General features: G+C 36.6%; 4 protein-coding genes and 1 long non-coding RNA gene across 8 annotated transcripts; 4 read left to right on the top strand and 1 right to left on the bottom strand.

Annotated features, from left to right (window-relative positions):
- The first annotated feature begins 6,929 nt into the window (after window positions 1-6,929).
- On the top strand, window positions 6,930-49,662 carry LOC128222072 (dipeptidyl peptidase 9-like). The gene is made up of 23 exons (XM_052930859.1): window positions 6,930-7,026; window positions 15,973-16,231; window positions 17,731-17,910; window positions 19,073-19,172; window positions 19,947-20,118; window positions 21,716-21,788; window positions 22,564-22,675; window positions 25,179-25,295; window positions 25,619-25,710; window positions 26,723-26,903; window positions 27,720-27,858; window positions 29,511-29,575; window positions 30,477-30,547; window positions 31,516-31,597; window positions 35,074-35,200; window positions 36,038-36,154; window positions 37,171-37,231; window positions 39,093-39,204; window positions 41,416-41,518; window positions 44,420-44,469; window positions 45,545-45,687; window positions 47,678-47,789; window positions 48,264-49,662. Exons 2-23 carry the CDS (start codon window positions 16,032-16,034, stop codon window positions 48,354-48,356), a joined length of 2,502 nt encoding a protein of 833 aa, XP_052786819.1. The 5' UTR covers window positions 6,930-7,026; window positions 15,973-16,031; the 3' UTR covers window positions 48,357-49,662.
- A 7,278-nt stretch (window positions 49,663-56,940) lies between these two features.
- LOC128222534 (uncharacterized) lies at window positions 56,941-63,058 on the top strand. The gene is made up of 2 exons (XR_008259165.1): window positions 56,941-57,341; window positions 60,529-63,058. It is a non-coding gene; the product is annotated as an uncharacterized LOC128222534 (long non-coding RNA).
- Window positions 63,059-63,311: 253 nt separating this feature from the next.
- Window positions 63,312-67,653, top strand: LOC128222315 (extracellular matrix-binding protein EbhA-like). The gene is made up of 6 exons (XM_052931296.1): window positions 63,312-63,380; window positions 63,818-64,153; window positions 64,235-64,833; window positions 64,869-65,450; window positions 65,591-67,025; window positions 67,204-67,653. The coding sequence occupies exons 1-6, from the start codon at window positions 63,312-63,314 to the stop codon at window positions 67,651-67,653; spliced, it is 3,471 nt and encodes a 1,156-aa protein (XP_052787256.1).
- Window positions 67,654-71,821: 4,168 nt separating this feature from the next.
- On the top strand, window positions 71,822-84,213 carry LOC128222071 (acidic leucine-rich nuclear phosphoprotein 32 family member B-like). 4 transcript variants are annotated; one of them, XM_052930858.1, is made up of 8 exons: window positions 71,822-71,990; window positions 73,824-73,967; window positions 74,406-74,525; window positions 75,241-75,397; window positions 76,876-76,923; window positions 77,923-78,107; window positions 80,346-80,430; window positions 80,641-84,213. In XM_052930858.1, exons 1-8 carry the CDS (start codon window positions 71,937-71,939, stop codon window positions 80,694-80,696), a joined length of 849 nt encoding a protein of 282 aa, XP_052786818.1. In that variant the 5' UTR covers window positions 71,822-71,936; the 3' UTR covers window positions 80,697-84,213. The 4 variants fall into 4 exon arrangements, with proteins under 4 accessions (XP_052786818.1, XP_052786816.1, XP_052786815.1 ...); XM_052930856.1 differs by having other exon boundaries at window positions 77,923-78,113; XM_052930855.1 differs by having other exon boundaries at window positions 77,914-78,107.
- Window positions 84,214-87,746: 3,533 nt separating this feature from the next.
- Window positions 87,747-101,932, bottom strand: LOC128221878 (ras-related protein Rab-11B). Its single transcript, XM_052930506.1, has 6 exons — window positions 101,658-101,932; window positions 97,708-97,819; window positions 96,692-96,775; window positions 95,675-95,868; window positions 95,000-95,080; window positions 87,747-91,633 (listed from the first exon to the last, which is right to left on the bottom strand). The coding sequence occupies exons 1-6, from the start codon at window positions 101,695-101,697 to the stop codon at window positions 91,494-91,496; spliced, it is 651 nt and encodes a 216-aa protein (XP_052786466.1). The 5' UTR covers window positions 101,698-101,932; the 3' UTR covers window positions 87,747-91,493.
- Window positions 101,933-113,826: the final 11,894 nt, after the last annotated feature.

Here is a 113,826-nt window from a genome sequence, read left to right as displayed (position 1 = left end):
AAATTAAGTCGTATTTGGTTTACTACCAGGGTATGACCGCTAAACCAAATGCATCCAACAAAATGAGTCGTATTTATTTTACTACCAGGGTGTGACCGCTAAACCAAATGCATCCAACAAAATGAGACGTATTTAGTTTACTACCAGGGTGTGACCGCTAAACCAAATGCATCCAACAAAATGAGACGTATTTAGTTTACTACCAGGGAGTGACCGCTAAACCAAATGCATCCAACAAAATGAGTCGTATTTAGTTTACTACCGAGGTGTGACCGCTAAACCAAATGCATCCAACAAAATGAGTCGTATTTAGTTTACTACCAGGGTGTGACCGTTAAACCAAATGCATCCAACAAAATGAGTCGTATTTAGTTTACTACCAGGGTATGACCGTTAAACCAAATGCATCCAACAAAATGAGTCGTATTTAGTTTACTGCCAGGGTATGACCGTTAAACCAAATGCATCCAACAAAATGAGACGTATTTAGTTTACTGCCAGGGTGTGACCGTTAAACCAAATGCATCCAACAAAATGAGACGTATTTAGTTTACTGCCAGGGTATGACCGCTAAACCAAATGCATCCAACAAAATATGTCGTATTTAGTTTACTGCCAGGGTATGACCCTTAAACCAAATGCATCCAACAAAATGAGACGTATTTAGTTTACTGCCAGGGTATGATCGCTAAACCAAATGCATCCAACAAAATGAGACGTATTTAGTTTACTGCCAGGGTGTGACCGTTAAACCAAATGCATCCAACAAAATGAGTCGTATTTAGTTTACTGCCAGGGTGTGACCGCTAAACCAAATGCATCCAACAAAATGAGACATATTTAGTTTACTGCCAGGGTATGACCGTTAAACCAAATGCATCCAACAAAATGAGTCGTATTTAGTTTACTACCAGGGTGTGACCGTTAAACCAAATGCATCCAACAAAATGAGACGTATTTAGTTTACTACCAGGGAGTGACCGTTAAACCAAATGCATCCAACAAAATGAGACGTATTTAGTTTACTGCCAGGGTATGACCGTTAAACCAAATGCATCCAACAAAATGAGTCGTATTTAGTTTACTACCAGGGAGTGACCGTTAAACCAAATGCATCCAACAAAATGAGTCGTATTTAGTTTACTACCAGGGAGTGACCGTTAAACCAAATGCATCCAACAAAATGAGTCGTATTTATTTTACTACCAGGGTATGACCGTTGAACCAAATGCATCCAACAAAATGAGTCGTATTTAGTTTACTGCCAGGGTATGACCGCTAAACCAAATGCATCCAACAAAATGAGTCGTATTTGGTTTACTGCCAGGGTATGACCGTTAAACCAAATGCATCCAACAAAATGAGACGTATTTAGTTTACTACCAGGGTATGACCGTTAAACCAAATGCATCCAACAAAATGAGTCGTATTTATTTTACTACCAGGGTGTGACCGCTAAACCAAATGCATCCAACAAAATGAGTCGTATTTGGTTTACTACCAGGGTGTTACCGATAAACCAAATGCATCCAACAAAATGAGTCGTATTTGGTTTACTACCAGGGTGTTACCGATAAACCAAATGCATCCAACAAAATGAGTCGTATTTGGTTTACTACCAGGGTGTTACCGCTAAACCAAATGCATCCAACAAAATGAGTCGTATTTATTTTACTACCAGGGTGTGACCGCTAAACCAAATGCATCCAACAAAATGAGTCGTATTTAGTTTACTGCCAGCGTGTGACCGATAAACCAAATGCATCCAACAAAATCAGTCGTATTTGGTTTACTACCAGGGTGTTACCGCTAAACCAAATGCATCCAACAAAATGAGTCGTATTTATTTTACTACCAGGGTGTGACCGCTAAACCAAATGCATCCAACAAAATGAGTCGTATTTACTTAACTACCAGGGTGTGACCGCTAAACCAAATGCATCCAACAAAATGAGACGTATTTAGTTTACTGCCAGGGTATGATCGCTAAACCAAATGCATCCAACAAAATGAGACGTATTTAGTTTACTGCCAGGGTATGACCGTTAAACCAAATGCATCCAACAAAATGAGTCGTATTTAGTTTACTGCCAGGGTGTGACGGCTAAACCAAATGCATCCAACAAAATGAGACGTATTTAGTTTACTACCAGGGTGTGACCGCTAAACCAAATGCATCCAACAAAATGAGACGTATTTAGTTTACTACCAGGGAGTGACCGCTAAACCAAATGCATCCAACAAAATATGTCGTATTTAGTTTACTGCCAGGGTATGACCGTTAAACCAAATGCATCCAACAAAATATGTCGTATTTTTTTACTACCAGGGTGTGACCGCTAAACCAAATGCATCCAACAAAATTAAGTCGTATTTGGTTTACTACCAGGGTATGACCGTTAAACCAAATGCATCCAACAAAATGAGTCGTATTTATTTTACTACCAGGGTGTGACCGCTAAACCAAATGCATCCAACAAAATGAGACGTATTTAGTTTACTACCAGGGTGTGACCGCTAAACCAAATGCATCCAACAAAATGAGACGTATTTAGTTTACTACCAGGGAGTGACCGCTAAACCAAATGCATCCAACAAAATGAGTCGTATTTAGTTTACTACCGAGGTGTGACCGCTAAACCAAATGCATCCAACAAAATGAGTCGTATTTAGTTTACTACCAGGGTGTGACCGTTAAACCAAATGCATCCAACAAAATGAGTCGTATTTAGTTTACTACCAGGGTATGACCGTTAAACCAAATGCATCCAACAAAATGAGTCGTATTTAGTTTACTGCCAGGGTATGACCGCTAAACCAAATGCATCCAACAAAATGAGTCGTATTTAGTTTACTACCAGGGTGTGACCGTTAAACCAAATGCATCCAACAAAATGAGTCGTATTTAGTTTACTACCAGGGTATGACCGTTAAACCAAATGCATCCAACAAAATGAGTCGTATTTAGTTTACTGCCAGGGTATGACCGTTAAACCAAATGCATCCAACAAAATGAGACGTATTTAGTTTACTGCCAGGGTATGACCGCTAAACCAAATGCATCCAACAAAATATGTCGTATTTAGTTTACTACCAGGGTATGACCCTTAAACCAAATGCATCCAACAAAATGAGACGTATTTAGTTTACTGCCAGGGTATGATCGCTAAACCAAATGCATCCAACAAAATGAGACGTATTTAGTTTACTGCCAGGGTATGACCGTTAAACCAAATGCATCCAACAAAATGAGTCGTATTTAGTTTACTGCCAGGGTGTGACGGCTAAACCAAATGCATCCAACAAAATGAGACGTATTTAGTTTACTGCCAGGGTATGACCGTTAAACCAAATGCATCCAACAAAATGAGTCGTATTTAGTTTACTACGAGGGTGTGACCGTTAAACCAAATGCATCCAACAAAATGAGTCGTATTTAGTTTACTACCAGGGAGTGACCGTTAAACCAAATGCATCCAACAAAATGAGACGTATTTAGTTTACTGCCAGGGTATGACCGTTAAACCAAATGCATCCAACAAAATGAGTCGTATTTAGTTTACTACCAGGGAGTGACCGCTAAACCAAATGCATCCAACAAAATGAGTCGTATTTAGTTTACTACCAGGGAGTGACCGTTAAACCAAATGCATCCAACAAAATGAGTCGTATTTAGTTTACTACCAGGGAGTGACCGCTAAACCAAATGCATCCAACAAAATGAGTCGTATTTATTTTACTACCAGGGTATGACCGTTGAACCAAATGCATCCAACAAAATGAGTCGTATTTAGTTTACTGCCAGGGTATGACCGCTAAACCAAATGCATCCAACAAAATGAGTCGTATTTGGTTTACTGCCAGGGTATGACCGTTAAACCAAATGCATCCAACAAAATGAGACGTATTTAGTTTACTACCAGGGTATGACCGTTAAACCAAATGCATCCAACAAAATGAGTCGTATTTATTTTACTACCAGGGTGTGACCGTTAAACCAAATGCATCCAACAAAATGAGTCGTATTTAGTTTACTGCCAGGGTATGACCGCTAAACCAAATGCATCCAACAAAATGAGACGTATTTGGTTTACTGCCAGGGTATGACCGTTAAACCAAATGCATCCAACAAAATGAGACGTATTTGGTTTACTACCAGGGTGTGACCGCTAAACCAAATGCATCCAACAAAATGAGTCGTATTTAGTTTACTACCAGGGTGTGACCGCTAAACCAAATGCATCCAACAAAATGAGACGTATTTAGTTTACTGCCAGGGTATGACCGCTTAACCAAATGCATCCAAAAAAATGAGACGTATTTAGTTTACTGCCAGGGTATGACCGTTAAACCAAATGCATCCAACAAAATGAGTCGTATTTAGTTTACTACCAGGGTGTGACGGCTAAACCAAATGCATCCAACAAAATAAGACGTATTTAGTTTACTACCAGGGTATGACCGCTTAACTAAATGCATACAACAACATACATTAGACATGTTGATTGAGTTTATGTTTAAGGTTTCTTACTACATGTACAATGACAGAATCCTGGCGCTAAATTCCTCTGGATCGAATCACCCACGAACTATTTATTCCCTGTATGTATTGATGTATCTTAATATTGCCCTCAACCAATGTCACTCGTGGACAAAATAAACAGATTTATGTCAGCGGTTTATAATTAAATATTCGTATGCAACATGCTCAGGACTCTGGGCTGAAAATACGGAGACAAACTGAGAAATATTCACATACTTTCCATTCATAACATAACTATACTCAACGCTTTACGCATTTTAATTAAACTTGTAAAAATGTGTCGTCACTGTGTGGATGGTATGGTGTGTATGGAATATTTCAAATATGTAATATGTAAAAGTTGTACGATCAATGGTGGATTGTTTGTTTATTTTGTGCATTTTTACACGGACTCATTTTTTTATATAGTTTTCATATCAGACCGAATCTCTCGAATCGGAAAGTTTGAGCAGCTCGACTTGTCAAAACTTCAAATACCAGGTAACTGCGATAGTACGCCATTCAGAAAATCAACACCCGTATCTTTTGAGTGAGCCATTGACATGTGAAGGTCTTTTATTAGTAATCATGTCAAGCCTGAACCAATATATGGGAAAAGGGACTAGCGCGCCCTCCCGCAGAAACATTATGCGGAAAATACAGGGAAGAATTTATTTTTTTCAAGTATTATGAACGCCAACATTCAGTATAAATAACAATTTAAAATAAACATTACTAGTAAAGCGAATTTTGAATGTATGTCTAGTTTATTAGACTTAGCTGGGAGTAGGATTGGGTTCTTGGGACCAGGACTTAGACATGCAGATGACATGGTTTAAAAGTGCCATTCGGAACACCTAGGCCATTGTTTTCGCTAAATATGGCCGTGGAGCTCCGAATGTAAAAGTGCATCGCTACTTGAACAAAAGTTGAATAAAAAGGGCTGTAAAAAGTGATTTCGGCAACCTGGGAGTAGGATTAAATGTTTTAAGATCAAGCTGCAACTACCTACATGTTCATCGCTCCTTCTTCATGTCATATGTCTATGGAAACAGCGACACCTTAAGCCACGACCACCTTGGACGTCCAGGGACGTGCTGTATAACTTGGCTTTTTGTACGGATTTTTAATCTGCTATTGTTCCAAAGAATATAATTAGTCCCTTGTACTATACTTAGACAGTCATTTATTGGTTTATACAGCCATCAGCAGCCAAAATATATATCATATACAATGATGGTTTTTCATAATCCTGATCTGAATATAGAATGCCAGTCTTTTAATAGATTCAAAGTGTTTTATTCCGGTTAGGCTCCTTTTATGGATACATGTAATGATAAAAGATTATTCATGAAGCCAGTAAACAGAATGATAAACCTTAAGCTTAAAGATGCACTCTTATTCCCACGTAAGATTTACCACAATTAAAACTTTTGTTTTAAAATTCCAAAATTGATGAATAAATGTCGAAAACAATGATTCTCATGAAGGATACTGAGTTGAATTTGAAAGAAATGAGCATAAAACACGGCATTTCTACCATATAAAACTATAGAAGACCACAGTAAATCTTTTAGCATTCACCAATCATTTAATATTTTAGCGCTTTCTGCTATTAAGTACACAGTTACAATCTTGTTATCAGTAATTAATATTTTTCCATAAATGCATTATTTAGTAAGTAGTTTAAGGTGTATCAGTCAAAATTGATGTTTGTTATACATGTGTATGCATTGATTTTGAATAAGAGTGTCACTTTAAGGCATCGCGCCTCAATCAATGTGAATTTCTGCCATTGAATATCGAATAATATTAAATGGCTCACTAGTATGCATTTTGTTCATTTCGATTTCTACACCCGTGTTACGAAAAGTACTATATTATTTTAGGTTTTGTGAATTTTGACTTGAAACTTTGGATTTTTGTTCTAGAAATACTTGTCATCATAAAGATTACAATATCTCAAAATGTCACTTTTGGGCCAGAATGATCATATTCCCATTCCCATCCACATATTATGATATACATGGACCGTAAAATAACTTGAAAGTCCAGCGATGAACTTCAAGTCCTCACAAATATCCTGCGCAATGTGATTTATTATGTTAAACTGTATTTGGTAAAACTTTATTTGGTAATAAATTAGATAGCTTTATAATTAACACCAGAAGTAATACTTGTTTTAGTAGATCTAGTATTATGTATTTCATGTTAAACTTATTAGGACTCTAAATATCATGCAAATAAAAAAATATGTGATAGATCTTATATTGATGTAAAATGTACTGTTATTGACATAATGCACGAATAAAACTACTACTACTACTATAAATAGAATATCACTTTCTATCACGTTCGTCAACGGTTTCCCGATTGTAAATTTGCCGTTTTAACAAATACGAAGGGAGGCTACTCTAAACTGTAGATTTCCAAATTTCTAACTGTCAAAAATTGCTCAACTCTTCTGCTTGAAATTGACGCCTTATCCACAAACATATCATCAGGTTTGTTATGACAACAGTTCAGTCTTTAACTTACGTTATCTAAACCTGTACGATGTATTGGTGATCCATTGTTAATTCTCACCAATTAGGCAAATATCATTTTTGCTTCCATTACTGTACTGTATATAGTGTACCCTTATTCCGCAAGTGCTATGCTGCTGTAACTTCTAAGGCAACAAAGGTGATTTAAAAAAGAATAATTAGAACTATAAAAATAATTCAGGTCGAATTCTGAAAAAAAGTCCTTAAATTGAGATGGCCTTGTTGATCACAACTGAGGAAGCTGAGCCAGATGTATTAAAAAAATTATTATCCAGATATTGCAAGTTATGTACCAGTCAATTATAACCACACACCCCTCCCCCCCCCCCAGTTCTGGGGAATAGCGGGGACTTTGATTTTTGGTCCAGCCAAGCCCAAGTAAAGTTACCGCCCTGTTGGGACGGACTGCTAATGAAATCCCTGCCAAATGCCCCCGCACCCCAGGGACCCTAGATAAAGCCCATTCCCCGCTATTTTCGATGCAAAGACAAAACTCACGCATGCACCCTACACTGCAGGGCCTCCTGGAAGGTAAAAACAAGGCTCATTTCCCCAGTCATCGAAATTAGACTTTTGGATGAACAAGCCCGAATTCTTATACTATTGCATACAAGCCATATTTCTGAGAGGCTTCACAGGGGATTTTGGTCTGAATTCCAGGGGATTTTGATATTACACCAGGGGATTTTTACGCGGCGAAAATTTGCACAATATCTGCATTTATAATATGAGAATAAATACAGAAATACACTCAAATTACAATAATTTTAAGGCTGTAGGCCGCTAGGCCTGCAGACTTTTATAACCGTATCTCGGAAATCGCATCGGCAGATCGACATAACATTTTTAACTTTTAAGACAACTTTTCTAACAACCTTTTAACCATTTACTAAATGAATATTATACACTTTTACAATTCAAATCAAACCGCGTAAAGCGTTGACAGGCTACATTTTTGTCAAAGTCATGTAATTCCGAATGGAACGGAAAGTGTGTGAATATTTCTAAGTTTGTCTCAGTAATTTCAGTCCAATATCTTGAGCATGTAGCAGAATGCATATGCATATGCATTTTTAAAAAAAACTGATATAAATCTGTTCATTTTGTCCACGAGTGACATATGTTTAGGGCATTATTAAGATACATGTACATCAAACATACAGGGAATAAATAGTATGTGGGTGATCGATCCAGAGGTATTAGGCGTTGTAGAAGAAGCCTTAAACATACACCTAATTAATATGTCCAATGCATTTTGTTGGGATGCATTTGGTAAGCCTGCATACCCTGTTAGTAAATTAAAAACGCCTCAAGTCAAGTTTGAAGTGTAGAGTAGATTTGACTAAAAATTCCTTAATGCTTTATCCGTGGCAGTGCATTGTTTATGAAACCAAAGCTCCAGATAAGGTTTTATATGATTTTGAGTATAACTCCATATCTTATTAGGCCAAATAAAAAAAATGTCTTGTTTCTGGTCACCCGACCGACCCTACTTTTTACCCCCCGAACGTTTTTTTTTTATAGCGTAAAGACCGTTTTTTATAATTAGCGTAAAGTGAGCCGGGATTCCCGGTCCCGGCGCCGAAGAGTAAACCGCGCTATCCGACAGTAATATTATATTCGTGACGTGTTTTTTATACGGTCGTGTCGAAGATGGCTGGCCCTGCGCAGACGACCTCTGTTACGCATTTGATAGCCATAAAAATAGACAAATGTTCGCATTTCAACGGTTGTAGTGTCATTAAAGTTGCCCATTCGCAAACAACAATAAAAAGTCTTTTCATCGATTCACATGGCGAGCGAGAAAATGTCCGACTTGAAGCTAAATGTTCGGTAAGTTGTATGGTTGTTTAGTTATCGTAAAAGGGCCATCGTAAAACAAATAATGCCTCGACCGAGAATGACAGTTTTGACATTTTCGTAATTCAAAAGACTATCTATACACATATACAAGGTTTATTTGAATCGGACAAATTAAGGCAAAATAATGCCGACGAAGCGTGAATCATTATGCTGAGTGAATGGATTTAAATACTTCGTCTCTCTGGCGCAGTATGGAATGCATACAACAAAGAAATAGAGTAATGCATACAACATAGGCAAAGAAGGATTTTCACATTTGCATACAACATACACAAAGAAGGGTGTTGAGAAACGCATACAATACAGAACAAGAACAAAAATATTGACATTGAAATAGTTTATTCACTTTATTTTTGAATTTTGCTTTTAAAACTAAAACATAATTGATTTGTTTTTCTAAATTTTTGTTTTGTTTGAATAGGGAAAAGAACCTTATATGAAATCATTAAAATTAGTTTAATAGCTTGAAGGAAACAAAAAGTTTATGAAAACTTTGCAATTGGATGAAATAAAGATTGTATTCATTGTGTATACTATATGAAACAGAAACATATCATGTCACACTGATTAAAATACATCAAAAACTTTTTGTTAAGTTTTTGTCATTAACAGTCAAATTAAGGTTGACCAGTAAGAAACATTTCTGAAACTGGTTCATTATATTTCTTATATTTTCAAGATATACATATTAAGCTGTCACATTTTTATTTTTCTGGTAATGGTTCTATTTTAGGGATTTTATGAATTCAATTTGCCTCAAACTTTAATTAAAAATAACCTTTTTTTCCTGCTTTGGAGTCCTTGATGTTTAATTAGTAATTTTGGCGTTAATGCAGAGTAAAAAAAGGTGCTTTTTGTGTTTTCATTTGCGTTAAACTTAATGAGTTGTCTAGATTTACAAAATCTTCAAATTCAATAAAGATTAAGATCAATACACAGAAGCTGTGTACTATATACAGATTGGATGGGGTCACTTATCCAATAAAATTAAGGATCACTTGTCCAGTAAAATACCAGTTATTGGAGATTACTTATGTGTATTGTCTGCCATAAGGTGTCCAAATGACATAATCATGATTCATTATATATTTTTCATTTGTCACCTAACACCTATCTTTATGGCATCCCTTAAATTAATAATGTGTGAATAAAGAACCAAAAAAACGATTCCATAGCACCTGCTCTCATGGATAATAGGAGTATTGTCTCAGAATTTTGGGGAGTTTATAATAAGGAAGTCAATAAATGAAATCAAAGGATTGTCACAAGACAGCATATAGGTCAATAAAGATTAAGAGCAATACACAGAAGCTGAGTAAGATACACAGATCAGAAGAAGATAAAGTCAATAAACGAAATAAAAGTTTCTACAGATTCAACACATATGGGAAACACACAACTTAACGATTTTGAATCATTTTATATATTTGGGATTGTTTGTACTGATGAATGTATTGGATACGGAAAGATCAAATGTTGTTTTTTTGCATTAAAAGTTAAACTATTACACAAATTTAACATCTGAGGTTGATCCCTTTACAAAATATATTAATAATTATCTATATTTCTCTTTTTGCAATAATGGTAAGAACTTATAAATCCTATTTTCACCTATTACAATACAAATCATTAATTCAGACATTTTTACAACTACCAAAGAATGGTTTAATTTTTCATCTTATGATGAAATGAAAGTTATTAAAAGTAATTCTGTGTTTGGTTTTATAATCCTCATGCTTCTTCTGGTAATCTTAAAATTTCTATTTTGTTATTGTTGTTCTGTGTCTTTACTTTCCCCGATTGCAAAGTTTTCTTAAAAGAAATAATAAATTGTTTCTTTATAAATCTAGATATTAAACCATTAAACCACTTTTAATGATTTGAAATAAGGTTCTTTTCCCTATTCAAACAAAACAAAAAGTTAAGAAAAACAATAAATTTTTAATTCTAAAAGCAAAATTCAAAAATAAAGTGAATTAACTATTTTTCACTTGACTAAACTCATAAACATAATAATTTATTGATTTAAACAATAAATTTTCACTGTCAATATTTTTGTTCTTATTCTATGTTGTATGCGTTTCTCAACATCCTTCTTTGTGTATGTTGTATGCAAATGTGAAAACCCTTCTTTGCCTATGTTGTATGCGTTAGACTATTTCTTTGCTGTATGCATTTCATACCGACCCCGTCTCTCTCAAATACCGAACGTCATATTAAAACGTTTCATTTTTGGACCTTCGTTTTTAATGTTTTAAAGGATTAAAATTAATTTTCTGTATGAAGAACCATTGACATTACACTTAGTTAGGTGCCCGATACTATAATTAAAGCAGATAGAAGAATGAAGGGGCGATCTCTTATCTGGGTTATTTGATCAGTTTGCTTTTAATAAATAAAGTAGGAACTGTGGTCATTTGCTTAACATAGTATGTTACAGATTTAAGTTTTCACTGTTTTGGCTATGAATGCATATATATATACCTTGATAAATTGGTCTATGGGGTTGGGACATGGGGAAATCACTGAATCTAATAAAATGATATTTTGTCTCTGTGATGTTTAAATACCCAGTATTACGGTTTCTTCCATCCATGTTTATATTTGTTTTCTGACAAAGAATGACAATTGTTTCTTGAGATTATTTCAAATTCTAGTCTTGGACTTGTTGCTTCTTGTCATGTAATAGTGCTGTTGTTGTTCTGTTAAACTAATAAATACATAAATATGGTTATAAACTTGTGTCCAGTTTCCTTTAAGCCATATTTGATGATGTTGTATTGGCAGACAATATTTCATCATTTTTCAAACGCTATACTATTTCATTCCAAAGGTTTGAATAAAAAAAAGAAAAAAAAAAAAAAAAAAAAAAAAAACCTACCTACCGACCCTGTTTTTTTTTGAGGCATGTGACCAGAAACAAGACATTTTTTTTTTTTGGCCTTAGTAACTATTTGGCGTATTCCACATTTCAAGTTACTTATACTTGATCTTATTGAAAATCCACATTAAACATAAAAGTTTTTGCGAAGAAAATTATAAGGGATCATATACTATCTTTAGATGTTTATGTTGATACACATGTTTTACAATTACATGACTTTACGCACAAAATGTTGCAGGCCGAAAGCCATTCAATGCTTTAAGCGCTTTGATTGGACTTAGTCATCATGGTCCTTCATGGAATTTCACGCTCATAATATTGTTGATGCTATCCACTGTCAGCAAGCTTTGAAAAAAAAAAAAAATTTTTTTTTTTTTTAAATTCCAGGGGATATGGATCCCCGGCGTGGGAGCAGGGGATGGGTTGAAATTTGGGGGATTTTTCCCCCCGCCGGGAGATATGGCATGTATGATATCTACATACATGTTTACATTGTATATAATTATAATCTATCATTGCCTTTAAGTAACTCATATAAGTTCTTAGAACTGGTTAGTCTTAGTAGTTCTAAGAAGCTCTGAGTAGTTTTTATTAGCTCTAAGCGGCTTTTAGCAGGACCCTTGCAGTGTTCTCAATAAGAACCGGCTGCCGGCCAAAATGGACGGTTCAAATGGCAATAGGGCCGGTTCAAATTTGGAAAACTAAATGAATTTTCAGTAGAATAAGTAGAAGCTGGTCGGTTACTTTACTATTTGTGACGGTTCAACCGAAACTTATTGAGAACCCTGCCCTTGACAGGCAATGATATGTCCACCCCTGAAACCAATCTACAGTCAAACCCCCTTGGCTTGAACTTGCTTGGCTTGAACTTGCTTGGCTTGAACTTGCTTGGCTTGAACTTGCTTGGCTTGAACTTGCTTGGCTTGAACTTGCTTGGCTTGAACTTGCTTGGCTTGAACTTGCTTGGCTTGAACTTGCTTGGCTTGAACTTGCTTGGCTTGAACTTGCTTGGCTTGAACTTGCTTGGCTTGAAATTCTCGTTGGGTCAAACTGGATGTAAAGGACCGATTTCTTGATCCTGAACGTATAATAAAGCATTCCCGCTTGGCTTCAAATTTTTTGAGGCTCGAGGTGTTTTCGGCAGTCCCTGGGTGTTTGAGCAAACAAGATTGGACTGTAATTCGAACTGAAATGTAAGTTACGCACATGCATTACAAACAGCAGCCTAAACTTTGACTCCTTCCTTATTTAAAGATGCACTCTTACTCCCAAATAAGATTTATCACAATTAATACAATTATTTTAATTTACCAAAAAGGATGGTTAAATCTCGAAAACAATGTTTCTTCAATTGATACCGAGTTTTAAAGATGCAGAAAACAAGGTATTTCTATCTTATGAGACGATGGTAGATCACACTAAAACTTTAAGCACTCACCAATCATTTAATATTTTTGTGTTTTCAGTTTTTAAATACACCATTACAGTCTTGCTATCAGTAATTGATATTTTACATAAATGCATTATTTAGTAAGTAGTTTAAGGTTTATCGCTTAAAATTTATGTTTGTTACCGTAAATGACTGGTTATAAGACGATAGGGGGTATTAGACGCAGGGAAAAAAATATGTGCTAAATCGGGGAAAAAAACTTTTAATTTATGTTTTGGGTTAAAAGACGCATAGAAAAAATGTCAAATTGTCTGGCATTTTCGGCCACCATGTTTGTTGACAGTGACAAAAAATTTTACATGTATACATGTGTAGGTATTGATTTTGAATGAGAGTGTCACTTTAACTTATTAATCCAAACATACCTATTTATTTTCCTGTCAATTAGACATCCAACTCCCAGCCATTTTGATTTTGTCATAACGATTAAAATGTTCTGCAGGATGGCTGACAAAAGTGGAGATTCTTGATGAGAATATAATGAAATTGCAATAGTGGTGAGCACTTGAATAAGTTTGAGGAAGATCGCTTTAGATTGGTTAGTTCAAGAAGCTTTGTTTTTCGGAAAGTTTTATATATTTTGCCATATGGCAGATTTCACGTTTTGGTGACCAAAAAGTTTTCGGCGAATATTGATTTTTAAAATTTATTGCAGATTTGTGATTTCAACATAATCTTTTACAGTAATTTCTTATCTATCATATTTTAGAACATTTGCAATGATTTATTCATGCATTTTTATAAAAAAAATAATTTTGTATCACCATACCATTTGTGCTAGTGTTACAATATTGCCGGTAAAAACTTGTTGTTTTTTTAATATTTTGATCCAAAGAAGTATTTTGTCTTGCACTAAATGGTTCATTTATCTATAAAACAGATTGTACAGACAAAAAATAAAGATTGTTTCGTTTTTCTCAAATAAATTTATTGAAACAAACCCTAATTGGACAACAAGACAGAAAATGCTTTCTGCAAACATAGGTTTTCTTTTTATATCAGATCAGATAAGCTATAAACATAAATGTTTTGTTGTGGTAATATAAATGTCTCTAGTATGGTGCAATTATCATTACCTTTGATATTAAACATATATATTATAAATTGCTAATTGCAGTATGTGCTAGTGTTACCACAAAACAGAATGAGTAACATTAGCAGTATGTCACATTAGCAGTTGGACAGAATGTTTCACAACAAATTAAAATACAGACCTACCACAGACTGTTTGAGCTTGATACAGTATAAAACAAACTATATAAATGATTGATAAACACGGTCAATTGATAATCACAAAAATTCTTAATTCTGTCCAATAAATAACGATATCAAACACAAAAGCGGTATGAATTCAATATAAACTACGTACCTAATGAATGAATACTTACAAACGATAGTTTACAGACGACATTGTTATGTTCGAATAATTGACTCTGGGAAAGTCATCAAATTTCAACGATTTTCTTGCTTTATTAAGCGCTTGTCTTAATGCTAGCGTGACATAATGTTAACGTTACATCGAAGGACAGAATGAGCCAAACTTGGATTAAGTTTTTATCAACGGTATTCACCACTATTTTTATCATTTCAATGTCAACTGTGAACCAGTCCAATATAAAAGTAATCGCTACCCGGATGTTAACCCTCAGTCGGTGTAAATTATTCACGAATAGAAAAGGTGCTATCGTCATGCTAAAATGGGACAGAATCGATTTTGAGTAACATTAACACATTTTTAGACCTAAAAAACTTTATGATCGGGAATGACCAATTTCTTGTTACATGCAATACTGTTTTTATGGGACACGTAGTCTTTGTTTTCAGTGATTTAATAAAGGTGTGTTTAGGCTTAAAACAGTTAGCAGTGGATCATGTCTGCTAATGTTACACAACAATTCGAGGACAGATTACCGTAACGTTATCACCATGCGCAATTACCGAAAATTTAAGTATATTACGAACGAAATGCAATCATTTTAGATATATTATTGTTTTAATTAACATTTCTTGCAAACATTATTCAACAGACAAGAATAAAATACTTACCAGATGTTACTGAAAAGCATCCTCAAAAAAGTGGTATATTGGTACCGGGAAGATTTTCTGTCTTTTTTGTCCTAAATATCGGCATATTTTTACATTTTTTTACCTTATTTAACACAATATTTTCATTATTTTAATACAAATCACTTCTATTAGGTGTTCTTATTGGGTTGGGAAAGGCAATTGCTGTATATATGACGTTGACATGCAATAACAATAAATGAAAGCAAATGGGCCAAATAATTGCCTTTTTTGTGAAATCTGCCATATATATATTAATATTAAAGTATTACTGTCTTTTGATTAGGGAAACCTGATTAATTTGACTGCAATGGACAGAAATTACCACAATCCCACAAGCCCTGCACTGGTAAAATGTCTTCGGGGCTTGCTCTTATTCTGAATTTTATATAGCAGAGCTTGTTAACCAATTCGATGCCAAGAAATAGTAAAAGAATTCGGGCTTGTTCACCAAGAGGTTTCGATGACTGTGACTGGAGGGGATTTTTTGTCATTCTGATTTCATGAGGCGCGCGCTCTGCCAATGCGAGTGATTAATATGTTGTTGTTGTTATAACTTGTTTCATAATTCTTGTAAAATGAATAAGTTTTAAAGTTTGAACTAATATAAACCTGTAATAACCCATTTTTTTAACTCTCTTAGCAAAACGACTCCGAACACAGCCTTGTGGCTCCAAGCAGGCAGAGGAAGAGCGCATAAAGATGGCTTCTGAAATGTCGGACAACCCTATGGACGTCTCAGAGACGATCTACCAGCCTCAGTCTAACGGGGATGGCAAATCGTGGGAGGAATTGCGAACAATTGTGAAGGGCACGCGGAAGACTGTGACTGCACTGGCGTGTCGTGTTCCTTCCTCATTCTGTTTCAGAAGTCAGATGAGCCAGTCTGGACCTACTACAAGGTTGCACTATTACTCCCTAATAAGATTTAACACAATTAATAATATTGTTTTAATATTCCAAATAGGATTAATAAATGTAAAAAACAATGGTTCTTATGAAGAATACCGAGTTCAATTTGAAAGAAATGAGCATAAAACACTATTTCTACCTTATGAGACTATAGTAGACCACAGTTAATCTTTTAGCATTCACCAACCATTTAATACACGGTTACAATCTTGTTATCAGTAATTAATATTTTCCATAAATGCATTATTTATTAAGTAGTTTAAAGGTTAATCACTCAAAATTGACCTATTACAAGGTTACCTTATTTAATATTGTTCTACTTGCAGTGTTATTTTAGCTTGATTATTCGAAGAATAAGGAGAGCTATACTACTCACCCTAGCGTCGGCTTCACACCTTTTTTTCCCAATTTGCAAGGCACAGGCGGTGAAAATAATTCCAAAAGAAAATCACCTTGTGCTCTAGCGGATTAAGAAGGGGGCATCCAGCATGCAAACCCTCTAATCTCTTTTTAGTTTAATTTTTAATGTCAATATCTGAGAAATAATATGAAAATAATGCACTTGATAGAACTATTTCAGATTGAAATGACAAATGTTTCATTTGGGACTTCCAATTAAGAATTTGAAACTTGAAGTATGAACTTCCTGTCCATCAATTTTGGAAATTTTCACTGAAGTTTGGAATTTTAAGTCACCCTAATACAATACTTGTTTCAACTATTATTCAACTAGTAAGTTAAATATCTAATAATTTCCAAATTTAATTTGCCAAATTCACAGTCTTATATATATTATAATAATTAATTCTACTTAAAGACTGATTGAAATTGTGACCATAACAAATAATATTGACACCAGGTTTTGATATTTCGAACTTCCAAACTTTCAACTAAAATGGAAGTTTTCTTCAAAATTATGGAAGTTTTTGTACTTCCAAGGAATCAATTTTGGAAGTTTTTACCCATTTCTAGGGAGTAATATATACTTCCAAACTTCCTTTAATGGAAACATCCTCCAGCCCTCATAAACCCATTACAACTACATGTATGTATCAGAAAACGCAATGCTTAAAAGCTGCACTCTCACAGATTGAACGTTTTGACAACTTTTTAAATTTTTTGTTCATGGAACGAGCCAATTTATGCAAAAATGCATGTAAACCAGTGATATAAGACTGCTGACAAAAAAACAGATCGCTGATTTTCATATTTAAGTTTAAAAGATGATGTTTTATGCATTTTTTTTAAACCATTAGTAATGCTTTTAGCCATAAAACATTAATTTTCGAACAGAAATATTAAAAAATCTGTGACCTAATCTTTTGTCAGCAGTCTTATATCACTGGTTTGCAGATATATTTGAAAAAATTGGTTCATTCTAAGACAAAAAAATACAAAAGTTGTCGAAACGGTAAATCTGTGAGGGTGTAGCTTTTGATGGTGTCCTGTATTTGTAGCTTAGAAGACAAAATCTTTCTGTCTTTTTCAGGCTGTATTTTCTCGGCATCCCGCCAAAGCAGCGAGAATCTACACTTATGTATGTCAACGTCCCAGAAACGCCCATGAACATCACACCAATGCTACAGTGGTGCCCGCTATTTGAGGGCCTAGAAAATGCGGGGTCTGCTCAGATGTCGAAAGAGGAGCAGTTATTGAGAGAAAGAAAAAGGTACTTTATATTAGTGATGTTCCGAAATCAGCGACAATCGATAGTATTTAGTTATAATCAATTATCGAAAAAAAATAAAAAATAAAAAAAATAAAAAAATATTAGTAAGTGTTTAGATGTTATCTTTAACAAAATGGCTGATGAAAGCCACAATGAGCAAGAAAATTAACTATTTTTTTATACAACAACACTTAATAACTTCAATCATAGACATAAGGTATAATTATGCATATAATGATTAAGAGTTTAATACTGTACATGAATAAAACTACAACTCAGGTACTATCTAGTATTTTAAAAACCGATTGTACTATCGATAATCGGTTCCTTGAGTGGAACCGATCATCGATAGTAAAATTGCAAGCGATTCCCAACACTAATTTATATACAGTCGAACTCTGTATGCTCGGACTCGATTGGCTTTAATTCATCGTTCGATGTAACGGACCTATTACTTTAAACTGTAGGTTAACAATCCCGCTTTGCTCGAATTTTCCGAGGCTTGAGGTATTTTCGCTGGTCCATGGGAGTACGACCCAACGTGGTTCGATTGTATATATATATTTTTATTTTTTATTATAATTACCGGTACTTTATTGTTTTACATTCATTGTAGATTACAACTTCAAACTTCGTGAACCTATTGATGTTAATAATGTGCTCTTTTGTGACACATTATTTTACTGCAACATAATAGTGTAAGAATTATGGCCCTTGGAAATATTCTAAACAAATACATATTCATCATGTTTTTAAAAGGCCATTAAAAAGGGGCATATTATAGTTCCACCTGTGGTTTACGGTCAAGAGGCATCCAGTATGTTGACCAATAAATAACTATAGAACCCTCTGTCAAATCAGGTGAGCCATATAGGGCCATCTTGGCCCACATGTTTCACCACAGACACACTTTCAAGGTTCACAATAATTTCATTTAAAACATTTAGTTGTAGGGTTTAGCCAAAGTTCAATGGAAGGGTGCTGCACCCTGTCCTGTTTTGGTAGCATCTGTCAGCCCTCAAGGAAACCAGCATGGGCACCCTTTTGCCTTCAGACTGGGCATGTTTTGAATCACCGCATACTCAAGCGAAATCTGTTCAATTCATAGGCTGGGTGTGTTTTGAATCACCTCATACTAAAACATTATCTGTTCAATTTACAGGCTTGGTGTGTTTGGAATCACGTCTTATGAGGTGACAGATGACAGAGGGATTCTCTTCCCGGCTTGTAACACCCTGTTTCAGTGCAAGGATGACCTGACAGTAAGTTACTGAACAGTGTATGCAAGATAAAAATAAAATAAAAGCTGCACTCTCACTGATCGAACATTTTAACATATTGTGGGTTTTTTGTCTTTGAACGAGCTATTTTTTCAAAAATGCATCGTCACCAGTGATATAAGACTGCTGACAAAAAAATCAGATCGAAGTTTTTCTTATTGATGTTCAAAAATTGATGTTTTAAAATGTGTTTTTCTTAAAGTGTTAGTAACGATTTTAGCCATTAGGCATTAGTTTTCGAACAGAAATATGAAAAACTGCAATCTGATCTTTTGTCATCAGTGTTATATGACTGGTTTTCAGATATTTACGCCAAAATTGGCTCATTCCAATATAAACAATTAATAAAAGTTGTCAAAACGGTCCATCTGTGAAAGTGCAGCTTTTAACATTGTTATTGCTTCTCTGTTTTTTAAAGAAAAAAGAAAGAGAAAATAAAGTTGCCTATACCTGAAAAATATATTCGCTTTTATAGATGGGGTTTTCAATTCATAGCTACATGGCCACAAATCCCCCAGTTAAAAACAGTGCCAAAATATGGCTTAATTTTTTTCATATGTTAACAAATCATATATGTTTGTTTTTGTATTGATCATTAAAGTCAAACGAGCTACCGTCGCCATAATAATGCATAAGATTTAAAAACAAAAAAAATTGCTAGAAACTATTTTGTGGCCTTGAAAGCTTAACCCCAAAAAGTTCAAGGAATATAATTGGTTCAATTTTTCTTAATTGTTTTATGTTGATTTATTTCAGAAAGACGAGCCCCTGGTTCCAGATAAGATTGACAGTGATATAGAGGGGTCTCGTATGGACCCGAAAATCTGTCCGACCAATTCAAACCTTGTGGCATTTGTGAGGAATAAAGATCTATGGGTGGTCAACACTGCTACACAACTGGAGACAAGGTTGACCACCTCAAATAAAGGTAAGGAAAGACGCCAGCCGGATTTTAGCCAGGGCTTTTTCTAAAGTACCCACGGGTCCGACTATCAGACCCATTCCCAAAGCAAAAATTAGGATATTTTTCCCATTTATCTTCAGAACAAAATCCCAATCAAAGCTAAAAAAAAAAAAATTATGAAAGTCTTTTTACCTGTACTGGTACATTCAACATCCTAATTAATTATGTGATGTAAAATTTTGGGAATAATTTAATTCAAAAATCATTTATTTTCATCACATTCAGAGATCAGTATGAAATATTATCTATCATGATTTATTGCAATAGATATTTACACCCCAAGGATTGATATTTCACCTGTTTTAGGTCTTTTGAAAGGGCAAAGAAACTAATATTTAATAATTTCCTCATTTGCAGGAGACTGAAAAACTTGTTCTTTTATGTAAAATTTCCCAATTTAGGCATATTTTGCGACACAAATTTTCCCGAATTGTTTAGGGTCTTTTTCCCAAAATGGGCAGAAAAAGCCCTGGAAAAGATGCCTAAAGGTTTTAGCTAAAATGTTATGAGAGGGTACTCCACCCTGTCCTTTTTTGGTAGCAACTTGCGTCCCTCATGGAGACCAGCATGGGAACACTTCTGCCTTCATAGAATTAAATGCTTAAGACCGCAGGGCATTTTCTGCCCAATTTTGGAAAAAGACCCTAGACATTTTTGGAAAATTTGCAAATGTACTGTGACAATGAGGTAGGAGGATAATTTAAGGAGTCAATTGGTGCACACAGTCTGGGCTTCCATTTTGAATTTGAAACTGGAAGAAATAACTTCCCCTTCATGAGTTTGGAAGATTTTTCTGAAATGTGAAATTTTGACAAATTTTACGCCTCTTCTAAAATACCCTGTCTCTTCTAAAATACCCTGTCTTATGCCTCATCTTAAATCCCCTGCCTTACCCCTCATCTAAAACACCGTCTTATGCCTCTTCTAAATTACCCTGTCTTATGCCTCATCTTAAATCCCCTGTCTTACCCCTCATCTAAAACACCCTGTCTTACGCCTCTTCTAAAATACTATGTCTTACCCCTCATCTTAAACACCCTGTATTATGCCTCATCCAAAGTACCCTGTCTTATGCCTCATCTTAAATCCCCTGTATTATGCCTCATCCAAAGTACCCTGTCTTATGCCTCATCTAAGATACCCTGTCTTATACTTAGGTTATCCTTAGTTACAAAGGTGATCTAAGCTTGGGGCTTTGCAGATGATTCATTGTATCATTTAGCTCCAAGCAAGGGGAGAAACTCCAATCCTTGTTTTTCCCCCATTTAACTGGAATGACCCCTCTTTCTTCTATCTGTTTGTGTAACATTAAGATGTCCTTTATCTTTGTTACACGACCACTTAATTGATGGTAAATTACTTTTTTTCAGTTTATCAGCTTGTCCAATTACGAGAAGAAAGTTCCACTCTTTGGGCTTTTTAATTCCATTATAACACTTCACAGTGAATGTGATTTCATCAAGCCAAAATGCATACAACCTGAAAACCTTTAAACACCATCAAACTGTGTTAGGCGATTTTTACTGTTATTTTTAAAATATATGTTCATTCACGTTTGTAGGGTCTGAACATTTGAAAGAGGATCCATACAGTTCTGGCGTGCCTTCATTTGTGGTGCAGGAAGAATTTGACAGGTATTCTATTTAAAGTACAAAATGATTAAACCAGTCTGTCTTGGTTACATTCAACTAAATTAATTTTCATTAAATTTTTTGAATAAATTTACAATAATTCAGCTACAGCAATGCTGTGATGTAAGGGAATTATTAGTTTACCCAAAAAAACACCCTATTTAGTACTCCGAAAAGCTTAACAAATAGATAGTCTTATAGCTTTATATAGCTTAATTAAATGCCATTAAAGTCTAAATACTCAGTATGTTTTTGTGTGTAAAAATAGTTCCCCAGCATTTGTTTAATATTTTCGAGCTTGGATGCTTTTTTGGAGGCGAGCTACTAGCACTAGCAAATGACATGATGTTTACATAGACACTGCGTAACGATTGTTATGTGTTAGTATATAGTATACTAACACCGTTTCCGCTGGCTAATATTAGGTCAGACATAATAAGTACATGAACCAATGTTTTTACTGATGTATTCATAAAACTAAAGTTTTTCTTTACGTGAATTTTGTTATAATAGAAATGGGTAAGAAATTAAATAGTCAGCATGAGACCGTGATTTTGTTTCCAAAATCGTGAGACTCGCAGCGAAATCGTGAGACTTGACAGGTATGCTTGAAGCCAGTAGAGCCCTGAATAGAGCTTCTAAAAGCCAGTTTTGATTCTAGGCAGGGTGAGGCCTAAAGCGGCTTGCCCCCCTCCAGCCCCTTGCTGAAATTTTTTCATCTCTTAAGCTGCCAGGCCAATTACAATCCCTGCAGATAAAATTCATTTTTGTCCTTCAGATACACTGGCTACTGGTGGTCACCCGCAGAACCATGTAAAGACGAAAATGGACAGCAAACTTACACCATATTGTACGAATATGTGGATGAATCGGGTGTTGACATTATACCGGTACATACTGTGGTTAACTTTTTCATGAGACCTTAGGTATAGTGAAGTATTGAAATATCATGTGTTATTTTAGCAGTTTACACTACAGTCATGTACCTGAAACTATTCAAATAATTAATGTCCCATTATTTCTTTCCATCCAATTTATGGCCCTTTTTATGTTACCTTTTCAAAAAGGGGCACACTATTGTTATTCTGTCGGTTCCACAAAATAACTCAAGAACAGTTTGACACAGAAACACCTAGGGTCATGAAACTTAAGTTGTAGGTTGCCCCTGACCAGTCATCTAGTTGTAGGTTGCCCCTGACCAGTCATCTAGTTGTAGGTTGCTCCTGACCAGTCATCTAGTTGTAGGTTGCTCCTGACCAGTCATATAGTTGAAGGTTGCTCCTGACCAGTCATCTAGTTGTAGGTTGCTCCTGACCAGTCATCTAGTTGTAGGTTGCCCCTGACCAGTCATCTAGTTGTAGGTTGCCCCTGACCAGTCATCTAGTTGTAGGTTGCCCCTGACCAGTCATCTAGTTGTAGGTTGCCCCTGACCAGTCGTCTAGTTGTAGGTTGCCCCTGACCAGTCGTCTAGTTGTAGGTTGCCCCTGACCAGTCGTCTAGTTGTAGGTTGCCCCTGACCAGTCGTCTAGTTGTAGGTTGCCCCTGACCAGTCGTCTAGTTGTAGGTTGCCCCTGACCAGTCGTCTAGTTGTAGGTTGCCCCTGACCAGTCGTCTAGTTGTAGGTTGCCCCTGACCAGTCGTCTAGTTGTAGGTTGCCCCTGACCAGTCGTCTAGTTGTAGGTTGCCCCTGACCAGTCGTCTAGTTGTAGGTTGCCCCTGACCAGTCGTCTAGTTGTAGGTTGCCCCTGACCAGTCGTCTAGTTGTAGGTTGCCCCTGACCAGTCATCTAGTTGTAGGTTGCCCCTGACCAGTCATCTAGTTGTAGGTTGCCCCTGACCAGTCATCTAGTTGTAGGTTGCCCCTGACCAGTCATCTAGTTGTAGGTTGCCCCTGACCAGTCATCTAGTTGTAGGTTGCCCCTGACCAGTCATCTAGTTGTAGGTTGCCCCTGACCAGTCATCTAGTTGTAGGTTGCCCCTGACCAGTCATCTAGTTGTAGGTTGCCCCTGACCAGTCATCTAGTTGTAGGTTGCCCCTGACCAGTCATCTAGTTGTAGGTTGCCCCTGACCAGTCATCTAGTTGTAGGTTGCCCCTGACCAGTCATCTAGTTGTAGGTTGCTCCTGACCAGTCATGTAGTTGTAGGTTGCCCCTGACCAGTCATCTAGTTGTAGGTTGCCCCTGACCAGTCATCTAGTTGTAGGTTGCCCCTGACCAGTCATCTAGTTGTAGGTTGCCCCTGACCAGTCATCTAGTTGTAGGTTGCCCCTGACCAGTCATCTAGTTGTAGGTTGCCCCTGACCAGTCATCTAGTTGTAGGTTGCTCCTGACCAGTCATCTAGTTGTAGGTTGCTCCTGACCAGTCATCTAGTTGTAGGTTGCTCCTGACCAGTCATCTAGTTGTAGGTTGCTCCTGACCAGTCATCTAGTTGTAGGTTGCTCCTGACCAGTCATCTAGTTGTAGGTTGCCCCTGACCAGTCATCTAGTTGTAGGTTGCCCCTGACCAGTCATCTAGTTGTAGGTTGCTCCTGACCAGTCATCTAGTTGTAGGTTGCTCCTGACCAGTCATCTAGTTGTAGGTTGCCCCTGACCAGTCATCTAGTTGTAGGTTGCCCCTGACCAGTCATCTAGTTGTAGGTTGCCCCTGACCAGTCATCTAGTTGTAGGTTGCCCCTGACCAGTCATCTAGTTGTAGGTTGCCCCTGACCAGTCATCTAGTTGTAGGTTGCCCCTGACCAGTCATCTAGTTGTAGGTTGCCCCTGACCAGTCATCTAGTTGTAGGTTGCCCCTGACCAGTCATCTAGTTGTAGGTTGCCCCTGACCAGTCATCTAGTTGTAGGTTGCCCCTGACCAGTCATCTAGTTGTAGGTTGCCCCTGACCAGTCATCTAGTTGTAGGTTGCCCCTGACCAGTCATCTAGTTGTAGGTTGCCCCTGACTAGTCATCTAGTTGTAGGTTGCCCCTGACCAGTCATCTAGTTGTAGGTTGCCCCTAACCAGTCATCTAGTTGTAGGTTGCCCCTGACCAGTAGATGACCCGTAATGATTTTGAGGTCAGTAAGTCACTGACAACAATTTTCTGAAAACATTGACTGCAAAACAAAGTTTGAAATGTTTGTCTTCACGTTCATAAAAACTAAAGCAGCAATTAACGCCTTTATTTAATCATAGATGACCCCTAATCATTTTGAGGTCAGTAAGTCACTGACAACAATTTCTTGAAAACACTGGATGCAGTCTAAAGCTTGAAATGTTTGTCCATACTTTCATAAAAACTGAAGCAACCATTGATCTTTTTTTTTTATAACACCTTTATTTAATCATCCACATGTTGCTGACAACTCTGGCACTGAGAGGGCATACTGTTTGACATACATTTCTTGTTGCTTTCAGATTTATGGACCTTTTGAAGATAAAGGTGTAGATGAATACAGATACCCTCGTCCCGGTAAGACCAATGCCACCAGCGCACTGCAGATCATAGACTTCTGTATTACAGAAGATGGCAATGTAAGTGCTGAAGCATTTTATAGTTTTATCATTTTTACCAGCGGATGGTTTGCATAAGTTGTGTTTCTGATATTTTAACTGCACAATTTTGACCAATCAGGATGTTTCTAACATTTCAGTTTTAAGATATTGACCTATCAGACTGTTGCTTATACTTTAGTTGCAAGATCTTAACTAATCAGACTCTACTTATATTTTGATGGCAAGATCTAACCAATCAGACTATTACTGACATTTCAATGGCAACAATTGTAAACAATCACAGTCTTTCTTACATTTTTGTTACAAGTTATTAACCAATCAGATTGTTTCGAACATTTCAGGAGATCGTCAGTAAGAGGAGTCTGTGCGATGATTACCTAATGGCCTCATACGAGTATTTAGTCAGAGCAGGCTGGACTCCAGATGGGAAATAGTAAGTATTTTTTTGCTTAGACCTGAAAAAAAGACTTCTGGTTTGGGATATTCTACCCTACCTCAGAAATTGGCGCCAACCCTAGCAATTTTCTGACCCTTTCTTTCAAATTAAACACAGTATCCTTCATAAGAACCATTTTTTTCCCATATTTAATCATCATTTTCGGTAAATTAAAACAATTGTGATACATCTTATTTAGGAGTAAGATAGCATTTATTTTAACTGTTTTCCTTGGCTTGAACAAGGAGTCTTATGGACTGTCAACCTTAAAATTACTTAGAGGAGTCCTGGGGCCATAATTACGAACAGTCTCAAGTCCAAGACTCAGAATCAGAAAAGCATTTTTATTGGGACAAAAAATCATATATATTCCATTTCTTTTACCAAAAGTTATGTAAATAATAGTAAAACATTCAAATGGTAATTTATTTCAGCAAATATTACCATCAATGCTCTGATTTAAGGTAAATTACAATGAAATGAAGTTTTGCCAAAATGAGTCTCAAGTCTGAGTTTAGACTTGAGACTGTTCGTAATCACTGCCCCAGGTCCAAATTAAGAAGTCTCTAACTCTCAGACTCTCAGACTCCTGCTAGTGTTGAACTCTGGATACAAAAGTGGTCTGGGTGGAATACTCTATTCTTTGCTTGGTTCTTCCTCTTGCTGAATGTAAACCACCGATGCACAGGATATTTCTTTTCTTTTTATAAGCAACAGCTTAAAAAGTTAGCTTCAGAACCATCCTTTATATTTTTATATTACATAGAAAACATTTAAGTGTTCACTTCAGAAATTGCTTAATCGGCATGGGGAACAAGTAAGATCTATTCCCGGGGGGAGGGCAATTATTTGAATAGTATATGGGTGGGTATCTTTATTCGCTAATTTGGACCACAAAATGGTAAATTTGCTTCTGTAGGGAGGGGTGATACTATTTAAAAGAGACTTTCCCCCGGGGGTTATATGTTAAATTGGAATAGCCCTATATGTGTGTCTGTGACAATTTCAGTATTCACTGCCAGTGGCTAAATCGGCGCCAAACCAACCTTGCCCTGTTCGTTATCCCGGTGAATCATTTCCATCCTGCTTGTTCCGGAGGGAACGAGGACAGGTCTGTCGGACCTGAAAAGTGCCATAACAGTCACCGTGGTTACAGAATGCTGGAGGACGAGTCACAGATCTGGGTCAACGTGAGTTTTGTCCTGTTCATTTTTTTTAGCCGTTCATTATATGATGTATGCATTACTTATGTCATCTATTTACGCGTAAAGTAATGTGCAGATCACCATGGTTACAGAATACTGGAAGATGAGTCACAGATTTGGGTCGTCCTCTTAATTTTTCTTAGCTCTTCACTATATGATGTAAGCGTTAGTTATGTCCTCTGTTACGTGTAATGTGCAGATCACCATGGTTACAGAATACTGGAAGATGAGTCACAGATTTGGGTTGTCCTCTTAATTTTTCTTAGCTCTTCACTATATGATGTAAGCGTTAGTTATGTCCTCTGTTACGTGTAATGTGCAGATCACCATGGTTGATGAATGCTGGAAGATGAGTCACAGATTTGGGTCGTCCTCGTAATTTTTCATAGCTCTTCAGTATATGATGTAAGCGTTAGTTATGTCCTCTATTTACGTGTAAATGGAGGTGCAGATCACCATGGTTACAGAATGCTAGAAGATGAGTCACAGATTTGGGTAAACCTGAGTTTTGTCCTCTTAATATTTCATAACTCTTTACTATATGATGTAAGCGATGGTTTCGTCCTCTGTTTACTTTTACAGTGAAGTTGTGACCTTATGCTGGAAGTTATGTCTCAGATCTGGGTCAGCATGAGTTTTGTCCCTTTAAAAAAGTTTTATACATGTATATTAAAAGATGTGTGGATTTTTGGACACCTATAATATGCTCTTATGAAACGCATCAAAGAAGGTTCGTCGAGGTGACAAGTTTGGAAAACATTTAAAGAATTGGATTCAATTGAGACTATTTATTTCTTTTAGGTTCATGATATTATACACTTCCTGCCTAGTACATCAGACGGTACATTCGAGTACATTTGGTTATCCGAGAGATCAGGTTTCCGCCATCTCTATAGAGTGACGTCTCAACTGCCGCTGGGTGAGGAAATTAGCGTGGCTGGTAAGGTTAATTTATGTCATAGGGTTAAATTATACTAATTTTTCTGCATTTTAATGTTTAGGCTACATTATACTGATTAATTTTATTCAGCCTTTAAGGTAAATTTCATTGACTTTCAATAATTTATAACACTTAATAGGCATTAAAATGAAAGTAAAAATATTTTAATGGATTTCTTTTTAATGCAAACAAACCTCCAGGAAAACAATAGGCATGTGAAAATTAAGAGATTCAGGGTTCGAATTTAACTTTGAGGAGCACTCGCAAAATTTTGCGAGTGCATTTTGAGGCAACTCGCAAAATGACAAATCAACTTGCAATTTTATTATTTGCTTTATTCCCTTATAATATTGTCTAATTAAAGTAGAAATTAACACCTAAGACATATTATGAATATTAAAAAGTATCAATCTTGAGTGACTCGACTACTAGAACTTGTTGATGGCTTATTCTATTTGGGGGGGTATGGAAAGAATTGTCTGATGCTGGCAGCTTTTTGATAACAAAGTTGTCCAATAATTTGACATCGTTCACTTTGTATATTTACCCTCGCCATCGGGTAATTTAATACCCATTCGACAAGCACGCTACAGATTTCATTAAGTCTATATAAGTATTAAAAACAATAAAATGATAAATTTAAAATAAAAAAGCAACAGTAAATGTAGCGTGGATACTTTGGACCATGAAATATATCGATCAACGAAGTCTATTCATTTTGACCGTTGGGCGGAAATATATTCAAAGGATGATGGGGTTAACATATAGTGTGCAAAAGCGCTAAATTTAGCCAATGATTGAGCTAGGTGATTATGTCATTCGTATTTACTTTGTATTATGCACGCCTCGGAGCATCCCGGAAAGATTCGAGATAAAACTCGGCCTTTTCCGTATTTATTCTATTTTTGAAAACCTACTAGAGCGTGACTCTGTACTGTCTTCTTTATACCGGTAGTGTAAACATGCCACTTATAGGCTGTTTACACTCGACTACATTGCGGAATTAAGTTCATGTTTATTCTACTTTCCTTTTAACATTTTGTGGTCTAGAAAAAGCCACTCGCAGAATTTTGCGAGCTTGAATAAAAGTCACCCGCAATTTCCAAATGTCGCTCGCATTTTGCGAGTATGCGAGTCTAAATTCGAACTCTGAGATTCAAGAGTCTCTTTTAAGTCTCTTTACCATATCAAAGCAGAGTATGGTTGAAAATCTTGTGTGTTTTTACGCTTTTTAAAAACTTATTGCTCATAGAATTGTTGATTAACTTCTTGTCAGTATTTCAAAGAAAACTAATTCTAGAACAAAAAAAGTACTTCAGAAATAACTCAAGAACAAAAATCCATACTTAGTTACATCTTTTGATATAGAATATTTTTATGAAGATTTTTAACCAAAGATTTTAACCAACATATGAGAGAAAACGCTTGAAATCTCACAACCTCTTTGGTAGAAGGTGGACACCTTATCGACTACACCACTCTCACCCTGTAGGGGCATTGTCGGATACCCCCGATACAATATTACGTGTGTGTACCATTATGAAGTGTAACGGAAAATGTACCGTGACGATGCTGGTGGGGATGGAATCCACAACCTCTTCGATGAAACATTCTCACCTGAACTGTTAACAGAACAAATTGAAACATTTCAGGCTTGAACTGTGATACGGAAGTTGTGCCAATAACGACAGGAGAATGGGAGGTGTCAACCAAAGACGTCAGTAACTTTTCTTTAACTCATTGTCTGAATGAAAAAACCAATTACTATGTTAAATAGGACACAGAAAAGGGTTTTAAACCATCCAAGAATTGCAACAGTACTGAGTTGTGGGTGGGATAAACCACAGATTGACCTTTTGTTGTATTGCCTATGACAGTTTTCATGCCCTGTCATTTGTTTTATTTGGCGATACAAGCAAAATTTTGTTGAAAACACAGATTCCGATGGTGATCAGGGATTGCCTACCTGGGTTTTTTGGAGTTTGGGTCTTAAAATATCCATTTTGTTGATGAAATGTATTGAAGTTGTGCATTTCGTGAAATTTTAATATATTTTGAGAAGAATGCAAGTTGTTTGGAGACAATTGGTTAAAAGATAAGTTAGTTACTAGCTTTACAAAAACACCATTGTCCATACTAGGGTCTTAACATGTCAATATTTAATAAAAATATTAGTTTTTTGGGGGGGGATTTTTTTCCTTTGATTTTTTTTTTATATTTAGGGTTTTGTGATTGATGATCATGTTCCAAATAATTTTGGTCCTGAAAAAAATAAGTTTGACTTGTTTTATATTTTGGAAGGGAGTGTGGCCATAGGGTCATGTGAACGCAACTACCGCCTGTGAGAAAAACAGACAAGTGATGGCATCCCCTTGCAGTCATCTTGTTCATTTGTTCAAAATTTTCTTTTTGCAAAAGTTTCCAACATTTAAACATTTTTTTGAAATAGTGGAATTAACTCTTTAGGTAACTTGGTGTCGTAAAAGAATAATCAATAGACTGAGAAATATAAGAAGAAAAAAAAGTATGAATTTCCAACAGTATGAAAGATTTCACAGTATATGATGTACTTTATTATGCATTATTTTTTTCATAGTTGAGTTGTTTTCTATTTTTAGATGTGGGTAGATGAAGAGAGAGAACTTGTCTACTTTATGGGTCTGAAGGACACACCCCTAGAAACCCACTTGTGAGTAGATTTTATTGAAGGTCTCAATGATATTCAAGCCGATATACGAAATCAATATAAAGATAATCGACTAGTCAAGGCTGTTTTTTTAATGTCACTGATTTTGTATCTTAATTACTGATATATCACGACACATGTATCTTTCAAATATTTTGCGTATTTTTCCAATTTTAAAATTTACTGTCTGTCTACCGTAATACGTAATTTCCAGTTAAGTTAAAAATAGCGTCGGTATATGTATCTTCACAAATCACATGCTTTTCACATTCTTAATTTACACACTATGAAATGGGAAACCATTATGTGCTATTTTTAAAGTGGTCAACTCAGGTTTGACAGCAAAATAATATTCTTTTGATTATGTGATGTATTAAAGGGACTGTACACCAGATTGGCACCAAAAATTTTTTTTCTGTAACGAATTATTTAATAAAATGTTTTACTCATTGATATAATAATTATAAAAAAGAATACAAAAATTAAAAAATAATTGTGTCGAAGACCAGGTCGAACCGGTGTCCCCAAAATTGCAGTCCAGTGTTGTATCCACTGAGCTACGAAGGCTTGCTCTAAACGGGTGATATAATTAAGTTATAGACCTTACTCGGTAATATCAAGTGATAACACTGACTAGCTAATCACGCATAAGGAATGAATTCCACTAGGTAGACATACCCAGTAATCTTTTTTAATGGAAAAATACGAAAACACTGCGAAAAATAAATTAATTGTAAACTTTGTGGTACTTCAGTTAGTAAGTTTCAATGCATTGTACACATCGATACAAAGATTATGTCAGTTTTCAACAATTTTCTTCTCTTTTTTTGTATTTCATCATACGGAGTACAGTCCCTTTAACAGCCTCATTCTAACTGATTTGAAAGTCTTGTTTTGAGGAAATAGTGAAATTGCCGATTTCAGAACCATCTGGTGTCTAGTCCCTTTAACCTTTAAAGCATGTATTTCAGATATGTGACGTCGTACAAAAATCCGGGCAATATAGTGAGGTTGACCCAGGCAGGGTTCTCACACAGTGTGTCCTTCAATAAGGTTAGCGTTATAATTTATATCTGTTAAGTTGTTTAGTCTACGAGATAATATTTACAATGACAGTTTTTCATACTGAAATATTGTTGTTTATGTCATTAATATGCATAATTCCTGAATTAAGATATCCACCAATTAAAAGTGATAATCATTGCAAAAAATACGCCCATTCAGGAATCATTGCTCGTAGCGGTTGTTACTAATTCGCTCGTCAACGTCCATACAAAATATGTGTAGGTGATGTACCGCTATCAAAACTTTGCTAATTGACACCAGTGCTATTTGCAAATTAGGGCCCCTTTGTTGACAGTTTGCTACTCTCAAAAATTGTCTTCTTGGAAACGCACCAGATCTGATGCTTACGTCTCTAAATCGTGTTTTTGGTGAATTTTGTGTAAAAAGTATTTTTTCGAGTACTTGAGTAGTGATTTGGTACTTGGGTACTCGAACGATTGATCAAGTACTCAATAATTGGGTACTCGTTGCCATCCCTACTTTATATCTGTCTTTTTGTATGTGAAGGTTCAGTGCAACACTAGCCTTTCAGCTCAAGAGTTGAGGAGGGGGAGGGGGGCTGTGTCCTGCCCTTTTTTGCTAGCACTCTTCTGCCCTCATGGAACCCAGCATTGGCTTCCTTCTGCCTAAATGCTTCAGATTATCAAATAATTATTTTGCTTTGATTAAAACTAAAAAAATGATTAAAAAATCATAAAACATTGGTATATTTGGAAGTTACAAGCTTATATTACTTCAATAAAGCACATTCACTGACATTTTCTGTGAAATTCATAATGTTAAAATTGTTCAAAGCCTGAGACTATGTGCCCTTTTAGAGTTAAGTTTAAACATATTTTATTCATCATGTATATCAAACATTATATTGCAATATTGTATTAAAAATAACACACATGTGAACCTTTGGCAATGACAGGGAGATAGATTTAGGTCTCAAAAGCGGTAGTTTGGGTTCAAAAGCGGTAGTTGGGTTCAAAAGCGGTAGTTTGGGTTCAAAAGCGGTAGTTTGGGTTCAAAAGCGGTAGTTTGGGTTCAAAAGCGGTAGTTTGGGTTCAAAAGCGGTAGTTTGGGTTCAAAAGCGGTAGTTTGGGTTCAAAAGCGGTAGTTTGGGTTCAAAAGCGGTAGTTTGGGTTCAAAAGCGGTAGTTTGGGTTCAAAAGCGGTAGTTTGGGTTCAAAAGCGGTAGTTTGGGTTCAAAAGCGGTAGTTTGGGTTCAAAAGCGGTAGTTTGGGTTCAAAAGCTGTAGTTTGGGTTCAAAAGCGGTAGTTTGGGTTCAAAAGCGGTAGTTTGGGTTCAAAAGCGGTAGTTTGGGTTCAAAAGCGGTAGTTTGGGTTCAAAAGCTGTAGTTTGGGTTCAAAAGCGGTAGTTTGGGTTCAAAAGCGGTAGTTTGGGTTCAAAAGCGGTAGTTTGGGTTCAAAAGCGGTAGTTTGGGTTCAAAAGCGGTAGTTTGGGTTCAAAAGCGGTAGTTTGGGTTCAAAAGCTGTAGTTTGGGTTCAAAAGCTGTAGTTTGGGTTCAAAAGCGGTAGTTTGGGTTCAAAAGCGGTAGTTGGGTTCAAAAGCGGTAGTTTGGGTTCAAAAGCGGTAGAATTTCTAATTCCTTTAATTTTCAGTCAAAAACAATGATGGAAACAATGTAAACAAAAACTTATATTAAGAAAAAAAATGTAAATCTATAAAAAAAATATTTTAAAAATGCTGATTAATAGTAGGATGCCAATTAACAAAGAATGCTGATTAGTGGTGTGGTGTACCATACTGGTAACTTAGCAATGATCTCGACAAGTGTCAAGTGATTTGAAAAGTTGTTTATTGCACTATGTTCTTTAAAGTGACAGATTAATATGGTACTTCGGCATGGTTGATAAAATTTTGAGGTTTTTTAAAGAAAATTTAAGGCCAATTTGATATAATTTTGCGTTTTTTTAAAAGAGCTTACAATAACAGTAGATTTCGACGGGAAAGCGGTATGGCGTTAGAAGGGTCTCAAAAGCGGTATATTTTACCTACCACCGGTGTAGACATCACATGTTTGATTATGATATACACTTGGCCCAAACATCACGAAAATACTTAAGTCAAATCTCAATCTCAGTCTCAACTCATTTTACCACATAGCATCAAAAGTTATAAAAAACCATATATGTTCTTACACCTTTCAAAAAAACACTCTATCATAAAATGTGTTGATTTAAACTTTTTAGTCAAGATTCCAAGGGAAAATTATTCTACAGACAAAAATTTATTTGAGTACAATTCATTGTAAATACAGTAAAACTGAGGTCGTTCGAACAGGCGGTCGTTCGAGAACTAGCAATCACTCGAAGCTTGGGTTCTCTCGAGGTTTCAGCTTGGACCCCGGCGTCCTCGAGCGATCACAGTTTTACTGTAACAAATACTCGAGCATATTATTTGCTGTAGAATTAGTTTTCTTCAAAATATTGATGAAACATTTTTATCAACACAATCTAAGAGAAAGTATGTTTTTAAAAAGTACAAAAACTTGCAAGATTTTGAATCATTCTATGCTTTTATGTGGTAGAATGATTTGAGATTTGACTTGTGTATTTTTGTGATATTTGGGCCTGGTATAACTCCAGAAGCTTACAATGCACCAAAACCTTCAAATGCTAAGTTCACTCTTCGACAGTAGTAAACAAAGTTTCAAAAACCTTTAAGTGTTTACAATTCAAATCATATTTTTTTCCAACAAAAAGTCTATGGTGAATGTAATATTTTAAGTGTTTTATCTACAATTCGAATAAAAAAAATTCCCTACAAAAAATCTATGGCCAATGTAATATTTTAAGTGAAATACAATTATGAAAAAGAAAAAACACAGAAAGTCTATGGCGAATGTTATATTTTATGTGTTTTATCTACAATTCGAATAACTTTTTCTCCCTACAGAAAATCTATGGCCAATGTAATATTTTAAGTGAAATACAATATGAAAAAAATAACCCACAGAAAGTCTATGGTGAATGTTATATTTAAAGTGAAATACAACATGAATAAAATAAAAATCTCACAGAAAGTGTATGACGAATATAATATTTTAAGTGTTATACAATTCGAATCACAGTCTACAGTGTCCTGCTTTCGGTCTTTTACTAGAGTTTGATTGAGAGTTTAGTTTCTTAAAACATTTCGACAAACCTTTTCACAAAACCACTGCCTGATGTAGCACTATCAAAACATTATTTTGGAAACAGGTTTGAGATAACAAATCATCTTATCAAACTCTGGTTATAAAACGAAGGCAGGGCTCTTTAAGCGTCATAGACTGCCCTTTTTTTTCATTCAAAATAGTGAAGAAAAAGAAAAGTTGTCTTTGTTTTAAGTCATCATTTCAAGGAAAATGTTGCCTTCAGACGTAGCATATGTGACGTAACTAATCACGTGGTATACACACACTGGTCTATGGCAATTGTAAATACTTTAACTAATTTCTTTGATGCATTTTAGGAGTGTTCCATATTTGTGAGCGTGTACAGCTCCACAAACTGTGCCCCTATGTCCACACTTTACAAGGTCAATGTAACGGACAACGGGGTAGCTACACAGCCAGTAGGCCTGCTCATGCCCTCTACACGTAAGTTGTGTTGACATATATCCACTGTGTACATGAGTGTGTGTTTACACATATCCACTGTGTACATGATTGTGTGTTTACACATATCCACTGTGTACATGTGTATGTTTACACATATCCACTGTGTACATGATTGTGTGTTTACACATATCCACCGTGTACATGATTGTGTGTTTACAAAAATCCACCGTGTACATGATTGTGTGTTTACACATATCCACCGTGTACATAAGTGTGTGTTTACACATATCCACCGTGTGTACATGAGTGTGTGTTTACACATATCCACCGTGTACATGATTGTGTGTTTACACATATCCACCGTGTACATGAGTGTGTGTTTACACATATCCACTGTGTGTACATGAGTGTGTGTTTACACAAATCCACTGTACATGTCTCTTTTTGCTCTACAAACATGCCTCTATGTCCACATTATACTGGTCAATATAACAGACCAAGATGTAACTACACAGCCACTAAGCTTATTGACGCCTGCTACACAGGACTAGTGTGAAAAAGACAGTTTTTAAAAAGAATCCATGTGCTTTGTTGAAAGAGTGTAGGACAAAATCCCCCCGGACAAAATCTCAACACATATATATTGGTTAAAACTAAAACCAACACATTCAAAAGTTGGTATTGTTTAGAAAAGTAATACATCAAATTTTGATACTCATATAGTTTTTTTAAACGCACATCTTTCATATTTCTGCTGTTTGGTCTCAGCGGATATATGTTTAAACACAAGATTAGACGTCACAAGACTTAGTGACCATTTTCTTTACTGGTAACAATTTTCTCTACTGGTGTCTGTATTGATGTGTCATTTTACAGCCTGTTCCGACTACATCCCTCCAGAGATGTTTAACTTCAAAAGCAAGTCTGGCTTCACCATGTATGGGATGTATTACAAGCCCCAGGGGTACCAGCCAGGGGTGAAATATCCTACAGGTAAGTGTAGATTACTAAGGATAACTACTTTTATGTTATTGCTATATCAGTAGTGGTAGACTTAGCGCCAGGTATCGTATCTAGCTTCACCATATATGGAATGTATCACACCCCCAGGGCTGGTACCGTAAATAGGGGGTATAAGACACAGGCAAAAAAATCCGTGAAAATCTGTGAAAAAAAATTTCAATAACCATGTTATGGGTTATAGGACGCATAGAAAAATGGCAAAATCGTCTGCCGCGATCGGCCACCATGTTTGTTGACAGTGATGAAATTATTATTTTTCGTGAAAATGGCGATGGTTATTTTTAAAACCATACAATACTAATACAAAGCAAAATATGTTTCATTGTTTATTCGTTTCATGTTATATAAAACATTGCAAATTATTTAAAATGAAACACATTCAACCAGCACATAAACAAACAAACTGTAAAGCACACAAAATGTCATTCGCTTAAATGGCGCCCCGCTGCAGGATTGCCGTGCTGTGTAGCATAGCTGATGACAGCTACCTTTTCTCGTGCTGTGTACTCATAAAACATCTTAAGTCATTTTCCTAAGACTTTTCTCACTGGCCCTTTGATATAATAAAAAAAATTAAATCTTAAATGCTTAATATTCGTTAATTTTATGTAATTTAGGTACTTTTTAAGGTCAAAAACACTTGAACACTCCATAAAATTCCACTATAAAAATTTGAAGATGCACTCTTACTTAATGCATTATTCAGTAAGTAGTTAAGGGTTTATCAGTCAAAATTGATGTATGTTATTCATGTGTATGTATTGATTTTAAATAAGTATCACTTTAAGGAAATCGCTTAAAGTTAAGAAATGACATGCGTACCACCCAAGGGTAAAATATTCTGACATGTAATTTGTCTGCATTATAGAGAATGAAGGAATTACTCCACGTTGTTCCAGATTTTACAAAAAAAAATAATTAATTGGTAACTGTAAAATGTATTTCCAATTATGATATTGATTTTTTTTTCTCCTGTGTGTTTGCAGTACTGTTTGTGTATGGTGGACCCCATGTCCAGCTGGTGTCAAACTCCTTCAAAGGGCTTAAGTAAGTATTTACTTACGACCAAACCAATTTTATAGTCAGTTGGTAATTAAAAAAATTAGTGTGTTTTAACCCTTAAGCTGCTGATGGCGATTTTTAAGGCTTTGCAAACAGCTTGGAACCAGACCAGACGCTGAGTAACTTGGCGCCTGGTCAGGTTGCAAGCTGTTTGCCACTCAGTCAATATCCCCAAAGTTTTAAGTAAATTGAAAGAAATTTAGAATAAACCAGACAACATTTTTGAGCAGACGACAATTTACCCAGCATGCAAAGGGTTAATATAGTACTGTTAAGACCAAACTTTACACCCGTGTGCACAAGGAGTGCACTCTTAGTGAACAAGATGTGCAATATGGATAAAATAATGTAGTCCATAGTTTATTAGATAAGCCAGTATTGATTTTCATGTCCACTCATATTGGCCTTACTATACATATTGATTTAATATCTCTGATAAGATCCTTTCCTCTACCAGTTAATTGTATGTTCTTGTTTAAAACCTTTAGAGCTTAACACTTAAGATTACTTTAACACCATTCTCCAACAATTACAATAACATTATTATATAAAGCTTGATAAAATAAAAAAAGCCTACCTACCCTACCTGTTTTTGAAAAGGGTGTAACCCTAACCAAAGCATAATTTTATTTTTTTGGCCTAATGGCAATTCAATTTAAACATATCACCCCTGGGGGAAAGGCATACTTAATTTATGCCACCCCCCTACAGAAGCAAATTTACCTTTGTTGGGTCCAAATTAGTGAAAAAAGACAACCGTCTATTCTATTTAAATAATTGCCTTCACCCCGTGGGTTAAATGTTTTTATGGAATAGCCCTAATAAAAAATATTCAAATTTATTCATCTCAGGATAGGGGCCAATATTGCGAACAGTCACAAATCTGAGTTCAGACTCAAGCGGCAAAACTGCAACTTTTTGTTTCATTGTAATTTTCTTTCTAGTTTAGTTTTGATGATGAAATTTGCTGTATTTTATAACTACTCAAAATTGTAAAATTAGTTATAGTCAAACCCCTTAGACTCAAACTCCCAGGGGCTTTCATGCAGAATTGGACATTTCATTTTTGCAATTGAAGTGTAGCCTGGATAAGCCGGTGCTTAATGTGTTTCACTAAAGGTTCTCTCCCAAAATTACTTTATTTGACCTTTTTATTTCCCCCAAAAATTAAAGCTACACACGGTAGCTGCCGAGAGCTATGCAAAAGTGATACTCTCAATGAATGAGGTTTTTTCCCACCTCAGATAAGTAGATCCAAAAATTTGGCCATGCTTGAAGGCATTATCTTGCCCACAGGCAAAGATAAAACAAGTACCCATATATGGAACTCCTTTTTTATTGTCATCACACAATTACCTCCCTTGTTGAAGACCGTTGTCTGTAACATGATGGAAACCTTGTCTTGTGGCAATATTTAAAATCCAAATTCAGTACTTTTTGCTTCTAATGGCACCCAAAAAAAATTTCCACCCTGCATTCAAGAAACAATGCTGCACTCTTCTCAGAACTATATAACGAGCAATTTGACTATTTACATAATCTGAATCACTGCCACATATCCATGACAACCACACAAATTATTTTCACTACGCTCAAAAGAGTTCTAGCAAAAAAGTACATTTTTACTTATTTTCTTTAACAGAGCTCAAGTAAGATAGGTTCATCCCAACCCTCGCGCAGTGTGTTCTGGGGAAACTCGGTAAACCTTGTTTCCATAAAACACCCTTCGCTCTGGTTTGGATGAACCTATCTTACACGAGCGGCCATGGAAGATAGTTATAATTTCAATCAAATGTTTCATCCAAAAATGAACCTTAAACCTTATTTCATCTCTTTTCTTACACAGATATCTCAGATTACACACGTTAGCAACCCAGGGCTATGCAGTAGTGATCCTGGACGGGCGGGGCTCGTCATGTCGGGGACTCAAGTTTGAGAGTCACATCAAGAACAGACTGGTTTGTTCTTTCAGCTTACCCCAACTTTTATTGTTAAAGCTGCACTCGCATAGATTATCTCAATTCAGAATTGGCTGATTTTGGCATCAATGCCTTCAATTCAGAATTGGCTGCTTTTGGCACCAATGCCTTTAATTCAGAATTGGCTGCTTTTGGCACCAATGCCTTTAATTCAGAATTGGCTGCTTTTGGCATCAATGTCTTCGATTCAGAATTGGCTGCTTTTGGCATCAATGCCTTCGATTCAGAATTGGCTGCTTTTGGCATCAATGCCTTCAATTCAGAATTGGCTGCTTTTGGCATCAATGCCTTCAATTCAGAATTGGCTGCTTTTGGCATCAATGCCTTCAATTCAGAATTGGCTGCTTTTGGCATCAATGCCTTCAATTCAGAATTGGCTGCTTTTGGCATCAATGCCTTCAATTCAGAATTGGCTGCTTTTGGCACCAATGCCTTCAATTCAGAATTGGCTGCTTTTGGCACCAATGCCTTCAATTCAGAATTGGCTGCTTTTGGCACCAATGCCTTCAATTCAGAATTGGCTGCTTTTGGCACCAATGCCTTCAATTCAGAATTGGCTGCTTTTGGCATCAATGCCTTCAATTCAGAATTGGCTGCTTTTGGCATCAATGCCTTCAATTCAGAATTGGCTGCTTTTGGCACCAATGCCTTCAATTCAGAATTGGCTGCTTTTGGCACCAATGCCTTCAATTCAGAATTGGCTGCTTTTGGCACCAATGCCTTCAATTCAGAATTGGCTGCTTTTGGCACCAATGCCTTCAATTCAGAATTGGCTGCTTTTGGCACCAATGCCTTCAATTCAGAATTGGCTGCTTTTGGCACCAATGCCTTCAATTCAGAATTGGCTGCTTTTGGCACCAATGCCTTCAATTCAGAATTGGCTGCTTTTGGCACCAATGCCTTCAATTCAGAATTGGCTGCTTTTGGCACCAATGCCTTCAATTCAGAATTGGCTGCTTTTGGCACCAATGCCTTCAATTCAGAATTGGCTGCTTTTGGCACCAATGCCTTCAATTCAGAATTGGCTGCTTTTGGCACCAATGCCTTCAATTCAGAATTGGCTGCTTTTGGCACCAATGCCTTCAATTCAGAATTGGCTGCTTTTGGCACCAATGCCTTCAATTCAGAATTGGCTGCTTTTGGCACCAATGCCTTCAATTCAGAATTGGCTGCTTTTGGCACCAATGCCTTCAATTCAGAATTGGCTGCTTTTGGCACCAATGCCTTCAATTCAGAATTGGCTGCTTTTGGCACCAATGCCTTCAATTCAGAATTGGCTGCTTTTGGCACCAATGCCTTCAATTCAGAATTGGCTGCTTTTGGCACCAATGCCTTCAATTCAGAATTGGCTGCTTTTGGCACCAATGCCTTCAATTCAGAATTGGCTGCTTTTGGCACCAATGCCTTCAATTCAGAATTGGCTGCTTTTGGCATCAATGCCTTCAATTCAGAATTGGCTGCTTTTGGCATCAATACCTTCAATTCAGAATTGGCTGCTTTTGGCATCAATGCCTTCAATTCAGAATTGGCTGATTTTGGCATCAATACCTTCAATTCAAAATTGGCTGATTTTGGCATCAATACCTTCAATTCAGAATTGGCCAGGTGCATCTTGAAGGGGAGAGCTTCCCCTAAACGGAAAAACTGGTCCCTGCAAATCAGGGCAAGGTTTTCAAAAAGTTTCTGTTGAACCACCTTAAATAGTGAAGTTACTGACCAGCAACTACTTACTCTACTTAAAATTAATTTATTTTTTCAAATTTGAATTGAAACAATTGCCATTTGAACGTCCATTTGGGTCGGCAGTCGGTTCATATTGACAACACTGGTCACTGGTGATTAAATGTGTTCCCTTTACACAGTAAACACTCAAAGCAAGTATTTTTGGGGTCCTAGTGATGCTAGTCTCAAGCTTAGATATTGAGTCAGAGACTCAGGATTTGTGTGTCTAAAAAAAAACTGAGGTTAATATTTGTTAATGATATTCTTTCAGGGAACTCCCTGGAACTCACTAGCTTAAAGATTAAGTCCGAGACTGAGGTTTTGGCGTCAAAGAAATAAATCTAAGGTTTATATTTGTTTAATTGATATTCTACCAAGCACTGTCTAGCTTAATGATTGAGACTTGGGGTTTTGGAGTCAAGGAATAATAAGCTGGGATAAATATTTGTTTAATTGATATTCTTCCAGGGCACCACGGAGATCGAGGACCAAGTTGAGGGGCTACAGTGGCTCATGTCAAATGTGGACTTTATAGACGAGAAGAGAGTTGCCATACATGGATGGTCTTATGGTGGGTGTGCCTTTGTGTGTTAAGGGTTTACAATCATTGCCATACATGGATGGTCTTATGGTGGGTGTGCTCGTGTGTGTTAAGTGTTTACAATCATTGCCATACATGGATGGTCTTATGGTGGGTGTGCCCGTGTGTGTTAAGGGTTTACAATCATTGCCATACATGGATGGTCTTATGGTGGATGTGTTAAGTGTTTACAATCATTGCCATACATACATGGATGGTCTTATGGTGGGTGTGCCCGTTTGTGTTTAAACTTATTTATTGTTACAACGATTGTGAAACTAGTTATTGCAACTTATATTTATCACTCTCGTTGGCACTGTGTTGCACAAGAATGTGGTCTTGTGTTGTGGGTGAAACCGGAGTACCCCGAGAAAACCCACTTGTCTGGCTTGGTGACAACTCACCAAACTCACATGCGCCCAGGCCTGGAATTGAACTCCGGTCGCCTTGGTGAGAAGTGAGTCTGCTAGCCACTGCGCTAACTGGACAACCAACATTTCCAGACCATGGGTTAGTGGGGGTATTCAATGTAATGATAAAGACTTGCACAAGCCAGATAGTATGCTGTTGCTGTTTGCTGGATTCTATCAAGGGACAGGTGTAGAACGCTCTATAAGAAGAGTTATTCTATGTCATGATAGACTTTGAACAGGGCATGGAGCATGTGGGTTTTGTGTGCTGGATATGATCAAGGGACAGGCATAGAACCCTCTATCAAAGACCATGGTAATCATTCTATTTCACGAAAAAGATTTGCACAGGCTAGGGAGTATACAAACTATGTTTTGCTTGATGGATTCAATCAAAGGACTTGCCACATATTTTTCAGTGTCTCTCAATTCATAACAGCATAGTCATGGAAATTGAGATCCTCTTCCAACAAGCCCAAATACTTAAGTTCATAAAAATAGATTGAAATTATAACCCACAAGCTTGAATATACATATAAACATAGAACAAAATACAGGGCTTGCTTCGGGCTTGCTGACTTCAATTTTGATCACTGATGTTTAATACATTGTATCTGTATTCACTAAGTTTACCGGGGTCAGGAGTGAAATATCTTACAGGTGAGTGTAAATAACGTAGGAGATGTGTATAAAAGAAGTGCGATACTTGAGACAAGTGTGAGACTTTAAGCAAGTGCGATAAGCAAGTGCGAGACTTTAAAGCAAGTGCGATAAGCAATTGTGAGACTTTAAGCAAGTGTGAGTGCGAGACTTTTAGCAAGTGTGAGACTTTAAGCAAGTGTGAGACTTTAAGCAAGTGCAAGACTTTAAGCAAGTGCGAGACTTTAAGCAAGTGTGAGACTTTGTGCGAGTGCGAGACTTTAAGCAAATGCGAGACTTTAAGCAAGTGCGAGACTTTAAGCAAATACTTTAAGCAAGTATGAGACTTTAAGCGAGTGCGAGACTTTAAGCAAGTGCAAGACTTTAAGCAAGTGTGAGACTTTAAGCGAGTGCAAGACTTTGTGCGAGTGCGAGACTTTAAGCAAATGTGAGACTTTAAGCAAGTGCGAGACTTTAAGCACACTTTAAGTAAGTGTGAGACTTTAAGCAAGTGTGAGACTTTAAGCAAGTGTGAGACTTTAAGCAAGTGCAAGACTTTAAGCAAGTGCGAGTGCGAGACTTTAAGCAAGTGTGAGACTTTAAGCAAGTGTGAGACTTTAAGCAAGTGTGAGACTTTAAGCAAGTGCGAGACTTTAAGCGAGTGCTAGACTTTAAGCAAGTGTGAGACTTTAAGCGAGTGCGAGACTTTAAGCGAGTGCGAGACTTTAAGCAATTGCGAGACTTTAAACAAGTGTGAGACGTTAAGCAAGTGCGAGTGCAAGACTTTAAGCAATTGTGAGACTTTAAGCAAGTGCAAGACTTTAATCAAGTGCGAGACTTTAAGCAAGTATGAGACTTTAAGCGAGTGCGAGACTTTAAGCAAGTGTGAGACTTTAAGGGAGTGCGAGACTTTAAGCAAGTGTGAGACTTTAAGCAAGTGTGAGTGCGAGACTTTAAGCAAGTGTGAGACTTTAAGCAAGTGTGAGACTTTAAGCGAGTGCGAGACTTTAAGCGAGTGTGAGACTTTAAGCGAGTGCGAGACTTTAAGCAAGTGTGAGACTTTAAGCAAGTGCGAAACTTTAAGCAAGTGCAAGACTTTAAGCAAGTGCGAGACTTTAAGCAAGTACTTTAAGCAAGTATGAGACTTTAAGCAAGTGCGAGACTTTAAGCAAGTATGAGACTTTAAGCAAGTGCGAGACTTTAAGCAAGTACTTTAAGCAAGTATGAGACTTCAAGCAAGTGTGAGACTTCAAGCAAGTGTGAGACTTTAAGCGAGTGTGAGACTTTAAGCGAGTGCGAGACTTTAAGCGAGTGCGAGACTTTAAGCAAGTGTGAGACTTTAAGCAAGTGTGAGTCTTTAAGCGAGTGCGAGACTTTAAGCAAGTGCGAGTGCGAGACTTTAAGCAAGTGTGAGACTTTAAGCAAGTGTGAGACTTTAAGCACACTTTTAGCAAGTGTGAGACTTTAAGCAAGTGCAAGACTTTAAGCAAGTGTGAGTGTGAGACTTTAAGCAAGTGTGAGACTTTAAGCAAGTGCGAGACTTTAAGCAAGTGTGAGTGCAAGACTTTAAGCAAGTGTGAGACTTTAAGCAAGTGTGAAACTTTAAGCAAGTGCGAGACTATAAGCAAGTGCGAGTGCGAGACTTTAAGCAAGTGCGAGACTTAAAGCAGGTATCGTATCTGGCTTTACAAGGTGTTGGGCGTATTACATACCACATGGCTACCAGCCAAAGGGCCCTTCAAATAAAGGATTTTTTTTAACATAAGTAATCTGGTTAAATTTCACAAATGACATCACACCATGGTATGGTATAATTTGTTTTCATGGATGTTGTTTATTGCAGGAGGCTACCTTTCTTTAATGGGGTTGGCACAGAGACCCGATGTCTTCAAGGTAAGGTTCAAGGTGGTTTTTATGTAGATGTTTGTCTCTCATTTATTTTGTGAATTATATGCTTTCTGGTGGTTTATAGAGATTTATTAGTGAAATAAATGTGATATTTCACTGTATCAAACGTTAAAATATCATTTTGATATTTTTCACTGCTGAAAATAAGGCTGCTCTTGGTTCTTAATCAGACGTCAGCGCACACAGGGATGGGACACAATTGCAACGACGTCATTTCCGAAATGATCTTACGTGCCAAACAAATTTACTCGTTTTTTTTTTAAATGTGTAATAATATGACTTTTAATTCCAATTTTAGGCATATAATAAAAAGAAAAATTGTTTGTTTCTGTATAAGATAGCAGCATATTTTACCTAGTGAACATCAAAAGTGAATATTTCACTCGTGGCTAAGACACTCGTGAAACAAATTTTTGGTTCACATTCAGTGAAATATATTATGATCTTACACTAGGACAAGTAATTATCGTCTATGTAATATACATCTATGTATTGTACTTTTCATTAAGATATAAATTTTATGAATGCAGAAGAGTACACATATTGGACTCTGTAAGGGAAGAAGGTTGCTTCCAAAAAAGGTTAAAGCTGTACTCTCACAGACATACTATTTTTACAACTTTTTTTATTTTTTGTCTTGGAAAGAGCAAATATTTGCGTAAATATCTGCAAACCAATGATATAAGATTGCTGACAAAAAATCAGATCATAGATTTTCATATTTCTGTTGGAAAATTAATGTTTTATGGCTTAAACTGTTACTAACGGTTTAAGAAAAATGCATAAAACATCAATTTTTGAACTTAAATAGAAAAATCTGCGATCTGATTTTTTGTCAGCAGTCTTATATAACTGGTTTCTATGGATTTTCGCAAAAATTGGCTCATTCCAAGAAAAATAAAATAAAAAAAGGTGTCAAGCGTTCAATCTGTGAGAGTGCAGCTTTAAGATTCATTACCTTTCCATAACGCTAGCTCAGACCCTATATTGCTCAAATTGTTGAAAGTTATATAAGAATGCAGGGTTTGTTTTTAATTGCAATTTGTCTGGATATTTTCAGGTGTCAATCGCGGGCGCGCCAGTAGTTGATTGGAACTTGTATGACACTGGCTACACAGAGCGATACATGGACCTGCCCGACCATAATGATTATGGCTACAGACAAGGAAATGTTCTTACCTATGTGAAAAACTTCCCTGACCAGTAAGTGGGTAGCTACACACAGGGTAATTTTCTAGCTTATGTGAAAAACTTCCCTGACCAGTTAGTGTGTAGTTACACACAGAAAAATGTTCTAACATATGTGAAAAAAACTTCCCTGACCAGTAAGTTGGTAGCTACACACAGTGTAATTTTCTAGCTTATGTGAAAAACTTCCCTGACCAGTTAGTGTGTAGTTATAGTTACACACAGGAAAATGTTCTAACCTATGTGAAAAAACTTCCCTGACCTGTAAGTGGGTAGCTACACACAGTGTAATTTTCTAGCTTATGTGAAAAACTTCCCTGACCAGTTAGTGTGTAGTTACACACAGAAAAATGTTCTAACATATGTGAAAAAAACTTCCCTGACCAGTAAGTTGGTAGCTACACACAGTGTAATTTTCTAGCTTATGTGAAAAACTTCCCTGACCAGTTAGTGTGTAGTTACACACAGGAAAATGTTCTAACATATGTGAAAAAAACTTCCCTGACCAGTAAGTTGGTAGCTACACACAGTGTAATTTTCTAGCTTATGTGAAAAACTTCCCTGACCAGTTAGTGTGTAGTTACACACAGGAAAATGTTCTAACCTATGTGAAAAAACTTCCCTGACCTGTAAGTGGGTAGCTACACACAGTGTAATTTTCTAGCTTATGTGAAAAACTTCCCTGACCAGTTAGTGTGTAGTTACACACAGAAAAATGTTCTAACATATGTGAAAAAAACTTCCCTGACCAGTAAGTTGGTAGCTACACACAGTGTAATTTTCTAGCTTATGTGAAAAACTTCCCTGACCAATTAGTGTGTAGTTACACACAGAAAAATGTTCTAACATATGTGAAAAAAACTTCCCTGACCAGTAAGTTGGTAGCTACACACAGTGTAATTTTCTAGCTTATGTGAAAAACTTCCCTGACCAGTTAGTGTGTAGTTACACACAGGAAAATGTTCTAACATATGTGAAAAAAACTTCCCTGACCAGTTAGTTGGTAGCTACACACAGGGTAATTTTCTAGCTTATGTGAAAAACTTCCCTGACCAGTTAGTGTGTAGTTACACACAGAAAAATGTTCTAACATATGTGAAAAAAACTTCCCTGACCTGTAAGTTGGTAGCTACACACAGTGTAATTTTCTAGCTTATGTGAAAAACTTCCCTGACCAGTTAGTGTGTAGTTACACACAGGAAAATGTTCTAACATATGTGAAAAAACTTCCCTGACCAGTAAGTGGGTAGCTACACACAGGGTAATGTTCGAACATATGTGAAAAACTTCCCTGACCAGTTAGTGTGTAGTTACAGACAGGAAAATGTTCTAAAATATGTGAAAAACTTCCCTGACCAGTAAGTGGGTAGCTACACACAGTGTAATTTTCTAACATATGTGAAAAACTTCCCTGGCTAGTAAGTAGGTAGTTACAGGCAGGGAAATGTTCTAAGATATGTGAAAAACTTCCTTGACCAGTAAGTTGGTAGTTACAGACAAGGAAATGTTCTAACACATGGGAAAAACTTCCCTGACCAGTTAGTAGGTAGTTACACACAGGGAAATGTTCTAACATATTTGAAAAACTTCCCTGACCAGTTAGTGTGTAGTTACACGCAGGAAAATGTTTTAACATATGTGAAAAACTTCTCTGACCAGTAAGTGGGTAGTTACACACAGGGTAAATTTCTAACCTATGTGAAAAACTTCCCTGACCAGTAAGTGGGTAGCTACACACAGGGTAATGTTCTAACATATGTGAAAAACTTCCCTGACCAGTAAGTTGGTAGTTACACACAGGGTGTTGTTCTAACATATGTGAAAAACTTCCCTGACCAGTAAGTTGGTAGTTACAGACAAGGAAATGTTCTATTTTTTGCGAAAAACTTCCCTTGCAGGTAAGTAGGTAGTTATATACAGTGAAACATTCTAACATATGCAAAAACTTTCCTTACAGGCTGTTCATTTTACACATATTTATAACATTACTATCTGTATTTTCCAGGGAGAATCGACTGTTGATTATACATGGCCTGATGGATGAGAACGTCCATTTCAGCCATTCAAGCCTTTTGGTTGACGCTCTTATTAAAGAGTGTAAGCCTCATACTTTACAGGTGCGTTTGGTTTTCATAGTTGTATAATAAAAATAATATTATTTTACCTTTTAATTGGTGTGTAAGCTTATTTATACTCGCACTCTTGCCTTGCCCATTCGGCAAGTGCTCCGTTCAGATTGTTAGTCATTTTATGTTTTTTCGACCATGGTGCACAGACAGAATGTAACCCTGGCTAGAGCTACCCTGGTTCTTTAACGTGCACCAGTGTAAAGCACTGTCACACGGGACCCCAATTTAACATCCCTCCTGGAAGACAAATAGGAACTTTTCAGTGATGCAGCAGGGAATCGAACCTGGGACTCCTTGCTGGAAGACTATTAGTATTGCGGCAGGGAATCGAACCTGCGACCCCTGGATTGACAATCATGTGTGTTACCACTAGACCTCAGATCTGCCACCCTTTTCTGCAGCACTCTGTACTTTTTAAAATCTTTTAAAGCCCTATGTAAATGCTGACATTTCTATTTGCAGGTTTATCCCAACGAGCGGCACGGAATCAGAGGTCACGAGGCCGGCGAACACTATAGAACACTTGTACTCAACTTCCTCAAACATAACTTGTGATAATGTCTGGATCTAGCCCTTAACACCACTGACTTAAGTGTGAGAATAACACAGCCATTGAACACAGCTGAAAAGAATTGTGGAGAAATTCCTTAAAGCTGCACTCTCACAGATTGTCAGTGTTGACACTTTTGTCTCCGAATCAGCTGATTTGGGAATCAATGCCTTCAATTCAATCATATTAGATAATTCACAATAGAACAAATTTTAATCGTTTGGTTAAACTGCCAAAAAGCTCATTTGTTAAGGCATTAGTAATGCTTTTAGCCATAAAACATCAATTTTTGAAGTTAAATTTGATAAAGTGCGTTCTGATCTTCTGTCAGCAGTGTAATATCACTGGTTTTCAGACATTTACGCAAAAATTGGCTCATTCAAAGACAAACAAATAAAAAAGTTGTCAAAACGATCAATCTGTGAGATTGCACCTTTAAGAATAACTTCCTAAAGCATGACTAGTGATAAACCAGCCTCGAACATGGTGAATTGTGTGAAGCATGGCATTTAATTTAAGAACTTAGTATTTTGAAATGAAGGATGGCACTAGAATCTACTAAAGGATATGTCATAGTTAAAAAGCTTTTGTCCAGTTTTCCTACAACTATGAAATCTTTAGTCTGAATTTCAACTGTGATAAAACATGGATTTTTTGTATTTGAGGCAGGATTTTTTGTCTGAGGCAGGATTTTTTGTCTTTAAGACAGGATTTTTTGTCTGAGGCAGGAATTTTTGTCTCTAAAACAGGATTTTTTGCCTGAGGCAGGAATTTATGTCTCTAAAGCAGGATTTTTTGTCTGAGGCAGGAATTTATGTCTCTAAAGCAGGATTTTTTGTCTGAGGCAGGAATTTATGTCTCTAAAGCAGGATTTTTTGTCTGAGGCAGGAATTTATGTCTCTAAAGCAGGATTTTTTGTCTGAGGCAGGAATTTATGTCTCTAAAGCAGGATTTTTTGTCTTTAAGACAGGATTTTTTGTCTTTAAGGCAGGAATTTTTGTCTGAGGCAGGAATTTTTGTCTTTAAGGCTGGAATTTTTGTCTTTGAGGCAGGGATTCTTGGCATCGAGGCATGATTTTTTGTCAAAAATGGACCTTTTGCAGATGAGGATTTTTGCCTAAATGTTAATGTGGTATATTAATCGAGATTATAATAATAGATATGAGTATACACAGATTCATTAAGGAGAGCTATTCCAGAAAATTATATAACACACGGGGGATGGCAATTATTTTCATGGTACATGTGTGAGTGTCTTTTTTTGCTAAATTGGACCCAAAAATGGTAAATCTGCTTCTGTGGGGGGGGGGGGGGGGGGGGGGGTATGATTTAGAAGTGTCTTGCCCCCATTGATTATATGTTTAAATGGAATAACCCTGACTGTTACTGAAGATTGTGTAAATATATATAATATATCATTGTGATATGGAGAACTGAATGCAATGCAATGATAACTCTGTACAGTATTAGAATGGAGCTATTACTCCTAGTTAGAAAGAAAACAGTGCATAATATGTAATTCATCTAAATATGACCAAACATTTTCAGTACAGTCGAAACCCATTGGATCGATATCGATGGGCATGATTTCCTTGTTGGCTCGATTTTGATTTTAAAGCTGCGTTCTCTCAGATTGAACATTTTGACAACTTTATAATTTTTGTCTTGGAACGAGCCAATTTTTGCAAAAATCCTTGGAAAACAGTTATATAAGACTGCTGACAAAAATTAGATCGCAGAATTTTATATTTAAGTTCAAAAATTGATGTTTTATGTATTTTTCTTAAACCGTTAGTTACGATTTAAGCCATAAAACATTAATTTTCAAAGGGAAATATGAAAATCTGCGATCTGATCTTTTGTCAGCAGTCTTATATCATTGGTATGTAGATATGAACGCAAAAATTTGCTCATTCCATGTGTCAAAACAGTAAATCTGTGAGCTTTAAGGACCAATTTCAGTTTACTCCATGTAAGTATTCCCGCTTGGCTCTATATTTGTGAGTCTCGGAAGTATTTTGGCCAGTCCCTGGGATATCGAGCCAACAGGTATCTCGACTGTACTTTAATCTCTTTATCTTAGGGAGTTAGGTTTTTTGGTGTGTTTTTTACTACCTAACTACTTGTCAAAATGAAAATCATGAAAAACGAAGGTGATGAAGAAACTTCGAGGAGTTCGAAAATACTTCTGTAAGTGTGCATTTTTGTGATATACTCGAGTAACGCCATACTATTTATTCATTAGTGGCCTTACGTCCATCTGTTAGCGAGCATTCGCATCTGCTTTGAAAATAATTATGATCATTATATGCCTCCCGGTTTGTTTATAGATAGATTTATCAGTGAAATAAAATTGATATTCATATTGATATTTCACCGTTTAAAACAGTGAAAATATCAATTTGATATTTTTCACTGTTTTGAAATTTGAGCGGTTCCAAATCAAACGTCAGCGCTCATGGCTAGGACACAATTTTAACAACATTATTTCCAAAATGACTTTCCATCTGCATACAAATGGGCATGTTTTTCTAAAAATAAGGTGTAATAAAATGACTTAATTGCAATTTCAGGCATTCAATATAAAGAAAAATTGTTTCTAACACTGTAAGATAGCAATATATTTCACCTTGTGAACACCAAAAGTAAATATATCACTCATGGCTGTGCCACTGGTGAAATATAAATTTTAGTGCTGACTCAGTGAAATATATTACAATCTTACACTGAAACAAACAATTATCCTCTATGTATTTATACAAGATGATTATTTTATGCTGATTTGGCCTTCAAAATCATCAGGCCCCAATTTCTCGAAACTTCTTAAGTCCCATATAACAGGATTAAGCTAATCTCACTATTATTGTTGTTCTATAAAATGTGTTATATTTACGTCTTCAAGAGTTTTTTTTTTAAATGATGTAGAAATAATCTGTATGATTATCAGAATAAACCATTTTTCATTTATCAAAATCCATTTTCAGTATGTATTTTGGCTAATTGAAATAAGCGACTTTCGAGAAATTGGGTCCTGAGTTTAGGGCAACGGTCTCAAAAAGGCTGGGTAGGGTAGAGACATCAAAATAAAATATTATTTTTTAAGTCCAATCGAAAAAGCAAAGCATGGCACGAATGCTTACCATGATATTTCAGTATTTTGTGTGTCAATAATTAATACTTAATGATTTTAATTGTAATCAACACAAATTGATTTCATCAAGGTCAACACTTTCATTCACTCATATTCATGCACAACATCATGCCATATCCTCCAGCGGGGGGGGGGGGGGGGGGGGGACTTGGAATTTTAATCCCCCGAGTTAAAAATCCCCCAGAATTACAAAAAATAAAAATATTTTTTTTAGAGAGATTTTACAATAATGACAAAGTGAAACCACAGTATGTGTGTGAAACTGAATTTAAAGAAACAACTCCACAAGGGTGAAATGACTGTTAAAGAAGCATGTTGAACATAAAAAAATGAGGTAACAGATAAATACAATACAAATCAGAGTACCGCCTACTCAAAGACATAACATACATTCAAGTTTATCAAATATTTAAATACCAGAATCAGCAAGAACTAAAAATCAGATGTTTTTATCTAGGGTTGAGGGTTTTTGCTATGTGGGGTCAGGTTGCCCTAAACACACATGTTTTAAGGCCTTACTTAACTATGCTTCTTCATTTATACATATACACATATATATGCATATGATATGTGCCAACATGTACCGGTATTTATGGCTACCATCTTATTGTTAGGCCACACATTTTTAGTCCGATGAAAGATTTTTATTGTCCGTGAATATTTACACCGAGTTAATTGTAGTTTTGTGAATATTTAGATAGTGAATTTTGAAATAAATTTTTAAACTGCTTCTGTTATTTGTGTTTGAAATATGGTGTAAAAGACACATGTATGTGTAAGTGTTCTGTATAGCTTAAAGCTGCACTCCCACAGAGTCACCTTTTTGTCAACTTTTTTTATTTTTTTGTCCCTGAATCAGCTGATTTTGGCATCAATGCTTTCAATTCAGTGATATAAATTATCTCACAGTAGAACAGATTCAATTGTTTGAAAGCGTTTCAGCCATTAAACATCAAATTTGGCATGAGAATATTTCAAACTGTGATCTGATCTTTTATCATCAGTCTTTCATCACAGTTTTTCAGACATTTATGCAACTTTTGGCTCATTTGAAGAGAAAAAAATAAAAAGTCAAAATGGTCAATCTGGGAGTCTATATAAAATTTAAATATATATTTATATTCCTACTTTTTGTCTGTCTGATATCAGCATGTACAGGTATGTTAAAATGCAATCTATGGTTCTTAAATGCTTAAACCCCATAATTTGCCCAAACAAAATGTCCGCACAATAAATCATGAAAAGTGTTGACATATTTTATTAATTGTTAGTTGTATTGTAAATACCATAACATACAGGTCAAGTGGTGTGGTAGGCGTCACACAACCTCGAAGTCAACTTCATTGACACTTGATAGAGGTCGAGGCCACACTTGGTAGAAGTCGAGGTCTTACTTGGTCAAGGTCACACTTGGTAGAGGTGGCGTTTATACTTTACCAGTAGAGGTCCAGGCCACACTTGATAGAGGTCAAAGTCATACTTGGTAGAGGTCAAAGTCACACTTGATAGAGGTCAAAGTCATACTTGGTAGAGGTCAAAGTCACAATTGATACAGGTCAAAGTCACACTTGATAGAGGTCAAAGTCACACTTGATAGAGGTCAAAGTCACACTTGATAGAGGTCAAAGTCACAATTGATACAGGTCAAAGTCATACTTGGTAGAGGTCAAAGTCACAATTGATACAGGTCAAAGTCACACTTGATAGAGGTCAAAGTCACACTTGATAGAGGTCAAAGTCACACTTGATAGAGGTCAAAGTCATACTTGGTAGAGGTCAAAGTCACACTTGATAGAGGTCAAAGTCACACTTGATAGAGGTCAAAGTCACACTTGATAGAGGTCAAAGTCACACTTGATAGAGGTCAAAGTCACAATTGATACAGGTCAAAGTCACACTTGATAGAGGTCAAAGTCACAATTGATACAGGTCAAAGTCACACTTGATAGAGGTCAAAGTCACACTTGATAGAGGTCAAAGTCACAATTGATACAGGTCAAAGTCACACTTGATAGAGGTCAAAGTCACACTTGATAGAGGTCAAAGTCACACTTGATAGAGGTCAAAGTCACACTTGATAGAGGTCAAAGTCACACTTGATACAGGTCAAAGTCACACTTGATAGAGGTCAAAGTCACAATTGATACAGGTCAAAGTCACACTTGATAGAGGTCAAAGTCACAATTGATACAGGTCAAAGTCACACTTGATAGAGGTCAAAGTCACAATTGGTAGAAGTCTAGGCCATTCTTGGTAGACGTCTAGGTGAATCTTGGCAGAGGTCAAGGTCAAACTTGGTAGAGGTCAAGGTCAAACTTGATAGAGGTCAAAGTCACACTTGATAGAGGTCAAAGTCACACTTGATAGAGGTCAAAGTCACACTTGATAGAGGTCAAAGTCACAATTGATAGAGGTCAAAGTCACACTTGATAGAGGTCAAAGTCACAATTGATACAGGTCAAAGTCACACTTGATAGAGGTCAAAGTCACAATTGGTAGAAGTCTAGGCCATTCTTGGTAGACGTCTAGGTGAATCTTGGCAGAGGTCAAGGTCAAACTTGGTAGAGGTCAAGGTCAAACTTGGTAGAAGTCCAGGCTAAGCTTGGTAGAGGTCCAGGTTAAACTTGGTCGAAGTCCAAGACAAACTTGATAGAGGTTCAGGTCGAACTTTATAGATGTCAAGGTCAAACTTGGTAGAGGTTCAGGTCAAACTTGGTAGAGGTTCAGGCCAAACTTGGTAGAAGTCCAGGCCAAACTTGGTAGAGGCCTAGCCTCTCTTGGCAGAGGTCATGGTCAATCTTGGTAGTTCAAGGTCAAACTTGGTAGAGGTCCATATCAAACTTGGTAGAGGTCAAGGTCATACTTGGTAGAGGTCCAGGCCACACTTGGTAGAGGCAAGGTCAAACTTGGTAGAGGTCCAGGCCACACTTGGTAGAGGTCCAGGTCAAGTTTGGTAGTGATCAAGATTATACTTGGTAAACGACAGTGTAAAACTTAGTTACAATTAAATGGTAACATTTGGTAGACGTCACAGGGAGAGGTCGAGGCGAGACGTGGTAAAGGTCAATGTATGATGGACAAAGCTTTTCTTTAAAGAGTTTGTAGTCATATTTGCTTCTCGAACATTGAAGGAGTTTTCTTTCAAATTCACAGAATTGTTGAATGAGATGTATAATTCTTCCTGCATTTTTGGCAACAATAGTATTAACTTCATATCCCAACTTTTCAAGTGCTATAAACAACCGTTATAAAGTGTTATTCAAACGCAAGTACCAAAGTCCAACGAATAGTTCAACTATGAATGACAATGTGATCATTGAGACAAATGTCATTCAAGCCAACGCATGACCATTAGTAATTGTAACGGGGCTTTTTACATGTGGCTGTGGAGAAGCTGAGATGTGATGATAGTGTTGTAATAGTTTGTGAGGATTCCAAAACGGTACATGTATTTCACGATAAACCCGCGGCATCATTTCTACCTATATTTCTTTTCGTGACGTAAGTAAAGTTAATTTTATATTTTTGTTGTTGTTGTTGTTGTTGTGCTTTGATGTTATTGTTGTTGATGGTGTTTTTGTATATGTATTTTGTTTCGTATTTTATGCTTTTTGTATTGCTTTTTTCTTTTCTTTTTCTTTTTGGTAGAGGTGTGGGGGTGTGTGTGGGGGGGGAGTTAGTAATCTTTTATGCCATCTCTAAGAAACAGAATTTTCAAAATTCTTTACAAACCTTATGCAGCTATTTTTTTGGTAAGCGGTAATCAGGGACTTTTAAGGTCTGGGTGTTCGGGGCGTTAGATGTTGATACGGGGTATTCGGGGACTCTTAAAGGCCGGGGTAATCAGGGCATTAGAGGGTTGTACGCGGTACGCGGCTCCCAGAAACTCAAATTGTAGCATTTTTCGGAACAAACACTATCAATGTCTTAAAATGATATAAGTTACACATAATTCGGGCTGAAATTGGAAAAAAAAATCGGAAAACAAGGGGGGGGGGACAATTCATTATGAAGACTATTCATATTAATTGTAAGTAATTGTGCGGAGATTCAAAATTATTTCAAAGTATGATTATTTCTTAGTATTTTAGTGTTCGGAAGATAAGGGTTTATGAGAGTAGTACACAACTCTGAAAACGCTTGGAACTCCTCGGCCATTTTCCATCGAAAATAGCCTCAGATGTATGCCGGTACATCAGTAGAAGTAGTTCGTAAAATTTTAAATAATAGTTTAAATTAACTGGTGTTTTAACGTTTATTTTGTATCAATAAAATAAAATTGATTGCCAATGAAATGAATTATTATATAAATATTTATAAGATTTTTATAATTATAAGTCATAAGGTTTAATTGCTAAATTGAAATTACTACGCGGTCTACATGCAGCGTAGATAAATGTAACTATTTCTGACATTGTAAACCGGCCATATACATTCGAGGTTGTTTTTCGATGGGAAATGTCCGAGGAGCTCTAAATGCTATGAAAATTATGTAGTTTTTATAAACAATAACTATAGCAACTTTTATGCATATATTTCATGAGATCGCTGAAGGGTTGAAAGATTGTAGGCCCGGCAAGCGCAATGTTTCCCTTTTTTAATTTTCACTTCTAATAAAAATCCAGCCCGAAAATCATTTGAATGGCCTGAAACTGTTACCGATATGCGCCTGTCCTCACCTAAGAATAGGTTATATAATGTGATGAATTTTTGATACCATTAAAACTGCACTCTCACGTACAGTTATACCATTTTTACAACTGTTTTATTTTTTTGTCTTGGAAAGAGCAAATTTTTGCGTAAACATCTTCACACCAATGTTATAAGATTGCTGACAAAAAAAGCAGATATCAGATTTTCACATTTCCGTTCGAAAATTAATGTTTTATGTCTTAAACCGTTACTAACATATGCATAAATGCATAAAATATCAATTTTTGAACTTAAATATAAAAATCTGCGATCTAATTTTTATCAGCAGTCTTATATAAGTGGTGTCCATGGATTTTCGCATAAATTGGCTCGTTCCAAAACAAAAAATAAAACAGTTGACAAAAACTCTTTGAGAGTGCAGCTTTAACTAGCTAGTTTCATAAGAGTAACTAATTTAGGATATATGAACATCTTCATGTTCTACGAAATTATCTGTAATTATCTATTCCCCTCGGTTCCTCGCAAATACATATTAAGGATTCTTCGGCGTTCTTTCAAATTCACATTAACGTATGAATGTATTTAAATAAAGTGGTATTACCATTCGCACTATTTTACACCGACGTATTAATTCTCTACTACTACTACCACCACTACCACAACCACTACCACCACCACCACCACCACCACCACCACCACTACCACCACCACCACCACTACTTCTACTACAACGACTACCAATACCACTACTACTACTACAACAACAACAATAATTTGTACTTCTACCTCGTCAGCAAATACAGATTTTTACGCATAAAACATTATCAAATGGTCACAGCTTATGTAACAAAATAGGCAGTCACGAGTTTTCAAAGAAATAGTGTAAAAAAAAAAACCGAACACTAAACTCCTTATACAAATAAAGTAAACATCTTTGATGTACATGTATGTACATAGTTGGTGATGCGGTTCACTGTACTACGTTTTGTTAACAGCATCACGGGGCTTTGACTCATACTGATCATATGAGTGTATGTGTCAATGATACTGCATCTTACAACCTCATTACGAAGATTAAACATTCACACTTGTCCACATGGTTTAACTGATAGTGGCTATCGATAGTATAACTTAAAGGATATTTGTGGTGTACCGCCTTTTGTTTTACTTCGTTCTAGAATTTTAGGTAAGGATTTTTGTTTTTCGTTTATATTATATAGGTTATAATACACTGGGGTGCCGAGGATGGTTTATAAGAAATATCATGTAACTTTTGTATTAACACAAACTGTCGTATTATTCGAAGGCAATATTGACCTCATTTATTCAAAAATAATTAACTTAAAGTATTCATAGCCTATTTACCTTATTTGTACAATAAGAGTAAGCTTTAATGAAACAGAGGTCCGATTAATCAAGAAACCTCTGAACAGTTTTGTAGGAAGGATTTAAAACTGCGATGTACTACTGTTGAGAATATATCTTAGATTCTAAATCGTTACTATGATTCTTAACGAAATGCCCACCTGGTACTCGTTTCTCTCCCTGGTACTCGTTTGCCACCTGGTACTCGTCTGCCGCTCCCCCCTGGTACTCGTATGCCACCCCTGGTACTCGTATGCCCCCTGGTACTCGTTTGCCCCCTGGTAATCCTGGTACTCGTCTGCCCCCCTCTGGTACTCGTCTGCCCCCCTGGATTTCGTAAGCCCCCCTGGTACTCGTTTACTCCCTGGTACTCGCCTACCCCCCCCCCGGTACTCGTCTGCCCTCATGGATATTGTCTGTCCCCGGTTATCGTTTGCCCCTTGGTCCTCATATGCCCCCGGTACTCGTTTGCCCCCACCCCCGGGACTCGTATATACCCCTGGTACTCGTCTGCCCCTCCTCTGGTTTTCGTCTGCCCCCTAATACTCGTCTGCCCCCCCCCCCTGATATTCGATTCGAAACAAAGTCTCGACTAATGTTGCCAATAAGAATCTGTGTGCGGGTCTCGGGAATGTAGGTAGTGTACCAGGTTTTAATCTACTTGCAGTGTTTAAACTGAAAACAGTGTGTGTGTGTGTGTGTGCATGTTATATTTATTATAAATTATTTTTTACATGTAATAAGCTGATGATTTACATGAGCACAATCTTTCGAACTGCTATCTTAAGTAAATTACATACAGAATACAGATAGAGTTACACATTCTGTACAAATTTGTTTCAGCGTTTTACGTGAGGACATTTTTGTTAACGATTTGAAGATCATACATTATTTTTGTACATCTAATAACTTCATTATAAGTACAAGCTTGCATCCTGTTCATGTTGCTTGATTTCGGCTAGTTTAAAGTGACACTTTAAGGTGCACCCTCACAGATTTACCATTTTTACAACTCTTTTTTGGTCTTGGAATGCGTAATTTTTGGCGTAAATATCTGCAAACTAGTGATAAAAGACTGCTGACAAAAGATCAGATCGCAGATTTCATATTTCCGTTCCTAAATTATTGTTTTATGGCTTAAACCGTTACTAACGGTTTAGGAAAATACATAAAACATTATTTTTTACCTTCAATATAAAATTTTGTGATCTATTTTTTTGTCAGCAATCTTATATAACTGGTTTACATGCATGTTCACATAAATTGACTCGTTCCAAGACACAAAAATAAAAAAAAAGTTGTCAAAACGTTCAATCTGTGAGAGTGCAGCTTTAAGTGAGGATATTTTGTTAAGAAGTTAATCATCATAAATTATTTATGTACATCTAATAACACCATTATGTGCTTTCATCCTGTTCATGTGGCTTGATTGTGGCTAGTTTAAAGTGACACTTAATTCGAGATCAATACGTCAAGCACATGTATTACAAACATAACATTTGAGTGATAAACCTTAACTACTTACTAAATAATGCATTTATGGAAAATATTAATTACGGATAACAAGATTGTATACGTGTATTTGATAGCTAAAAACGCAAAAATATTATATGATTGGTGAGTGCTAAAATATTTACTGTGATCTACTATCATCTCATAAGGTAGAATACCGTCTTTTCTGGTGCTTTCTTCCAAATTAAACTCGGTTTCCTTCATAAGAACCATTGTTTATGACATGTTTTCATCCTTTTAGTATATTAAACAATTGTATTAATTGTGGTAAATCTTATTTGGGAGTAAGAGTGCATCTTGAAGTTCATAGCTTAAAGCTGTACTCTTACAGATTGACAGTTTTGACATTTCTTTGGTCTCAGAATCAGATTATTTTGTTATCAATGCCTTCAGTTCAGTCATATAAGATTACTTACAATAGAACTTATCTCAAATGATTAGGAAACTGCCGAAAATTTCAATTATTCTTAACGCGTTTATAACGCTTTAAGCCGTAAAATAACGATTTTCAAACGTAAATATGAAAAGCTGCGATCCAATCTGTCAGTAGTCTTGTATTACTGGTTGCCAGGCATTTACGCTAAAATTGTTTCATACCAAGACAAAAAAAGTTGTTAAAACGGTCAATCTGTGAGAGTGCAGCTTTAATTTAAGGACACTTAATTTTTGCAATTTAAGGACACTGGTTGGGTTACAAGCTTTGTACTGATTGTTGGTTCAACGTATTCTTTGAAGACACTTAAAATATACAGCTAATAAGGATGTTAAATTCATGAAATGAATACTTTCATATTACCATTCAAATGCATGGCATTAACAATCGTTAACTTAATTGTCATTTTAATGACCTATCGTTAAATCGTACTATTGTGGAATACACTTTACAGTCGAACCCCGTTAGCTCGAACTCCCAGGGACCGGCGAAAATACCTCGAGCCTCGGAAAGTTCGAGCCAAGCGGAAATACTTACATTCAGTATAAAGAAATTGGTCTAGACATCTAGTTCGAGCCAATAAGGGTTTCGAGCCAAGCGAGTTGAGTCAACGGGGTTTGACTGTATATATAATTTGTTATCTTGACTTTTCTCTTTTTAGCCATTTGTCTCGTATAAGGTTTTCTGTATCCGGCATGAAGCCCCATGTTAAAACCACTTTCTATTTCTATTTTTTTTAATTATTCGAGTTAATTTTGCCATTACTCACTAAATATTTCCGGAGAATGAAATATTCTTTGGTGCTTTCATGTTTGTGTTGGCCGTGGACAATTGAGGAATTTTTCAAATTTTCTTTTCATTAATTTTACGTAAATCAGTTCTGACGATTGCACGAAGATTGTTTGTGTGGCCCAATGACAATCGAGGATTTTTCAAATTTTCTGTTAAATAATTTTACTTAGACATATTCTGGAAAATGCAACCCAAAACTCAAAATAACTTTATGGTCGTAATTTAATTTCTGAATTGATTATTTTCAATTTGTTGTTTTTGTATTTTTCAGATCAGAATGGGTCAAGGCGATGGTTCTGGTGGCGGGATGCCGCGTTTCTTCTGGGGATGCCTATGGTTTCTCACCATATGGTTCATCGCGTGGCCAATCGCGTTCTTTCTCGCGTGGATATACATTTTCCTACTTCCGTTCAGCGTCTGTTGCGAACCGTTAAAGGATGTGTGCCAGTTCTTGCAGAAATGCGTGCTACTACCTTTAACGTGCGCTGAAAATATGGTTAGCATGAAGCCGATGTGTTGAAAAGGAACTCGAAGTTGAATATTGATGATTGCCTGAAACTCTTTTCTCTTACAATATGGAATATCAGAACTCAGGGAACCAGACACTATTGGGGAATGAGCTGTTATCACGGTGCCACTTTTGACGGATATTCATGGCCCAAATTTCTCGGAACTTCTTAAGCTAAACAGGCTTAAGTTGTTTATTTTACTTAGCCAAAATACATACATAAATTCGATTTTGATCAATGATCAATAGTTAAATGTGATCATTATAGTGAGGATTAATATTTTATGGCTGAAAACTCTTACAAAAGTAAATACAGTCAAACCCCGTTGGCTCGAACTCACAGGGAGCGGCGAAAATACCTCGAGCCTCGGGAAAATCGAGCCAAGCGGGATTTGTATCATTCAGAAGGAAAACAGCGGTCCTTATATCAAGTTCGAGGCAACGAGGAAATCGAGCCAAACGTGAAATGTTACATTCAATAGGAAAACATCGGTCCTTTATATCAAGTTCGAGGAAATCGAGCCAAGCGAGTTTGAGCCAACGGAATTCGATTGCACATTTAGAGCGCAAATGATAGTGCAAACAAAATTAGTAAGCTTAGCTTAATACTGGCATAAGGGACTTAAGAAGTTAAGAATAAAATGGGGACTGGACTTGAGCAACTTCCTTACTATTTATAATGTACACGATCTTACGTTTATTATTCTATACGGTATGATATTTGATTAGATTTTGGAGTTGGGCGCGTTTCATAAAAAAAGTGAAAAATATCCGGACACTGTTGGGTCGTGAGAATTTCGTCAACGACTGCTATCTGTGATTACAACCATGGCGAAACATCAAAATGTTAAACTTACGCCAAACTTGACAAATATAACATTATTATACCTTTTATAGGGTTTGATTTGCTTTAAATGTATTTTGTGCACATGTGCTTATCGCAGATGAAATCATTTCTTTACAAATATCATCGTTCACTGCCGACTTCAAAAGAATCTGTGAAAATCATAAAAACTTGTTACAGCATGGGAAACTTGCAATGAATTTCTTGGAAATGATTGTTGTTTTTTGTAATGTTTCGATTTATTTTGTCTTGAGTATTTCTTAGAAATATACGTTTTATTATTTTTAGCTGTTGAATGTTCGTGAACATTAAAAACTCAACCAGCAAGTGGCAGTTAAAGAATATATTTTTAATTTGTATTTTTGCATGCTACCTTCACTAGAAAAATGTGAATATTGTTTCAAAGTAATGATTTTAAATTTAAAATTCTAACTTTGTGGCAACATCGCGTCCTGTTATTAATCTAATTTTCCTTGTCTCGTTTAAATTCGCGTGCATCCTGCATTGTACTTTTGTGTTTGTATAATTGTTTCTGTTTGTTAGATTTTTAAATTTGTTTAACTTTTAAAATATAAACTTTTACTTCCTGTTCACGATTCAAGTCAGAAATCTGGGTTAAAATGATAGTTTTACTGCCGTAAGTAAAAGAGATAAAAAATATTCAATTACATCGATTTCAACGCATTATTTCTGAATTGATGGGGCGCTTGTCCAAAATTGCGTCACTCTAAGTGACGCCCCTTTGACGCTTATTTTTTGCCCCGCCCCTGTAATGCGAAGTACTGATCATCCATTCTTACGATCTTTATCCAAGAATAATGAGTTTTGTAAAAACAATGTGCTAAATATAATCTAATTATAATGATGTTAACTGAGTGTTATTTGTAATGTAACACTTTATTTTAATTTACAGCTGCACTCTCACAGTTTGAACTTTTTTTTATTTTTTTGTCTTCGAACGAGCCATTTTTGCGAAAATCAATGGGAACCAGCTATTCAAGACTGCTGACAAAAAATAGATCGCAGACTTTTATATTTAAGTTCAAAAAATGATGTTAGTAACGGTTTAAGCCATAAAACATGAATGTTCGAACGCAAATATGAAAATCTACGATCTGATCTTTTGGACAGCAATCTTATATCATTGATTTGCAGATATTTACGCAAAAAATTGCTCTTTCCAAGACAAAAAATGAAATGTTGTACAAATGGTATATCTGTGAGAGTGCAGCTTTAAGTACATTTGGAAATATGGTAGCATTGTTGTGAGGCCGGAATATTTCAGCAATTTTTAACTTCTGTATCGTTTGTTTATCATTAGTTTATTTATAAATTGAAATATGTTATATATTTGAATAGATGTATATGTTTGTTGGTAGAGCTAACTGTTACATGTATATATTTGTATAGTATAGTTTATAGACTTTTAAATAAAAGGGAGTTAATCTATCAAGTCGACATGTTTTTCCAAGAAAAATATCTTATTGTCTCCCCTATACGTGAAAAAAGTCATTGGCAGTGTTAAAAGGACCCACTCTATTTCAAGAAGATTCAAGGGACGTTTTTTCTTTTAAAAGCGAACAGCAGCTCCAGAGGAGAGGGGGGGGGGCGCATCCCCCCACCCCCCGTTTGTTAATATCGGAGATAAAAAGTAATAAAATACGCTCAAAATGCACCATTTCGGACTAGAAATTGCAAAAAAATGTATTTTGCTGCGACTGTTTTAAACGAAATATATTCTGCTTCTGAGGCAAGGGCGAAGATCAAAAAGGTAACGCCCGCTCTAAAGTCAAATCCTGAATCCGCCCCTCTTAGCCCTTATGGGAAACACCATGTTCACCCCTCAGTGCCTTTTTAGAATTGAATATTTTTCTTAAATATATTAAAAAAAATATATATTGTGATTATAAATACATACTAATATAATTTACTAAGCAGTAAAAAAGTCAAACTGTTTTGAACAGTTACACACATTTCTCATTTTTTTCTGTCTATTCATAATACAGTCGAACCCCGCTGGCTCGAACTCACAGGGCCCGGCGAAAATACCTCGAGCTTTGGAAAATTCGAGCCAAGCGGGAATGATATCCTTCAGTATAAAGACTTCGGTTCTTTACATCTAGTTCGAGCCAACGAGGAATTCGAGCCAATAGAGCCAACGGGGTTCGACTCTAGCTCAGTTCTTCACAGCCTGATAAGCCATGACAGGCGGTGGATGATACCAGACAGGCGGTGGATGATCCCAGACAGACGGTGGATGATACCAGACAGACGGTGGATGATACTAGACAGGCGGTGGATGATACCAGACAGGCGGTGGATGATACCAGACAGACGGTGGATGATACCAGACAGACGGTGGATGATACCAGACAGACGGGTGATACCAGACAGGCAGTGGATGATACCAGACAGACGGTGGATGATACCAGACAGACGATGGATGATCCCAGACAGACGGTGGATGATACCAGACAGACGATGGATGATACCAGACAGACGGTGGATGGTACCAGACAGGCAGTGGATGATACCAGACAGGCGGTGGGTGATTTCAGACAGACGGCGGATGATCCCAGACAGGCGGTGGATGATACCAGACAGGCGGTGGATGATACCAGATAGGCGGTGGATGACACCAGACAGGTGGTGGATGATACCAGACAGATAGCGGATGATCCCAGACAGGCGGTGGATGATACCAGACAGGCGGTGGATGATACCAGACAGACGGTGGATGATACCAGACAGACGGTGGATGATACCAGACAGACGGTGGATGATCCCAGACAGACGGCGAATTGTACCAGACAGACAGTGGATGATACCAGACAGGCAGTGGATGATACCAGACAGACGGTGGATGATCCCAGACAGACGGCGAATGGTACCAGACAGACGGTGGATGATCCCAGACAGGCGGTGGATGATACCAGACAGACGGTGGATGATACCAGACAGGCAGTGGATGATTCCAGACAGACGGTGGATGATTCCAGACAGACGGTGGATGATACCAGACAGACGGCGAATGGTACCAGACAGACGGTGGATGATCCCAGACAGGCGGTGGATGATACCAGACAGGCGGTGGATGATCCCAGAAAGACGGCGAATGGTACCAGACAGACGGTGGATGATCCCAGACAGGCGGTGGATGATACCAGACAGACGGTGGATGATACCAGACAGACGGTGGATGATACCAGACAGACGGACAGACGGTGGATGATACCAGACAGACGGTGGATGATTCCAGACAGACGGTGGATGATCCCAGACAGACAGTGGATGATACCAGAGAGACGGTGGATGATACCAGGCAGGCGATGGATGATACCAGACAGACGGTGGATGATACCAGACAGACGGTGGATGGTACCAGACAGACAGTGGATGATCCCAGACAGGCGTTGGATGATCCCAGACAGGCAGTGGATGATCCCAGACAGGCGGTGGATGATTCCCGACAGGCGGTGGATGATACCAGACAGACGGTGGACGATACCAGACAGACGGTGGATGATACCAGACAGGCGGTGGATGATCCCAGACAGACGGTGGATGATACCAGACAGGCGGTGGATGATCCCAGACAGACAGTGGATGATCCCAGACAGGCGGTGGATGATCCCAGACAGACAGTGGATGATCCCAGACAGACGGTGGATGATACCAGACAGACAGTGGATGATTCTAGACAGACAGTGGATGATACCAGACAGACGGTGGATGATACCAGACAGACGGTGGATGGTACCAGACAGGCGGTGGATGATTCCAGACAGACGGTTGATGATTCCAGACAGACGGTGGATGATACCAGACAGACGGACAGACGGTGGATGATACCAGACAGACGGTGGATGATTCCAGACAGACGGTGGATGATCCCAGACAGACAGTGGATGATACCAGAGAGACGGTGGATGATACCAGGCAGGCGATGGATGATACCAGATAGACGGTGGATGATACCAGACAGACAGTGGATGATTCCAGACAGACAGTGGATGATACCAGACAGACGGCGGATGATACCAGACAGACGGTGGATGGTACCAGACAGACAGTGGATTATCCCAGACAGGCGTTGGATGATCCCAGACAGGCAGTGGATGATCCCAGACAGGCGGTGGATGATTCCCGACAGGCGGTGGATGATACCAGACAGACGGTGGACGATACCAGACAGACGGTGAATGGTACCAGGCAGGCAGTAGATGATACCAAGCAGACGATGGATGATACCAGACAGGCGGTGGATGATACCAGACAGGCGGTGGATGATTTCAAACAGGCAGTGGATGATACCAGACAGATTTCGGATGATACCAGACAGACGATGGATGATACCAGACAGACGGTGAATGGCACCAGACAGACAGTGGATGATACCAGACAGACGGTGGATGATACCAGACAGACGGTGGATGATACCAGACAGACGGTGGATGATACCAGACATGCGGTGGATGATCCAAGACAGACGGTGGATGATACCAGACAGGCGGTGGATGATCCCAGACAGACAGTGGATGATCCCAGACAGACGGTGGATGATCCCAGACAGACGGTGGATGATCCCAGACAGACGGTGGATGATACCAGACAGACGGTGAATGGTACCAGACAGGCAGTAGATGATACCAGACAGACAGTGGATGATACCAGACAGACGGTGGATGATACCAGACAGACGGTGGATGATACCAGACAGACGGTGGATGATACCAGACATGCGGTGGATGATCCAAGACAGACGGTGGATGATACCAGACAGGCGGTGGATGATCCCAGACAGACAGTGGATGATCCCAGACAGACGGTGGATGATCCCAGACAGGCGGTGGATGATCCCAGACAGACAGTGGATGATCCCAGACAGACGGTGGATGATCCCAGACAGACGGTGGATGATCCCAGACAGACGGTGGATGATACCAGACAGACGGTGAATGGTACCAGACAGGCAGTAGATGATACCAGACAGACAGTGGATGATACCAGACAGACGGTGGATGATACCAGACAGACGATGGATGATACCAGACAGGCAGTGGATGATACCAGACAGACTATTGATGACACCAGACAGACGGTGGATGATACCAGACAGACGGTGGATGATACCAGGCAGATGGATGATACCAGACAGACGATGGATGATACCAGACAGACGGTGGATGATACCAGACAGACGGTGGATGATACCAGACAGACGGTGGATGATACCAGACAGACGGTGGATGATACCAGACAGACGATGGATGATACCAGGCAGACGGTGGATATGATACCAGACAGACGATGGATGATACCAGACAGACGGATGATACCAGACAGACGGTGGATGATACTAGACAGACGATGGATGATACCAGACAGACGGTGGATGATACCAGGCAGGCGATGGGTGATACCAGACAGACAATGGATGATACCAGGCAGACGATGGGTGATACCAGACAGACGATGGATGATACCAGGCAGACGATGGATGATACCAGGCAGGCGATGGATGATACCAGGCAGGCGATGGATGATACCAGGCAGGCGGTGGATGATACCATGCAGGCGGTGGATGATACCAGGCATACGGTGGATATGATACCAGACAGACGATGGATGATACCAGACAGACGGATGATACCAGACAGACGGTGGATGATACTAGACAGACGATGGATGATACCAGACAGACGATGGATGATACCAGACAGACGGTGGATGATACCAGGCAGGCGATGGGTGATACCAGACAGACGATGGATGATACCAGGCAGACGATGGGTGATACCAGACAGACGATGGATGATACCAGGCAGACGATGGATGATACCAGGCAGGTGATGGATGATACCAGGCAGGCGATGGGTAATACCAGGCAGGCGGTGGATGATACCAGGCAGGCGGTGGATGATACCAGGCATACGGTGGATATGTTACCAGACAGACGGTTGATGATACCAGACAGACGGTCTAATGAGTTAATAGACAGTTATGGCTACAATTTAATGAACATAGTCACAAGATGCTATTAGCCAACTGTTTAGAATGTTCCGATCGGCTGTACGTATTGTATCATGAGATAGCAATAGTTTCAAAATGTCATCAACGTCATCGTTTTGTGGTAATGATAACATGGTCTAGCAATGTCGCCTGGCATGCATGATTGCACTACATCTCGTCAATGCATGCTTCACGTCATTATTGTGTTCCCCGCAATGTCGTCTATATATGCGGTCTGGGCTGGTATTCAATATTGGTCTTGATTGGATCTTAGGACGATGTAGCTAATCGGATTACTTGTTATTAATAACTGACCAAGAGAGAAGAATATCACTCCTGGCGAACAAGTGTAGCAGTATTTATGTATGGAAATTACAGCATTATATTGTAATTTGTAGTTGGTACAAAATGTTATAATTTAAATTTTTACATTAGCTTGCTAGAAAATTCTTTGGAAAGTATTGCTGCGATGAGGTACTTAATTTGCTCTGTAGTTACAATACTACTAGAGTTTGCTGACATTATCAGAAACAGTAGCGTACATAGGCATGGTTGCTCCTATGTATGGGTCAATTCCTACCTACATGTAACCACGGCAACCAGGTGCGTAGCTAGGGACAATTTGGGATAACGCAGATCGAAATTAGTTCATTTACGAACAGCATATTAATCCCTTCACCCCTCCCCCCCCCCCCCCCCCCTCCCCTTCGGTTTTCAAATTCTGGGGTTTGGGTATGACAAAAACTTCGACCTGTCAAAATTTCAGTACGCACCTGCGTATTTGTGTACAGTCAGCTACGCGTCCTGGCAACTGTCCTGGCACTATCTTCACCTGCCATTCTGTAAGAATGTGTTCGAAAGATGGTAATGATAAATATATTTAAAAAAAATAACAAAAATAAACATTAGCTCTTGTAATTTAATTTTGTTAGTTAATAACTTAATATCTATATTCAAAATGCCCGCTGAATACCACATCTTGTCCAGTGGGTGTAAGCCATCCTTCTGAAAACACAACTCTTTTTCCGTTAAAACAAAGGATAAAAGATATTCAGTGAAACACCTTATAATTCTCAATTTCTTCTATTCTTTTAAGTAATAAAAGATTATTTGTACATTGAGCATTTTAAAGAGGGACCTGTCCAGGTGCGGATCAGCCTTCTAAATTCCAGGTAGTTTTGAGAGCACCATATTTCCTTTGGCTCCATACCTGACTGGCCTCAAAGCGGAAATATTTCTTCCTAATATATTTAGCTGTTCTTACTAATGGAACACACACAGTTTTTATTATACATGTCTTCAAGTTGACAATGTTTCGAGCATATTCTGGTGAGATACCGTACATACATTTGTATTTTTTATTATCGAATCATCTTTCTCTGTTCACACAGATGTGATATTGGCAAATGGAGTCTATGAAGAAAATTTTCATAAGTTTGAAGTGTATCATTAAATTAATGATAGAGCTCAATATAAAAGAAGTTCTATTTAATTCTGTATTGTTTTTGCTACAAAAAAATACCAACAACAAAACTGTAAAAAATGCTTAGTCTTTGAAGGATATTTAATTGCTTACCCCCCCCCCCACCCCATTTAAAAAAAAAAATAAAATAAATAAATAAATTAATAAATAAATAAATAAATAAATAAATAAATAAATAAATAAATAAATAAATAAATAAATAAATATACACATATCGATCAAGACTAAAAAAAGTGAAGGGTCGTGAGAAAATGGGAACCAGTCTTGTAAGTGGAAACAAAGATTTTTTTCTTCTCTTCTTTTTTCTGAGCTGCCTTTTTTGCGTATATTAGAAATTAGGGCATCAACTTATCTTAAGAGAATAACACTGAAAAGACGAACACATGAGCCGAACAGGGGATGACGTATATATTCTCTTTAATAACTCTTTACCTGATTCGTGTATACGTTTCTTTCAGAGGCTGTCTCGGAGAGTGGTCCAGAAATAGTTCATATTGCAAAGCATAATGTTATAGTTATTGTTGTTAAGGCCAAGCATAAAAGCAACTGTTTCTCAGGCACGTTTTTTTTTTAAAAAATAGGAAGGGAGCCAGGATTATTCTCAACAATTGTTTTATTTTAAGGTATATGGACTTATATATATAAAAATGGCACATGTCCGGTGTTGAAAAAAAGGATGTATACGTTTTACATACAATATTCATTAGGAATCTTTCCGCCCCAAAATCGTCCTATCATTATCGTTAAATAATGAAGAAATAAAATTTATTTTGTGGAGTAAAAAATGCCGCGAGGGCGGCGATGCCTGAGAGTCTAGATAAAATGATTTTGGCCTATTACTTAGCATTTCTGTAAAGCTTTCTTTTCCTCTTCAACTATTCCAGCATTTAAATATATTTTTAAAATTGTTAATGAAAAAAACCTGTTTAAAAGTGTATGTTTACCGAAGCGATAAACAATAAGTCCTTATGTCCATAAGCATGTTTTTTGGTTTTAAGTAGGAGTAGGAGGTGGGGTTAGAGAGGGTGGAGTGGGGTGGGGGATAGAAGGTAGGTCAGAAACGTATGCCTGCCTACTGGCTCTGGACGCGCCACTTGGACATTAGCCTGCGCTTGAATGAGACGTCAAACTTGCTGAATGTTATGTTGTTATTAAAGACATGTTTTATTTACTTCATAAGCACGGTATTAATTAATCAAATGCGCCGTATAAATACATGTCTGCATTTTAACGACCGACCTCCGTGATGCTCCCATTACACTATTTCAACCCTCCCCATCCCAACAACAACAACAACAACAACAACAACAACAAACGACTAATCGACGCCATATGCAAACAGTGTCAAGAGAGCAGCTGAAAGTCAATGTTTTATATAGAGAGAGACACAACTGTCTTCTACTACCAGTGAACTAGACTGACGGGATTTTGATGGTGAGGGTGCGAAACTAAGAGGCATGCGCCGTCTGTACAGAACGGGTAATAAAGTCTCTAACGTGGTATGGTGGCTTTGGTGGTGGGGCGGGGGTGGGGGCTTTCAAAGAAAATGATAGCTTTTATAAGACTAACGTGCTACAGGGCCGTACCTGGGCATACAAATAAATTAAGGTACAAAGTCGATATTGGGAATAAAACTTTATAACATAAAGGGTGTAGACTGTATTACTTTTCACTGGTTAATTTTACTTAGTATTAGCGTTCAGAGTGGTTGAAAAATAGTTCAATTGTATCTGTATTCTTAAAAAAGACCCACGTCAGGGGAAATCAGTCCCGCTCCAACCCTATGTATCATATTAAGACCAGAATATAGAAATACATGGTTGGAGCGGGACCGATATCCCTTGACGTGAGACTTCTTTACTGGCCATAGCGCGGGAACCTAAATTATTTGTACGCCCCTGTTGTATTATATGTTACCATTTTCGTACACTAGAGTGATGATTTATGCGTACCAGGTTAGCTTTACCATTATCAAACCTCTGATGGGTGAGAATGTATGTACATGTAACTATGTGACATTAAAGGATTCACCAGGAAAACTATAAGGGGTTGCGCACCCCCCTCACCTCCTCCTCTAGGACCGCTGGCTTATCCTCATTCACCATCGTCTATAAAGTACCGCTCTTTACAACGCTACCCCTTCCCCCTTACGGTCAAATCCTGGGTTATGCAGTTGTTTGCCAATATATACTCGATTAAATGTTCATGCCTTTGAGGCCGACGTTAAAAACATAAGACCACAACACAATTATTATCATAAAACGTTAGTATAACTAGATCTCATTTGTGTTCTATACATAACTGCCTTATTTTTACATACACATCTGAAAAGGGGACGTAGAAAATTTATCAAAACAGTAAATCCGTGTATGATTTATTTTGGATTATGTTTTAGCCAATCTCCATATTATTACCAATATGTTATTATTGTTTGACAGGGTTAAAATATCTCATTTAATTAATTTACTCAACAGGGTCAAGGATAATGTCACGCGCATCGCCAAAACAGCTGATTTTACTACGCAATCCTACTACATTCATTCAAACAGAAACCACGTGTATCGCTGTGTTTACAATCGAAAATCCGAATGCCCGCGCACATGACGTCACAGCTGTTTCCGTTATCGATTGGCTGAAGGCTACCGGTGCTTTTGAATATTCATTATATTGTTCACGCTGAAGCTCGATTCTGATTGGTTAATTGGACTACACAGCAATCAGCCCGCGCAGAGAGACGATTTTGCCTTGGTTAGCCTAGTTTGTACACACGGTGTTGAAGTGACCCAAGAACAAGTTTTTCAACGTTAAAGTGACTATTTTAAAGCTGTCAAGATGGAAATGGCTAAAAGGATTGAGTTGGAGCGACGGGGTCGTATGGAGGATGAGGTAAGACTAGATTTTGTTGATTATAATCGTATGTGATACGATTTCGTGGGCTTGTACAATAGGCCAAGTGGTGGGGGCATGGTGTCCATTTTTGTTTCGAAGTTCAGCGATTGACAAAGTTATAATTGACAACTCGAGTATGTTTTTGCAGGCATTTGAATCAGCTTTGTATATAGGTAAACCTTTATTTTAAAATAGTTAATGTGAAATAATGAATTTTCCATTATTGCACAAAATGCATGTTTTGAAAATGACTTTTGACAGTTTTTGGCTTGAACGTTGTTTTTTTTAATGTAAACTTTCTAATAGATCTAAGCTGCTTGTTGATAAAGCATTGTATGGCGCTGAACTTCTGAAAGAAACAAAAATGTTCACATAATGGTGCATGACTTCTTGATGACCTGATAATTTGACACGTTTTTTGTTCGATTTTCTTGTTTGAAGCGTCTTCGCTGTATTTTCATGGCACAGAAACGTCCACCAGAACTGTTCCTTTGAATATAGCTTTGATTTTGATGATTCCTTGCTGTAAAAGTCTGTGATTTTGTCAATGTTTTGTCATCAGCCTCCGATGATGTGCATGTACATGGTCGCCATTTTAGCCATCTTGAACTTCTTTGTAATGTTAATATTTCTTATATCTAATGTATTCAAATGCTATTTAACCACAGATAATTCCTTTATATGTGTTTCCCCATCATTACAAACAGTTGTTAGATGTTGTTACATCCCCAGGTGCTTGTTTTGACTGTTGACCATTTTCAGTGCATCTTAGATTCTGTTCAAAATCCGCCATCTTTTGATGCAAATCTATTTTAAAGTTTTCTCGATATTGAACCGCGTTAAATTGCTCTTTATGGTTGATTTAGTTGTTATACGTAATTTTCTATCATTTCGGACCGTTTTTGTTTGTTTATTTTGCTGTAATCCCGAAAATAAAGTGAAAACACGCTGCACGTTTTTGCGTCATTTGACCTATTTTTAGTCTCATGATCGGAACTTGCAAACATGACAACGGATTTTCGAAGCTTGTGCAGCTGAGAGTCCAAAATCGTTGCAATTTCTTAAAGAAATCCACCATATTGTTGCATTAACATCAACTCGTTCGCAAAGTTTGATGCAAATAGTCTTAGTTTTGCAAAAATCGCGTTTTGTTTTGATATCGCGCAAACACTTCAGCCGATCACGGCCATTTTGGATTTTTCGGCGGAGTCGCCCAAGTGTAACGCCGAAGAAATTTCAAATAATTATCCAATTTCAAATGAGATCGGAGTGTTTTAAACACGTGCATAAGATTGTTCTTAATTATTTTCACATTTCACCATTCCTACTTTTAAAATTAAGCCACCCATAAGGTAGTAATACGTGTAAAAGATGCACTGAAAATGGCGATCGGTCTGCCATAAGCGCTCAATGGTTGTTTCACAAGTGAAGGGACTTTTTTAGTGAGCTACATGAGCGGATGAATATATTCAACAAAATATGAAATCAAATCAAATCTCACACGTTAGTCGTGATTTCTTAACAAATATTTCGATTCTGTTTTGAGTTTTCGTTCAAAGTGTAAATATTTTCACCATTTAGCAAGATATTGTATATCAGTTGACGAACTACTTTCTTGGCGAAGGTTCAGTGTTTTGCTGGAGTAGTAAGGCCCTATGCAAATGAGCTGTGACGTCACTTACCATGTGCTTGATGTAAACAAAACGAAAGTAAATACTTCATTATCTTTAAGAAAATGCTCTAGATAGTTCAAAACATTATGTCGATTCTATTCTTCAATAAAGTAATGAACATTACAGTTTGGTAAATAATATTGTTTATATTTTCCAGATAGCAGAGTTGAATCTGGACAACTGCAGATCACAGCAGATTGAGGGGTTGACAGAGTCTTACTCAGGGCTAGAGTCACTGAGCATTATAAATGTTGGTCTGACTACATTGAAGGGATTTCCAAAGCTTCCAAATCTTCGAAAGGTATACACATTTTAAAATGGCAGTGTGGTGGATTTTACAGTGCTTTTGTCAAAATTATTCTTTTGGATGAACAAGCCAAAATTCACATACTAGCTTCGCATTACATTTTTAAACAAGCCCTGCTGTATAAAACCCAGAATTTGAGCAATTCGGGAAAGCATTCGTGACGATATATATTCACGGTATTATTATAAAAGCAAACTGTATATCGATTATTAATTTAGTTATGGCATTTGTTAAGCACTGAGAGAGAAAATGTCTTTTCGTTCGGATTCAACTGTATTCATATAAAATACACTATTGAATTTTATTAACTATTACTTCCTGTTTTCTCGCCATGAAATAGATTGATCTTGCATAAGAATTAAACAAATATTTTTTTTCAGTTTATTGATAACTGAATTTATAATTATAAAATACATATTTGATCTATTTCAGTTGGAACTGAGTGACAACCGTATCTCAACGGGCCTCAACAACCTCTCCGGTTGTCCAAGTCTTACACACCTCAGTCTTAGTGGAAACAAAATTAAGGACTTCGAGCCTTTAGAAGCACTGGTAAGCGGATGTATTAATTTCCATAAGCATGAGTGTTTAGACAGGGTTCTACAGTCATTGAAATTAGACTTTTGGATTAACAAGCCCGAATTCTTATACTATTGCTTGGAATACTTTTGCTTGGCATCAAATTTTTGAACAAGCCCTACTATATAAAATTCAGAATTTGAGCAAGCCCGAAAGACATTTAACCAGTGCTGGGCTTGCGGGCTTGTGTAAATTTCGACCACTGGTTCTACCCATAAATGTTAGTATTCAGACAGTGTTCTGCGAATCTTACCATTCATTCCTTTAGTTACAGACCAGATTCTCCCTTTTGACCATTTCTATAAAGTCCATGCAGGGTTCTGCCCATCATACATGCCATATCCCCCAGCGGGGAGAAAAATTCCCCGGAATTTTGACCCATCCCCTGGTCCCCACCGGGGGATCCATATCCCCTGGAATTTAAAAAAAGCCCGGAGATGGCTGGACCGAAAGTCAAAGTCCACGCTATTCCCACGGACCGGGGGGGGGGGGGGTGGATACAATTGACTGGTGTATTACACCGAGCATGTAAATGAACTAAGAGGTTTTTGCATATGTCACTTGTCACTTATGGCATTTAAAAATAATTTAAGTAGGGCCAAGCAATAGGCAATGGGCGCTCGCAGATCTTGATAAACTCAATTAAACAAACAAATTTTCTTTGTTAACGTGTATTTCTCGTTTTCAGAAGGACTTGCCGAACCTTAAGAGCCTAGATCTGTTCAACTGTGAAGTCACAAATGCTGAAGATTACAGAGAGAAAGTGTTTGAATTATTATCAAACCTGAAATACCTGGACGGCTACGACCGCGATGACCAGGAGGCTGAAGATGATGAGGATGAAGGTAAATAATATTGTCAAATCATGAATTATATTGTGCATTAGAAGAAAGTTTTCTCTGATGATTTCTTTTTAATCAATCATTTTCCCAAATTACCCAATTTACAAATTGACTCAAATGATAAGCATCTGGAAGTTAAAAACCTTTCAACTATAATTTTCAGAGAAATAATCAATAGAGTTGTTGGGCTCAAGTTCTAATTCTAATTTAAATTCTAAGCAAACTGTTTCAATGAAAAATATTGTAAGGACATTTACTGCATAGATTTTGCCTGTGACTTTATGGAAGTCCACTTGCACTCTTAAAGGCCTAGATTAAGGAATGTTTTGCATGACAATCCCCTGCTGTGCATCTCATGCTAATTGCACTGATGTCACAGTAGGGGCCAATTTCCTGTTTATTTGTTAATTGGCTCAGGGCCATTTAGGGTCCTTTTATATTATAAACCCCCCAAAACTGATACTCAGAGATCTGATAAGACAATTTGGCAATTAGATTAAGATCAATACACAGTGGTTGTTTACTATACACCTTGTTTTTTTTTGGGGGGGGGGGGGGGCACTTAATATAGAAGGATTAAACTAGGCCTTTTAGCAGTGTAAGGTTTACGACCAACATATCTTCTTGGCTGAGCCCTAGTTCTCTTACCACAAGCAAGGGATGAAACCTGATTACTTAAAGTTCTGGTTATCGGTGGCAGGTGTCATTATTATATTAGCTGATAGTATTGGGGCTTGGTGGTTATAATCACATAATGAGCTGATAATATTCTTGCCTTGCTCATTATTATATGAATATTCATGTTTGTATTTGGATGACTGTATATAGTGGGCTGGCACATACAATTGTTAGCTAAAGAGCTAGCTTTTAATAGCAATACCCAAGTGTCCAACTGTAGAACAATGGGTACTGGTTTCCTTGCCCACCATATGAATGAAGAATTTTGTGCAGGGGAATGCGATGCGAATAGTCATTTAAAAGTTGTGTTACGTGAAATGTATTTTGCAAATGCTGTTTTCTCAATACGAACCAGCTTACAGCCAAAATGAACGATTCAAATGGCAAATTGGGCTGGTTTAAATTTGGAAAAATGTTCATTTTATGATAAAGAAGAAGTAACTGGTCGGTTAATCTAGTATCTTAGACGGTTTAACTAAAACCTATTGAGAACCATGCTAATGAGTAAGTGGTATTGCGGTAAAATATATAACCCACAGGGGAAGGCAATTATTTTCTTAGTATATAGGTGGGTGTCATTTTTGCTAATTTGGACTTCAAAAGAGTAAATTTGCTTCTGTACAGGGGTGGTATAATATAAAATTGCCTGCCCCAGGGGGGTTATATGTTTAATCAATAATGGAAAAGCCCTAATGGACTTAAGGAATTGTTGATCTTTAGTGAAAACATATGCAGTATAATACCCCAGATGCAAAGCAAAATGAACTGACTATGCCCATTTTTAAATCTGGTTAAATTTACAGATGGAGTTGAGGATTTTGATGAGGAAGAGGATGGTGAGGAGGAGGAAGGTAGGTTTGAAAATTATAAAAAGATTCGAGCTTAGTTTATACTGATTCCTTTATGCTTGATTGTGACGAAAGCTGAAAGCTTAATGAATCACTCTCCGAGTATGTTTCCTGAGAAGAAACCAGTACTGGTGTCCATTTTGAAAGGCCATGAGAAAGTACCTCTGTTAGGGATCGAACCCACGACCTCTTGGGTGAGAGGCGGGTACCTATAGCACTAAACCACTGTCGCCCTCCAAAAGTTTTAAGCTCATCTGGTGGTGTTTTTTTGGGGAGGTTTTTTGTTTGCTTAGATGGCATTATTGTTGTGCAAAGAATTCTACCATTCATATATTATATTCAAATTAGTTCAATGTTATATGCTGTCAAGGATAATGTACATTTGTGCATCATGATTAGGCCCATATGACTGGCTTTACCTCAAGCTCTGCCCCTTTGTCAGCTAGAAAAAAGGCAGCAGGGCCTCCATTAAGAATTTGTAACTGGAAGTATGAACTTCTTGTCCATCAATACAGGAAGTTTTTCACCAAAATTTGGAAGTTAAAGTTGCCCGAATACAATAATTTTCCACTATTTTTTTCAACTAGTATGTTAAAAATCAATTAATTTGCAACTATAACTTCCCGAATTCACAGATTTATATTATAATTATTTAATTTACCTCAAGTCAGATTGAAATTGTGACCATTAAAGTCATTTTTTATATTTTGAGCTTCCAAGCATTCAACTTAAGAAGTTTTCCTCAAAACTATGGAAGTTTTTATACTTGTAAGGAATTTTGGAAGTTTTAACCCATTTCTGAGAAGTAATCTACTTCCAAATTTCTTTAACAGAAGCCCTGAACAAATTTGCTTGTAAAGATAAATTTAGTTATTAATTGACTGGAAATGTATTATTTTTTTTCTTAATAAAAAATCAGTCATTTAATCCACAATAGAATTTCTGGTATTGGTATCGGTCACCATTTGTTTACACTATTTATCATGACAAAAGTTGTCATAGGTGGGGATGATGATGACGACGATGATGATGATGACGAAGAAGTAGAGGATGAGGATGACGACGATGATGATGTTCTCGGTGTTGAAGAAGACGATGATGATGATGAAGACGCAGAGGAAGAGGAGGAGGAGGAAGATGATGTGGGCTCAGCTCTGAAGTTGTTACAACAGCCCAACGATCTCGAGGTTAGTGTAAGTTGATTTTAGTGTATGTGGCTGTTGTGATGGTGGCAGGATTTTAAAGCTGCACTCTCACAGGACAATGTATCATGCGTTTTTTGTCTTGGAACGAGCCAATTTTTGCGACAATGCATAGAAACCAGTTCAGACAACGCGAAAACTTTTCCTTCTTCACAGGACATTGCGACAGGTAAATACTGAAAGTTTACCTGTCGCACCAAATTTTTACCTGTCGCAATGTTACAAACAGTATTCAGTAACATCAGCCTAAACCTTGATTTTAAGCCTCTTTTTTTAAATAAGTTTTGAAATTTCCCATTTGAACAGGTTTAGATCTTTTTGGTTAGATTTGTCCTACAGTTCTATAATAAATTACAAAAAAAGCCAAACATGATGTAAAAAAATCAATATTCGGATCTTATAAATGTCATAATTTTTTTCTTCCCTTGCCTCCCAAAAAAACTCATATCTGGTCTACCCATGAAACAGCTAGATCTTACTCTTTTAATTCATCTTTTAATTAAAGATACAATAGGGTTATAAAATGTAACGAATTGTACTACAAGTCAAACTCAGGCACAACATTTATGCAAAAACAAAAGTAGAGTTCTTGTTATTGGCAATGTTAAACAGAGCGGAAAGAAAGTCAGCTCGGTATATTAATCATCATATTTAAATTAACACTATTGCCGGGAACCACTACATACAGAATATTGTAATTTCCAAACATTTCCGTAAAATAAAAGTATTAGAGTACCAGCTGAAATCGGAACTTTAAGCCGTTTATCGGCTTTTACGGAAACATGTCGAAACGGGGTTTACAAATAGTGAAACACGGATTAACACGCTGAATAATCAAGATATAAAAATAACTCTGAACATTTATTTAGAAACTGAAAGTAAATTTTCCGAAAATTAAACGGTGCTGACTTTAATTTTTCACCGGACATTGTGACCGACCAAAACAAAAGTTTCGTCGGTCAAAATTGAAATATACCGGACATGTCCGACTGTCCGACGGACATTCGCATTGTCTGCCAGTTATATAAGACTGCTGACAAAAAATCAGATCGCAGATTTTTTATATTGCATAAGTACAAAAAATGACGGAACGGAAATTTGAAAATCTACGATCTGATTTTTTGTCAGCAATCTTATATCATTGTTTTGCAGATATTTACGCAAAAATTTGCTCTTTGCTCTTTCTAAGACAAAAAATAACAAAGTTGTAAAAATGGTAAATCTGTGAGACTGCAGCTTTAAGTGAGCCCTTCTTTTCCTACTTTTCCCTACTTTTTGTTGGGCTCTTTATCTTGAGAAAGCCCTACCATCCCTACTTTTTTGTAAAAATAGAAATTATACAAAAGTTTTTACTAAATGCATTGTTTGAAATTATCTAAATCTTAAATTTTAATGAGAAGCTGTGTCTAGTATTTTTGTAGGATTAGTTTGATGCAGTAGGTCTCCAGTGCTGCAAGAGGAGTTCTGTGATGAGAATCAGTGGTGCATGTTGACAAGTCAGAGGTTCATCTCCTCATCTTGTGGCTGAATCCCTCTTGAAGCACTGGTTTCTAAGCAAAGCTAACTATATGTACATTACAATTTATGAATAGCTTTAATAGTCATTCATTTGCATCCAAAAAGGTTAGTAAAGAGACCTACTATCCCTACTTTTTGCTCTTAGTATCCCTAGTTTTTCAAAAAGAAATCTACTTGTTTATCCCTGCTTATTTATTATTGATCACTTAAAAGCCTGTCGTGGCAGCCAGGGAAGCTCAATGAATTTTTTCTTCGAAGAAAATCGGAACTTATTTAAGAGCTCTTGAGCAATTTAGGATTTTATTAGTAAATTAAAATGACCAGTGATTTATAAGGATTTCTAAAGTTTCATTCCGGTTGAGAGATCTTAGCTTGAGCAGTGCCCTGCTGTGCTCTTTTGTTTGACAGAGCGGCCTTTTGATGTTAATAAACTTAATTTGAATTTTATTAGGACATTGTTTTTTGCCCAGACATTGGCATAAAAAAACAGTAGGACACATTATGCAATGGAGATAATTAACTATGGAAATCAATTAATAAAAGTTCTAAGCTGCTTCCTACGCCTTGTTGTTTTTTAAAGAAAAAAGTGAACCTTCGTTTCAGTTATCAAATGTGTAGTTTTTTCCCTAAATCTGTGCAAGAATATGAGTGTTCTCATTGCTGGGAAAAAAGACGTCATTTGTATGTACTCTTTGTAATTTGCAGGATGAGGAAGATGATGAGGACTTCGATGGCGAGGGTGCTGATGAGGATGAAGAAGATGTAGAAGAAGAGGAGGAGGAGGAGGAGGGTATGTGTGAAAGTGTTTTTTATATTGGAATGGTTTTTAAAAGATAATGTGACGGGGATATCTCAAAGTTACTTTGATGTAGGAGTTGTGTTAGGAGGATGAAACATCTCAAAGTGATTGAGTTGATAAGTTTATTTAAGATATTTTATGTACATTAGAAAACTTAATTGGTGCCTTTCTTTTAAATTATTGTTATTTCTTTCTTTTCAGAAAATTCCCCACAGCGAGGAACAAAAAGGAAACATGAAGGCGAGGAAGAATCGTGAACATGTTACCTCTCTTCTCATTGGACAATGTATCATGCGTTTTCATTGGACAATATATCATGTGTTACATATTCTCATCACAAACTATCCAATCACGGATCACCTTACATCTCATCATTGAATATGTCATTAGTGCATGCATTGTGAATAGACTTACTGATGAAAGCATCCATTTCATTGGTCGACGGATGGCAGAATACAGAATTGTGCATTTTGATTGGTCGAAAAGCTACGGATGAGAAGAATGTGTTAATTGTAAAGTCATTGTACAAACCATATTTACAGGGACATTATGTAATGTAATTTATGTGTTATATTTTGATCATCTAAAAACCTTTGTTCAAGTTCTTTAATGCTGTTTTTAGCTTCGTCTGTTATAGGAGAGAAAAATGAGTCAAGAGTCTGTTATAGATGTGTGGTCCTGGTCGGCGTGCAAACTCTTAAACATTTATCATAACTCCAGGGGCATTCAAGACATTCAAATGAAACTTGGTACACATATTGCTAGAGATAATACACATGTATAGCAAAGTTTTAAGCTCTAGAGATATGCGTCTTCTTGATGAAATGGAAAACTAGTGTGGGCATTTGCTCTGCGACACTTTTGCTCTGCCTCATTTTTTTGATTGAAAAATATTTATTTTAAAGGTAATTTTGAAGAAATAAGCAAAAACAGGTATTTAAGGAAACAAAATATTACTTCAATTGGAAACATTTGTAACAATATGTTCGGAATTTTGATAATATTGATAAATGTATATAGGAATGAAATCTGATTTAGAAAAACGCATTACGCTGGTTTTTCACTACTTAACCATTAGATGGACTTATTTAATTCCATTGTTTAAGATGCATTACGTTTTAATTGTTCATTGTAAATCTCTCAGAAAATATGCATTGTATTTTTCCACACTGTACATAAATATATGTGTATGTCATATTTTGGTGATTTCTCCGTTGTTAAGAAATTTGAGGCAATGCTGTTGTATATGAAAATGACTGTTAACATCGTACCTGTAAACCAAATATGTTAAAAACCAAATTTTGTCGACTCTTTGACAGTTAGTGCTATAAATGAGGGGATAGGCCTGCCTTTAAACGGACTTGTCAACATTTTATAGTCATATATTAAAGATATATTTTCCTGTGAGATGTGATCAAAATACTAAAGTCACTGTCTTAATTCAGCAATGAAAATCATCAAAAAATTCACATTAGATCTCTATTATTAAAAATTATTTGAAATTTTTGTGGGAAAATCCTAATTTGAGCCAAATTGTAAAACTTCTGCAAGTGTCCATTATCCTTACTTGATCCTTTTTTTAATAAATATAAATCCTATTTTAAAATGATATTCATATTTATTTAAAAAATATTTGCTCAAAAAAATTTCCTCCGAAATTGAAAAAAGTTCTGTCCACATTTTTTTGGATGTATTTTAAAAAATTATGCAGGGAGAAATTAAACTTGAAAACAGAAATTTATGATTGTAAAAAGTCCAATAAGTGGGACGGCAAATAAGAATTAATGATTCTTTTAAATGTTAATATAGGCAAGTTTGAACAATTGTTCTTTCAAATTTATGTTTTGGTCAGTTCATGGAATGGTGCAATTGGTATGTTCTTTTCAGAAAGTGGCAATCAAATTCCATTTATCTATGTGGTATTAAACACAAACTTGCACCTTTTTTAAGGAGTTAAAAAGAGGGGATATGTTTTGCTCTATTGATGATATTTACTGACTTGTATGTATTCCCTGACAGTCCTTGTTTAGAGTGTTCAACAACCATTATGTGTTTCTGTATTACATGTGTGTAATTGACCCTTAATTAACGTATTTTTATAGAAAAAAGTAAACTGAATTATTTTTGGCGACAAATGCCTCATTTAACAAGAATCATGCATGATTTGCCATTTGATGCACAATTTTAAGAACATTTTTACCGAAAAGGCTCATGTTATAACTTTTCCAAAATTTGTTGCAAAAAATGTTTGTATCAAATGGCAGCCCAAGTATATGTCGCTTCTCATTTTCAAAGCCCGTCCACAACATACATGACTTTATCGGGTGTGGATAATGAAACCATGTATAGATACACACTGATCAAAATAAACCATTTGTCTGAAAAACTCCTTACTCCAAAACTGTTCATCTGTAATATATGATTAATGACATTTTGTTAAGATGAAATTGTACATTTACTATGTAAATTTTAAAGGCCAAAGCTATATAACTAGTATTTATGGTTCCGAACTTGAGTGATTTGATGGAAATGTTATGAAGAATGAGTTTTACTAGAGCTTTATTTAATAGTAAGTTTGGCATTATGACAAAAATATTTGTGACCCAAAATGTGGTCACAATCTTAAAAAAAATAATTAGTTTACAGAATTAAGATTTAAGGAATTAAAAAATAAATAAAATATGTACCCCAACTTCAAAATGTGGGTCTTGTAATGCCAAACAAATGACTTTTATGTGTGGCTTAGTAAAGCAATCTGAAATCTAAGTAAGCTTTTGGGATAAGCCTTGGAGATCATGAAATGTTAAAAAAACATTGTATTTCTTGTTAATGTTTGCTTAAAGTCATGGTTAGAATATTATGCAAATTGTGTTACTTGCACATTAAAAGCTGTTGCAATGAAATGATTTTTCACGGAAAGAAAACGCTAGGTATTATTTCTATTGGATAATTATTTACTCCAATACAATAATAACTTGCAAATTATTATAGATCTTTGTTGATGGAAAATGAATTTTATTGCGACTTCTTTTGTTGTAAACTTGGTATCAGAAGTTACTTTGTGCAGTATAAGATACAAGGGCATGTGATTTGTGGTTACCTTGTACCCATATTAATTTGGTATTATTTGAAAAGTCTTTGATGTGCAGAAAAAATACCAATTTACTTATGGAATTAAAATAGGTTTTTTCATACGTCCATTTCCACTCATTATTACAGCTGATGTTTAATGAGTATTCACACAGTTGCTGACAGAAAACCAATCGTGAAAATATGAAAGCAAATTGGAAAGTGGTCAGGATTTCTTGAAGATTGTTTGCCCTTTTTTCCATTTCAAGCACAATTTCAGTTTGAAAAATGAACAAACACTTCTTTAACTTCATCAATAATGTTTTTTCAAATTCTTCAATATCTGAAAGCAATACCATTTCAAATATTTATTTTATACCAAATTTATATGAGATAGCGGGGCATTAGCATATGACATTATTGGATAATGTCTGGAGAAGGTGACAATATTTATTGTACATCAGAGTAACCTTAAGCAAGTATGATATATGACATTATCTGTTTAGAAACGATGATTCAGATTGGTGAAAAGTTGGTTATATGAGTTCATTGGCTGATACATTTGTGATGAAGCTAATAAATATATTTTTAGAAATATGAAATAATTGGATACAGAGCTGTGTAATTAGGTATGAAGAACATGAATATAGAACTAAAATTGTAGTTATATAGCCATGACCTTAAATAAAGTTTTAAAACTCAAAAGTATTTTGTTTTTGTTTGCATGATAAATGAGAAGTTGCAAAAGGACTGAGGCTTTGGATTGTCAGAAAACAATCATGTTCTCCCATAAATTATAATGAGATGTGACAAAAGTTGGCAAAATAAAGAAGTTTTTGCATGCAAAAACGACCCAAAACTAGAAACTGCAATATTTATTGTCTGGAGCATAACTTAAAAACTACTGGATGGAATTTATTAAAACTAACTGCGATGGTAAAGCATAATGAGAGGAAATGCAGTGTTCAAGAACCATAACTCTAAATTACTGAGTTATTTTCTTTTTTTACTTGATCTTATCTGGAGCGTAACTTGAAATCTAATGGATGCAATTAAACTTCATCATACAATGATAAAGCACTAAAGATGAAGTGCAGTGTACAAGAGGACCATAACTCTATTTCAGGTAATGACTGAGTTATTGCCCTTTGTAACCTGTCAGCAGCATTACTTCTATTTTACTCAATGGATTTTAATTATACAACATTTTTGTTAAATATGGTAAATGGAAATGCTGTGTGAAATTTCCTTCGACGTATGGCATCTTTTCAAAGTAATAGTTTACCATTCCTGTGTCCAGGTGTCATTCGTCTGAATTTGTCACTCTTGTGACAACTCTAGTTGGTCTATGATGGGCATTCCAAACAAGCGACACATTCAATTCTGTGGAATTTCAATTAGTTTATACAAATTTATGTTGAGCTCAAATTTGACAGGTAGAAAGATGGAAATTTGAGAAAGCGCAGAACTCCAGAATCATAATCATGTCCTTCATATGTATTTAGTAACCTTAACTTGATATTTTTCAATAATGATGGCTTGTCCGGGCTATATCTTGGAATGTTTTTTAAAGGATTCAAATAAAACTTAGTCTTAGTATATAGAGAGATGGCAATGACATTTATTAAATGTCTGAAGGTCAATATACAGGCCATTATGCAAAGATATTCTTTTACTGGTATTAGTGAATACACAACACTCACCACCAGTTTTCTCCCTTAGAGTATACTTTTAAACCATACTGGCAACTTTAAGCAGCTGGATAAGTGCATCGTCAGATACCCCCAATACACACTACGCTATGCTTCGTTGTGTACCGTGGGCAATTTGGCTAGGAAAATATCGCAATCATGAATACTTAATGAGGCAGTTTCATTGGTTCCGCAAAGTACCAGATACTTTATGGCTGAAAACTATTGTGGCGATTGCCGGAGTTGAACCCGGTCCGCCTTCTCACTACAATAATATTTGGCAGTTGTCAAGACCACATGGCCACGGAGGCTACTGACATTGTAAAGTTATTGAACAATATTTGAGCGTAACATGCAAATTCATTGGAAGAAGAGTTGTCTCTCCTGCCTCTTGCATATTCAGCAAAACGAGATTTTGAAGTGTAACGGAAGAAAGTACCGTGGTTGCCGACAATTGGAAATTATAATAACAAATCGAGGTCTTGATTTTGAAGTGTAATGGAAGAAAGTACCGTGGTTGCTGACAATTGGAAATTGTAATAACAAATCGAGGTCTTGAAGCATGACTGATATAAATGTATCTTCTATTATTTGAAGTCACAAGTTTTCTGCCAAGCCCTCAAATTGTCTTATCACAGGGTATCCAAGGGAATAAATAACACCAGTCTCACAATTTAATTGTTTTTATATTAATCATTAGTATTATACATACAGGACAAATAATAATGACAAAAAGCAAGTCATAAATACGATTAGAATTAGTATCATAGCATTAAGTGAATGTAAGAAAGTACCAAGCAACAATGACATAAAGGACATCCTTGCAGCAAACCAATAGATGTTTTACTTAGCAAAGTACTGATAGATGTTTACTTAGCAAAGTACTGATAGATGTTTACTTAGCAAAGTACTGATTATGTTGGAAACATTCTTTGAATCTACCTCGAGCCCGATCCATTTAAGATCTCGGTCGTAATATGATCATGTGATATTTGTTTTGTTTTATACTTGTGAGAATTAAATTTTTGCTAATATGAAGTCTGGCTGTGTAAGTCGAGAACTTTGCTTGGTAGTATAAAAAATTTTCTCAAAAGACCAAGGGGGATTACTCAACAACTTAAATTTATCTCACCAAGAGTAGCAGACCTTGATACACACCAGGGATGCCAATTTACCTTCTTAGCTGATTTCCTCTTTTTGGCCACAAATTGTTGCCTTTTGTCGGATAACAAAAAATCTTTTGTATAAAATGTGATGGGGATACTCCTATTTTGTACTAGTCTCCTTTTTTTCACAAATTTTTATTGGCATCCCTGACATACAGACACAGCGCCATTGTAAACATTAAACAAGGCGAGGGCTTAACACAAGACATTCTTAACACCATATGAAGATAGGTCTGTCTTGTGTTTAGACATCGATTATTCAACTTTGTAGGGTAACAAGTTTCAGAGGATTCAGTGCCCCACAATTTCAAATGTAGAGCAAAATGTAACAATAATGAGACATTCCTGCAAGCATCAAGTAACTGGCTTAAGAGAAATGCATTTTTGCATAAATAAACTACTTCAAAAGCAAAGAAGTCGGCCTTCACGTTCAAAGGTGCATTTTTTCAGTTTGATTTTTTTCTCTTGATCCACTATTAAAGTGACCAGACTAGACTAGGACTTGACCAGATGGTCCCCAACTCGGAAACTACAATATTTCATCAAAACAAGCCTAGAATCGTCTACATAAGCTAATATGAGGCCGATAAAACATCACATCGCATTATCAAAAGAATATTTATTGCTGTTTCAGCTGAGTTGACCAGTTTAAAAATAGCACATAAAGGTTTCCCAGTTCATAGTGTGTAAATTTAGCATATGAAGGTTACCTAATTAGTACAGTTACATATACCAATGCTATTCTTAAATTTACTGGCATTTATGTGGTAGACAAACCCAGTCAATTTGAAATTGGAAAAATTACGCAAAAACTGTAAAAGATTTTTTGCAATTGTATCATCTGGTGTCTAGTCCCTTTAAATACTCAGACCCACAATCAAACTAGTTCGCCTTTAGCCCATGTACTGTATTACAGGCAGTAAAGATCATTCAAATTTAAATACTTGGTGAGCCCATGTGATTCTGGTATCATTTGGAAGGTTATGGGTTGGCGATATCAATATGTAGTAACCTGAAAGAATGTACCTTGAACTTGGCCCCATTTTGACCTTGAACTCTCAACTCTCTTATTCAGCGTGTGCATACAACATTATAAATTGTGTCCTAAATGCTACGTCGGAAGGCAATATTTAGCTTCGATTAAAGACTCATAAACAAAGATAACTTTACTAGTTCTTCACCATTTTATATGAAACATAGCACACCATAAGCAACATAGACTTTCCATTATTTCATTTAAAAGTGTGAAAAGAAAAGTTACCTTGGTTTTTAAGTCTTCAGTTTAAGCAAAATGTTGCCTTCCGATGTAGCATATATGACGTTATTTATCACATGATATGCACATACTTGTCATTCATACATATAAAAATCAACACGAACATGCTTGACAAATTTTATGGAATAATAATTACATTCACAGTTTCACAAACATATACACATAATATATACACATTTACACGTACACATATTCCACGCTTCTCAATAAGCGACACATATTCACTCTTTTAAACGTGTCAATATTTATACCGCATTGTTAAACAGGTACTCTGATATGATATATGAAAACAGAGAGCAGTTGTAAGACATCAATTATCAGGTGTCAGCCAGGTTTTAAAGCTGCACTCTCACAGATATACCATTTTAACAACTTTTTTATTTTTTGCCTTGGAAAGAGCAATTTTTTGCGCAACTGTCTGCAAACCTACGTAAAAAAAGATTGATGACAAAAGATCAGATCGCAGATTTTCATATTTCCGTTCAAACATTAAAGTTTATGGCTTGAACCGTTACTAATGGTTGTAGAAAATGCACAAAACATCAATTTTTAAACTTAAATATAAAACTCTACAATCTAATTTTTTTGTCAGCAGTCTTATATAACTGGTTCCCATGGATTTGAGCCAAAATTACCGCTTTCCAACACAAAAAATTAAAAAGTTGTCAAAACATTCAATCTGTGAGAGTGCAGCTTTAAGACATTAGTGTGCTAAGAAAAAGAGCACATTGTATCCAGCTGGAAATAATTGGAACATTATGAATATTAGAGAAAATGTAAGGAATTGTGTTTGACGGAAGTAAAAGTAAAGTTTCAACTTCCAAATACATATTTTTTATGTATTCATAATCATATAAGAAGTTGTAATCAAAACAAAATAAATCTAAAATGGTCTCAAACCATTTTATTATTTTAAGACAGTCATCAAAATTAGACTCTTTCATGAACAAGCCTGATTTCTTATGCTATTACTTGGCATCAACTTTTTGAAAAAGCCCTGCTGTATAAGATCATGAATTTGAGCAAGCCCGACACTGGTAAATTGCTTTTTGGGCTTGCTCAAATTATGGATGCTGGCTTCCGCTTATTTCTACCACTGAGAAGGGTGCCAATGCTTGGTTCAATCAGGGCAGATGGGAGCTAGACTTAATGCTTTTATCATTGAAATGTACTGCTTTAATATGAAAAAATAGTGTATATATATTAAGTGAAAGTACCCAATCTTACGAACAGAATGCACAATAAATATTCTGTTTTTTTTGAACATTTATTGTTCAGCACTTTAAAAAATGAAGTAGCTGGTTACAAAGTTATTGTATATACAATTATTTGATTGAAACTTGCCAGGATTTTAGACAACTTTACAGTACACCAAAAAGCCAATCAAATGTACAATTAATATGACGTAGAGCAACCTTGATATAAAAATATGTAACTGATAAACCAATGGCGGTCGTCATTGAATTTAGCTTCATATCAATTCATTTTATGATCGAAAGTTGTTGTTTAATAGGGAATATAATTACATATGAATGAAAGCTTCCTTTTACCAAACATGGAGGTCATTAATACTTTTAACACAGACAAGCTACTATCTTATAATTTCATCACTCAAAAAAGTAAATGTATATTCATGTATATGAATAAATACCGTACAGGCTCTACATTTTGGGACAGGAGTTTTTATTTACCGTAAATTTAGATTAATGCCCCAACAAGTGAAACTGTTACAGTACCCAACAATCTATAAACATCTGACTTGCAGTTCATCACAGAAAATACAAAAAGCTTAACAAAGTTACAATGTTATCAAGCTCAACAATTTTGCTTAGAAATAATGTTAACAATGTTGCTTAGAAATAATGTTAACAATGTTGCTTAGAAATAATGTTAACAATGTTGCTTAGAAATAATGTTAACACAGTTGCAGTCAACGAAATTAGACTTTCCGACAAACAAGCCCGAATTTTCATGATAGTGCTTGGAATCTTTTAACGAAGCCCTGATATGTCAAATCCATAATTTGAGCAAGCCCGAAAAGGAATCGTCCCAGAACAGGGCTTGCGGACCTGTGCTAATTTCGACCACTGCAGTTTATTTGACAAATACCTTAAGGCAGGGTGAACAATTATAACACTCTGCCACACAATGATTTTAAGCATAGAATGTATATGCACGGAAAAACCCAACGCATTATTAGTAATTACAAAATGTTCCATGATTTAAAGCTTCACTCTCACAGATTGACAATTTTGACTTTTTTTTAAATGTTTGTCTCAGAATTAGCTGATTTTAACATCAATGCCTTAAATTGAGTAGTCATACAAGATAACTCGCAAACGAACGCATCTCAATTGCTTGGAAAACTGTCGAAAAACTATTTTTTCTTAAAGAATTAGTAATGCTTTTAGCCTGAAAACATAAATTTTCAAATGTAAATATGATCACTGCAATCTGATCTGTTGTGACCAGTCTTATAACACCGGTTTCCAGATATTAATGCAAAAATTTGCTCAATCCAAGACAAAAAAATAAAAAAAAGTTGTCTGAACGGTTATAATCTATGAGAATGCAGCTTTAAACATCTTATTTATTAAACATGTCATTAATGGTGAAAAGTTAAATAAATATAATAATATACAAAACACTTTCAAGAACACAAAACGTAGATCTGAAATCTAGCAAAAATATCCCTTTGAAAGATCGGACACCAAATAAAAAATCAAAATACTAAAAAAAATACTTATGTAATCTTGCCAAATGGTCACTCAAATGGTATTTTCTTCTTGGAAATTACTTTAAATAGTAGTATAGTTGTGAAAAAAATGTGATATCTTTAATAATTCATTGATTGCAAAAAAATAATCCTTTTTTTTATATATTATGTTATGATACTGAATGTTATCTATGAAATGTTGTCTCTTTCTCTCTAAACATGTATAAAAGAAAAATTATCAAAAAAATATTTGAACTTAAATCACAAGATAATTTTATCCACAACTGAATTCTCTTCCCGGTGAATCACTAATGTTGGTGGTATTGAATTCAATTAAGAGTGTCACAACATATATATCTTTGAAAACCTTGACCAACTAAATATACTGAACAATTTCGAAAAAAGAAAAACAGAACTAAAACTAAATGTTTTAACAATATTCAGAAGTAATGGAATTTGATCAGTTCCAAAGCCAACACATTCTTGTTAAACATCACATATATATATATATATATTAATAAGAAGACTTGATATATTTTGTTTCATTTCATCTCTTACATCATAAAAAAAACAAGTCAAATCTTATATTATCAAAGTTTAGCAATAACAGTCATCAAAATTAGACTTGGATGTACAAGCCCAAATTCTTACACATGTACGGGCCGTCAATTATTTTCAACAAGCCATTCCCTATAAAATCAAGGATTTGATAAACCCTGGAAAACAATATACCAGTGAAGGACTTGCAGGCTTGTGCTAATTTTGACCTCTGCAATTACCTGACACTTAAGTTCATATCATCATAATATATCACGTTGGTGTCCAGTATTTTTCATATTACAACGTTTACGATAAAACATCAAAATTCAATTTTCTTAAATAGTTTAACAAGTACCAGATGTATTCTCAAGTTTACATCATATCATAGCTACGTCTGTAAAATGATTTTCTTCTTTTTTATAAATCATTTAGACTATTAAATACAAAAGAGAGCAAGTTCAAGTTTCGTTTCATATTTGAAATTTAAGACATCACAATGGCGTCCAGTAGTTTTCTTCTTCCCATTTACACTGTTACAATGAGGAGAGCGAAGTAATCCTCTAACTCCTGCATGATTTGTGCCTCAAATCTATCATCTAGGAATTACAACATGCTTTCTTATTAGCCGAGCTATTGTCTGTTGGTGCGACTGTAATAGTTTGAACGTTATTAGACGGGGAATTATCGTCATCCGTGTTATCCCGGATCTGTTTCTGAGACACGATTTTGTATATCTCTGGAAAGAGAAGAAATACAATTTAGTTTCAACATATTCAAATACAAATATATATTTTACAAGGATTGTGAAACAAGCTACGATAACTTATACTACGTCACTCTCTTTGGCACGAGATGCGCGATGGTGTGGTCTTGCGTTGTGGGGGAAAACAGAACCCAGAGAAACCCACTTGTCCAGCTTGGTGACCACTATATTAAACCGAACACACATGCGCCCAGACTGGGAATCGAACCCGGGTCACCTTGGTGAGAAGCAATCGGCTAACCACTGTGTTAACTAACTGAGTGTTTATTTGATGATCATTCCCAATGCTATAACATTTTTTTCTCCAAAGTGAAATTATCTTCTAAATTCATAAAAAAACATGGACCCGGACATTTTTTTGGACAAAAAGAATTGGTATATTCTTAAAGAAACACTTTCTCCCCTTGTATTTGTTAAAGATGCACTCTTACTCCAAAAATAACGGCCTCATTCTTAAAATGTTCATAAACAAGAGGCCCAAAAGGGCCTATGCTCTACTGGCATGGCTTTTGTGGTCATATCAATCCAGAGCATGTATGTATGGGTAAAAGGCAACAGACATATAGTTTATGTTTTGTGTTTGGGTTACCTGAAAACGTAGCACGTTCAACATCTGAGCCCAGAAAGTATTGTAAGCAGATTAGTTGCATGAACTATTTTAATATGTGCCAAGTAAAAGTCATCTGACAAAAAAAATGCTTTCAAAACTGTACTCATAGTAAAATTTTCTGTAGTTTTAAAAGTTAAAAAAAGTTGGTCAAAAGGTCAAAGTCAAGGGCATCCTAGGACAACATTGATCAATTTGAACAATCATTCACAATCAATTGTGCTGAGATGGATGCACGAACACACAAAAAGATTTTCAAACCTTTCCAGATTTATGTTTACCAAACCTGTGAACCCTGGGTGTGGCCAGTAATGACACCAGGTGCATAACTTAAACATTCACAATCAATTTTGTTAAGATGAATGCGCAAACTACAGAACTTAAAGCTAAAAAATGGCCTTTGGGCTTTCAACAAGAACAAGGCAGAGTAATTCACAAAATCAACTGCAGAAGCAAAAAGCAAATTGTCTCTCAAAATCCTAGACTTGCAAATTGTCTCCCTTAACTCTAGACTTGAATTAACATATACATGTAAACTTGGCTAAAAATAGATTTCGCTCATGCAGACCTGGCTAAAAATAGAAAGCATTTCTTTAAAACTTTCATGGCCCATAATCTAGGCATTCATGGGCGGATCTTGCTGGTTTTCGAAAGGAACCAAGCTCTAATGGATATCTAGATACTGTACAAGTTTCATCAAGATATAATCAAAACTGAAGACTGTATCGTGTTCACAACCAATTGTTTACACAATAGCATTTTTTTATACTATCAAGGGCCATAATCTAGGCATGCATGGGCGGATCTGGCTGGTTTTCGAAAGGAACCGAGCCCTAATGGATATCTAGATACTGTACAAGTTTCATCGAGATACAATCAAAACTGAAGACTGTATCGTGTTCACAAGCAATTGTTTACAGACGCACGACCGCACGGACGCACGACCGCACGGATGCACATACTACGTACACATTACCATCGTATAAGCTCTTCTGGCCTTTGGCCAGTAGAGCTAAAAAACGACACTTTCATTTTAACCAATATTTTACAGCAATTGCGAGAAGAGCAACATTGTATGACAAATGCAATATTATCTTAATCCCTTGGCGTGACGCCATGCAGAAATATTCTCTTTAATGATACTGGAAAACCTCTGAGAACCTCCAGACAAAACCAATTTGTCTGGCTTGTTAACCTCAATCAAACTTTAAGCCAACAAGACAACTAATTACTGTATAATAACTTTCTCGTACAAATGCAATTTGTTTAATTCATAAAGATTATTTTTTTATACAGAACTTGTCTTCAGAAACCATACAGTGAGTTCTATGTTTTAATATTAATTAATCCTTTCATAACTTTGTTGTCAAAAATGTTAATTTACTAAAAAAAATACTTTCGACATTTATTAGGGCCATCCTAACAGTAAGCATATGACAAAATAATATACAGGCCCCAATTTCTCGAAACTTCTTAAGTTCCTTATAACAGGGTTAAGCTAAACTCACTATATTTGTTGTTTTATAAAATGCGTTATATTTACTACTTTAAGAGTTTTTAGAAAATTTATAAGAAAAATCTGTATGCTAATGAGAAGAAATCATTTTTTATTTATCAAAATCCATTTTTAGTATGTATTTTGGCAAGTTGAAATAAACGACTTAAGCCTGTTAAGCTTAAGAAGTTTCGAGAAATTGGGGCCCGTAGATCAAGGTTTCCGGTAATGATTTCAAGTCGATGTAACAAATTAGATTGTATATTTCCCGGGCAAAATCGAATCAACTTTGTCTCAATTGACCATTCTAACTTTTCTAGCCGAATGAAGGAACTGTGCATGCAAAAAATACACCCTTTTTCTGTTTTAAAAAGATAACTTCATTCTTTTAGTGTGAAGCACAGTTTCTTTGATTCCGCAAGTATATCATTTTTGAAATACAGAAAATTAGTACTTAGGCCTAAAAAAAATAATGTCGGTTTCGGGTAACCCGACCCTACCTATAAAAATGCGCCGACCCTAACTATTTTTTCCGTTTCTGAGCAAAAATATATTCGTTACCGAATAGAGAGTTACGAAGGGCGGATAAATGCGAATTGGACGATCAGAATTATTGTTTATATGATAAAACAAAGTCAGGCAATGACAGTAATGTAGGAAAGACTGCCATTTGCAAGGAAACACTCTGAACTTATGACAGATTTAAAAAAAAAAAAAATCCCTACCTACCCTACCTTAAATTTTTGGGAAGGTTACCCTAAACAATTATTTTTTTGGCCTTAAAAATATTGTTTCTATAAATAGATCATACGCTTCAATTGGTGCATTAAATATAACTGTCATATCTCACATACAAGTGCTTTTCTCCACTTTTAAGGAAATGGTATAGTGGGCCCTTTGATAGGGGATAAGTAGTGGTTTTAGCAAAAAAGGGAATAATACTAACATGATTCATTTAATGTCCTTGTTGTCAAAACTTTTGTTCAACAAACTAGGTCAATGGTCCTCGAAGTTTTTATTTAGGTTTTTACCTGGATAGTGGATCCTATTATTCAACAAACCTATTGACATATTTATGAAAGGCACTAAATTGCTACATTCGCTTAATTTTAAGATGTCAATGGTTTTTCTTTTACAGGCATTTTTCCTTGGTAGTGGAAAAATCATAACTTTTTCAAGAGAGGAATTGGGCCGAGTTTTGGCCCAAAATAGGGCCGAAAAAACACTGCATACTCACCAGTTAAAATATTCTGGAAGGCAGTCTCCACATTTGTTGAGTCTAACGCTGACGTCTCAATGAAGGATAATGTATTCTTCTCTGAAACAGACAACGAAAACTTGCTCTATTGTGTTACAAGATACGTGTACATGTCAATGGCTTCACTTCAAAATGCCGAAGCTGCATTTCTTGTTTCGGAATTTTTACGTAACTAGAATCATAAAGGCGAGCCGCATCTAACTGCAAAATGCAGAGTAAATACTCCAATGAGAAAATGGTGTTATATCATGTGATCAAAATGTCGAGCAATGATTGGACATCTCAGAGAAGCAAAAATGCTGAGCCTTCAGAAATGGTAACTACAAAAATTGCAACTTCAGCATTTAAAAAAAAAAAAGTGTGTGATAAAATTACCAAGATTAAATATTAAAAACGTTGCTCCTGAAAACATGGGATTCTGTAGCTTCGACATTTGGGAGTGAGGCCATCGATATGTATGTACAACATGGATAAACAATCATTCGTCAAGCTTCTGGCAATAGAAGTGGTGCCAATCAAGAGTTCTAGAAACCCAAATTGCGACCGGGATTTCACAAACCTGCTGGCTTGGCAGTGGTAAGTCCCCTCCAAAATATAATTTTCAATGACTGAAAATGCTCACACATTTAGACAAAAAAATCTAATAATTCTTACCAGCATACGCCTTTGCCTCATCTGTGGGCACGGCTCGCAGATGACGTAAATCACTCTTGTTCCCAACAAGCATAATCACTATGTTGTTATCCGCATGGTCGCGTAACTCCTTCAACCATCGTTCAACATTTTCGTATGTAAGGTGTTTAGCAATGTCATAGACTAGTAGAGCACCAACTGCCCCTCGGTAATACCTGAAGAATGGACACAAAGTTATGATATTAAACCATGTTGTTATCCGCATGGTTGCGTAACTCATTCAAGCACATTCTTTAAGTATTTAAAAGTGTTTTATAATATCAAAGACTATTTAAGCACCAACTGCCTCTCTGTAATTCCTAAAGAATGGACACAAAGTTAAGATATCATAATCATGTTGCTTTTTCTATAGTACCCACAGGGCCGACTATTGGACCCATTCCCAAAGCAAATAATAAGATATTTTTCCCAATCTTCAGAAAAAAATCCCAATCAAAAAAGATTTTTTTTTTTTTAGAAAGTCTTTTTACCTATAAATTATGTGATGTAATGTTTCTTTGATAATTGAACTCGGAAATCATTGATTTTCATCACATTCAAAGATCAGTATGAAATATTATCTGTCATGATTTATTGCAATAGATATTTATACCCCAAGGATTGATATTTTTGGGGTCTTTTAGAGGGAAAATAAACTAATATTAAATCATTTCCTAATTCGCAGGAGACTGGACAGCTTTTTTCTTTTAACTGTAAAATTTCCCAATTTCGGCATTTTCACAATGCAAAATTTCCCAATGTCTTTTTTCCAAAATGGGCAGAAAAAGTCCTGTATCTGCACGGTCGGGTAACTCCATTATCCACCATTCCAGGTTTTCTAATTCCAATGACTAAACTGAAGTTTAAACCCAATTTTAAGGTGTAATATACTTCCAAATTTCCTTAAATGGAAGTCCTGAATCAAGTGTGCAATTTTAACTGCGACATGTAAGTCTAACATTTTTCACTTATTATAAGTGTGGAGTTTTGACTACTTACGCGCTGGTGATGGCCCGATATCTCTCCTGTCCTGCCGTATCCCAGATCTGAGCCTTGATGGTCTTGCCATCAACCTGTATACTCCTGTAAGTATAAGTACGTACATGTACCTTGATTAAAAGGGCTGGAAATGAGAATTATCACTGAAAAGTTATGGACAGTGGCTGCGATTACAGTCTCTGTCAAGACTCAGACAAGCACCTGACCTTCATTAAATTACAAAGAATCATCCTTAGTCCACTTGTTCAGTCATCGAAATTAGACTTGGATGAACAAGCCTGAACTCTTGTTTTATTGCATGGAATCATATTTGTGAACAAGCCCTGCTAAATAAAATTCAGAATTTGATTAAGCCTGAAAGATATTTTACCAGAGCAGGGCTTGCGGGCTTGTGCTAATTTCGACCACTGGAACAAGCCCGAATTCTTATACTATTGCTTGGCATCATTTTTTTAACAAGCCCTGCTATATAAAATTCAGAATTTGAGCAAGACCAGAAGACATTTTACCAGTGCAGGGCTTGCGGCTTGTGCTAATTTCGACCACTGCTTGTTTAACAAAAATAAATGTCAGTTTCAACAGAGATACATGTAATATAATTCAGCCAATTCCTTCATCAATAATCAACTAGAGGGAAAGTTACAATGAAATGAAAGTCTGCAGCTTTGCCATTTGAGTCTGAACTCAGATTTGAGACTGTTCTAATCCCTGCCTCTGAGGGTTTACAACGGCAACATAAAGACTTCTAATGCTAGCACTTTTTTAAATATTTGTACTCAAGGGAATTACACAGAACTGTCTTAAATCTTTACAACAAGGAGAACTGTTACTGATGGTAAGCATTAATAGACTTGAAAGCTGAAAACCACTTCCAGTGCCCCAGCCAGCCTAAAATGTTATCGCAGGGGCCAGGCACCCTCGCCCCCGCCCCACCCCACTTATTCAAAATCCAGTGTGTCAGCTAAATTTAGAATTCAGGATAATTATACCCCACCTCCAAATTCCACATCACTAACCTTGTAGCAAACTCCACTCCGATTGTACTCTTACTCTCCAGGTTAAACTCATTCCGGGTGAAGCGCGAGAGAAGGTTGGACTTGCCAACTCCACTGTCCCCAATTAGCACCACTGAAAATACACATTAAAAGGATGTAATGTTTACTCCCAGTTTTAAAAAGGACATGGTGGTGCAGGAGAAGGATATGGTGGTACATAAGAGGGACAGGGTGCTGCAGAAGAGACAGGGTGCCAAGGGCACTTAGTACCTGGCTGAATAGTTAGGAACATTATCAATTGGACATAAAGACCTTGATGAAGGGAGTTCACTAGAATATTTAAACAATGCCCCCTTTTAGACCCTGGATTTGAAGACTATTAAGACAATATGACTGTACAGTCCGTTTCCCGTTGGCTCAATCTTGCTAGGTTCAAATTCCTCAATCTGGACGTATAGGACTGTTTTTTTTTATACTGAAAGTAAACATTCCCACTTCACTTGGCTCGAACTTTCTGCGTCTCTTCCGGTCCCTGTGAGTTCCAGGCAACGGGGTTCGCCTGTATTAAACATATCTGGTCAAGATTTGGAAAAAATGAAATAAATTAGGAATGATTTTTGAAATAAAGGGACACTTCTCGAGAAAAGGTAAAATAACAAACACACAATTTATATGATAACCTATTTGTTCCAGTTAAAAAGCTGAAGTATTTTGGTTTCATCTCAAAAAGTGCATAAGGATTTTAAATAATCGTCGTCAAAATATATCAACTTTCTTCATTTTGTCATAAAAGATCCATAACCCACCTCATATCAGCTGGTTGTTATGGTTTCAAAATACATACTTCCCTATCGTACCAAAGTATCATATTTCAGTCAACCTGCTACATGTACGTTTTGAGTTCATTTTCCTTCCTCCACTTTCTGTTCAGTTTTTAAGCTTTGAGGAAATTGGTGACAAAAAGATATAGCTTTGTCAGATATTGAACAATACTCGTTAAATGACTTTGTTTTAAGTAATAGAACATACACATATCTTCAGAAATTAACTGCACAAGTTCAGGTTCCTATGCATGAAATTTGTAGTATGGTAAATACATCTTCATAAGTAACAAAACTACTTAAAATACCAAACATTCCAATGCACTGCACACTGGTGTTTTATAAGTATATGAGCATTAATTAATTTTTTCCTCAAAAAAGAACCCTGTCCTCTGTCCCGCCGATAATATCATACTAGCAGTATACAAGCACATATATGTATTTCCTATCTTTCTGAGCTTAAAGTCAGTCTTGCCAGTAAATTATAAAATCAACCTAAAGATTGTTCATATATATAATAACGGGCCTTAATTCAAAATTTTGAAGTCTTAAAGCTGCACTCTCACAGATTGAACGCTTTGACAACTTTTTTATTTTTTGTCTTGGAATGAGCCAATTTTTGCGAGAATCCATGGAAACCAGTTATATAAGACTGCTGACAAAAAATTAGATCACATTTTAAGTTCAAAAATCATGTTATATGCCAAAACCTCCTACACACAGTCCAAATGGTTTAATCGTTTTTACTTTAATTTATTAATAAAGATTTTCTCTGCTACCAAAAAGCAGAAAAAGCAATTGGATCCAGTGCTCCAGCCAGGATTTGAAAAGGGCAGGGTGGAGTTTTGAAAAGGGCAAGCTACATGAGTCGTGTAGGGGCAATTGGGGGAGGGGTCCACCCCTGTCACAAGTTGTTGTTTTTTGTTGTTGTTGTTTTTTTTTTTGGGGGGGGTCTCCCCCTAGAATTTGTTTTGTTTTCATACCATACTCAATTTAAATCATTTTCCATGATTTCCAGACTTGAACAAAATGGTTTTGATTTCTCAAAATTTAGAAGGGTGTATTTGAATATCAAAATTAAAATTTGTCTTTTTGTCTGTGGTAGTATGATTGTACTTGTCTGGAATCTTCTTTAGTGCAATGTCACATATTTCTCAAAAAAAAAACATGTTAAATGAAGAAAAAAACAAAGACAGTTAAAATTTGAAGCAATCAAATAAAATTTTTATAAATACACAAAAAAACGAATCTTAGTTTGGTACGATCTGGATTGGGTACGAATGTTACATTCAGCCTGGCTGTTATTTAATTGTCTTTGGTAAAATAATGTTTAATATGCTAATGTTTTAGAATAAAATGACAATAAAAATCACTGCCCTTGCTTAAAAATCACTTATAAAACATAGAACATCAATGATAAATTAACTCCGAAATTCGTTCTGACAAAATGGCGGTTTTGGCGATTTTTGACATGATCGTATCCATGATAGGTAATAGCTACATAACGCATCAACATATATTTGTAGGAAACAAAGAAATTTTCATCATGAATATTTTACAAATAAGCTTTCAAAACATTTACTGAAAAAGTGACGTATTTGATTGTGTTAGCGCCACCTTTGTTATGTTTAAGCAGTGACCGTCTGCTTCAAATCAACAATGTTTAAATGGCAGTCTCGTCTGTACAATATAATTAACAATTATTTTATAAGATTTAATTGCGCTTGACAACATTTTTCACCATCCCTTCGCATTTTCTATCGCATTTTACGAACTTTCATCATTGAATGGACGAATTCTCAATGTATATTCTGATTGGCTGACATTCAATAGCTCCGCCTCCTGCAGATGTTTCCCTATTTGGCTCTTCTTAATTATTGGATTAAAAGATGACCGATTATGAATACACGGGTCGTCTGCTCACTACACATATACACAATTAGCTGTCATATGACTTGGACAAGGCACATGAGAAGCTGAAAGGGCAGTGCGGCATAATTTAAGCAGTCAATGTGGGCATGGTGACACCTAGCGGGAACACTGAATTGTCATAAGTATTACGTAATTTGTCTCAATTATGACAGCGGATTAAGGGCTGCCAATCTTTTGGCACTAACAGGATAATTGATGCTATTAAAGCATTTGTGAAAAGGGCACTACTCAAAAAAGGGGCAGGGCGGTCAGAAAAGGGGCACGGGCGCTGCGCCATTGAAAAACGGGCTAGCTGGAGCACTGGGATCAGTTGGCGTTGAATCATTTAAATTGGTTTCAGAGCTCTCTTTAAATCTATAGGCTGATGCAGGCACTCCAGCTCTATACAGATGACACCAGTAAAGCAAATGGGAGGAAATGTGTGCCCAGTGCGGGCACAAAAGTGCAGGCTCGTGCCCAGTGTGGGCACAAAAGTGCGGAGTCGTGCCCAGTGCGGGGGTCGTGCCCAGTGCGGGCTCGAACCCAGTGCGGGCTCGAACCCAGTGCGGGCTCGAACCCAGGACGTCCAGAACACTGTCACGGCACTCTTACTAAATGAGCTTACCGCACGAATGGTTCTCACACACACTACACATAAGCAACCTCTACAGTAGTGATTCAATTGTTACCTGTTGTTGCTTTTTTGGATGTAGAATCATACTATATATGATGCAGGGGGTGCTAAAAACTGGTATCAACAAGCCAGGTATTGAAACATTAGACTGTGTGTGGGCAAGAACCAGACGCTTGGTTAGCACAGCTGGTTAGAGAGCCGTGCTAGTGTTCCGGCAGTCGTGGGATCGAGCCCCACACCAGGCAAACTTTTCCCACCAGATTTACTTTAAAACAATAAACAAGATTTTAGCACCACCATAAATATGGTCTTCATTATAAAAGCCAAACTGTTTGATACTTTGTCAATTTAAAAAAAAAATGTAGTACAAAGAACGCAAATGAAAACATATCATCGCATTACTCAAAGGATAACTCTAAGCTATTACTAAGTGCGTAGAAAATGTTGTCTTGACAAATTAGGCCCCTCCCTAAATTTTTGACAGGTCAGTGTCACTGTCAATTTTAGGCGTTTTGTCTCAACGTATTGTTAAAAATCAAACGAAAATTTGTGGCATTAACTATTAAAGTATACAGGTAGATATGTAAGGTTGAATTGTATCTCACCTTTAAATAAGTAATCGTATTCGTCATCTTTTGTGCCCATTTTTCCTTAGCTTCCGGGGTATACGTCAAATACCGTTAAATGGAAGCAAATCTTTCACTTAAGCACAAAAATGACAAAATGTCAACACTCGATAACTGATTGAGATAAATTACAGCACCAAATATATCAGTAGACGTCAAGGATGTCTAAGATTCTTCATGGATACAAATCAAAACATCAACAATTATTTAGATGCAAACAAGATGGCGGACCTGACGCCCCTTAAGGTAAATGTGACGTCATGCTCTAGGTTTTGGGAATAACCGAATTTCATTCTGAACCAGGCTGGGTATTACAAAAAAATGGATGGCCGGGAAAATCTTTAAGCAATACCGATCGGCAAATTAAAGGGAAAAGACACCAGCTACAAAACCCATAACATTGTCCAATTTAGCTTTAAATATGTCAATATCAGAGACATGAATAAACCAAATTGCATCATGCTCTATTTCAGACAAATGATAGCAAAAACATTTCGGGCGGAGGACCGCCTTTCTCTCATTGTGTTATGGGCGGAACATGCCCCTAACGCATTTTCCGTGGTGATGCCGAGCAATTTGTTCAAATATTAATAGTTTAAACCGAATGTATGTATACATGGAAAATTCGGAAAATATGTACTCTATCCAGGGAAATGCAGGTGTATAAATCATTTACAGCGTCAAAAACAAATTTGATGCTGGAAGGGGTCAGGCGTCTGAAGTCACACTGTCAGTTGTCTCTGATATGTTTTGCAGGACCTGATGAGCTCCGCCTACCAGCTAGAAGTATCCATGTATTTCCAGAATCATGTTTAAAGTTGTTGTTAATCTGTTTACATAATATAAACCTGATATACAAATCCCGTTTCGGGTCTGACCGCGGAAATTGATGCGTATCTCATATATCATGCGTATCCAAGTTATTTTATTTGCTTGAATACTTTTCTATAATGGTGTTGTTTTATTAATATTTTTCTAACTCACTTTCACGAAATACGACTGGTCATCCTTTAAAAGAAAATAATGTAGGTTGATGCCTCCATTTTTAGTTAGAAACCATTATCATGTTCAACTCATTTGACTTGAATGATCAAGACAAAGCATTTGAATTGTGTACAGATACACATATTAGCGATATTCTGGCGCTTTTCTTACTCACTGCGTGGGAAGGGACACCAGATATAGCCCAAAAAGTGATAAGTAAACAGACAATTATGCAGTGGTTTTAATTTACCAGAGGTAAGATCTTGCTGTGTTAACCCTTATCTACCGTATCCACAAATGAAGCAAGTGTTTGAACTATTAGCTGAATGCTAAATTTGGCCTATGGTATACTTTAAAGTGCTTACGATTTAGCAGACATCGTAAAATGTTTCTTCAAATCTGAGATGATCACTTCAAAACTTATTGAATTTCGACAAGTATTGTTATTTTTAGGAAATATATCGAATAAATGAAAATCTGAATCGAAGGATTTCACAAGAATAAGCTCAACTATTTTTATTGTAAGAAATGGCAATGTAACTTTTAAACTGTTAAAGATATACCCTTAGAAATGTTCACAGTACTGTACTGGGGATAGCCGTATTATGTACTGGGAATAGTTTCAAAGTGGGAAATGTGTGTCCTGGTGATAACATGTAAAATGGGACAAAAAATGATAGTAACACTGTTAATATACACTATACATGTATATATCTATTTCGAACTTTCAAATAATCTGCAAAAAGTGAGAGTACAATTTTATAATAAATAATCGAGCAAACTTTAGTTAACAATGAGTTTGATCCGTGCTCTCCTAAATGAACGTATATATGCAAGCTGTGTAAATATCAGGGTTGGTCACTGAAGTGAACGAGCAGAGACCATTTATCTTTTCTAAGTAATACCAACATCGACCCAAGCTTATAAAAAAAGCTTTACGTGTTCCAAATTTGATCACAATACCTCATTCCCTACTGGTGACTTTCTGTTTGAAAAAAACCCGTACCTTTTTGATTTACAAAGCAATATTATATATATGAATAGCAAACGCCACATAAATTCTACGGCCATATGTTACTCAATAAATCAGATTACCGGCGTATTTCAAATATTTATATATTGATGCTTGTGAAAAACACACCATGGTTGACTAATATATATGAATGAAACAGTTTTAAGTGCATACAGATACAAAGAACAACAACATGTTTTTGCTCTCATCCCTCGATATGGACAACATCGAACAATTTCCCTCGAGCTCACGTCGCGTCTCGTTTTTCTAAATTCATCGCTACTATCCTCAATCCACTTAATAGCTATCCCATGTGCAGTTATTTATTTGCTTCATCTATCCCCAGTACACTGCCAGGGCATCAAAAGGTATGGATATCTCCGTAACAACAAAATATATCATATTGATATTTTACACATTACTAGATTATGTAATTACAATAAAATCACTCGATTCAGTTTTTATTCTTATTTTCAATTTGTTGATTAATGTTTGAAATCGTACCACATAAATGAACATTTGTGAGCGATCATCCGACTTTCGGCGAGAATTGGGCTATTATACAAAAGAGGAGACACATTTCCATCATAGTCGTAAATTGCACATTATCAAGAAATTCAAAACTCTTCGATTTTGTTAAATATATCACCATAAAATACAAAATAATGATAGAAAATTGTCCATGTGTCAAAATCAAACGCTTATCGATTGAACACTTTTTGAGCTATATCCGGTGTCCGTTCCCACAAAGTGTTACTGTAGGATTGTCGCCATATAGCCAGCTTTTCGAACATTAAAAACATATTTTTGCGTCGTGTATTGTGCTCGATCCTTATAATGTTTAATACTAGTGCATGAATATTGTTTGTTTACAACTAAAAAGCAGACCTTTTATTAGACCACAACGAACTTATTTTGAATTGCTTGGTACTAGAATATCAATACGTTTGTTTGGTAAAACACCGAATGGATTTGAAAAGCGGTATTTCAGGATTGAGGTGCTTTGTGAGCTTATATGGAGCTCACAAGAATATATGTCATGTTACTTGTCAAGTCAACTTTGGCTCAAAAAGGAACATATTGTGATTAACTTGGCTTTTAATGTTGAAAACATATGAACTATGGTAAAAACCCTTGGTGAATTCGATAGTGTAATCACTTTTGAATATTTACACTCTCTAGTACTTTTCTGTACAAATGAAGTTACGTTCATTTTCGCATGAATGCCTCCGACGAATCGCCGGCGTAGTAATTTCGGTGACCTACTTATCTATATATTATATAAATCTAACTAAAATAAAATGATAACACAATCGATACTGCAATTCAAATCAGCTTGACCTTGATTTTTTTGAAAAGGTTAGTTTTGAATTTCAACATGTATCACCTTATAAACTATTTTTATTAGGATATTTAATCTTCGATGAAACAGTTACAGTATTTAAATTGAAATATCTCTGAAAGTGGTTGCCTTGGGTAACATTTACTGGGACGACATCCAGCTGTTGCCATAACATATTTTAAAGCTGCACTCTCACAGATTGAACGTTTTGACAACTTTTTTATTATTATTTTTTGTCTTAGAACGAGCCAATGTTTGCGAAAATTCATGTCAACCAGTTATATAAGACTGATGACAAAAAATCAGATCGCAGATGTTTATATTTTAGTTTAAAAAAATGATTCTTTCTGCATTTTTCTTAAAACGTAAGTAACGGTTTAGCCATAAAACATTAATTTTCGAACGGAAATAAGAAAATCTACGATCTGATTTTTTGTCAGCAATCTTATATCATTGGTTTGCAGATATTTACGCATAGAGTTGCTCTTTCCAAGACAAAAAAAAGTAAAAAAAAGTTGTTAAAATGGTAAATCTGTGAGAGTGCAGCTTTAACCATTTCACTTTTTTACCTATTTTAAACTATATATATGCTTTTATTTCCAGGTCAAGCTCATTGTTATGTTTTGATATGTTATGTTAGTTTGTTATTCATGTCGGAAAATAGCTAATTGAGCTAATGTTTTTTTATTAACATATATACCCGACTTTAAATAAAGATTCTTGTATCTTGTATCTTGTACAAGTAATTGAACAGAGATCGAAAAAGAGATAAAAACACAATTCAGTTAACACAGTTGCAAAAAAACACGAAATTAGATAGCATGGATGATCCTCTACTGTTTGAGCAATCTCCTTCGAGACATTCGGAGCTCCTCGGCCTTTTTTATCGAAAACAACCTCGGATGTATATGAACGGTTTACATACTCAGAACATTCGGAGCTCCGTGGCCATTTTCATCGAAAACAACCTCGGATGTATTTGAACATTTTACATACTCAAAAAGTGTTACGTTTAAGACCGCTGCAAGTAGATCCCGTAGTAATTTTATTTAGCAGTTTAATTTTATGACTTAACTCTTGGGAATCTTAAGTATGTTTGAAATAATACACTTCACTGGCAATCAATTTAAACTTATATCAATAAATACAATTTTAAATCACTTCATTTAATTAATGTTATTATTCAATAATTTCCGAACTACATCAACTGATATAACGGCATACATCTGAAGTTGTTTTCGATAAAAAAATGGCCGAGGAGTTCCGAATGTACTCATAAATGGGTGTGTTTAAGTCCGCTGCAAGTTGATCGCGTAGTAATTTAATGTAGCAAGTAAAATTAATGACATAAATCTTGGGAATCTTAATTACGTACGCAATAAAACACTTTAATGGCAATCAATTTAAACTTATATCAACAATAACAAGCTAAATCACTTCATTTAATTTATGATATAATTCAATTTTTTACGAACTACTTCTACTTATTTCCCGGCATACATCGGAGGTTTGTTTTCGAGATAAATGGCCAAGGAGTTCCGAATGCTTCGCAAGAGATGTCGCGACCATGAGCGGATTTCAGATTTTCAGATTCAAGGTGGATTGATGAACATCAAGATACAATAACAATAGTTTAAGATTAAAGATAATTCATCAGCTTTATAGATATGATATTTTATGTTATTATATCTCACTTTTGTCTACAATGGTAAAATCCCATTACCCGAAAAAGAGATATTTTGACTGTCCGAAACATTTGCAACATTTTTAACACGTGACCAAGCGAAAATTTACTGCCAGGTCATGTGACCGCAGTGACATTTTGAATGTCATATATGGGCAAATAACTGCTTAGATATTTTAGCTAAATCATGACGTGATTGCCTCCCTTATACACATACATTCAATGTGTACACAAAAACATCTGACGTCAGAAAATTAACGGTGGAATTTTGTTCTAGATATTATTTTATTAGGTTATATTTTGTTTACCATGTTACACTTGTTTTATTTAATGAATTAAAAACATTTTAAAACTTTTGTTCGGTATAATTTAAAAAATATCATGTGTGACATTGATATCACTTTGCTATGCAACATAGAAATACAAGCGTTGTAAAAATGTTATAAGTAATATTAATACTTACTTCAGTCTTTTGTGTACTTTTGTTCGGTAATGATATTAATTGTGTAACATCTGTAATTACTTGTGATCTCGGAGGCCGTTGAGATGTGTGCCTGACGTATCGGTGGGTACCGCTAGATCAACCACACCTGCGTGGGTGACGTCTCGATGACTTAGACGGGATGCAAGTTATTGCAGGGGTGTTTCCTGTGCTAGAGTATCGTGTATAGTATTTGATTACAATGTGTACTCTTTAGATCCCTTCTATTTCGTTTCGAAAAGGTATTTAATGCATGCTACACATTCGAATCTGTATTCCGACTTGCACTTCTTTATTTCTTAACTCTTTAGCTTTCATGTTTTTTTTTGTTTTTTCTTTTGTTCTTTTTTCCATTCTCTTGTTGGTTTCTTGTGGGGGGTTTTCTCTCGTTTGTTTGTTTTGTAATTGTGTTTGTATTGTATGGTACATTGTTCAACCGATGTTACCATTGTTGCTTTTGCACATTTGTAATATACATAATTGTTGTCTTGGGCCGGTGGCCTTTAGCAAATAAATATTGAACTTTACTTGATGTTGTCAACACTCGAAACTGCTCTCGGGTTGACAATATCAATGTCATACATGCTGCCATATGATATTTATATAATATCTTATGCGTCACATGACTATCTATGGTCACGTGGTTTGCATGGTGGCAATGATAATGCAAGGGAAGTAACACTGTGCCGCAGTGACCTTGCTGCTTGTGTTTCAGTGTATTTTGACCTTGAATTGACCTTGAACTTTAAGAGATCAGATTAATATCTCAACATTAAGCCCAGAATGAATTAGACACATGTCATGCATTAAGATATAAATACTATTTGAGTGCATCACTAGCACAATTTGTCATAAGACTCGTACAGCAAAAACAATCTGGCGACCAACTTTAATTGGCATGCTGTAATGGTTTGGAACTCTTGGTGGTGGCGGTTTCAAAACTATAAAACTTATACCCTGAATTATTGTTTAAATGAGTGAACAAATGATAAACAAGTATGTCATCACAACCGGCACCGCACCGTGGGTCATCGCTGGAATATTTGAAACATCATTTCTCGCCCGTTTACTTCTTGTGACCAAGAGACGATACCTGAATCTTTTTTTACCAGAGTTACGGAACTCGTCATATATGTGAACAATGTCAATGCATGTAGGGAAACACCTTGAAAATTCCTTGTCAGCATTATAGAAGTGCTGGGAGGCTCGTTTACATAAAAGTTGTGTAATGTCCTCCAAATGACTAATTAAACAGATGTATGTATAAATCCTTTACCATTCGGGGTTATGGCTCTTGACCGTCTCGACGTTGAACTGAACTGGTTTGGAGGTAGGCCTTAATACAATCTAAGCCAATAATCAAACAATTATTTTTACAAGAAATTTAATAACAAAAGTAAAAAAAAAACTTGAATAACAGCAATTTTGGTAGAACCGACTAGATAAATATAGAAGTAAATATATATTTAGAAATATTATTATATAGATCTCGACAGCAGAGATCTATCCCGTACCATCTAGCTCAAGAGCAGGCACCATATACATTAGACTATTGTATTCAAAAGCCCTTATAGCTGCACTCTCACAGAGCGTTTTGACAACCTTTGACTGCTGACAAAAAAAGTAGATCGCGTATTTTCATATTTATTTTCAAAAATTGATGTTTTATGCATTTTGCTTCAACCGTTAGTAACGGTTTGAGCCATAAAACATTAATTTTCGAACGGAATTATAAAACTATGCGATCTGACTTTTGTCCAACGGTAAATCTGTGAGAGTGTAGCTTTAATGAAGTCAATGTAACATACATATATTTTAGTAATTGTCAATACTGAAGAAATGATAGTTGTCGACATGGCAATAATAATTGTTATTGTTTTCGGGTTTTTCAGATCTTTTTGCTAGTTGATAGGTGAGTTCCTTTTACGTCACTTCCAGGTTTTCATTGATGACGTAATACACCAAAAGAATACAGGTGAAGTCCCCACACCTCACTTCCTGTGATTGTAGGTGACGTCATCACACATGTTACAAAAGTTATCGTCCCTCTCGTCTTTGTACATTTCGTACAATTTTTCACCGTAAGTCGCCGTTCACACCAACGGCGTTTCCAACGCCACCGTTGCCAACAACGTCGTTTTCACCGCCAGCATTCCCACGTGCGCTATTTACACCGTTATTATATCCACGTGCCCCATTCTTTTGGACGCATTGACCATCGACACACCACTGAAACGAGAGATTGTTGTATTGTCATCATTTATAATAAATCGATCGGTCTGTCATTGAAATAAGAACTACAAAGTATTGGTCGAGAGACTGCAAAAAGAACATATATAATATTTAAAGGGGCTGTTTCACGTATGATAAAAAAGCGAAAAAAAAGAAAAATGTCGAAAACTGACAAACTTTGCATCGATGTGTACAAAAAAAAAAATAAAAAAAATATTACTGGGTATGTCTACCAGGTAGACTTAATTCCTTATGCGTGATTGGCTAGTCGGTGTTATCACGTGATATTACCGAGGTAGTTGTATAGCTTAATCATGTCACCCTAATAGAGTAAGCCTTCGTAACTCAGTGAATACGACGCTGGACTGCACTTTTGGCGACCGGGTTCGAACCCGGTCTCCCACATATTTTTTTATACATTTTGGTACTCTTTTTACAATTATGATATCAAAGCGTAACACATTCTATTAGATAATTGTCCTGAGATTCGTTACAGAAAAAACCTTTTAATGGCCTGAATGGTAACCTACCTTTTTTATTAGGATTGTAACTGTCCAATGGGGACTTGCACACATTTCAAAGGGGGTAGAAGTAAATAACCTTGTTTTGGCCACAATGGGATCCGCGAGCCGCTGTATAGTAGCCATGACAGCTTAATCAACAGAATACATGCACGCGTGGGTAACTAACCTTGTTTTGGCCACAATGGGATCCGAGAACCGCTGTATAGTAGCCATGACAGCTTAATCAACAGAATACATGCACGCGTGGGTTAATAACCTTGTTTATACCACAGGGGGATCCGCGAGCCGCTGTATAGTAGCCATTGCAGATTAATCAACAGAATACATGCACGCGTGGGTAACTAACCTTGTTTTGACCACAGGGGGATCCGTGAGCCGCTGTATAGTAGCCATGACAGATTAATCAACAGAATACATGCACGCGTGGGTTAATAACCTTGTTTATACCACAGGGGGATCCGCGAACCGCTGTATAGTAGCCATTGCAGATTAATCAACAGAATACATGCACGCGTGGGTAACTAACCTTGTTTTGACCACAGGGGGATCCGCGAGCCGCTGTATATAAGCCATGGCAGCTTAATCAACAGAATACATGCACGCGTTGGTAACTGACCTTGTTTTGACCACAGGGGGATCCGCGAGCCGCTGTATAGTAGTCATGGCAGATTAATCAACAGAATACATGAATGCCCGGGTAACTTAACTTGTTTTGACCACAGGGGGATCCGCGAGCCGCTGTAAAGTAGCCATGACAGCTTTATCAACAGAATACATGCATGCATGGGTAACTAACCTTGTTTTGACCACAGAGGGATCTACCAGCCGCTGTAAAGTAGCCATGGCAGCTCAATCAACAGAATACATGCACGCATGGGTAACTAACCTTGTTGTGACCACAGGGGGATCCGACAGCCGCTGTATATAAGCCATGACATCTCAATCAACAGAATACATGCTAGCGTGGGTAACTTACCTTGTTTTCACCACATGGGGATCCGCGAGCCGCTGTATAGTAGCCATGGCCGCTTAATCAACAGAATACATGATCGCGTGGGTTACTAACCTTGTTCTGACCACAGGGGGATCCGCGAGCCGCTGTATAGTAGCCATTGCAAATTAATCAACATAATACATGCACGCGTGGGTAACTAACCTTGTTTTGACCACAGGTGGATCCGCGAGCCGCTGTATAGTAGCCATTGCAGATTAATCAACAGAATACATGCTAGCGTGTGTAACTTACCTTGTTTTGACCACAGAGGGATCCGCGAGCCGCTGTATAGTAGCCATGGCCGCTTAATCAACAGAATACATGATCGCGTGGATAACTAACCTTGTTTTGACCACAGAGGGATCCGCGAGCCGCTGTATAGTAGCCATGCCCGCTTTATCAACAGAATACATGCTAGCGTGGGTAACTAACTTTGTTTTGACCACAGAGGGATCCGCGAGCCGCTGTATAGTAGCCATGGCCGCTTAATCAACAGAATACATGATCGCGTGGATAACTAACCTTGTTTTGACCACTGGGGGATCCACGAGCCGCTGTATAGTAGTCATGACAGCTTAATTAACAGAATACATGTTCGCGTGGGTAACTAACCTTGTTTATACCACAGGGGGATCCACGAGCCGCTGAATAATAGCCATTGCGGATTAATCAACAGAATACATGCTCGCGTGTGTATTTAACCTTGTTTTGACCACAGAGGCATCCGCGAGCCGCTGTATAGTAGCCATGACAGCTAAATCAACAGAATACATGCACGCGTGGGTAACTGACCTTGTTTATACCACAGGGGGATCCACGAGCCTCTGTAAAGTAGCCATGACAGCTAAATCAACAGAATACATGCACACGTGGGTAACTTACCTTGTTTATTCCACAGGGGGATCCGCGAGCCGCTGTATAGTAGCCATGACAGATTAATCAACAGAATACATGCACACGTGGGTAACTTACCTTGTTTATTCCACAGGGGGATCCGCGAGCCGCTGTATAGTAGTCATGACAGATTAACCAACAGAATACATGCACGCGTGGGTAACTTACCTTGTTTATACCACAGGGGGATCCGCGAGCCGCTGTATAGTAGCCATGACAGATTAATCAACAGAATACATGCACGCGTGGGTAACTTACCTTGTATATACCATAGGGGGATCCGCGAGCCGCTGTATAGTAGCCATGACAGATTAATCAACAAAATACATGCACGCGTGGGTAACTTACCTTGTTTATACCACAAGGGGATCCGCGAGCCGCTGTATAGTAGCCATGGCAGATTAATCAACAGAATACATGCACGCGTGGGTAACTAACGTTGTTTTGGCCACAGGGGTATCCGCGAGCCGCTGTATAGTAGCCATGGCAGCTTAATCAACAGAATACATGCACACGTGGGTAACTAACCTTGTTTATACCACAGGGGGATCCGCGAGCCGCTGTATAGTAGCCATGACAGATTAATCAACAGAATACATGCACGCGTGGGTAACTAACCTTGTTTTGACCACAGGGGGATCCGCGAGCCGCTGTATAGTAGTCATGACATCTTCATCAACAGAATACATGCACGCGTGGGTAACTACCCTTGTTTATACCACAAGGGTATCCGCGAGCCGCTGTATAGTAGCCATGACAGCTTAATCAACAGAATACATGCACGCGCGGGTAACTAACCTTGTTTATACCACAAGGGGATCCGCGAGCCGCTGTATAGTAGCCATGACGGATCAATCAACAGAATACATGCACGCGTGGGTAACTAACCTTGTTTTGACCACAGAGGCAACCGCGAGCCGCTGTATAGTAGCCATGACAGCTTAATCAACAGAATACATGCACGCGTGGGTAACTAACCTTGTTTTGACCACAAGGGGATTCGCGAGCCGCTGTATAGTAGTCATGACAGCTAAATCAACAGAATACATGCAGGCGTGGGTAACTAACCTTGTTTTGACCACAAGGGGATCCGCGAGCCGCTGTATAGTAGTCATGACAGCTAAATCAACAGAATACATGCAGGCGTGGGTAACTAACCTTGTTTTGACCACAAGGGGATCTGCGAGCCGCTGTATAGTAGTCATGACAGCTAAATCAACAGAATACATGCAGGCGTGGGTAACTAACCTTGTTTTGACCACATGGGGATCCGCGAGCCGCTGCGTAGGATCCTTCACAGTCTTCCCCATTTGGTTTAACACATCCCATATGGAGACAGATGTTTGTATCATGTTGCTGTGGACGAAGGAATGAATGTTTAAATGCGGGTTTGATTTGCTGTGGATGAAGGAGGATATCTTTAAAGGCGAGTTCGATTTGCTGTTAACAAAAATGATATCTTTAAAGGCATGTCCGATTTGCTGTTAACGAAAAATAATATCTTTAAAGGGGTGTTCGATTTGATGTGAAAGATTAAAGTGACACTCTTATTCAAAATCAATTCATACACATGTATAACAAAAATAATTTTTGACTGATAAACCTTAAACTACTTACTAAATAATGCATTTATGGAAATTATTACCTACAGATAGAAAGATTGTAACCGCGAATTTAAAAGCAGAAAGCGCAAAATATTAAATGATTGGTGAATGCTAAAAGATTTGCATGATTTACTGTGGTCTACTATATATATTCTTATCAGGTAGAAATACTGTGTTATATGCTCATTTCTTTCAAAGTAAACTCGATATTTTTCAATAAAACCATTGTGTTTTTTTTTACTTTTATTCATCCTTTTTGGAATATTAAAACAATATTATTAATTGAGGTAAATCTTATCTGGGAGTAAGACGGCATCTTTAAGGATTTCTCTAAAGGCGTGTTCGATTTGCACATCAGTGTGTGTATACCACGTCATAAATTGCGTCATAAATGCTA

The sequence above is a fragment of the Mya arenaria genome, chromosome 16 (assembly GCF_026914265.1).
Source record: "Mya arenaria isolate MELC-2E11 chromosome 16, ASM2691426v1".
NCBI classification, from domain to species: Eukaryota; Metazoa; Mollusca; class Bivalvia; order Myida; family Myidae; genus Mya; species Mya arenaria.
The sequence above is the reverse complement of the archived record's forward strand: the minus strand, read 5'-3'. Positions and strand labels throughout refer to the sequence as shown.

Excerpts from the sequence above, each read along its gene's own strand:
- LOC128222072 (XM_052930859.1), top strand. The coding sequence starts at position 16,032 with ATGGCTTCTGAAATGTCGGACAACCCTATGGACGTCTCAGAGACGATC. Across the intron at positions 22,676-25,178 it reads CGGGTGTTGACATTATACCG|ATTTATGGACCTTTTGAAGA; the intron begins GTACATACTGTG and ends TGTTGCTTTCAG. Across the intron at positions 30,548-31,515 it reads ACACCCCTAGAAACCCACTT|ATATGTGACGTCGTACAAAA; the intron begins GTGAGTAGATTT and ends CATGTATTTCAG.
- LOC128222315 (XM_052931296.1), top strand. The coding sequence starts at position 63,312 with ATGTATTTTGCTGCGACTGTTTTAAACGAAATATATTCTGCTTCTGAG. Across the intron at positions 65,451-65,590 it reads ACCAGACAGACGGACAGACG|ACAGACAGTGGATGATTCCA; the intron begins GTGGATGATACC and ends GGATGATACCAG. Across the intron at positions 67,026-67,203 it reads TGATACCAGGCAGGCGATGG|GCATACGGTGGATATGATAC; the intron begins GTGATACCAGAC and ends GGATGATACCAG.
- LOC128222071 (XM_052930854.1), top strand. The coding sequence starts at position 71,937 with ATGGAAATGGCTAAAAGGATTGAGTTGGAGCGACGGGGTCGTATGGAG. Across the intron at positions 73,968-74,405 it reads AGCTTCCAAATCTTCGAAAG|TTGGAACTGAGTGACAACCG; the intron begins GTATACACATTT and ends GATCTATTTCAG. Across the intron at positions 74,526-75,240 it reads TCGAGCCTTTAGAAGCACTG|AAGGACTTGCCGAACCTTAA; the intron begins GTAAGCGGATGT and ends TCTCGTTTTCAG.
- LOC128221878 (XM_052930506.1), bottom strand. The coding sequence starts at position 101,697 with ATGGGCACAAAAGATGACGAATACGATTACTTATTTAAAG. Across the intron at positions 97,820-101,657 it reads ATACGATTACTTATTTAAAG|TGGTGCTAATTGGGGACAGT; the intron begins GTGAGATACAAT and ends GTGTATTTTCAG. Across the intron at positions 96,776-97,707 it reads GGAGTGGAGTTTGCTACAAG|GAGTATACAGGTTGATGGCA; the intron begins GTTAGTGATGTG and ends TTATACTTACAG.